Source organism: Nyctibius grandis, chromosome 18, assembly GCF_013368605.1.
Source record: "Nyctibius grandis isolate bNycGra1 chromosome 18, bNycGra1.pri, whole genome shotgun sequence".
NCBI classification, from domain to species: domain Eukaryota; kingdom Metazoa; phylum Chordata; class Aves; order Nyctibiiformes; family Nyctibiidae; genus Nyctibius; species Nyctibius grandis.
Genome location: NC_090675.1, coordinates 6,611,912 through 6,746,033, shown reverse-complemented (window position 1 = coordinate 6,746,033; position 134,122 = coordinate 6,611,912). Strand labels below are relative to the sequence as shown.

Here is a 134,122-nt window from a genome sequence, read left to right as displayed (position 1 = left end):
GCTTTGCCCTCCAGAAAAAGTGATGTAGAGAGACAAGATGCATCCTGATGCATCAAAAACCTTCAGTAATGACAAAAGTTAACACTCTTTGGCTTGAGAGTGGAAGAGTCATGACTTAGTGCCATGGTCTAGTTGACATGGTGGTGTCAGGGCAATGGTTGGACTCGATGATCCCAGAGGTCTTTTCCAACCTGATTGATTCTGTGATTCTGAGTCAGCTTGCCTGCGTGCTCGACCATCCCTGGCTTTCCAGGCAGCCTCACCATTTGTTTTGGAGAAGGAATTTAGCAGCAACGTGATGTGGTTTTTGAATAAGATCCTGCACAGCTCCACATCTGGCTGATGGGTTTTCTGTCACCCTGCTGCTTGGATTGCATGTGATCTCCCCGCCTCTGCACCCTTCCCACCCTCCCTAACTGCAGTCAGACCCAAGGATGTGTGGAAGGATGGTTGAGCTGGTATAAATAAGAGAGATGCCCCATGCAAGGGCAAGCAGCATCCCTGCTTGCTGCAGAGTCTGGGTGCTGTGGGCAAGGTAAATGGACCCAGGGCCTGATCCAGTCTAGCAGCTCCTCTCCCCTGAAATACCTTTGCCTTGGTGCTTTTTACGTGTTGCTATAATACCCAGGTCTATCTTTTAATCTTATCCTCAGAAATGTGGTTTTCCCCAGCATCACGAGAAGCTATCCTCTAACATCCTTGGAGATAATAAAATCAAAGCAATGCCACTTACATTGAGAAAGCTGCAACCCATCACAAGTAAAACGAGCTGCCAGCTGCTATGATGCTGACTGAGCAGCGCTGCAACCTCCCGAGCTCAGCTGGGTCTAGCGCTGCCGGCACCTTGGTAATACAAGTACCTACAAATACTGATTTCTGCTTGCTATTAAATACCTCCCTAGCTGCAGGCTTTCTGGGAGACTTGTTGTCCTGCAGAGGCAGGACCAATTGTGGTCAAGTGCAAGATTGTTGGAGGTTGCTGGAGAAAAGAAGACATGACAAAACCTTCAGTGAACCCAACTTCACACTTAATGATGTCCAATGAACCCAACACTGAAATCGTGGCAATTGAGGGGTTTTGAGCTCATTGCAAAAGGAAGACCTCCTGTGTTGTGGCCATGGCTCAGCCTATTATAAAGAAAAAGGAAGAGATGAATATTTCACAGCCAAGCACCAAAAAATCACAGAATCCAGGGTGTCATCACACTGAGGTTTATTTGCCCCTCACTGTAGACTTCCAGGTTGACCAAAAAAGAGTAAATGCAAGGTTTGTTTCAGAAACACGGGTCTGTGGCTGAACATACAAACAAGGCTGAGTATCTTCCAAAGGCTGAACAGCTTGGTGCTGCTGCTCGAGCCTGGCCGAGCCAGCCAGCACATAAGCCCATGCCCGCCAGCCAGTGCATCTGATCTGGAAATCAGATACAGCACACACCATCCTGATGAAAAATATTACACGTGGTCTATACTTCAGGCTACTTTCCAGTATCTCAAGGAAGGGATCTTTTAATTGAAAGCCTTAATGTTTCTCGTTATATTTAAAATTAGAGCAGAACAGCAATAAAATTGGTCATGGGATTGAGACAAGTTTTAAGGGCGAGAAGGAAATTTATTCTTCGTTTTTTACATTGGAGCGTCCTTTAGAAGCCCATCCATATTTGAATACATCAATGCAAGGATTAATAATTAAAGGAACAACAACCACACGTCTCCAAGATACACACAAGAAAGCAACAGCTCAGGCCCGAGGCTGGAGTCTCGGGGGACACACTGTTTTTGTTGGCATTTCACCTCTGCCTGGTATACCTCATTATTTAGAAAAGCACTTTCCCACCAGCCTCTGCCAAGGAACATCTTACCTAGCAATTTGCAGCTGATGATTAACCTCAGCGTTAGCCTGGGAAATTGTACCTATACTTCATATCAGAGTGATTTTGAAGGAAGATGTGGAGATGTTCACATAGATTATAAGCAATTTGAATAGATGTGTTTTGGGTTGAAACCCTCCAGCCACCAGCAGAAACACTTGCAGAGTGGTGGTGATTCTCCAGCAAACCCGATAGCCCCAGGTCGATGCAACTCGCAGCTGCGGTTGCCCAAAACTTGTGAAAAAGCAGGCTCCAAAACTGCTTCATCTCCACTCCCTGGAGCCAGATGGACGTCAACAGGCTACGGCGATGAGACGGAGACGTTTTGCTCCCCAGCGTGGCCCCTGGCCAAGCAGACGCCTCGGCACGCTGCTCTGCAGAGCCGTCCGGCAGCCCTGCAGCTGGGAGCATTGTGCCGGGCGCTGAGGGAGGTTCAAAGCATTGGCTTGGGGAAGGGAGTCTCCAACTTGAATGTGGTTTCCCTCGCCAGGCCCAAACGGCGCTTCCCCTCCCTCTCCATCTTTCCTTCCTCCATGCTGGTAGTCTTCTCATTCATTAAAAAACTGCTAATTATCTCAGCAGCTTGGAACTGGGTTGCAGCATGGAATTAAAACCAGCTTTTCGTTTTGGCATCCACCACCTCGTGTAATTAATAAGACAAGAGAAAGCCAGAACATGCGGGTCAGCCCTGAGCATGAGGAAGGGATTGATTGGACATGGCCAGTGCGGCAGCTCACGGCCCGGATGCTCTGAAGTCGGCCTCGGAAAGGGTGAGTTGCATTTTGCGGCCAAACCAGGGAAAAGGAGGAGGAGATGAGGTTCATTCTTCCCTGGTTGTTCCCCTTGTTTTTTAGTCTTTTTAACTCAAAATCTGGACCAAGAAGTGCTCAGTGAAAGCCCTGCGCTCAACCTTCAGCACCTCTTTGCTGCAGAAGGAATGGGAAAGCAGTCTGGCAGGGCTTGACAGCATGTTTTGGCCATCCTGGCCGTGCTGAGCAGACCGGGGTGCTCTGAGAGCCTGGACTGTTGCAGACGGGTGTTTTGATGGAGATCTGGATAACGGCTGGAGGAACCTGAAACCAAAGGAGGGATCAGCGCCGCTTGCACACCTGCCAGCGCCAGGTCCTCTCCCCATTGCCTTGGCACGAGCAAGCGGCCACCAAATCCAAATGGAAATGCTGCCCTGCTCTCTGGCCGCAGGCAGGAGAAGGCCAAGGACCCTGTCTTGCAGAGCCGAGCTGGGGTGACGCAACCCTTCCCCACAGCCCCCCTCCACCCAGAGCACCCACGTCCGCCTGGCTCGGGCTGGCAGAGGAGGGCAATGCCTTTGGGCACCGTCGCAGAGCAGTGGCAGCACCAGGACAGACAGGACACAACCCTCCTCCCGACTTGCCGGAGCATTGGTAGAGCACAAACTTTCCTGCCTGCATGCCCAGGAGCACTTGGGCTCCCCTTGCCCACCCCGCTGCCAAGAGCATCCCCGCTCACCACCCACCGTGTCTGCTCTCCGGAGCATTGATTTACAATTTGTTGCTGCTGCCGCCACTGAGTAACTACTATTGCTGCTTACTACGGACTTGCTCGGCTGCCAGGATGCCCACGACGGGCAACGAGATGCTGCTGGAGCTGGCAGGCTGGGGTGGGAGAGCATCGCTCCTGGGGGAGCAGCAACACCAAATGGGGGTTCTAGCCCTTTAAATCCGATCCAGTACTGCAAAAAAAAAGGGTGAGCGAGCAGGAGAGAGCCTTCAGACTCTTTTAATTAAAGCTTGTACCATATTCTGTCTTCCCAAGTCGCGGCAGTCGCTCTCTCTTCTTCAGGACATCTCGGGGCTCACCGGCACGGCGGCATGGACGGGGGGAGTCGCTCACCTGGGACCGGCGGCAGTAGGTACGCGCAGAGGGATGGGGCTGCTTGCATGGCTTCTCCACCTCTCCTTGCTGTCAGCTGGAAGCATCCCCCCTTTTTTTTTTCTCCATGTCTTTTCGTTTGCTGGAGAGAAAGTCTAATGCGTTGCTTCTGGCTTGCTGCCTCGCGCGGGGACGGTGGCAGGAGGTGTCCTCCCGCAGCGCACCCGTGGTGGAGGGGCTCCCTGTCCCACCACTGCCGCTCTCTTCCCTCCCCTCTCCCTCCCTTTTAAATAACTAAGTGCATGATCTAGAGTTGTTTGGTTTTTTTTTTCTTGCTCCTTAAATCAGAGAGCTGCCATTCAGCAGAATATAAGTTGGGATGCCTGTTCCATAAATCACCGGAGAAGTTGGTCCCTGTTGTGCTCTCGCCGCCGGTTGCCCCCACCGGCTCCGCTCGCGGCTCCTCTCCCCTCTGCCTCCCCTTGTAAGTGCACCAGGTTAAGAGAGTTTTGCCATATCCTTCCATGCGCATTGCACTCTCAATGCAGAGCCTTTCTTAAGAGCCTCACGGACCGAATCCCGGGGTTATTAGGAACGACAGCATTGTATTCGCACTAGAGTCTCATCTCTTCAGCAGTATAACCCGTAGCAGCTTTAGCTGGGCTTATAAATTGCCCTTCAGCGGGAACATTGTGCACAGAGAACATTTAACTGCTAACTATCCCATTCACCAATCGATTTTTCTCTCCCCCTCTGCTCCTAACTGAGTGATCTCTTCATTTGTATATCCACGCAACACGGCTATTTCTTTACATTATGTATTGCCATTCCTTCGTCGCTGACTCGGGTTGGTGCATCACCAGGATACCCTGACCTTAATGAGAGCCCATTTTTCTCTTTGCTGCCAGGTCCCAGGTGAACGTGGGTCCCGAGCAGCCTTCCTCCTACATAGATCCCCAGAGGGGAAAAGAGGCTCTGCCAGGAAAACATTTATCCTGGTGCCTATCTGAGGTTGATAACACTTTTGACAAATAGCAGACTTCCTCGAGGCTTGAAATAGGGTTGAAAAAGCAGCCACTAATCTCCTTGAGAAGTGCTAGATGGTGGCCACCGCTCTCAGTAAATCAGGAGACGAGCTGTTTACGTACGGCGTGTTGAAACGTTATCACAGCAAAAAAAAAAATCCTTCTGTTAATCCACGGGCAAAAACTCTGCCTTGGCGTCATTTCGCGGGGCAGCGGGCTTGTGTAGGGAATATTGTGAACTCAGCATGGCCCAAAGCAGATGGGACTGCGGGGCTGCCCAGCGGGGTCGGGGAAATGGGATCTTTTCTCACCGACAGCATTTGCCGTGAGAGTGCGATGGGACGGGGAACCTGCAAGTGAGCAAGGGAAGTGGAGCTGTGTGTTGGTGTGCGAGCAGCTGGGCAAGAGCCCCTGGAGGTATCAGGTGGTTTGTGGGACTGCGGAGGAAAAGAAATGTTGTGTGCCCTGGGGTTTTGCATTTACCAGTTTTCCTGGACAGGGTTGCTTTCATCAGCGGCTTCTCTCTCTTCGGTAGTGATTTAACTGTTTGTGACTTTCAGTGACATTAGGAAGGAGCTTGGCCCTTGTGACAGATGCGGGATAAAAGCTCCCTTGTTTTCAGCTTGCAGCGGGAGAGCAAATGACCTGGCAAGGAAACCTGAAAGTGCCTGAAAGTAAAAATACCTGTTCGTGTAGTCCGAGCGGGGCTGCAGAAAAACTCTTCTTGGGTGAAGCCCCCAAAACCTGTTTCCTCTACCCTGCAGAGCTGGAAAACCCAGAGTAGGATTTGAAAACCTCCGACAAATACAAGTGGGGAGAGGAAAGATGAACAAAATGTACATCTCAGTTCAGCAAAGTGACTCAAGCCTTGCAAGCGTATGGAGGGTGGGGAGTAATTATTTATAGTGCCATCAGCAGAAATAATAGAACGAAATGAAGGGCTCAAAAAAGTTTTGCTGACTATCAGGGAACGCGTCCTGGCACAGACTGATATTTCCCGGGCCCAGCCCTTCGCATCTCCAGCACTACTGAGTGTGCGGCCTGGAGACCCAGCAAAGCCTCGCCAGGGTGGGACCCCCTTGAAACGGAAGGGCAGCGTCAAGGAGCTGAACCTGTCCAGAGGATGGAGTTTAAATGTCAGCTGTGACTTCCACCCTGAGCCACCTCTGATGCCCAAACCTGGATTTATTTCCTGGTGGACACCTGAACTCTGAGGGGAGCGGCATTCTGCGGCAGGGGAGGGATGGGTGGCCAGGTTTGGCTTTTCTATTCTAATTCTATGAGCATTGAGATTAAAAAGTGGGGGGGGAAGCCATTTTTGAGATCAGCAGGTAGTGTAATTCAGCTTTGACCTCCGTAATAAAGCTCTGCGTTCTGCAGTTTGGTAATGCTCCTGAACCATGATGACAAATGGAATTAGAGGGATTGGCAGGCAGACGCAGGCCGAGAATCACTCACCTGGCATTACTCAAATTAAAGGTGACCTGCATAAGGTTTTCTTTTCTAAATTGAGAAAATTGAGTTTGGTCTCCTCTTCGTGGCTTTGTGGTGATGAAAAGGCCTCTTTTTTCCTTTTTTTTTTCTTTTCTTCACTTATGAATGATGCGTAGTATCAAGCTTGTCTCTCCCCATCTGGGCAGATGTGCTGGAGGGCTGAGATGGCCCCTGAGTTTGTTGTAGGTGGAAAGGGTGAATCCGAACCCTGATCAAGCAGCAGGCCCTCAGCAAGTTTGGCAGACAGTCACCAACATCCTGCAAAAATGATCCGTGCAATAAATTTTCTGTAATCACGGAGCCCTTTCCTTCCCCCCAGGCTACTTGATAACACCAAGAGAAACCAGTCCCCAAGTGCGCACAAAGATCAGAGCTTCATAAAAAGTCCCAAAAGGCAATTTGCTCCATCTTTCCCTGTTTGTCAGTCTGCAACCATCCAAGATTTTCCTAGTACAAACAAGACCCTGATTTCTGAAGAACAAGCAGAAAAATAATTCTTTTTTTATTGTAGGTAATAACCTTTCCTGCTTCCTTTACTCCGTACACTGGAAAGAGAACAAACACAAAAGGCATAGCTCTCATTTTTCCTTTTTCTTTGCCAGCCACCTTTAAACAGAAGAAAAATAGTAGGGTATCTGGAGCAGGAAAGGACCAAAATGGATCTGACTGAGATAAAACCTAAATTTACTCTTTCTAGCTGCTAGAGTCTAATATATTCTTCTCTTCAGAGCAAGGGACGTGTGTCAACCCCATTCTACATCTCTGGCAGTGTGTTACAGTTTGAATTAGTATGACAAATTAAAAAACAGTCATAAAATTCTACAGAGGTCTTGAATCGTAAAAATGTATCATATGAATGAAATTGCACAGTTACTAAGCTAAATGTTTGAGATATAAACATTAGCATGGCATGTCAGTCTAGAAGGATGAGAGCAGTCATGTCCAGGGGACTCGGTGTGATCCCGCTGTGGATCATGCTGAGCATCTGATCATCTTTGCTGATCATCTGGATGGTTTAGCTGGATGCAGGTAGCCTTTCTGAGCAGGCTAATCCACCATCTGCTCTGGTATTTCCTTCTTTCATTTTTTTTTGTCTTTTTTTTCTTCCTTCAGGATACTTTTTTCCCCTTTGAACGTAAGCTACTTTCAGTGTATTATTTAAAACCTACATTTTAATGGAAGGAGGTAAGAGGCTGCACAGACAATGTAAACCTTGTTTTCCATGACCACCCAGAGACTGCCAAAAATCAATCGTCTGCCAGAGGCTGATCTTTAAATAAAGTTAAGCCAAATTGTATCAGAAGCCCTGGGGACCCTTGAAAGCAGATTTTCAAGATAGTAATGTACAGATGTTGACCAGTTTGATATAGGCTTCACCCTTTAAATCCTTTTATGCTGTGACTTGGTCTGCTCAGGAACTGAATTACTCTGAATTACTTCTGGTTCTAGCCAAAGCATTGACTCTAGTTTGAGAACAGCCCAAGCGTTTTGGGAGCATGAGGCACTGTTTTAAAGTAGATTAATAAGCCCTTAGGAGCTGCAGATGCTCTACTGGAAGCTGGTGGATGCAAAGGTTTCTCTTGGAGGCTCTATTGAAGAAAATAGGGTTTGTTTATAAAAATAATTGCAGGGCATGTGAGAGGAAGCTGTGAAGGAAATATAAAGCCGGAGGCACATGCTGGTATTCCCCTGATCCTGAGATATGTCCCCCAGCAGGGGTGGAAAACAGAGTGCTGTGGTGGAAACCACATGTTTGTACAGCACAGCAGGCTCTTGATCTAACAGTAGGACACCAGGACATCTTCTGAGACCTGGAGAAACCAGTCTGCCATGGTGGCTTCCCTCTTCCCTCCTTACCACCTCCTCCAGCCACGACCAGTGCAGGAAGCCATGGTGTGCAATAGCTGTGGCTGCAGCAGGTCAGGAGCAATCAGGACTTGGTGAGGACAGCTGGTGGGACAAGGGCATTCTCCAGGTCCTCAAGACCCTCAACTATTTCTGGGGCCTGCCAGGGACACCTGGCTGTATTGGGAATATGAATCAATAAGGACAATGCTATCAAAGTACGTGACGAAGCAGAGTAGCCATCCTTGCTGTGCAGTTTCTTGAAGACAAGCCCATGGAAGTCCCTGAAAAAAAGATGGTTTTTTTTGTGGTAACGTGCCTAAGTCAGATTCACCATAGAGGATTTTAAAGAACAGATTAGCTGAGTTTAATAGCATGAATTCTGAAAAGAACCTGCTCTGTGCAAAGCACAGGGTCACATTTGATGATTCACTAGGCTTTTTCTTGACCATTAGTTGAACACTTTATGTCAAAAATGTGATACACATAAAATTGCTGCAGTGTGATGGAGAATGTCTTCCAGCTCTCAGAGTCCAGCAGCTACAGGAGGAAACATTTTCTTCTCTGTCAGCAGAAAAAAAGCCACATAGACTCAGGACAATGGTATGGGAGCTCCATGCCTTGACATAGCCTCTATAAATAGTGAGGACAAATTCCCCTCCCACCTAATATCCTGAAGGAGGTCAAGTGCAGCATATACCTTCTCTTACAACTTCCCAGCTTCTTTCAATCACTCATGGAAACTTCCTGAGCTGAAGGCTGTGTCTATATCTGTTTCAATGCATTATTTTATTCCTCCTTGAACTTACTTCTGCTTTTGAGCACCATGATGTCTTCCAGGAAAAATTCTACAACGTAATTGTGCACTATTTGCAAAAATACTCCCTTTGGCTTTTTTTTTAAAAAAATCTTGTCTTGGTAATTTCATTGGATACCTCTTAGGTCTTGTGCTGTCAGGAACAGCAAGTATTTGTTCTCTATTCACTTTCTCCGTGATGTTGAGGCTATGATAAAACTCTGCTTTAATAGGTGTCTCCTAAATTCCTTTCAACCACCTCTTCGCCAGGCTGAAGGGCCCTAATGTGTTAGTCTATTTTCCACTTCTTCCTCTCACCTGTTCTCATTCTGTTATCTCCTTTCTTGAATGCACTGAGCAGAAATTTATTCATCTTGAAGGTGCACAATGGATTCAGACAACAGCATTGTTTCAATTTTGTTCTCTATTTCTTTGCCAGAAATCTCTCACGTTACATTTACCCATGGCTGTGTTGAACTTGGGGTGGATGTTTTCAAAGAACTCTCCGTATTCCTCCCAGTAACTCATTCCCGAATGGTAATGGCTAGTTCAGAGCTTACAGTTTGGTAGGGAGACTGCAGGCTATTTTTCTCATGTGCATTATTTTGCACTGACTGGTGCTGAAATTCAGCTCTTACTTTATTCTTCAGATATTGGGTTTTCTGAGATTTTTTTGCAACTGTTGCAACCAATTCTGGTTTTCATTATCCTGATTAATTTTGTATCATCAATAAATGTTGCCATCTCACTGCTCACACACCTTCAGTCCCCAGGTAGTTTCTTAATAAATGAGTATATCTAATTTACAGGTGTCTCTGCAACAGGAAGTTGCTTTCATTATGAAAGCAGATCATTTATCTTTGTTTCCTGCCTTCTTTTCCCATCACCTTCATAATGAAAAAGAATGCAAACAATTCACTTAACCTTTCTGCTATGACCTGTCTCTCCCGAGTATGCTTTTTATTCAGTGATCATCTATCAGCCACACCACCTCCCTGGCAAACGTTTTTCCTATGATGTTTCTGAAGAGGTTTTATTGTTACCCCTTATGTCTCTAGCAAGTTGCTGCTCAAAACCCTTTTTTGCCATATTGTCCTCCTCTATGCAATTTGTCATGTTCAAGGATCTATTTCCTCTCTTGAACATGACTCGTGCTTTTTGAGAAATGCCTTTTAACTCTTCTGCTCCACTGTGTCACTGCACAAACCTTTTTTTCCTTTTAACTCTGGTCAGTTTGGCACTGTATGTTTATTTCAGGTTTGTAACACAGAGTTTTAAAAACAGTTATTTTACTCTTTTAGCTGCTCATTTTTTATTTCTTTTCAAGCAACTTCTTAATTTTTAATATACTTCCCATTTTTAAGGTCATATGAGCAATGCTAACATCTTGAATAAGTCGTGGGCATCTCAGAGCGAAACTGAGAGTTTCTTTTCTGCTTCTAGAGTCAACGATTTTAGTTCCAACAGTTATTTATTATGTTCAAACATTATTTTAGAGGTCATGCCTCAAGTGAGATATGCTAGAAATAGTCTACTCATCATGTGTACTGGCATCACAGAGCCCCATCAGTCAGCCTCTTTCCAACAAAACCTGAGTGACAGCTGTATTGATATCCCCACCCAAATGGGTATCTCCATGCTTTGACTTCCAGAAGCTGCAAAAATATTGAAGGCAACCACTCTGAACCGTGCTCTACACTCCTGCCTGCTTTGGATGGTACTGATAAATCAGCCACAAGTGTGGCTGGTTTCCACTTCTCAAAATGCAGCAATGCCAGTTGGAGATTGCCTGTAGGGCCTCTTCAGCTACCAGCCAGCAGAAGGTGGGGCCATGTGGTGGGACCTGGACTCCAACCCTTTGTACCACCCCTGTATACTATTTTGACCCAAAGCAAGCCCTATTATTTTCCTCTGTGTCTAAGCCACATCTCCAGAAAGCAATAAAACTATTCAGAGGTAAAATCCACCATACTGAATGAAGTCATATTTTTAACATCAACGCTTCTATGGACAATTTAAAAACCCTTTCATTTTGAAGACACTGCTGCATTGCTGTGGCAATGGTTGTATTAGAGGTGGCAGGACTAACCAAGCCAGCCTAAATTAAGTAATAATGGAAATGTTTGAAGGAAAATGAGTATGCTTGTCAGGGTCAGCCTTAAATATTTTTTGCTAACATCTTGCAGAGAAATTTTGATAAAAATCGCAGTGCTGTGCGAGAGATGACTAGATTTTATTTCAAAGTAAATAAATAGAACAGGAGAGAGAGGAGGAGAACACACAAGAGCACAGTTAATAAGAAGTATAATCAAATTGAAACTTTCGCACAGGGATATTGTATGAGGTAAAACTTCAGAGTTTAAAAACAGAACATGTTTTGTTTATCAAAAACCCAAGAATGTTTGAAATCACATTTGACCATAATAAACATCCTGTGCTTTATGGAGTATTTATTTAACATATGTAAGTTGGGGAAATGAAGCACCTTTTGATAAGTGATGTCTCAAAGTGCCGCTGAAAAACAACATAAGCTTATAAAAAATTGTTTTACAGAACTCAAGAGCTGCTAGCAAAGTTAGAAAAAAACACGCAACTTCAAGTGAAGTAACTTAAATCAATGGCACATGAGCTCACACTGAGGTTAAGCAAGTGCATTGGTGTTTTTGTAATCCTTACATGTGCTTTCTTGAGCCAGGACAAAGCTGTGTGCATGGATCTAGCAGATCAGGACAGTTCTCTCTGCTTTGCAACTGATTTCACCAGGAACACCAATTGCTCTGTGCTGTAATATGCACCAGCTTACTCCCACCATGGCACAGAGCATCTTTCAGAAGAGCACTATTTAAGATGCCAGGGCAGGTGACAAGGTTTTGGTATTCAACAGCTGAATGCTGGTCCCACCCTCTTTCAAAATGCTGGGATCAAGCCTTAATGTTATCAGAGCCCTTCGGGCACGAATTGCCCTAAGCAGCCCCACCTGTGTCCCACCCACAGCCCCACCCATGGGCCAGGAGCCTATTTAAGCTCAGCCCTGGGCATTTAGACCCTGTTTGTGCTGTAATGTAGGTGTGCTTGTGTTCAGTTGGTCTCTGCTTTCTGGAAGGATCTCAGACCTACAACTGCAGGTAGCTTTTCTCCAACCCTGTTTCCTGGATGAGACCTACATTGTAGCTTTGTTTTCAGCCCTGTCTGCTCCTGACTGATCTTCTTGCGTGGACCTTGGACCTAATTTCTCACTTGATCTGGGACTGTTGCTGTACCCTGTTACCAGCACTCAGCTCTGCTTGTCAGGTTCAGATCCTGTAGGACCTCTATTGGTGAGGGCACTGTCTGCACTAGGGCCACCCTTGGCTCCTGGTTCTGTTTTTCCCACCATGGAGCAGAACCACCTCTGGCACTCCCCGACAAACCTGTTCTTGGACAGGCATTTCACCTCTGAATCTCTCCTGCTGAGTAGGTTCCAGCATAAATAGTAGTGGTGTGGGATGGGGCTGAGGCTGAGTTTGGCTTTGTAGCCTGCATAACTGGGAGCTAATGCTGTGGAGGTCAGAAGTAGGATGTGAAAATATGATTGAAGAGCCCTCCTTAGCTGGCTAAATGAGCACATCTGTTTGCTCAAATAACTACTGAGCACCATCCAGTTAAGCCTGGATATCTCTTATATGTCAAGGTCTTGATTTGTGCAACCCTTGGTTGACAGAGGCTGCAGTTCTGAGTTCAAAATAACTATTTGCTGTTCTACATATATTTCATTGACCTTCCAGCCTAGCCATCTGTAACTTAGATCCAGACCTGCCAGATATTGACCTAAACCCTATTTCTCTTTGGCTCCCTTTTGGCTGCCCACACTCCTGGTTGGGTCCTTGAGGACAGGAGCCGCTTGCTCTGTGCAACGTGACAAACTGGCAGTTCTGCCTTTGTGGCAGAAGCATCTCTGGTGAGTTAGCTGCAGCACACAGAAATTATGTTATGGAAGTTGGTGAAAGGGAGCAGTAATAATTTCCAAGTTCTGCCAACAAAATCCGTTTCATTTTTGTTGTTTTTTTTCCTCCCCATACCTTGGCAAGACTCTTTCCTGTTTTTCTTTCATTGCATGGCAAATGCACAATAAGAACAGGAGGTCATTTACTCCAAATCCTCGATTTATAATTGTTCTGACGTTGCCAGTTGCTTTTTCTAAAGACTGTGAATGATGTGAGAAGTCCTTGTTGGGTAATAGTCATAATTAGAAGCTTTCTAAACTTCTAAGATCTTTTGAGTACTCAGCATACTTCCTAGTATCCTGTGGCTCTGTATTTATGCTAATGGACTGAGTTGCATCCAGTTGACCCCAGAACTGCTGCCCTACAGGTCTGAAGAATAGTACATAAAGGCAAAAACGAACAGCTGGAACGGAAGATGCTGTGCAAGAATCCCACGATGTCTGGATTTATAGAGAAATAATATTTTTGACAAAGTTCTCCCAGAGAACTTAGAGGATCAGACCAGGTATAGAGAAAAGAAGCAGAAATTATTGTTACAGATCCATGTGGTCAGATAAACATGGCCTGGTGGACAGGAAAAATATGAAGTGTTGCCTATGAAAGTAAAAATGAGTGAACTTTCAGCTGGGTGGGGATGAAAAAGGCAGCTACAGGGAGGAAAAAAGAAAATCTCAGTCATATAATGAGGAAGCTGACAGCTCTTTTCCTCTGCCATGATGGTACATTCTGGTTTTGGTCTGAAAGCAATTTTGGATGAATTGAAGCAGTTTTGTAATTTGGTGAACTCAGAATTAGAGGAATGGTTTACTTGATCATTTTTTTCTGGCAGCAGATCTTTTTAGTTTGCTTGGCAAGTTCTCCAGGGGGTGGAGAGCTGAGTAACCCACATCTCTGGACTTGGAGCAAACAAGTCAGCAAGGTCTGCTGGAGACGCCCGAATCAGCCACAAACCCAACCCAGCTTCAGGCTGCAGTGTGGGTCCTGTCTATGACCTCTTTCCTCTAGCTCTCCTGGGGCATGGTAGATGTCTTGTGGTTCTTGACCACATAAAGATTGTGATTTGCAGTCTCTAGGGTCAGGGGAAGTCTTGATCCAGCAGTGAGTCAGAAGGTGGGACGTTTTACCTGAAGGCATCTCTCTGCTCAGTTTGAAAGTGGGTCTTGAGCCAAGGACTTTTGCCTCCTAGCAGGGTTGCCTCCAAGATTGTATTGTATCTTTGGGTAGATTTCCCTTAAGTTCTTCTGCTGCTTTGCACTGTATAAATAATTGGACATTCACTGGACATGAAAAAATAACAAACTACTGCCAGTGTTTTCCTGGTAGGATGAGATGTATGAGCTCTACTCTCTGTCCTAGTGAGTATTTAAGCATTTCTTATAACTGGAGCTAGACCAGCTCCTGATTTCTGATAGCCTGATGTTTAGGCCATGCACTTTGCTGTTCCAAATACAGCCAACTGAGCTCTCGGGCATGGGTCACCTGCCTCTCATGTGAGTGTCTGAGACCAGTGGGACTCAGAGCTGAACAAAGCATCACAGCCACCTCCTCCATTCAGCGACCAGTGGTGTCTGGTGGACTTAGCCTTTCTTGTCAAATGTTCTTGGCCTTTATTAAGTGCCAGAAAGTGTTTTGCATTAGTCACCATCTTTTGTCAGGCTTGCTTTTTCTTCATTGGCTTAAAGCCACACATGAATTTGTGATTGGATAAGGCTGAACTTCAGGTTCTGCTTGAGAAGATGATTTGCATGAATATTGCCATTGACACTTAGATGGGCTGGAGGTGGCAAGGGCTGGGGGGCTTTGCCTTTACCGTTGCCTGTTATGACATATGAGCTGCAGGTTGTGCATTTCAGGAACAGCCATGCACAGATGTGTTTGTCTCAGCCACAGCCTCACCATTACCAATGCTATTGCCCAGCCTGAATCCTACCTGAAAATATTGTCAGAGAGCATTTAAGGTGTATATTGCTGAATGCAGAAATATGTCCATGGTGGTGTACTTCCATCCCCACCAGAAACAGAGTAGCCCAAGCCACAAATAACCTTCTCACTACTCCAGGTGCATTTCTTCAGCCTGTTGCTCAACTTAGAGGGCAACATATGCATTAAGAAAAAAACCCCTGACATCAAAGTGCCTGCAAGCCTTGTTAGTCATCTTGGATGTTATTGAGTGCCCTAGTGCTTTGTGTATGAAGGGGACGATGATGCACTATCTCCCACTCCTCCCGTCTGCTCTTACAGCCCAGTCTCGTATCTGTGATCCTCCCCCCTCTCCTCTGCCTCCACTAGAAAGAAAAATGAGATGTGAAAGGAAAAAAGTATTGAGTAAAATATGGAAAACCAGATGTCTCAGCATCAGAGATGCAGTCCAAGTTGTGTCCTTTATGGCTTGTAATGAGGAGCACTGGAGTGACTGAAAGCCCTGACCCCCAGCCAGCCGTTGTACCTATTCTCACCTACTTCTCTGAGAGGTGAAGTCTGGAGCAGCTGCTGATTTTCATTTTAAGTCTTAAGGTTTGAGCTATTAATAAGCATGGAAAATAACCACATGTTCTCTGAATTGTGTAACAGATGTTAAATTCCCCAAGATGAAGAGGTGTAAGCCTGATGGAAGAAGTGATGTGAGGGCCTTTCTTTTTCCTTTGAGCTGGGGTTTCTCCTCTTATTAGTGAAATTGGTTATCTGCCAGTGGAGGCAAAAAGAAAATTCGTATCACTTCCCCAGTTTTGACCCAACCCCACTGTTCTCCCCCTCTTTTCTTTGTGCCCGTGTTTATGCATTTCTCGCCCTTCTCCAGCACCAGATTTTGAAGACAAGTGCCATCCAAAATGAAGTCCCATTGAAAGAATGTGTTGTGATGAAGAGCTGCTGAATGAGTCACTATGCTCATGCTGGCAAAGCGGGCTGCGGAGCAGGCCAGATCCTTACGCTTGGCACGAGAGAGTGAGAAGTGAAAGAGGAAAGTAAACTTAGGGCCAGGAGCGCTGCAGTGCTTGGCCAGCCAAGGGGGCTGGGTTGAGAACACTTTCCCAGTTAACCATTTCAGTGATGCAGCTGTCACCAAGGCAGAGACATGTTCACACCTCGTTGGGGTAGGGGGAGATGGGCTGAAGGCGAATATGGTTGAGGTGCCCTAAGCAGTGGATTAAAAAGGATTTCACTTCTGTCATCTTTTTGACAGCCTTTTTTTTAAAGTTCTCTTCTTCCTGATCCTCCTCTGTCCCAGCATGAGCACTTGTGTCTCCATGTGGGGAAAGGTCCTCAGCAGCTCAGGATGGCATTTAAGAGGATGGCTCCCTTCCTAGGATCCCTGTCTTATGCCTCTTGGTACCTTGCATAAAGATAGAGGGAAGCTGCCATCAGCTGTGTGTCACACAGATGAGCAGTCCCTTGGGAGAGACATTTATAAATGTGGATTGAAGACACCGGGCCCCAAGGGTACTGCATTTTCTGTGGGTGTAGAGACACAGCGAGACTAATAAATCAGCCTCTGTGCTAATAGAGATGCCTGTGCTCTTGACTGTGACCCCGCTGGCTGCTCTCTCTGAGGGGTGACTTTGCTCAGACATTTATTTCTGAGATCTGCTTTAGCATCTCCTGTTACACACCCGCTGGCATGACAACTGCAAGCGCTTGTTCCAACACAATGTGCCCTTTCCTCCTGGGGATGCTTCTGGGGAAATGTAGCTCAAGTCAGAACAGGCTCACGAGGGAAAGTCCTGCTGGAGGTGTGAGCTGTGTTCTACCACCCCCATTAATGCGATTGTAGAGAGGGACCCTCCTGGATTCCTCCCTCTTTTTTCATGTCTTGTACCAGGGAGTGGAAGAGATTTCAGCAAGTGAGTTCCTGCTGAGTGTGAAATTCAGCAGGACCATGAATGTAATGGGGATCTCCCAAGTACCAGGGTCTAATCAGGACAGTAGACTACTGGGCACAAGTCTGGGTCCCCCACACCAAGAATCCTGACAGAATTGATTGTCAGCCACTTTAAGGAAGTAAAAAAGATGATGTAGAGACCAGGGGACCAGATTTTGAGTGGTTTCACTGTTTCCCCACAGTTGCCCTTAGCTTGTCCTTCAGGAGCAGTTGACAGTCTTGCACTCTGTGTTATTCACTGCTTGCTACTGATTAATGGGCTTCTAATGTCATTACTTATTTCATTATCCAACCTATCTGAAAGATCAGCCATTATCTAGAAAACAAAAAGACAATTTCTACTGGCATTAAGTGGTTGGCTAGCCGGGTAAAGTGCAAGGTTCACATTTAAGAATAAGAGCAAGATATTATTAGCGAGAAAACTTGCAGTGAAAGCCCGTCTGTAAATTTGCATTATCCAGACAAAGAGTGGAGTCCAGCTACCAGAGGAGGTGTTGCAAAACACAGAGATAAGTGAGGTAGTCCAAAAAAACGTAAGGATTGTACCAAGAGCCCAAGCGGAGCCTCAGAGTTGGTAATAACGTCGTTGTAATAATGATAATAATAATAATAATACACCTTGGAGGTCTGGTCCTGGGTCAGGCCTCAAGTGTCAAATAAGTTCTTGCTTCAAAGCACTTAAAAACGACGTGGAAGTAGGGTGAGGCCAAATGGCTAGTGACAGATGGGCAGGGGAGAAGAGAGAGGTAATGGCAGCTGGCACAGGGAGGGTATATCTCAGGGCACCAGCAGGCTCACGGCTGCTATGGAGGTGGTTTCAGGAAGGATAAGGTACATACATGGATCATTTGGGGGCACTTGCCCAGGCACAGGGGCCAGCACAGGGGAAGGAATAAAGTGCTTGTTCAAAGTGTAACAAGAACCTGATAGTGGCTGACATTGTGGGGAGGTTGAAGGCACAGGTTGAGGTCTCAGTGAGAAATGGGGATGGTGTGTCAATCAGTTACAAGCCATGAAGGGTCCTGGCAGTGGAGACACTGGCTTGTCTTGGATGTAGAAGAGAAGGGGGAGTGTGGAGAGGTATGCCCACAGTGGTGGGGAATGAGCTTTGCAGACATCTTATGAATGGCAATGGTGCAGCAGGTGACATGTGGTGATGGACAGGAGCTTAGTGACACAGTGGAGAAGGTGTTGGTCAGACTTAGAGGTCTTGCGTGTCACAATTGGCAAAGAGATGCTTGCTGAAGGGGACACGCTGCCTGGGGGCTTGGAGGTTGGCTGTACCCGTGGTGGGTGCTCTGCAGAGATACCTGTGCAGCTCTTGACGAGTGCATGGGTGGCCCTGGCTCCTCTTGTGCAAGGGTGCTTGCACCCACATCCCAGTGACATGGGAGCACTGGCTGGACCCAGCTCACTCCTGGGGACAGCAGCAATATCTCCATGGGAGGGAGGTGACCACACTCTTGACCACATGCAGGGCCCCTGTGCTAACGTGCTGTAGGTTGGCTGTTGGTTGGAGTGGACATGGAGCATGGCTCGCTGCACAGCGGACTCGCAGCATCGTGTGTTCGTGCTCAGAGGTGCTATGCCAGCATTTGCCCCAGCGCTTCTGAAGAGATGCAGGTCTGCTCTCTCGTGACTACTGGGCTGCAGCTGAAGCCAGCCCTGGAGGTTTCATTTGATCTGTGCCAACTCTGCGTTGCAAAACATATGAGCAAATGGCTGTTGCCCCCTGGAAGGAGCAGGGCTGTGTCCCAGAGCACACTATTCCCATGGCATTTAACATTCTCTGCAAAACCAGCTTTTATTTAGAACTGAACATCTGTTCCAGATGTGGTTATTCACTGCCTGCGTCGCTGCACTCCTGCCATTGTCATCCTGCTACACAGTGAAAGGCTGGCATGAATTATTGAAAGATTGAGTTTAAATAAATGATAAACTGGTAGTGCGCGTGCAGTTAACTTTCTGTCCACTCCTTACAGAGTCATACTGCCGGCTTTGATGTCCCCATGATGAGCTCACACATCACCCAGAACCTGCCGTCTCATCTGCCTGATGGGGCTGATCGAAGAGCATGGAGAGGGCCAGCCCAAGCATGAAGGTGGCCAAGGGGACGAGTCTCCTGGGGAGAAGGAGGAGCCACAGCAGAGAAGCAGACAACCAGAGTTTCCCTCCTGGCAAGTGTCTTTCTCATCTCAAACAGTTCCTCACAAGGGGCAAGCTGGGATGGGGTGGAGGGGGCTGCTTGCTGAGGGCAATTGGTGGGGTGGAAGGATGGAGTGGGAGGGATGCTGCCAGCTCCTGAGGGTGGGCAGCAGCGACAGCGCTGGGGACTGGCAGTGGGCACGTGCGTTGGGAATCTGATAGTGTAAAGGATCCTCAGTTAAAATCCTAGAGTAAAACCTCATCCCGGGGAAACATCTTGTGGGACTGTGCTGAGAGCAAATGTATCCAGACCATCTACGTGCACATGATGTGAGGGCAAGGGACACTCTGGGTTTGAGCCTGCCATGGGTCTAAACTAGCCAAACCCTCCTTTTTTATTGGCTCTTGACTGGAAAGTCCAAATGGATTTTTGGAAGCCTGGTAGCCTTGGAAAATTAGATTTTTTTTTTTAATTTTTATTTTTTCTTCACCATTTTGAAAAATGACTTGACTCACAGTTGCATGAGGCTGTAGGGATTCACAGCAGACCATCTGTTTCAGCTGTTAGCAGTCATTAATTTTTTTCATATTTTTTTGCTACTTTTCAGATACTTTGGGAAAAAATATGTTCTTGATGGCATTGGAGGACTTCAAAGTTGCTTACATATTCCTTTTTTTCTTAGAGAAACAATATACAGTGGATGCAGTTGTTATAAAAGAATTACATTTTTATTGGGTTTTCTAAATGGGGAATTTGTCTCCTGTGGACAAGCAGGAGGACACAGTGTCTTGTTTATCTCCTTTCCACCGTGCATTTGGCCAATACCTGCCTTGCTACTGTAGTGTGATACATCTACTAGGGAGTTTTTTCTGAGTTAACTCTAATGCAGAAAGGCTTTAATTTAAAAAAATACAGTGAGATTTGCTTTTAAACCACTACTTTTCTGGAGCTAAGTACTTACGGATTAAATCAGCTTTATTGTCTCCAGTTATTCTACCCAGAAACTGGAAAATTACTCAACGCTTTGACAGGTGTTCACAGCTGATGGCTCAGATTTGTAGATCAAGTGCCGGGGCATATGGCATGATAAATAATAGAACAAACTAATCCTATTGACACTGTCCACCCTCCAGCCTGTGCACATTTATCCTTGTGCCTTGCTCTCACCGTGTGACAGCTCATTCCCTGAGCCAGCTTCTCTCAGAGGTGCTGCTCCCGAGCCACTGACCAACAAGTTTGGCTCATCAGTGTTTGAGCAAAGTGTCACAGTGCTGTTTTCACAAGGACCTCAGCTCGGTGTGATGGGCAGGTGTCCACCATGGGTGTGCTCCCCATCGTTAGTTTGTTCAGCCGGTTCCTGTGATGGCACATCATACTGGGGTTTGTCCAAGAACCTCTCTGGTGGTTTCCCTGTTGCTTGTGTAGGGTTTTAGATGCAGCAAAAAAACTTCCTTGGGTTTAAGGGGTGCTTGGAAATGGCAAAGGCTGGTAGCACAAGGGAGGGTGCAGTAGCTTGCATGGAAATGTGTGATGGGGAGATCGTGGCAGCTCCTCCAGAGGATGGTGAGTGCTGGCTTTGTGCAAACATGAAGCCATGGCCTGGTAATCAGCAGAGCAGAGAGCTCTGCACTGGCCTCGTGGCTGTGCTGGTTTGGGTCGTGCATCCCTGAAAGAAAGAGCTGTGGACGGGACATAAAACATGATCCGCAAACCTCTGAACCTACTCTTGTGTCCTATGATGGTGGGAAACTGAGTATTTCAGATCTTTCCGTGACACCTGGGTGAAGTGACAGCCAGAGAGCTGTGGAGTATTTCCAGCCATCCATTAGGACTGCGGCTGTCAGCAAAATTACAAATGTGTCCTGGAAAACGCTCCTTTGAGCTGGCCAAAGAGCCGTCATTGTTCTGGGCGTGGGAGCTGGTTCTGTGCTTGGCAGCTGGCGTGGGGCCGTGCCGCGGCCAAACCCCACGTGTGCCACTGCGGAGTGAGCTGGCACCGAGGAGCACTGCAGGGACAGTGGCTCCTCCTGTCCTGCTACCTGGTTCAGGGTGGCATGTGCTGGTAAAACCCAAATATCTCTATAGTGCAAAGCGAAGAGTCCATGGGATGTGCCTGGAGAGCTCAGCACCAGGTCTGTATGCTCCCATGAGCATTTTTGGGCAAGGCCTGGGTCCACCTCTTGTCCTTTGTGTGTGGAGGAGCAGGATGTGTCCCACCCCTCCATGTCTTGCTCTCATTTCCGAGCAAGGCCTGTGCCCTGAGCAATCCGGAGCAGCTATTGCACCGCGGTGCCTGCTGCAAGCTCGCCAGCGGAAGGTGGAGGAATGCACATCTGGAGGCTCGGAGACGTTTGGTGCCTGTGCGGTTTTCATTTGGCAGCCTTTCTGTTGTTGATTGACTTAATTAAAATTTTTTAAAAAAATGAGAAGCAGACAGGATTGGGCTTTTTTTTTTTTTTTAATGAAATACCTCGCTTTGAGGGCTACAGAGCCAATTTTCATTTTGAAATTTCCTTTAATTTTATTTTTAAAGTTCCCCAAGAAAGTTTTGATATGTGAACTGAAAGGAGGTGTTAGACTTTGTAAACCAAACCAAATCCAACCCCAAATCTATTAACTGACTCAAAAAAGCATTTTCTGTTTTGGAAAGTCAATTTTCTGGAAAAATCAATATTTTGTTTATTTTCCAAACAAAAACATTGCTTTTTTAAAATTATCTGAATTCACCAAAGTACCTAAAATACCCCTCATGTTTTTTGCCCCAGCGTGGAGAAACATGGGTTGGCACTTGGCTGTGGGATGCTCTTCCCCTTTGCCCTACCTGCTGAAAGCCTACTCCATGGTACGGAATATTCTGGGCATGGCTCGAGATTCACAGATTTGATGAAGAGGGAGGAAGATAATTAGCAATCCTGGGGCCTTCATTCATTCTTTACAACCCAACACGTGTCTGCTTTTGCTTGCAGCCATCCTCCTCCTCCCTCCATCAGGTTAGACCTTGGTGCATCCCTGAGAGACCCCACTTACAGCACAGGGCACAGCCCGTCTCGATGTGCCTGAAAATCACTGCCCAGATCCCGAATGAGATGTAAAAGTAAGAAAAAGGAAGAAAATACAACCCCGTCAGGAAATTTGCCTATTAACACCCCAGACACAAAAGTCTCAATGGAGCTTTTCCCCTCCGAACCAGCTAAAATGTCTCTCACTGATGGGAAGTCTAAAAATAAGCGCGTTCTCCACAAACAGCTTAAAGATGTTGAAAATGAAAAGCAACAAAGGATGTAGAACGTATGAGTCACTAAATTACAGGGCTATCTTTCTAAGAGCAAAACAAAACAAAAACGCCAAACCCTCCCCGCTGAAATTCATTGTGAGTTTTCTGGGTTTGTTTCGGGGCTGTTTGCCCCGCGGTGCCTGCGCAGAGTCATCTTGTTTTTGTGGGCTAGCGAAGGGCTGAAACCTTAACCATTTTCATTACACAGTGTGCCAGAACTGCTCTGTACAAATAATAAGAGTAAAGCCAGTCTGCTCAGCAGCATGAACAGGAGGTGCTTTTCTCTCGCACGTGGGCATTTCAGCTGATTTTTTTTTTATTGGAGATAAACCATCTTGCATGAGCTCGCTGGATGTCAAGCTTTCTTGCAGGGAAGAGCGTAAGCTTACGTCCATCTCGGCAGCGTGTTCTTCTGGACCCCGATAAGCCACAAGTGTTTGGACTCTTGGTTGGGAGCAAGCAGATTTTTGTGGGTGTAATCGCGTTTGTCTGTAGCTTTAGTTTGTTGAGATAATGTCATTAAAAGGAGTCCTCGGTTTGCTTTTTTCCTCCCTGAAGGTCTCGTTTTCATGATGAGCTTCACTAGGGTGGACTCTGTTGCAAAACTGAAGCTTTTTTAGCGTTTGCAGATGAGCTTGAATCAAAATCTTGGCGTTCAAGCCAGCAGGAAAGGGGATGGCCTGGTGCCAAACCTATGCCTACATCTGATGTTTGCAGCCAGCCCCAATCTCTCGAACAGGCTGAAATGAAACCTTGGATCCAAGCAGATGGTAGGGCTGGAGATGCCAATCTGCCAGCGTAGCCATGGCCCAAGCCTGCTGTTAGTGTGTGCGATACCCTCACTGGGGCTTGAAGGAGCTGGAGGCTGCCCCTTTCAACCCATCATCAGCACCTTCATCCATCCTCTTCCTTGCTGTGGTGGGGGGAGGAAGGGCAGCACGCTGGGCCAGGCTGCGCGAGAACCCTTCCCCGAGCCCATTGCAGTACCTGGCTGGCTTGCTTCCGGCCCAAATAACCCATCTATCAATAAATTAGTTGCCTGAGTTGGCAGGTACAATAAAGGCTGTGTACAACGATCATAAATCCTCAAGCGGAGCTCGCTCGGCAATGATTTAATCTAGATATTTAGTTCTGAAATGCACTAATTACACTTCAGGATAAAGCATCCAGTGCAAAAGTGAGATGAATAAAAAGTAAAAATAAAAGTTTATCCTGGAATAATTAACCATCATTAAAACATGAAGATCCAGGCTAGGGAGCAATTGTACGCCTTCCACAAAGTGTTTCATCAGAAATAATGAGATGAAATTAAGCAATACGAAAATGTAGGCTGAAAGTTGAAAAACTTATCCCACTCGGGAGATCCATTAGACTGAGAAATGTTACTGAACCCTCCCCAGGGAGCAGTCAAATGTGTATTTCTCAGGTTGTTTAGAATTGGACTGGACAGAAACCCCAATTGCAGATGGGCCTTACAGATCTTTCTGAGTTTTAATTTCAGTGGGTCATCCCTAAGCAAGCAGAACTATTTAATTTCAGTAGAGGACTTTCTTATCTGAAGAACTTGTAAATTTAACCCTACAAGCCTTACATCTAGATATTATATAGGGTATTTTTAAGACACCAGCCTCTTCTAAAATCTTACCCTGGCTTGCCCTGCCTCCCCTTGGACACCGCATTTATTGCTGCCATATTTATTGCGTGCTGACCCTATGCTTTGGCCATCGCTTTCCTTGCCCTCAAAAAAGGCACCTGAAACGAAACGGAGACCTGGCCATGCCTGTGCAGCCATGGGTTTGCTGAGCATCTCCGTGTGAGCTGGGTGCTACCCAAATCTATTCGGCCTGACTGGTGTACAACAGCTTGATAGCAAATTACATCCAGCGATAATCCACTTATTAGAGTGACAGCTCGGCGCTGGCAGTGACAACTATCACCAGTCCCCAACAGGTCTCTGACAACAACCTTCCCTGCCCTGCAGAATTTTTCAGTGCGTTCCTTTGTCACATTAGTATTATGTTGTCTCTCGCCGTATCATTTTCAGAAGTGTAATGCGAATGTCACGGTGCTGATTTCCAAGGTAGCCCTCTCCTTCCGGAGAGCGCGTCCTCCCATCGCCACCTCCCAGCGCCGGGAGCTGCCTCGCTACTGAGGATGTCTTCTTAAAAACAGAGGGTTTGACACGATCAGCTCTGTATTTTAACAAAGAAAAAGAGAAAAGGGCTGCTGGCTGGTCTTATTTACACGGACACGAGTTTGGAGGTATTATGGATGTATTTAGGGATTTACGAGAACTTGGTACTTTAACAATTTTTAATAATAAATATATAAGTCTAATGGATTTTCCAGCTACTGTTTTCAGCCGTAAAGGTTGGAACCTTTTTGGCTAATGTCTTCCAGGGCTGAAGGAAAGGAAATTAGCTAAAGGCAGGGAACAATGTTCTGCAAATAGGGGGCTTTGCCCCCACTTTACTCATGTAAGCAGCCCAGAAACTGAGGGAGCCCCAGGTGAAAGTTTCCTTGTGGATTCAGCAAAAAAGAAATTAAAAGTAAAAGGACATGAAGAGATCGATAGGAGTTTCAGCCTGCTGAAACAGCATTCGGTCCCGTCATTCAGCTTATGGTGCTAAGGGCCATGTTGCTGGAGCAGGAATTATCTTCTCACTGGATGTAGAAATGCCAATAACTTAATAAAAATGGTAAAATTGCCTACAGAGCCCTGATGATTTATAAGGGACTTGGACCATGGCTAAGTTCCTGCATCTCCATCCAGGCCTGGGATCTGGTGAGCAGGCAGTGTGCGGGCACTGGGTGAGGGGCAGAAGGATGCAGAAATCCCGTGCTTGGGCAGGACAGCTCAGCTGGTGAAGCAGAAGCAGTTTGATATCGATGGAAATGGGATTTCTAGTTTGTGTACGAACCAGAGAAAGCAAAATCCCTCTGCCTGTGGTCCGTGAGCCAGTGATCATGTGTCTTCTGATGGTAAAATCCGAGCACAGGGAATGGCATGACCTTAAAGGAAGGAGACAGGAAAGGTTTTACACTGGAAAAGTCCAACACAGGAGGATGTGAATTAAACACCTTTGAGCCATAAAATCGATGCTTATTCTGAAGGCTTTGTTCAATGCTCACACTGTTGTGAGAGGGTTGCCATAGGTGCTGGGTGGCTCTTCAGGCTATTTCCTGGATCTGACCAAGGCAGGTTTAGTTGAGTGTTGGATTCCCATTAGAGGTTCTTCTGCAGCCAACTGATTTCACCATCAGAACATCTCTCCATGTTTTTAGCCTAAATTGTCTTTAGCTAAATTTCACCCCACTGGAAGGACCTTGGTCCAGATTTCCCCAGATATGTTTTTTTCAGTGGGCTTGCTGATACAGGGCAGTGAGCCAAAGAGCCTCTGGTGCATTCAGAAAGGGAAGTGGAAAGACAAGCAAGTTCCAGCAATCCACTGAAGATGATTGCACTAAGGAAGTGCAGGTGCTGGCTGATTTGCCCTGGTAGTTTTAGTTCAGCTGAGAAGCCTGAGGAGATGCTCAGAGGAAGCTGGGAGACGTGCACTCCTTCAAGCACTTATTCTACCACTCCGGAGAAGTCAGGACCCCCCTGGAGCTGCCAGCATCAGGGATTTGCTCTGCTGCTCTGCCCTCCTTGGCATCAAACAGAGGGTCAGGCAGGCTGGCTGGGCTGGGACACTGCGTTTAGGGAGACGCACACCTTCGTGGGCACAGGAGCCACGTGCAGACGTGGTTTCTTCTCCTCCATTGCTGTTTCTAAAAAAAGAACCGGCATCCTACACCCCCCCAATGCTAAAAAGAGACCTGGAGAGCTTTCGGGGAGTCAACTTTTTAAAGGGCTCAGCCCCACATTAGTGATTCCTTTGGGGTCGTGGATTATTTGGGGTTGTGCTCTTTTCCCAGAGCTCTCCGGGAGAGAGGAAAGAAGGGCGGTGGGAGCTGGCGGAGGATGGAGCAGCCGGAGCTCGGTCCCTCTCCCCTGCGCGCAGCATCCCTCGGGATTTGGGGTGGCGGGGGGGGGGTGGTGGGAATGAGGGGGTGGCTGGCACCGAGGTGCCGGCGAGGAAGGGGTTAGCGGGGGCCTTGCCGCAAGGTGGGCTGCGGCGGAGGGTGTTCCCCGGGCGGAGCCGCCCTGGCCGGGGGCTGCCGGGGTGATGGGGGGGCTGCGCGGGGCCATGGGGCGCTGAGCACGCAGCGCTTTTAAATGTAGTGGGTTTTTTAAAAATTGTATTTCTTTTAATTTTTTTTATATTTTAATTTTTTTTTTACTCCGCCATCCTCACCGCCCAGCTCTCTCGCTGCCTCCTCCCTCCATCCTCCTTTGAATAACTCGGCGAGGAGGGAGGGAGGAGGGCGGTGGGGGGGGTGGGTGGGGGGGGGAAGAGGAGCCGAGCAAACCTGTGGCCGAGGAACCGGCTGGTGGAGAGGTAAGTCGAGAACGGGGGTGAGACCCCAAAGAAGGATGGGGAGCAGCGGCTGCCCCCCCAAACCTGGGGAAGGAGCGGGGGGGGGTGTGTGTGTTTGCAGGGAGCGCGGATGCGCAGCCGGATCCCTGCAAACACCCCCCCCCTCCCCGGGTTTGGGGGCCAGCCGCTGCTCCCCGGGGAACCGACCTGTTGGCCAAAGCCGGGGCTCTCCCAGCCCTCCCGACTTGCTTAGACGGGGCAGCGGCGGAGCGGTCCCCTACGGGGTGCAGCGGGGATGGAGGTGAAGTGTGTGTGGGGGGGTATCTGCGGGTGTGGATGCTCAGCCCCTCCAGCCATCTCCTCGTGGGAACACTTGGTACCCCGTGTCCCCCTCCTCGTGTGTGTGGTTTGTTCACGAGTGGGTTTTTTTCTTTTCCTCCCCTCCTTTGTGTGCGGTTGTGGGCGCACACACGCGTGTTTGTGGAAGGAGGGGGGCATGCAAGTTGCCATGGAGCGGTGTAACATCACTTTTGCTGCCCAGAAAGCCTCTTTTTTTTTTTTTTTTTTTTTTTTTAAATTTCTGGGCCCTCTCCTCATTCGTCCCGTGGATGATGTAATAAGTGCTCAGTATCTATGCGGTGTCCTGCTCTTGTGGAGTTAGATAAGGATGAAGATCCCAGAGCAGAGGGAGCATCCGCCATCTGTTTGAATAGACGAGCCTTAATGAATCTGTCAAAAATCAACAAATGGACGGGACGGAGGAATTTGGCCCCAAACACCTCCTGATGCCGCTGTCGGCAACCTAAAGACTCCCAGAGAGAGTCCCTGCCTGTCGCCCAGATGCCTACTAATAGCTTTAATGTATTCATCCCAGCCTCGTTTTATTTCCGATATAATTTCAATCACCAGCTTTAATACATGATTTGCAGTGATTGCCTCCTGATTTACCCACTTGAACAGCAGAAGGAATGTGTTCAGGAAGGCTGAGCTGCCGTGCTTTGCTGGTGTCCTGAGTGTGAGCTGTTTCTCCTGTTACTCACCAGCAGCTCAGACCTTTTCCACCCACCAAGTTTCACTGCTTTCCACGTAGCAGCTGCATCCTCCTTAGTACACGTCGCGATAATTCACTGGGCACCTTGCAAGCTTGTCTCGGTTCTCGGTGGCTTTTGGAGTGCATTGGAAGTCGTCGGGATGCAGCCGGGCTCCATCAGGAAGCAGTAGTGGGACGAGATCAGCTGTGGGATCAGCTCGCTGAGGTCTGGCTGGGCTGTGGTTGCCCGTAACTCCGCCGTGGGAGAGGTGCGTGATCCTGTCTCGATGCGCTTGCTGGACTCTGAGAGGATCTCCTCATTGCTTGGGAAATCAAATTTCCCCATTGTTCAGCTGTAAAATAGCTGCACAAGGCCGTGATTGGCAAAGGACTGGATCGCCCAGGTTGCTTACATCACGTAGGCAGCTGCCACTGAAATGACACACTTGATTGAAGGCCAAAAGAACCATATACGTAACTGCCTGTGATTAAGCTCCATATGATGCCTCAGAGCAAGTAAAAACCCCTCCTTCATCTCATCTTGTTTGCAAGGAGACAGCCGTTGCAGGGATATCATTTGGGTCATGTTGTGGCTTTTGGGGGATTTTTTTTTGTTTTGTTTTGGGGGTTGGTTGGTTTTTTTTTTGGCTTCTGGCTGTAAACTTCCATGACCTGCAACAATCTGCCGTTGCAACCTTGGGTGATGGCCCATGAGAGCCTGGTGCTGTAGGTGTGCTGGTAGCTGGGAATACAAATTTTATCAGGTAAGAGCTCCCAATGCCATTTTTTTAACAAGGAATATTCCAGCTGGCTTCTTTTGGGGAGGGAGAGGGTCTTTGCATGTGTCCTTTCCCCACTGGCATGCATGCATGGCAGATCAACTGTTTATTTCTGGGAAGAGTTTGATAGGGGAAGCTTCGTCTTTTCAGTTTTGGGAGTCTTTGTGGATGCTTAACTGTTTCCTCAGAGTATGCACTGTACCTGTAGATAAATCTTCTCTGCACTGCACCTGATGCTCTGCCCTGGCTCCAGCGAGGGGGTTTGCGTCTCTCTGGGCAGCGTCCCAGTTGGGCGGTGAGGGATGGGGAGGGTGGTGGACCAGTGCCAAACCCTGCGCCGGGTGAAACTTCCAGGTAGCGTAAGGACTGCAGGGATCTCCCTGGGGAGGGCTCCATCGTGCAGGAGCTGGCGTCTGGTCCTGTACTCCTTGGTGGTGTGTAGACCTCATCCGGTTCCCACAGCACCTTCCCTTAACTTTTCGGTGGGGCAGGATGGGCTGGAGCCCGATACTACCAACTGATGGATTTCATCAGTGAACAAAAGCGCTTCCCAAGCATCTCCCTGCTATCGAATCCCAGGGAAAAACTTATGTTGCAAAAAAAAAAAACAACCCACCACATTTACAAAGAAATAATTTGCACAAATGCTAATTTTATCAAAAACTCCTTCCTTTTGTGTCTCAGATGCACAGGGAGACGGGGTCATATCTCTGTACTCACTCTCTGACTTCATTATCATGCAGTTTTTGTCCAATCATAACGTGCTGGAGGATCGTGCTGATGCAGCTGGTTCCTACCATATCATGATAGATGGGTATACATATAAATATAAATGGATATATAAACAACATTTTTTGTGGACGCTTGTCCAGGGTTTCCTTCAACAGACTAAATCCCAGCCCAGTCTTGGTACGTTTAAATGACTGGTCCCGTGCATCTCACACAGCCTCCAGAAAACCTTCCTCTGTAAGTTACAATGTAAATGCAAGTCTTCTCATTTTATCTTTCTTTAAATGACCTAATTTCTAAGCAAAATCATTGCTTGACCAGGAGTGAGATGATAGTACTATGCATGCTTTGTCTTCCAGATTTATTGTAAACTGAACAAAATACCCATGGAGAAAGTACTTGTATTAGAAATACCAGTAAACATCATTTCAGTCGATTTGTGCACATACCACTTTATTGATTCAGCATGAAATATGGCAGGCAATCTATTAGGAGATGTAAAATGAAACAGGCAGATCCTTTTCAGAATATGTTGGGAATGTAGAATGGGTTTGAGAGTGTTCATTTTAGCCAGGTGGGTTGCTAAGGTAAACCAAAATGAGTCCTGTAAAAAAATTCCAAGTCAGTTTTATACAGCCCACAGCTGCATATACATTAGTTAGCTCAGCTCCTAACTGGGGGAACTGATATGTGTGGGGAAGCTTTGCAAGACTCAGTAGTGTTTAATTGTATTTTTAATCTGTGAATGTGGTTAGTGTTAAAAGTGTAAGCAAGAACCTAAAGTAAATACTGGGATTATGCAATAGCACTTGGGTTATCATGAAAAGAGGGCAATAGAAACAAACTGTTTTATAGGTCTGCTTTTAATTAAATGCAGTCTACTTTGATAAAAGCACTCAAATGTGAAAATGTTTCTCAGAATAAAGGCATTAAGCACTGGCAATTAAAGCCACAGTGCGGATTTAGTCTGTTGAACCTGAAGTCCATGGGCAGGACATGGAAAACATATAGAAATTCGGTGGGTGGTTCTAAAACTGCCCTCTCATTCCTTGAACTTCACATCTGCTTGTGGAGGCTTACTGGGCATAATTGCATATACATTTTTACAGCATGATAAAACAAACCCTTAAACATCTGCACTGCATGCTGTCATTAAGTCTGTTCATAGTTGAAGCTTTCAAGCAGCATATACATCCCTTTTCCATGTGTTATCGAGCCATTTAGCCCAGATGGAGGTGTTAGATCCACGCCGTTCACTGCCTGTAGCCATACCCCACTGTGCTGGTATCCCAGCAGCTTCGGTGGGTACCTCCTGGGGTGCAGGCGTTGCAAGGTGGGGTGGCTGCTGCATTTGTCTCTGAACCCCTAGCACTGAACTGATGCACAGCAGTGCTGGTGAGAGCTTGGTGGAGGTGCTGGTTTGGGGGTCTCTGAGCCATCCCTTTTCCTTTACCCTCCTGTATTTCCATCATCATCACACGTGTTTATTGTAATTCTTCCCTGTGATATCTGCAGAACAGTTTAGGATATTTATAAATGCAGCAAGGGTCAAGATTTGGCTGCTTTGCCTTTTAAATAAGACATAAGCAGATACTGGGTTTGCCTGTGGTCACCTGGTGTGCCAGAGGACGCTTGCATGGGATGACACAGGTGACAGCGCGGTGGGCACGTGTGTATAGAGTGAGCGTCTGTGTGCAAAGAGTTTCCTTGGGATCTTTTTTCCCTTGATGACCATATGTTAAACAATTAACATTAGCGAGCCCCAGAAGCTGGTAGCTCGTTCAGTCAAGCGAATGGCCGCCACTGATATCCTTCACAAATTCCAATTGGCTTAATTCCTTCCTAAGCTCAGTCCTCTTCGTGTTTGTACTCCTTGCCTGCCAGGGGCCTGATTCTGCGAAGAGGTCAGTAGGGTAGAGCCTCACTGAAGTTAATGAGTTGCTTGTGCCTTCGTGGGGATTGATCCACTTTAATGAGGTTTTTCTTCATTCTCCTCTATTTGCAGGATCATAGCTGTTTGCATAGACACAACGATTGTTTTGAAGGGTTACCCAATCCTGCAAAGCCTTAGGCAAACAGCTAAGTAAATAGCCCCTTGGCTTGGATGAGCACTGCTGATGCTTGCAACCTGTTCCAGTGAAGGTAACTGGAGGTTTGCTGTTGTCTCCCGTGATGGCTGCAGCCCTCCCTGGGGAAGAGTGCCCCATGGGCATGTGTTGGAAGACTCAGAAGTATTTGTGCTGCTAATTGGCAGGCTTCTCAAAGGGTCTGAGGATGTGTCTAGAGGCTACCAAAGATGTCCCAGTAATGTGTTCTTTCAGATATGTTTATATATTCATCCTTGATCTTAGATACTCTTCTCTGACCCCTTTTAAAAACTGCAGTTTAAGAAAAATGCCCTCTCTACACTATTTTTTTCTGTATATTGGTGACCTCTGGCAGGGCAGTGATTTCCCCATGGAGAGCTGTTGGCACATCAACTATTATGCAAATGAGATTCCACATAGTTGATCATCCCTGCCAGGTATTAAGGTTGGGAACAGCCAGCCCAAGAGCAAATCCCAGGAAAAACAAGAAAATGAAGTCTCCATAGCTGTTTTCAATTATTCAGTCTCGCTGGTTCTCCTTATGTTTCAAGAAGAAACATGCAAATCTCTCTGGGTCTAGCTTGTTTACAGAGTGCTCGTGGGTTTAAAATACGGCCAGCATCAGATTTCTGTTGTACATTTCCTTCAAATAAATACTGAAATAAAAATAAGGATGCTGTAATTTGTGCCACCCCAAGAGCTAAATACTGCACTCCAGCAGGAAATGATCATTTTGGTTTCTTGGAACAGCTTTACTATAATCTTCCAAAGACCAGTAGCTCACAAAGAAAGAAGCACAGACTTTCTCAAGGCAGCTCAGCTCTCTCTGATAGGATCTGGTTTCTTGTGAATTAAGGTCTTGGATGATGAGGCGTTCCAGCACGTGCTTGGATCCTGCTGAGGCCAGGGAGTGCTTCAGCACTTTGAGCATCAGAGCTCCAGGGCTTACCCCTGGGAGGAGGTCTATTCCTGACAACTACTGTGCATGTAGGGAGGTCATTGCAGGTTTGGGATCTATGTATCTCTTCCCATAAGCAGCTAAATAGTGTAGTGGTTGGCGTCAAACAGCTGCTCTGGGTGGACAATGCACCGTTCGGTGGATGCCCAGGGCACCTTCTGCACTAGTGCTACAAGCCCTGTGCGTCCAAAGACAGCTGATACTTCCCGTCTTCTGGATGGAGTGATGCCATGATAGCGACAATCTCGGAACTCTTTCTCACCATACTCTGTTCCTGGCTTAATAGTAGTTAATAATAACTAGCCTGGTGGTTCTGGAAACTTCTTGTTGGGGCAGGTCTTTGTTTGGGTCAGTTGACCCTCTCCCAGCAAGCAAACTGGGATCCTCTTTTTAAATCTGGATACTCTTTTAAAGCTGGGCCATAGTATGTGTATGAAGACACTTTCCCGAGGAAGCTAATAGCCCGGAATGTTTGCAGGGGGCGGGGAAATGCTTGGAGCGTATCTTGGTTTGAATCTTACACTATGATCTGCCTCAATTTATATGAAAACTATTCCAGTGTTATGGTTACCTTCACCTCTTTAATTACCTTCTGGCTCTTTTATATATGTTGATGGCTCCAGTCCTCACAGCTCATAGGAAACTTTCTGTAGGAACCATCAGCTATTGCTTTTAAAAAATAACCCTCACCGGATGTCCAAAAGCCTCCTTTGAAGAAGAGGCCTGGCATAAGTCATATTTATTGGAAGTAATTAATTGTCCTGTTAAAAACCCTAAATGTTTTGGCATTTCATTAATAATACATAATCAACCAACAGGCTATTTGCAGTGTGTTGCTCTGTTAAATCTGCTGTAAAAATTGTCATTATTGATATATTTCATGTTTATAATTACTCATCTGTGACGTACTCAGTCTCTTATGAATAATCCATTGTATATTGTTTTCTTAAATAGGATGCTTGCTCAGTGTGCTGGGGGTGCCAGGAATCGCTGCTAATAATGTCTTCGTGTCTGATTTATGCCTGTGAAGTGAAGGCAACTGGACATGAGTAAATGAACAGAAGCATGCTCAGAAAACTGTCCTCAAGGCACTCTCAATAAGCAAACACTCAACAGTTGTGAGTGGAGTAGAGAACGGTTAAATAGAGCAGGGAAACGCGTTAGAAATGCATTACGGGGGGGGGCTAAAATGTGCAAGGGATACTTCCTCGCTGCTTTGACATTCTCTTCATCTCAGCTAAAAGCTCTGTGATACTTTTTTTCTTACAGTTTTGGTAGGGAGCAATGAAATGAAGGTGAGGTGGAAGGTGCCTGGGACAGTGCCAAGGGAGCTGGCAGGTCTATCATCTGTGTGTGGTCTCATCTCGGCGCCGATGCTGCTCAGCCCCATGGTGTGTCTTCACAGACTCCTGGTTTTTAAGGCCCAGGAGGAGCATCAGAGCATCTAATCTGGAAAACAATATATCACAACCATTAGATTTCACCCTGTTAACTCCAGTACCGAGCTCGGTATCTTGCGCTTGGCTGAAGCATGTCTTCCAGCAAGGCGTCTGGTCTTGTCTAGGAGGCAGCAATGTGTCACTCCTTCTGGTAGTTTATTCCAATGGTTAATCACCTTCACCATTAAAAACTCTTGCTTAATTTCCAATTTGCATGTTTATACCCTTCAGCATCCCACCACGGAAGCCCTTTGCCTTGAGATTTTAGAGCTTTTTAGAAGCCTGCATTGTTTTCCTCTTGTAAACTCTTACCGTGTCCTCAAACAGTCTTTTCTTGGAAGGCCCTGGATGATGCACGCCATGGGTCCTGTTGTCTTCTAGAGGAGCTGAACCCACAGGAGGGAATGGGAGGCTGGTGCATGCATGCTGCAGCCTCCCCAGGGTTTAAAGCTCCATTTCCAAACGGATTTCATGTTTCCAGGTGACTTATCAGAGAGTGGAAGGTTCTGAGATTTTTGTTGCGTTGTTGGCTTTTCTTTTGCTTTTTAATATCAGCTCAAAAGCTTTCAAAGACAACTGTGGTTTATATGAAGATGGAACTTTTTTACTAACCCTGGCTAAATTCTACCCCTGCAGCAAGAGGCCGGGGGCAGCAGAAGTGGCAGAAAGTGGCTCAGTGGCAGAAAGTGGGAGAGGGCAGCAAAAAAGACTGGGATTGCTGGCTGCAAAAGGTGAGGATGAGTTTGGGGGCTAAGAGGAGCTTGGGTGAATGGATGAAATGCTGGTGAGTTGGTTACAACAGTTCTTCGACTCTGCAGGTTTAAGCCTGTTTGGGAATGGAAAGGGGTCTTTGTACCCTTAGCGTGCGATGTGCTTGCCCTGCAGATACGGAGCTATCGAGCCATTACAGTCTCCTCTCGTCCCAGCAGTTTAAGCTGGGGATCAGCCTAGGCCATAGTTAAAAAATAACAAACAACAGCTATGGTTTACGACTGTCCCGCTGTGTTCTCACATGTTCAGCTTTCAGAAAGAGATGTGTGCATTTTATACTTGACGTGGCATCTGCAGCTCTTCCTTTCTGCCATGCAGAATTCAAAGGCAGCTGTGAAGCTTCAGTTGTTTAGCGATGTGATGTCTTTTAAAGTGACCTTCCTCCTCTTTTTAATTTCAAATTTTCTGGAGAAGGTGGGGGAAAAAAACAGCACAAAACCATCTGAAGTGCCGATCGCTTTGTAGTCCTCGAGCCTGGAAGTTTGTTGCTCATGAAGTGCCTCTGTGGCACTACATCCGTTAGGCTTGTCACACAGACCTTGTTTTCTGCATTTCAGAGGACTTTCTTCCCAGTAACATCCTTGAATGCTGAGAACAGTCTAAGGTTTGTGAAGTCCTTTTACCTGTTGATCACTGTGAGGAACTTCATCGCTAGTAGCCCAATATCTATCAGCAAGATCTCCATTTTCTTGGTCATTATCTGAGATAGGGGAATATTTTCTTAGGCTTGTGCCAATAAATAGTCACATACAGCATGGATGCCATGATATGGATGAGGGCACGTATGGGTATGGAGGGTCAGGGCTGAAAGTGGTCCCTGAGGACCAGTTTTAGTCTGTACCTGTATCACCACCAGCAAATGCGTAGTGAATCTCCCAAGTATGGGTGTGCACTTTGGATTAAGGTCTCATGTTTGCAGTCCGTAGATCCTTGTAGAAGGTATGAAATGAATCTGAATGGATGAATTCACTGAAAATATCATGTAGCCAAGTGTGGAAATGGTGAGTCTGGTTCTGATAAGCAGCCCTGCTCCTAGAAAGTGAGAGTACTCCAGTTTTCCAGAAGTAAAAGGAAAAAAAACTGTTTCAGAGGAAGCTTTAGGGCTCACTTGTACTCACAGCCCAATGACTTTGCATTACAGTCTGAGGAAATTTGGCTTCCAAAAATGGTCCGGTGTGTTTACTGCTCTGTGCAGGCTGCAGCAGCAGACTGGGAGCAGGGAGGCTCTCGCCTTTCTCTTCCTGCGATAGATCTGTTTATATATAGCCCAAATGTGCCTTTCCATGTGTTTTGGGGGATTTGGCTTTATTGGTATCAATAGTCAGAAAATACAAATTTCCTCAAAGATTTTCCTCCCTGGGAGGATCTATTTTAGAGCTTTCTTTTAAGGCACCGTATGCACCAGACCTTATTTTTTCAATCCCAAGGCATCTTGCAAGACCCACTTATATTGATTTTGTAGCTATGGAAAAATCCATTTGCCTGAGCACGCTTTCATTCCTGTGTCTCCTTACGTACCTGAGTTGAGACTGATTAAACAAGACTTCTGCATTTTATTGCAGCAGCTGAAATCCTCACACCTTATTACAGAGCTCTCGATGTGCTCCCCTTCCCCACATCCACAGAGTTCCTCCCAATGCCAAAATGAGACTCTTTGAGGCCCTTCAGACTTTCCTCTGGTAGCTTGGGCTCATATGGCATTTGAGGTGCCAAGTTTTTGCACAAAAGAAATTAAAAAAAAAGAAAATCTCTAAAGCTATTACTAGCAACAGAGAATACAGGTGATAAGGGACAAATTGACTTAGTGCTCTTCCTAGCAGAAGGATTTAAAGCCACGTGTCTGCAACAAAACGCTTGACTTGTTTGCCCGTAACTATATTGGCTACAAACACAGACATAGGGGTTTAGTCCAGCTCAGTCACTCCTGTGCCAGAGAGCACGGGCTAACCACAACCCTCAGCTGTCACTGCCTCCTTGGGAGAGAGGGAAGGGACTCTTGCATGGGCAGCAATGAAAGGAAAATGTACCAGAATAGCAATGAAGACTTTTCGGAAAGTTAGTTGTGTCCCCTGATGGATGTGTCATGCCCAGAGCACGGAGGATCAAATCGCCCAGGAATTTCCCAGGTGATGCTCAGGTGTCTGTTTGCTCTGCTCGTCCCTTTGGATCCAGCTGGGTATCACACAGGCTACCTGAAAAGGTAATAGCAATCGCTCTGCTCTGGGGAAAACGAGATCATTTTTTCAGAAGTCACTGCTCATATTTGCCTTAGATATTACAACGTTGCTCTGCCCAGGGAGAAGCATCTTTAACACCGTTACTTCATTTGATGAATTTTTAAAGGGTTTTAGAGCGAGCTGGGGGACTTTACAGCTACTGTTCCAGTTTCCCTGCCATCTGGTTGCTTCATGGATTTTTCTGTGTATTCCTGTATTTTTTTTAGCCCAGTTTCCTAAGAAAATGAAGCTTATGCTGTTGTACTGCACGTGTGTGCTTGTCCACCCGTGTATGTGTGTGTTCCCATACTATCAGCTTGAACACTCCACCTCAGCCAGATTTGTGGGAGAGATGGAGACCTCAGCATTACCATCATCCCATGTTTCCCCACCAGCATGGTTTCTGCCTGGTCTGTTTGACACCTGTGGGGCAGCGGCTGGGGGACTGGTCAGCATCCAGGATGGGCACATGTTAGCCCAGGTCCCACAGAACCTGCTGGGCAGCAGCCAGGAGCCACCAAATTACAGCTGAATAGAGAAAGCAAATGCATGATACCGGCCAGGTGTAACACCGAGGCAGTGCAGATGATGCTGTGTGTTATATGCCCGAGGCTGTAAAACCAGGATCAACCCTGGGCATCATTTTGTGCTTCACGTAGGAGAGAGGTTAGCAAGAAATCTTTTCCAAATTGGTAACTATCAAGGGAGATCCAGGATCAATACAAATCAATCCTGATTCAATCTTGTTGACTGATACTCAGGTTAAACCTTCCAGTTTAACAGTCGTGTGGATTTTCAGTTGGGTCTGGAAGCTGGTTTTAAAAAAACACATCACAAGAGCTGGTGAAGAATGCAAACTGGAGCGAGCGTAGACATGTGAGCATCGTGTAACTGCCTTTTTTTTCCTGATGGCAAATTGCTTACGAACATCTTATAAATTTCACAAATGTGGTTGTGCTGAAAGGAAAGAGCGAGGCTGGCAGTGCTGCTGCCGGGCGTTACGGGGGATGTAACCTGCTGGTAGCTTGGCACAGAGACTGAAACCTTGGCAAGGTACCATGGTAACATTTCCACACACATATTCATGGGTTCTTTGAGGGCTTTTTGGTTAAATGTTAATGTTTTCATGATATTATTCAAGGAGATTTCGTTGCTTCAAAATCCCACTATGCCTTTGAAAACTGCTTTCAGTTTGCAAGTTGCTCGGTGGAAAATGTGTCTGTCTCGACTGCTGGGAGATGGAGAGCAAAGCTCACTGCTTAGCCACCTGCTCGGAGGCTTGTTGTACAGCTCTGTAAAACGGGGTGAGAGCTGGGGCGTCTTCCCCGTTCCCATCCAGAGGAGGTGGGTGCTCATTGCTGCAAATTTAACACGTTGAAGTGACAGAAAGCTGTCAGCACCCTGTGCTTCAGCACCAGCATCTGCTGCTGACCAAGCACCCGGGAAGGGCATCACCGCAGTGGGGGCTGGATCCCATCAGTACCGCTTCACTTATGTTTTGAGTTTATTCAGGGTCTCAGCTGGCACTGGAAGGATCAGCCACAGGCAAGGTTAAGGTTACCGTGTTTCTAACAGGGAAGTTTTGGCTAAATCCAAAATGAAAGTGGAGCAATCTGGCTGTGCTAGGGACAGACCTCGTGTTCCCAGACAGACGCCAGGCACCTGTGTATTTCCATTAAGCTTTTTAGGTGTTCCAACACAGGATGCTTTGCACAACGTGGTGCTTTGCTTTACAAGATCTCCCCCAACCCGTGCTTTGTAATGCCCCTTTTTGCTGTTCCCCCCAACCCCGTGCAGGTTCGGCCTGCAGACGCTCCCGAAGCCTGGCTGCCCACCCCTGTTTGGACGTCTGGCGCCGGACCTGCTGCTGGTCTGGTTTTGAGCATCTCTTGTTAAAACTGAAGGCAGGCTGAGAGCTGCTGGCAGCTCTGGTGGGTTTCCATTGAATAATATTGCAATTTTAAAAAAAAATAATATATCCAGATGGTAGAATTAAATCCAGGATTTCTCACTCCGGGTTATCATGGGTGTCGGGTGTCGTCCCCCCTGCCCCCCCCCCCTCCCGCCCCCGGTACTAAAACGCATTACAGGATCCCAGCTGGGAGCTGATTTTAAGCACTTCAGCCCTCAGGGGAGATACATTGTCATTTTTTTTTTTTTTAATGGTTGTAGAAACAAAGACACAGTCAGTGATGCACCAAAATGAGTGGCTTGCAGTTACTCTGCCCATGGGTGAGCCCAGGGAGTGCGAGGGGCTGAGCTCCCTTCGCCCTGGGGCCGGGGCAGGCGGGCGCCAGCATCAGTCCCCAGCCCCATGGACTCATGACACGCTGCGATACAGTGCAAGCTCACCCCGCAGCTCAGCCTGTGCCTTTGCAGGTGTCAGATTGAAATATCTTTAATTTGGTAGGGTCTTGAAAATCAGTGTAATTGCTTGTACATTGAATGTGTGATTATGGAGAGAAAACACGGATCAGTTGCTGCCTGAATAGTTTGTGGTGGGACTGGAAGCTGATGAAGATGGTGCAAAGGGCTGGAAGGGTCTCTCCTTGGTACCTAGAGAGGTAGCAAAGCTGGCATCACCTACGTATCTCCCTGTGGGTAGGTAAAATTCCTGTCTTAGGGCAGAGCAATATGTCAGAGCAAGCAATATATCAGAATGAAATACATTAATTGGCAAGTGCTGGGAAATTACAGATATGCTTAATGAAAAAGAAAACCTTGTTTACGGTTTCTAATGTGCTGCTGAAGAAACTGGCTCCCAAATAAAAATACTTAAAATTACGATTAGGATTTATTTACATAATTACTGCAAGAGAAATTCTAGGTACGTGCTAAGCAGTGCAAGAGAAACCTCACGGCTTTTCTTCTTTGCTTTCCTGTGTCTTGAGGTTAGTTTGCTCTTGGCGAGTCTATTAAAGCTTTTACTAAGTCAGTGAGGCAAGAAGGCATTTGTGACAGAATTAATGCATATGTATGTATATATACATTTGCTTTATTGACTGTGGTAGGAACATATGGCTGAGTAAGAGCCAGATCATCCTTGTAATTGTAGTGTTGGCTGGAGAATGATGCAGTAGGTGGCACTTATCTCTTTATGGCAAAGCAGGCTGGTGTCCCGGCGTGGCTGTAGTGAGGATGCCCTTGGAGCTTGTTTCCAAAGGGGCTGTGTCCCCCACTGGTCTGAGTTAGATCCGTCAAGGTTGCCATATAAATTTATATTAATGGTCCGTTCCAAACCGTACTGCCCAGCATGTCCTGGCCACCATCCAGCCCCTGTGGAGACCCCGGGCCAGATCCGTGGCTGATGTCTGGGTGGCTCTGTTGACTCTGCTGATTTATATCTCCTGGAAATATACAGTATAAAACGCAATAGGCCCAGGATGGGGCTGTGCTGATTGAAACCAGCCACGGGTAGGACAAATCTTCCTCTTAATATATCAATTGACTTTGGCAAACTTGCCTCTTTATTGTGTATCCTAAATCAATGTGTAAGTGCTGCTGACAGTAATTTCCACTTTTGTCTGTGCAGATGGCTGCCCTTCACTAGGCTGTGGTGTTTATACCTGTTAAGTTTGCAAACACTTTTCTGCTACAGCCTCCTATAGAGCGGTATTTTTCCTTAGCTGTCAAATTTGTTAGATGAAAATGTTCTTTGCTGAGCCCCGCTCGAATGTGAGTTTTCTTGTTTCAGCGAGGGCCCCTGAAGCCTGGAGCAGAGGCACTGGTGCGACGTGTGTCTCGCTCAGCTCGGATACTCTGGGCAAGGGGGGGCTGAACCATCGTAAGGGTCTAGATGCTCCGGAGCGGGGTCTGAGAGCTGGTGTCCAGACCCTTGCATGGCTTTGAAAGTCGTGTTGCTGGATCCTATAACTTTTTAATTGCATGTTAATGTAGACCCCTATGCACTATATAATTATTATCAAATAGCAAATCTCTAGGCTGAAAGCTGCAATGTGAGCGCTAGAGACTCATATTTTCCGAAGGCACCGCTGTTCTGTCTCTGCTAACTTGTTCAGCGTAAAAAAGCAGCTGCTGCTTTTTTGTTTGTTTGTTTAGCTCCTGTCTTAGACACGAAATAAAATTTGCAGTCCATCAGTCATGCACCCAACATCAGTGTGCCTTCCCTGGTGTAGGATGCTTTGGTCCAGCTACTCTTTCAAGGCAGGCTATTGCACTATTGAAATGAAACAAAGACAAATAATTAAAATAAGCCTTTCTCTTCCCTCTTCTCTTATGCCCAGGGAGAAGATGCCATTCCACCATGTAACAGCTGGCTTGTTGTACAAGGGCAACTACCTGAACCGCTCACTCTCCGCTGGCAGTGACAGCGAACAGCTAGCGAATATCTCTGTGGAGGAACTGGATGGTGAGCAACATCCTTGCGGTTTTCCAGAAGGGGCTGGGAATGGGGAAAGGCTCGTTTTCACCTTCTCTGTAGCATCATCATGCAATAACTGAAGGTATTTTCCCCATGAAACAAGGAGCAAAAGGCAGGTCAGAAGTGAGATGGCTCAGCAGATCTGGGTCCTGACCAAAGTTGTGTTCAGAGCTGGAGGATGATTTTAGCCTCAGATTTTGTCCTTCTGCCTAGAAATAAGGCAGCTTTTTGAAAGAGTGAGGCTGCTTTTTATGGGCAAAACTTTGCAAGAGAAAAAGTTAGGCTACTATCTTTTTATAAAGATGTCTTTAGTCTTTCCTGGGAACCTGCAGAGCTGAATCTGTCTTCCTAGCAAGTCTTCTCGTTTGCTTTGTGGCCTTTCAAAAGTGAGGTTTCTCTCTATGTCTCAGTATAACAAGATGCATGGAGGTGGCTTGTGGCTTAAGAAGCTGGAAAGAGCTTTAAAATTCCCTTTTCCAGGTCAGCGATTGGGAGCACAGACCAGCCTCAGGCTGGCAAAGGCTATCAGGAAGGTTGTTCACATCTGCTGCCTGTAGGATCCCATAATTTCCTCCCTAGAAGCTGGTTGCTGCTGATCCGTTCTGCCCTGCAGACGGGATGTGAGGCCAGGTAGACTCGTAGTTTGGTTCGTGGTGGGAAGATCTTTTTTCTCGGCAATTTGTGGCTCACCAGGGTCATTTCTAAGCAAAAGATAATACTGTTTACAGCTGGTCTTTGAGGGCTGCAGAATAAATTGAATCTCTTGGTTTGCTTCCCAGTGGACATTTGGTACAAGCCATGATCATAAACAGTGCTCTTGAGGGAGAACTTGAGGAAATGAGCAAGGGAATGGTGCAAGGTGGAAACGGTCCTTCCAGGACAGGTTGGAAGTGTTTTGGCAAAACAGAAGGCCAACATTTCTGCCCACCCTCCCCATTTTTCACCTGTGCTTTGGGAAATCGAACCTTAGTTTTCAAGCCTTTTCAAACTGGAACCTTTGGATTTGGTTTTGCAAGCTTTACATTAACTTGTCTTAAGTACAAACAGTGTTTTCTGAGTATTTGTAACTGCTTCTCTTCTTCCCAATGAGTACATACCGAACACAGTGCAGGTGAGATATGCAACATGAGAAACCACTTTCAGTGCAGCTTAGCTAAGACCCTGGGAACACAAGGACTGCAGAGGCGTCTTCTGGGCTCTCCTCTTGGGTTACAGGAACTTCGCTTGAAGATTTGAGTTGGTGAGCAGAACTGAAGTGGCTCAGGTTCTGTGCATCCTGTAGATGACAAATTATGTTGCAAGGTAAAGCATAGCTGTTGTCCCTATTCAGGAGGAGAGGTGTTGGCTGAGCAGACAGGAGGATGTTGGATGGTTTCTTGCAGTTTATTTCAGCTGCAGAGAACAAGGGGTTTTCTGCCATGCCTACCCTGATCGGAGCACATCTGCTGTAATTGCCTTTGAGGTTTGCGGACAACTGACAAAAGTTGATTCAAGTGGCATCAGGGCTGCAACCCACTGTCAGGGCCATGCTGTTGGATGGCTGAAGACACAAGGGAGACTTGTCCTTGATTTGTTCCCCTGATGTTTGCATGGAAATGGTCTGTGGCTGGACCCAGTCTCCTTTCCATCCTTCCCATTGTCCCTGCTGTCAGCTCGAGCCACACCAGGCGCTCCGCAAGCTTTGCGAGCCCTCTTGGCATTGCTTTCCCACCGACGGCTCCGGGCTGGGAGCAGCGGCTGCGGGAGGCAGCGGATCACAGCCCCATGGCCAGACCCGCCTTCCCCAAGGAGAAACCAGCACTCAAGAGTCTGTGGATCATATCTGTTAATTAATGGCAAATGAAGTGAATTAGGTGTAGAGGAGCTCTTTTGAGAAGGCAGCAGCCAAGTCGTTGCTAATGCGAGTGCTGCATCCATTTAATGTGGTCGTCGCCCCATTATAACTGTGCTATTGAATTGGAGAGCAGCAGAGTTCATTCATCTCTGTTCACAAAGAGTATCCCCCTCGTTCTTCAGGAGAATTGTTAGAGCTCTTTAACTAATCATCCATTTATTCTCTGGCTGTTAAGCACAGGCTTCTTGTTAGAATTTAAGGGTTTTTTTCATGACAGTCTTTTGCTTTAACAAACACCTATTTTCGAGGGCTTTGTGTCTTTGCCATGAAGATATGCCCCAGTTCTTGGCCTAGCAGAGACGAGCTCAACCTCAGGACATTTTTTTCCACCTGCAAACACAGAAGTGGTACCAAATTGTGCCCACTAAAGCCAGAGCAGCGTAAGAAGCTCGAGATACTTTTCCATGTGAAGGTACCACTGTTCGCTGCCCAAACCCAAAACAGCAATAGTTTTTCTGCCTTCAAGCATAAACTATCTCAGGGTGAGTAACAAAATGTTCTTCCTTGAGAAGTTAATGTCAGTGTGCGGGAGCTTTGTGGATATATCAAGCTGTGATAGCTCGATGCCAATAACATATTTGCATTTAATCTTAGAGGCTGGGAAAGAGATGCCAAATTCTCCTTGGCTTCTTTTTCAATGAGATTTTGGTCCTGAGGGAGCTCCAGCCTATTGAGAAATTCCAGTCACACATATTAAATTATTAAAGGTTTGAAGCTGAGGAAGTCAGTGGGAATTTTGTATAATGCTCCTCTGCGCTCAAGGCTCCAACAAGTGCCTGATCTGTCGGGTTTTTTCCAGCAGATTATTTTTTTTCTTTTTTCACGTCTAGCATTGCGCGTCTCAGCGCCGTTCACTCTGGGGAGGATTTCTGCCAGTGCGGCTCTGGGATGCTGCAGGGTGAAGGCACTGCGCAGCCTGGCTGGAACGCAGCGTGTCTCCCCGTGCATGTCCCTGCAGTGAATACTGACAGATACTCTGTGTTTGCAGGATAATACGGAGATCGGGAAATGAGAAATATTTCTGACTTCAAGTAACATAATGAGGAAGGAGTCCAGGTTTTTGGATGAGCGTGTGCTGTTCAGAGGTGCTGCTCTGCCTCTTCTCTGACCAGTTATTTTTCTCCTATGAAAACTTTTCCGACCTGCATCAGCCATCTGTCAACTTTAACTCTGCTCTGTTTTATTCCATTCTGCTTTAAATACTATGCTGGCAGCAAGGAAAGAGGCTGGAGAGCTAGCAGGTCACTCTGCTGATGGCTTGTCTGTTCCTAGCAGCAGTGTTTGCTATCTGCGGGTCTGTAGTAGCGGGAGGGTTTTTAGAAGCTGTCACCGTCACAAAGGGAATTAACTCGCAGAAAGCTGTATTAGGCGATACTTAACTTTGTAATGTCAAGTAAATGACAAAGTTGAAAGTGGCAGGCCATCCATAACCTGTCTCTTAGGGACCGCAAAGTATGGTGGGGTCTTGGATGGATATTATTGCCATATGCTTAGCCGTTTCTGTGCATGGGATTATAAATTGAGGCTAGGAGGAACTGCTTTACATATAGATTTTCTGGCTGTTGTTGGTTGCCATAAAATCGTGGCACAGTTTGTGCATACTTGGTGGTTTCCACATCCCTTTTAAAACCAGCTTCTGTCTTCACATTGCAAACTGCTCGGAGTATTTTTAATAAAAAGTGGTGGATGGAAATCATCATGTCAAGCTTGAGTCATCCACCTCCATAAGCACTATCTAAAGGGTATTGTCAGGAGGTAAAAACATTTCCATAGTAGGAATCTGACAAATATCACCTGAAGGGAGGCACATGCATTAGAAGGAGGCTTTGCAAAAAGTGTCTGTGAAATGCATGCTAGTCAGCGCCTTGCAGAGAAAACCCGAATGTGAACCACAGCAGCAGCTATTTGTCCAGGAAGGCATCATGATAAATCCTTACCTGACCCAGATTCCTTTGAAATCAGCACTGCCTGTGCAGGAGGAAATGTTGCTGCATGGCAGCAGGACAGCTATTGGTGTCTGGTGGCTTAGACCATGTAGCCCCTGCCCCAGGTGGGGTCTGTGGTATCTACAAGGCTTTTTCTAGGATGGGAGATAATTTTGTTTTTGTTGTGGTTGTAGGCATCAACCTGGCTTGATACAGTCCTTAAGGTTGAGATCCAGAATGGAAATGCCAGTGCGTGGTTTTGCCTGCCTAAACTGGAGATGTCAGCAGAGCAACGCGTGAAATGGGGGCAAAGCTGCTGGCTGCAGGAGCTTGGGGTGCAGTAGGCTTCAAGGCAGGAATCTGGGGACTTCCCTCACTGGGGGACTTTTCTATCGTTATAGATTATACATCACATTGCAGGATGTGCTTTACCTGGTTTCTGCTTCTTCCCAGCAACCCCTCTTCTGTCATCTGCAGCAGCTCTTAACTGTGTCGCTGTTTCCTGGGCTCCTGTTTAAGTTAACCATGAGCAGCTTCAGAGTATACTGGGAAACAGCTCTTGAAATAATTTAAAGGGCATGGTTAAATGATGCCCCTATCAATTTCGAATTAACAGTTGTCTCCCGCGTGACAATAACGCAGGCAATGACGAGTGGCTGAAGGTATTTTCAGGCTGAAGCTGGCTCTGGAATCCCAGCAGCACAGGAGGTGGTTGGTCGTGGGGCTGGAGGCACGCTGGGTCCCTGCTGGGGAGGGGGACTGGGTAAGATAGTCCCACATCACAAACCCAGCCATGCCATCCTAGCCCTGCCTCTGAAAACAAGGCTAAAATCAAGGGTGTGTGCCCTCTTGTCCACGTCTGATATGATGCTCCTTTGATGTTGTAAGTCCTGGGAAGGGAGGGACTGTAATGCTGCAGAGCACTATCACCTTGCAGGCTCATTTGGGGGTTGTTATTTAGCAGAAACCCTCTGAGCCTTGAGGACTGTAGCTGATCCAGTTCCTCGTTCCCTCCCGTGTTATCAGGAAGGCTTGATAAACAGTCTGTTGCTTGCTGGAGAGTCGGGGCTGCTGTGCAGCTCCTCATATCTCTCTGCAGGTGTTGATTTTTCTCCGTGTTCACTTGTTTGCTAGCAGAGATTTTAATCCTGCTGATGGGCGCAGAAGGTAAAGGGGCAGACAGATTCCCTCCAGCCTCAACAGCCAGCTGGCTGTGCCATGTCGGCGGCTGAGACTGATTATCTTTGGTGTCCCAGGTGAGATCAAAGGGTGTTTTGGAGCAGCAGTGTGCTCGAGGAGGGAAATCCAGGGAGGAGAGGCATTAGTCACTTGACTGACTCACGTAGCAGCAACAGGTTGAGTCCGCTCTGCTCGGCTTTTTGTCCATGGGAATTAAAAAAACACTTGGAAAAATGGAAAGAGAAAGAAATAAGGAAGGAAGAAAATAGCATCCTGCTGGCGAGGCTGGAGTTGCAAGGATATTCTCCTGGGACAGGAGACATAGCAAGGGGGGCGCACGTGCTGGGGTATGGCCGCACCGAGATGCTCCGACGGCCAGTGCGTGGATTTGTGCATGGGTCTCCAAGACCATGCTTCAGTGTAAGCACTGCAAGCAGCCTGTTAATTAAGTGGATGAAACTGTATAAAGCTCATTTTCTCTTTTGCAAAGTTCTTTTTAAATAGAGGTTTATCCACAGGGTGTCCGCTGTGAGTGATCATGGCTGGAAATGGAGGAATTTATGTCTTATATTGGGCTTTAATAGTGTCTCTGAATATAAAATAGCTGCATCACTATGCAGATTCTTCTGTGGACAGCAGTAGCTATATCTCTCGTTTCTGCTGAGCTCCTTCTGCTAATTTTCCAGTTACGTATTTTAATTACAGCATGGGTTTCCTTGGGACTCAGTAGTTTCAGGTATGAAGCAGCTTCTATTTAAAAATCGTAAAAACTAGCGCAATATTGATATTCTGCAGAGTATTATTTTATTGCAAGGTGCACATTTGCTCCAGACTGTGCGTGTCCAGTGGAGGAGTGGAGTTATGGATGGAGAAATTGTGGCTGCCTGTCCCAGGCTGTGTGCCAGCTTAGCCCTGATGAGGTTCAAGGCAATTCACCACGGAAGAGGTTTATACTTACAGCTCACTGTGGGCTGCCCCAGCCTCATTAGTAGTCTCCCGATGTCAGCACTGACTGGGGCAGCTGGCAGATGCAAGGTCCCTGCCCCGCTGCAGTGCATCTGGAAGGGCTCAGTGCCCCTGTTCTGGCTTTGGGAAGCTTTCCCCAGCCTTGCACGGAGAGACAGCGCAGTCCTGTGTGCCGCAGACAAACAGACGTCCGTCCATCCAGCCCTAGTATCACCACCCTTTCACTCTTGGCCTCCAGGAAAGCTTTTTTTTTTTTTCCTGAAATTAGTAGCACTTCCCACCACAAACAGGCAATGATAATGTTTGGTCACCCAAAGTGGCTGAGCACAGGAAGGTCTGGCTCCCCTGGGTTTTACCGGAGAGGAAGACCGTGTCTTGAGGGTTTTAGCTGCTGCATTGCCTTAGGGACTGTAGGGGCTTGGAGATCAGCACTGGGTTTTCTCCAGCACCAGAGATCCTCAGCAGGAAAGTGACAGAAAGCCGTGCATTGGGGTAAAAACTCCAGAACAGCAAGTATTTCCACCCTCCAACTCCTGACATCCCAAGCCCTACACAAGGAGCCAGTACTTTGGCAGGTGGATTACCCAAGGGGACAAAGGTTTTTTGGGTGCAGCCTTGGGAAGGGCTCGCAGAGGGTCTGTTCCCCCTGCTCCACACTCCCTCTGCCAAGCGGGGATGTGTCACCTGGACTCCCTGCTCCCAAAATACAAGAACAGGCATCAGCATCATCTCCGAGGAAAGAGCCCTTACAGCAAGAGAATATAAATAAAATGAGATTGCCTGCCAACAAATTAGAATTACAGGGACACCATCTGGACAACAATTAAAGAGGTTGTTTGAACTCCAGCTATGCTGACATAGTTATAGGAACTGGCTGGCGAGAAAGCGAGTTACTAGTGGTGGATATTCAGATATCCTTGGGTAGAGGTTTGAGGGTTTCTGGCTTATTGTAGTGGAGAAGGAGCCTCTTCAAGCTGGAGGAAGATGGTTTTGGGGAGAGGGATGAAGACTGTGTCTTCATCCAGCTCCTTCCAAATCTGCTGGTTTTGCCTCTCACCACAGAGATGTTGCCGAGGCTTTGGTGCTCCCTGATGTGCCCGTGAATCGTGCCAGGCCGATGCGCCTCACAGCCGTTGCCCGTTCGCCTGCAAGCCAGGCTCTCGATGGAGTGAGATGATAACTCATTGCCTGCGTCGCCTCAGGCCATGGGGATGGAGCAAATTCAGATCAAGAGCTAAACATGCTTTAAAAGTCATTTAAATCTTGCTGTGACACTTTTATACCAATTTTAATATGGATTTTTAATTTTTTATGCAAGCTTCTAGGCTGGATCGTTAATTTTACAAGTTCCTTCACTCCCTTGCCTTAAAACCCTGGCTTTAGCAAGTCACTCCTATGCTAGTCAGCATTGCTGTGTGGACTCAAGGGTCTCATCCTTACCTGCTCCCTTATTGCTCTGCAAATGTACTCCTCAGGCAGTGGCTTTTAGCTGTGCATGGGAGGACGGGGGCCAGGGAAGGGTCTCTGCATCCCAAGCCCATAGGGATGTGGCGCACACCCTGGGACTGGAAGCAAAGGAGACTAAACGCTACTGTCTCCCCCATTTCCCAGCTGAAGGCACAGGAGAGCTGTGGGTACAGCGGGGTGTTGGTGTGTTTTACACTGCGCACCCGGCCAGGCAGCCACCTCCCAGCACACCTTTTCGTGCTGGCCCAGCTCCCGGCGAGCTCCTTTGGGATGCAGTCAATCTCTCCAGAGCATCTTTCCCTGGTAAAGGGAGACAGCAGTTTCTGACCCATGTCTGTGTCTTTTGGGTCTGAGCAGGGCTGGCAGTGCCACGGGAACAGAGATTTTTGGCTGAAGCAGCCTGATAATGTCTTCCCCACCCCAGAAATGGAGGTGAATTGGGTGGGAAGCATCTAGCCATCCAGCTCCTTCCCAAGCTCCAGGGCCAAGGCACTGGGGAAACCTCAGCTCTGCGGAAGCCACAGCAGCTCTGCGGAAGCCACAGCAGCTCTGCAGTGTCAAGCAGTTTGTCCCCAGCTGAAAATTACTCTGATAAGCCATTTGTTCTCATTTAACTGTACAGACAGAGGCACGAACCTGACTCTGGCCTGGGTTTAAGCTGCCTTAGACATCCCCTCCGTGGCACTGAGTGCTGAGCAAATGGCTCGCTATTTATTTCATTTCCCGGGGCCTCCTTATCGGTGCTGGGCTCGGGGGCTGATGTATAGCTTGAAAAAGGCCGGGACAAACTGCCGTTAGAGCGAGTTGGAAGATGAATGGCTCAGCATGCCAGTGATTCCCAGCAGTGAGGACCCAAGTGGGAGGACCCGAGTGCTGGTGTGGATGGTTGCAAAGCGCTGGAGTAGGATGGACCTGAGGGTCTCGTGAGTGCTGCCAGCTCTCTGGTCGCACAGACGGTGTCTTATAGTTAGTCAGCATTAGGCGTTGCAGGTCCCACCTTTAATTACCATGATTTTAAATACTTAAGGGTTTGGAGGTTATTGTGATGTGCACATTGTGGACGTGCCCTTTTTGTGGTCGTGATGCTGTGGACTGTCGGGTGTACCTCCGAGCTGTGGAGACCGATATTTTAGTCAGGCTGTGGTAGTTCACTGTGTCTTTCAGCACATCAACTTTAATCAAGTCAGAGTAAACCATAAGCAAACCTGAACCAATTCCCTTGCCTCCATCAGAGCAGCCACCTCACCAAAGCGCAAACATCTGCAAAAAGCCTCTGTTCTGCAACGCATCTACCTGCTCTCTATAGAGAATGTTCAGAAACAGGTTTGTCCCCTAAATAATGAGGTTTAGGAGTTAGATGCACATGCAGAGAAGCAGGAGTCCAGATATCTATTTGTAGTTCTTCACTGGGATGTTTTAGCCATCACTGATGTTTTTGTGCCTCAGTTTACCTAGCAGTAGCAATACTTGTGAAGGAGGAAGAGAGCGATAAGTCTGCCACTGCTTGGGGTGCTCCAAGACCTCTGGGTCAAGCATCCTCTGTGGATCTTGCTCCCCATGAGCAATGGCTTTCCTTTGACTCCCCAGTCCCCGTGCCACTGTGCCTGTGGTCACAAAGGAGCCTGTTGGTGACACTGGGTGGGGACTGGCACAGAAGGATCCTGTCTTGGCACAATGCTGCTGCAAAAATGACAGGGAGAAAAACTCAGTGATCCGGAGAGGGTTTCACCTGGCTCTTTTGAATGTATTTTGTTTTGAATGACACTGCAAACGACACGATGTCAAGGTTAGTGCTCCTGGCCTCGGCTGGCTATTGAGGCATCTGCTCGGTGGTACCAGGCAGCATCCCGGTCCTGCTGCGCTCCTGGGCAGCAGCCACCGCCCGCAGCTGCTCTTCATGAGCCTGCTCTGCTGAGGGTGTTTGCGGTCCCAGTCCTCCTGCGGTCCCTGTCCTCCTGCGGTCCCTGTCCTCCTGCGGTCCCTGTCCTCCTGCGGTCCCTGTCCTCCTGCCCCTGCTTACAAGAAAGCACATTTGTTTTCCTAAGGACAAGGCCAGTGGCTTGGCAGAGCGAGAAGGTGCTTAGCAGGGTGCGAGTCTGGATGAGGGAGGCAGATGACAGTAATGCTGGGAATTAAACAAATAGACCTGGCTGTCCTCTCCGTCTGGCTGGAAATCTTTGTTTCCCAGTTTCTCTTGCCCACTCGTGGGTCCTGAGACCATCTCAGCCCTAGCTGAGATGAGAAATAGGTGCAAAGGCCTGGCTTATTAAATGAGCTGTGCAAGGATGCTCCCTCCTGGGATTTGCACCAGGCAGTTTCCCGAAAAGCCAGAGCTGTGGAAGGCAGGAGGAGGGGGGAGCAGCAGGGAGGGATGCGGGGCCGGCTGTACCGCAGTGTGACGGGGCAGGATGGGTGCTGGGCAGGAGGGAGCGGAGCGGGCAGAGAGTTTGGAGCCAGAGAGGAGGCGAGAGGATGGGCAGCTGCATCCAGGGCTGGATTTGCTGTTCCCGGAGCTAAATGAGCTGGCAGCCAGCGCTATGTGCAGCAGTTGTCAGCTTTCGCAGGACCCCGTGGCCACAGCCAGCAGCCAGATGGGTACAGGGGAACGGAGCAGGAGCCCAGCAGGGAAGCGCTGCTTTTTCGGCTTGACTGGCTTTGGTGACATCAAAGAGGATCAGTACAAACCTTTTGAAGTCAGACTTCGTTCCTGCCTGTGAAAACAAAGGGGTGCCAATCTCCCAGGGTGACCGTGATGCTCTGAGGACATGGGACCTCAGAGATCTTCGCTAGCGAGGGCCATGCAGGTGCAGCAATGCTCCTGGGCACACCAGTGAGGCACAGCGAGAGCTCAACCACCTTTGCTTCTCCACTCTGACCCTTGATGTCAGGGATGTGTCCAGGAGCACAGGACGTGCAGCAAAGCTCACCGGAGCCAGGCAGAGAGTGGTAGTTCATAAAATGCTTTGTGAGCCTTCGGTGCCAGAGCAGGCACAGCAGTGGAGGGCGCATGGGCTGAAATCACTGCAGTTCCCAAGGCTGATGCCAATCTGGCTCAGATTATTCACTCTCCAAATGAAATTAATTAAAACTATGCTGGGTTTTTTTGCAGACTAAGGGCAGCTCAAGGTCCTGCACGTCCCGTGGCACTGGGTGATGCTGCTCCGTGCAGGGCTGTGCTGCCAGTGCAGCAGAGAGGGCTCAGCCAGGGGCAATCTGGGAGCACCCTGGTCCTTGCACCGTGGGGGTTTGCGGAGGACGAGCTGAGGCAGGACCTTGCTGTCTGCCTTGGTCTCTAATTCATCTCCACATTGAATGACTGTTGTGGCATGGGTCCAGCTGAGAGGACCAAAAGAGAGGGACTGAGTGCTGTTGGGACCAGCAGCAGGACCCGTGTGAGCATCCCATGAAGCAACACCCAAAATGAGTTGGACACCGAGGTCCGTGACCTCAGTGTCCTCGGGGACTTGGTAGCATTCAGCAGAGGGAAAAGTAGACAGGGCCAAGCATCAGTGTGGAATTTGAATGGGTTTGGCAGGTAGCGAGTTGCTTGGTCCCACGCCGTGTCCTGCCTGGAACTGAGGTGTTGCCAACCCTTTGCAGCAACAACCGTGAGACAAGTAAGAGCAAGAAAAATAACTTTTAGAAACGTTAGCATTTGGAATTTTTAGTCTTTAGTATTGCAGAACAGCACAGAGTCTTTTATAAAATGTTTCCGTTATTTTGATAAGAATTCTGTAAAAAATTATGGAAAAATCAAAAGCCTTGGTAGTGAAAGATGTTTATGTCCCTCATGTTCTGGAATGCACATCGTTAGGATGTCATTTAAGAAAAGTTCCTCTTTCTAAACAAGCCATTAAAAGACAAGCCTATTAGCAACATGTGGGTTGAGGCAGTGTTTTGTATTTTAGGATTATTCTTTTGGGCAATTTCTCTTTAATTTGCTAGGAAACGCAAATCTCATTACTTTTCTTTCAAGTAAATCTAATCCAGGGCATGAGATGTTGTGAATAGGTTTGGATGGGGAGGGGGAAGAAATACGGCTGTGTAACTGATTGTAATTGCTATTACTTCCCGAAGGTAAAAAAGATTTGAAGCATTTTTTTTCCTCAGCAATCCTTCATGTTTGCACATAAGGAGTAAATTGTGCTTCGCAGGATCGCAGTAATTTCTGCCTTTGAAATGTGAAACTGTGTTTGCCAATGTGTCTCATGGATGAAATGTCCATCACAAGTACTTAAATGTAGCTTGTCACTGCTTTGTAAATTTGATTTCAGTGTTGCAGTAGGGAAAACGAGAAAATAGAGAGAGAGAGAGTTGGAGGATATCACCAAAACAACATTCTCTCCTCAGGGAGGTGGATGTGTGATGGGCTCAGGATTCCCTCTATACAGGCACCAGTAACGCTGTCCCTGGTTGCACAGGCTGTGGGAACCGAGTCTCTACCTCTGGGGCTGGCAATGAGGGTTAATAGCCCTAGGACAGGTGCTGCCTCCCAAACTCAGCTGTACAAATACAGGATTTTTCAGTTCACCTGCAGTTAAAAGAAAAAAAAAACATAGAGGGATCCATTTCAGTTGGAGCCAAATCAGCATATTTTTATTTTTGCATTTTTTTTTCCAAAAATCGGAAGCTGGGAAAAAAAAAATCTCATCTGTTCCAAAACAAAGTGTTTCATTTAGAGTTTGAGCTTTTTAACTTATTTCTGTTCTGGAGGTGTGGCAAACTTGTAGATTTTTGGCTCGCCAAGTCATGTGCTTACATTAAAAGAGTGAAAACAAAACCTTTTATTTCAGCGACAGCCTGGACAGGCAGCTCGTGCAGCTGCTGGGAGGTGATGAAGTGTTTCAGAGAGGCTGAGTCTGTGTTTTCTGTGAAAGCACTTCAGGAGACAGATTGTCTTGTGATGTTTCTTCTCCAGCCAAGGCAACAGCAAGGTGCCGTGGTGGGGTGAGAAGGTGTGGGCAGGGGCATGCAGCAGTTCCACCCCTCCTGGCCAAGTTGAGGAGCATCCCCAAAACTGGTGGCATCATGACTCTGGTCTGGCTCCTTCCATGCAGCCGTACATCAAATGGTCTCTCAAGCAGCGTGGCCAGCAGGTCAAGGGAGGGGATTCTGCCCCTCTGCTCCGCTCTCGTGAGACCCCCCCCTGCAGTGCTGCGTCCAGCTCTGGGCCCCCAACAGAAGAAGGACACGGAGCTGTTGGAGAGAGTCCAGAGGAGGCCACAAAGATGCTCAGAGGGCTGGAGCCCCTCTGCTCTGGAGACAGGCTGAGAGCTGGGGCTTTTCAGCCTGGAGAAGAGAAGGCTCCAGGCAGACCTTCTAGCACCTTCCAGTACCTGAAGAGGCTACAGGAAAGCTGGAGAGGGACTTTTTACAAGGGTATGGAGTGACAGGATGAGGGGGAACAGTTTAAACTGAAAGAGGGGAGATTTAGATGAGATCTTAGGAAGAAATTCTTTGCTGTGAGGGTGGTGAGACCCTGGCCCAGGTTGCCCAGAGCAGCTGTGGCTGCCCCCTCCCTGGCAGTGTTCAAGGCCAGGTTGGATGGGGCTTGGAGCAACCTGGTCTGGTGGAAGGTGTCCCTGCCCGTGGCAGGGGGCTTGGAACTAGATGATCTTTAAGGTCCCTTCCAACCCAAACCAGTCTGTGATTCAAGTGCTTTAATTGTTGCTTTGTGGCCGAGATCCCATGAGCTGAGCCTGGTGTGCTGGCGAGCCCATGAGGAAGGGGCGTTTCAGCCCAGCGGTGCTGCTGAGCAGTAAAAATACACAATTTTGGTTTGGATTGAGATGCAAAAAGAAAGCACACTTCCCCCCACCCCACTCCACTTTGGGGCTGTTTAAGGGGTTAGGTAGCTAATGACTTCTTCAGAGTTCATTCCTGATGCCTTCCAGGCTCGTTTCTCAATAGCTTTATTTTGCTATATTCCTCATCTTCTTTTTTTCCCCTCTCTCTCTCATTTTTCACAATAAAGAGTGGAATATAAGAGCCGAGGAAATGGAAGGAAAGCAAATAAAGAGGTTGGTTAAATACAGAGCTCTGGAGGGAGGTTCTGGCTGGCCTCAGGCTTTCCTGCTGTCCTGCACTAAGGTCTGGCATTTTCCACTTACCCTTTTTTCACTCTGATAATAGCAAAGAGGGAGATGTGCTTCTGTTTCTGTAACTCCTATCAATAAGTGTAAGGCTTCTGCGTCCTCTTAGGGGAAGAAGGTTACACAATAAAAATGCAGAAGGATATTGGATTAGACAAAGCATCCTCTCACTTAAAAAGCTGTTTATTCATTAGCTATTCTGGGTTTTTAGAGGGGTTTTTTGAGTCGGTGATTGGAGGAATTTTCCTGCAGGTTAGGTTGATTGTGTTCTGTGTAACGGTGCAGCGAGTCAAGGCTTTTGGCTGGATTATATGTGCCTGATGGACACCTCATGCGTGTTGCTATGGCACGACAGGAGTTTTGCTGTGGGAAAGTGCTGACACCGTAATGCACTGGGTGATGTCTCTGGTGTTTATTTGCAATAACAAAGGCCTGAAACTGCTGTTTTCAGGTATTTTGTGCAGTTATTGTGCCTTCTGACACTTTCCAGGGTGGTTTGCAGCACACAACAAATTCAGGGTTGGAATCACAATGTTAAGTGCCAGCAAATAAAAAAGCTCTTCTGATAACTTGTTGACCTTGGCAGCGTGTGGTTCTCCATCAGAACAATGTCTAAAGCCAAACATTGCACATCTCTGAATTTCTTAATTGCTTGGCTGCATGGAGAAGCTGCCCATGAAGTGTCTCTTGAGGCAGAAGGGTTGAGGTCCTCCTCCTTGCCTAGCCAACGGAAGAGCTGCTTTCAGCTTGAAAAGGGACTTATGTCTTCAAAGTAAAACGTGCTTATTTTGCAAATGTGAAATTCTGATCCCATTGATAGAAGGAGCAAAATTCCCATCGACAGAGCTGGGCTTTCAGTCTCTGTAGCTGAAAAAATCGGATAACTGACTAATCTCCTTAGTGTCTATTTCTCTTTCTAATGGAAAGCTTTGTAGTACCAACTCCTAGAGAAAGTTTTATCCTCACAGCCTGAGTTTCAGCTTCCCTAACTTAGCGCTAAAAGACTGGACATCACGTCTCATCATGGGGTGCTTTCTGGGATGTAGCTGCATGTGCCCATCTGTGCATATGAGCACAGGGAATATTGACATCTCTTATCTGCTGGTGGGTAAGGATATGTCAGTTCTTGATGGCACAAAACCAGTCCCATCCCAGTTTGTAATGCACCTGAGCAAGCCTGCCTGGGTGAATGGGTCGGCTCAAGGCTGGTGTGGGTGTTTAGACTGAGAATTGATGATGGAAAAGAAAGAGGCTCTTTTGAACCTTAGTCCTTTGGGTAATTACCAGTATGATAATTTATGTAGTTCATTAGTAATTGACTTTCTGCATTCCCACTTACCTCTTCCAGCACTTGTTCATGAGTCCTCTGAGGCTTTGATGAGATGGGAGCAAAACAAATTGAAAGAATGGACTAAAAAGAGAAACTCTGAGGGCTATGAACCTGTCTGGTTCAGCTCTAAAAGGGATTAAAGAAGCTGGTCTGATGCCAGCTTTGACATTTTCTTCACACCCATAGGGAGAGGTACTTTCTATGTCTCCATTGTGGCCTCAACTCTGCTTTGGCTGATGGTAGTTTCAGACTTTCCATGACCGTGGTGAGAGCAGGACTGGCTCCTGCCACCCTTGGGAGCTACCAGGGAGCGAGTCAGCCTGTGTAGGTCTTTACAGTAGCTATTGAGGGACCCTGAGCTTCAACTTAAGTTTGAAGTTATGTGGAAGAATGCTGGACAGCTGTGAGAAGCTTTTATGGATGTCGGCTCAGGGACATGTGTAGGAATCTTCAAGCCATAAATACTTGGTGAGTGCTGCAGTGACTTTTTAATTTTAGTGGGAAAACAAGAATGTGGCAGCCAGAAAAAAAATGATATAAAAATAGTAATAGCCCTTTTGGGAAGAGGAAATGATATTCCACTAAGAACAGCAACCCTAATTAAAGGAGAGCATTTAAAGAAGTGAATAGCTAATTACCTAGATAAGGGTGAGGCAGACCCTCGCACATGGAAAACAGATTTATTGGGGAACTTTTGTCTATGTGCATATGTCCAAGATGATTTATTTTCTTGCCACAAGCCCAAAATTGCCTGTGCTTTGTAAATATTGTGGTTGATGGCTGTAAAGATTTCCGATGAGATCAAGTTGGAAAGAGTCATATGGTCAATCACAGTTACCAGAGTTGGAGAACTTCTTTAAAGACTCGAGCAGCTGAGGAGGCTTTGGGGACATGGCCAGGCACATCACAGCCCTTGTTTTAAATAACCACTGGGACATGAAGACAAGGGAGCCCTCCCCACTGTAAGCCCTAGTTGTCCTTGGTGGCCTGGCATGACTCTGTTGGAACAAAATATTTTTAAAAGCAGGTTTGTGTTATGACTTGACACAATTGTGCAAGAGGGACAATATATTCATTTTCCACCTGTGATGTGGGAAATGGTTCATGGCTGTTGTTGAACATGACTGTGATGTCTTTGTCTGTGCTTGCATTGCACATGGTGGGCACCAGTGCCCTGTGCTGTCACAGGGCTCCCTGCACCCACAGGGTGCCTTTCCCTGCTGTCACCTCTTCTAATACGAATTTTCATCACTTTTTCACATCTCCAAATCACTTATGTTTTCACATTAATAAGAATAACAAAGAGTTCAGAGAAAGTAGTTTTGGCATCTACTGTATTTAATTTGCACAAACTTTCATGTGGAGTTTAATTTAGACTGATGAGAGAGGCAGTTTTATGAGTACAAAGCTCCATTAATTACAGATCCTGTCTTAATTATAAATGACTCTATTTTAAAGTGAGTTTTACAACCAAAATTAAGACTTGGAGCAGTTCAATCGATACAAACATCAATTAGACCTGACTTTGTACTCCAATTAATTTATAAAGCTTCCCAATGAAGTGTAAAAAGTGTGCCACTTTGTACTCCTCTTTCTGGCATTCCTGGGCACCAGGAACTCTCTGTGGTTTCATTAGCAGCCTCCTAATGATAAGCATGTATGGAATAACAAACCTCCCGATGGTCTGCTTTTTCCCAAATAAACCAAGAGAGTTAGCTGCTAAAATGGCCGAACCTGGCACAAGAAAAGGGGAAAATAGAAGCTCTTACAAGTGCTCAAGTTACAGGTGTTTTGTTCATTTGACTGTGGTCCAGTGAAGTCTGGAGTCCTGCTGTGGAAAGCACTGTCCCACCAGATCACGGCTGCTCCGAGGAGCTCCGGGAGGCCCCAGAGTACTACACGGTCACTTGTCATGAAAGTGAACCTATTTACACCCTGTTCAGGTTCAGTGTTATAATCCTGATTTTACAAGACAGGTAGACGTATGGCACAGTTTGTTTCTCTGCACCATCTTTTTGGGAGCTTTGCCCACTTGGAGTATTTGGTGGTGTAGCTGCTGGCTCTGGGGACACATGTCTTTTACAACCATAGTCAGGAGTTGAGGATCCATCCTGATCAGATGGTGGTAAGCTCACCAAGAATGCGAGTGCATAAAACAAGGTTTTTTTCACCACAGAAGGTGAGATGAAAGGACCTGAAGACTCCCAAGGGGAACCCAAGAATTAACAGATGAAGTAAAATACCTTTTTGCTTCTGAACTGAATGCTGGTCATCTACAGGCTGCTGGGAAATAGCAAATCTCGATTCCTGGAGAATCATCTGAGCATCCTTCTCCCTTCAGCAGAAGGATGCCATTCGCCCGGGTGTGGATGCTATGTGCAAGGTCTTAGGAAGAGTTAAATCTTTAATGCAGGACTTAGGAAGCCATGGAGATCTCCATGAGCTTTGGACTGGTCCCAGGTGTCTTCCCCTCCCACAGCTCCTTGGGGCAGAGACTCTGCCTTCCCATCCAGAAGTACAGCAATTACCACGTGGGACCCCAGCCCTCTTGGACCTGCAGTAAAACGAACAAGGAGCTGTAATTTGACCATGCATAAGGTCATGTAGGAAGCGGGGAAGGGCTGGAGCTAGGTGTTAGCATAGGTTTTATTTAATTTCTGGTGAAACTGGATGTTTTAGTAAAGCCAGGCTCTGGGCTATGTAACCATTTGAAGTTAGGAACCGAAAAGCAAGCGACAGGCGGGCAAAAACCTGCTCTGAATTATCATAAGCTTTTTTGTTGTTTTAAACCCTTTCAAGCAGAGCCATTTGTACTGGAGCAAATTCTCCCAAGATATTTTTAGACAATATGAGCAGAAAAATATTACTCCATAGCAAGCTGTTTACAAATCTGCTAACCTTGTTTAGCGCTAGTAAAACTCTCGGCTTGGTGTGTTGCAGAGCACGCTAATTACTTGACAGAAATTACGCAATGATGTCTTTCCGAAGTGATATACATTGGCTCGGCCCTGCAGCTGGGCCCGTGTACAGCATTTTATATAATTAAGTGTGAATGTTTCTGCAGCTTTTCCATTAAAACAGGGAGAGCAAGGCAGGAAAGAGGCAGACCCTGCCAATTACCAGCTGCTCTCCATCCTCTCCTCGTTTCTGTAATGGGGCCATTGCGCAAATGATGAGTCCGGCCATTACCGGCCGATTTGAGCAGCATCAGAGGCACCACTGGCCAAGGTGCTGCTTCCATCTCCACGGGAGGCTGGTGGAAATCATCCGGTGGGTTACCACTGGAGATAGCTGAGATGGACAACTGCTGCTGGCCCATTGTGTGTGTCTAGTTTAGAAGTCCAGGTAGTGCTCTTTGTCACTCCCTGGGCCTTTACTGGCCATGGAGTGGAGATAACAGCCATTTCCCATCATATCTTGGATGCATAAACACATGTAGCAGGGTGGTACTGAGGTGCTAAGGTTATAGGTAATTCGAATACAGTGAAGGTTGATATGGACTCCTATGGGTAGGAGATCCCTTTCCCTCTCAGTAAACCTCACTGGCCTGTCCCTCTCATGGGTGTATGGGGGTGCGACCAAGCTCCTAGCCCTGGTGACCTCCTCATAGTGATCTTGGGAAAGCTCCTGTTCCCATGGGAGCTGCTTCCAGTACTGCTGGTGGCTGCAGTGAGGTAGTGTGGGATTTCCACCGTGAATATTTAGGGGAATTAGTTTTGGGAACCTCGAGTTTTCTTTATTTTCTTCTACTGAAAAGGGCTCAGCAACAGACTGATGATCTTCTGAAGGGTTTGGTGGAAGCCTATTGTTTCTGATGACCACTGAGTGTTTAGCAGGGGTTGAAAGGGCCAAGTTGGAAGGACAGATTAGATGAAGCAGGTTTTGTCATAGCTAGATAAAGACTTTTCAGCCTGAACACAGCTGAAGATATGATAAATTTAAGTCTATAAAGTGGGTGAATGGTGTGGAGAATGAGTACAGGGAACAGTTGTTTGCTGTCTGTTCCAAAACAAGAGCTGGAAAACATCAGATGGAAGTTGGAGGAGGTGTTTCAGAAGAGAAAGTGGATCACCACATATTGCATGGTTAAACCATGGAACTCCTTGCCACAGGACAGACGAAAGTAAATGTGATCATAAAAGGAACTGGAAAAATTTGTGGAAGAAAAGTCTTGGGACTGTTTGAAGATGGGCCTTTGGCTGAGCGTCAGATCTACTCTGGCCTGTTATCACCATTCACAGGCATGGACATGCAACTGCTGCTGGTAATTGGAGATATGTAGTTGTCCCATGGCCGGCTTGAGCATTTCAGGTCCTCCTTATTACCCTTGCCTGGGAAGATGTGAACTCAACAAACACTGCCCTAGGTGAGCTTCATCCAGGCTTTGGGTGAGCACAGGGGATACGTGACCTTGTGAGAGCCCTTCCAGTCCCTTGCTGGGATTTGTGTAGTACTGCATATGTGGTGAACCAGGTGGGACAGAATAGAAGAGGGAAAGCAGCTGATGTGCCACAACAATAAGCCAGCTGACCTGCTTGGGATTTTTCCTCCTTTTTTGCTCTTTTAAATACACTAGAAGAGAATCTCAGGTGGAGATGAAGAACAAGTAGCTGTCTTTATCCTCCTCCCACATCCTGGGTTGCATTGCACGGTTGTGAAGCAGCGGTCCTCTGTGTCCAGGATCCTCTGGTGTGTTCGCGCTGGGGCACAGTCCCTCTCTGCAGGCAGCTGGCACAGGGGATACAGCCTGTGGAGGGAGCACAGCTGGGATTTCCCTCCTCCTTGTTATCCTTGGCCACTGTGAAATCCCCTGGAGCTATTGGCAACAAGCATAACTTGCAGCAGCTTTCCTAATAGCTCTTGTGATGTTGTTTTAGTGTAGTAACGTCTCCAAGATAACAGGCGGATTTTGTCCAGCGCAGCGGGCTCAGCTGGAGAGGGATGCAGGGAGTCCCTACAAGCAGAAGCTGCATCACAGCTTGGGACACAACCCAGCAGTGTATTTTCTGTTTTGAGAGAGAAGACGCTTTCACGGGAGAGGGGTGGGAATATAACAGAAACCTTTTTTTTCCCCTCCAACTTTTAAAAACTTCATCTTCTCTGAACTGACTTAGAAATATTGCTCCCTTGACACTGGTTTCTTAGCGAGATGCTTCCCTGGTCCTACCTCTCCTAAGGTGTTTTCATGGCAAACTTTGGAATTAAGCTGTGCAGGTGTTGGAGCAGGGTCCTTGAGCTGTCCTTTCTTGGTGGAGAGGAGTTGCACACCTCTTGGAAGAGCCCAGAGCAGGTAACCAGTGGGGCATGTTTCCAAGTCCACTTCCTTGCTTGATTTAGGGAGTTGTGTGGTGGTTGTATTAGGAAAGGGATTAATGCTGGAGCCTTGTTCTTCCTGCAGCTGGTTTCTTTGTTCTGGGAATCTAAACTAGGGACTAGGTCTACTTTGAATTTAATTATGTATTTAATGGCGAAGCTGCCAAGAGCTGTCAGGTGTTTTTTATTCTTTATTATATTCCTTATGAATCTAAATAGATTAATATTTGTGATAAATACTACCAGAGTAATTTTATCAAACAACTTCATTATTGCCATGGGAAATTCAATGCAATTTTAATCTGGGACCAGTTGCACTTTGCAGTCTAGCTAGACTATAAGTATTAGAGGTAGGCACTGTGTGAGTATTGTGTCTGTGGTGTATATTGTACACGTATATTGTGATGATAGATTGAGCCTGCTGCTGAGACTCTGCATATGCTACCTAAGTGTCTATGCTGATGTCTTGTGTTTGCAGTTAATTAGTTGATAGTTAACACCAATGAATAAAATCCTCTCTTTGCTCTGTCACACTACCAAAAGGGAGAAGGCAGTGCATACAGGTGAGCAATACAACGACAGCAGCCGATGAGGATGAGCTACGCGAGAGCTGCGGCTACGTCAGCCCCTCCTTTATTCAAACTTTAGCTGTAGTGTTTATTTTAACAGTGAGTTGCTCCCCCCTCAGCAACCTGAGACAGCAAATGAAGTATGCACATAGCGGACCTGCGTGGCGGTCCTCGAAGCCCGCTGTCAGATTGATTACTTACAGTGCGTTCGAAATCAAATGCCGTACAGTCAGCTCTAGATCATTTCACAATCATTTTTCATGTGCCAGTAAGTAATACCACAGTGAATAATACAGCTGGTTGAAAACGGGGAAGCTACTCCGTCTTGTAAATCTAAACAGCCCTCACCGTCTCTTCCCTCTGCCCTTGAGTGCAACGCAGTCATCACGACATAAATAAGAACCACAGCGATATAATGGAATTATACGAGGGCTGCTATTGTGAGTGCTGTAGAAATAAGGCTGGCAGTACTTGGAGGAGCTGAGATCAGAACTGAAATAGAGTAGAGGTTGAATTGATTTCCTTTTCTTTTTATCTGTCAGGAGAGAAGGGAAAGAAAACATGTCCTGCTATGTTTGTAAAAACTTCAAGGAGTTGTCCGTGCCCGTTTGCACAGTGGTGGAGCAGCAGGCACCCGCCTGTTGGCTTCTTCTGAGTCTTTTGCTTTCATCCCCTCCTGAGGCAGCTGTGGTCCTTGGTGAGCAGTAAGCTGCTGGTCTGGAGGGCTGGATGACCTGTAATAGTCACTGTGTGGGAGCACCTGGGACGTGCTCTCGGCTGCCCTGCAATGTGGGACGCGGCTGCAAGGCTGCAGGAAGGAGCATGGCACAGCTTGGAGAGCTGCTCCCTCTCCTTTCAGCCCAGAGTTTCAATCCAAATGGTTTCAGGTCAAGAAAATATGCTCCTTGCCCTCAGGCCTTGCTGGCCACCACCAGCCATCCAGGTGAGTTTGGTCAAAGACTGGCAGATCAGCTCATGGGATTTAGTTGCCGAGGTCCTCATCTCGAGAGCCTATGGCAGAGGAAAGTACCCACTGCCTAAACTCCCAAACTGGTCCTGTTTCCTGGTCCTTGTACATACAGACCCTGTGGCTCTGGTCCTGCTCATGCTGCGGTCAAGGAGGATGGAGATTTCAGGCAAGTCAAGCCACTTTCAGGCTGAGTCCCAGCAGGCAGGGGGAGAAGGTATGGCTTGGTCTTCACGTGGGACCAGAACCCCATGGGAATGCAGGGAGATAAGAAACCAACTTTAGACTATCTGTATTAATCTGGTGCGTCAGGAGATATGTTTCCATTTTGTTTCCTGAAGTTTTCTCTATGTTTATGAAGGAAAATGCCCAGAGTTGCTGGGTAGGCAGCACACGAGCTCCACAAGGACAGGAGACGCAGAGAAAGAAGTTGCTTTGTGTGATCCCCTCTACATTCAAAATGGTTTCACGTACTTCTGCAACACCGTACCTTCCTGCAGAGGACCTTGACATGTTATTTACCCAAGGAAAGTTTACCAGGAGCATGAGCTTCTGTGCAGAGCTGGAAGAAGCAGATGTGAATGTGGGAGTCGAAAGCCCTTTCCAGAACTCTTGTAGGCTTGGAGAAAGGGAGGCATCCAATGGCTTTTCCAGCACTAGGCTGAAAGCACAGTAGACAAGAAAAGGGAGACTTTCTCCTATCTCGCCCCTGCCCACTGCCTAAAGGCCACCACTTGAATTAGACCCAGATGGAAGAAAAAGTTCTTTCTGTGATTTTATATTTTTTTTTCCTTATCAGCTCTTGCTGTGCCTTTTGTTACATTCAACTTCTCATTTCTTATCTAGTTCCTTGCATGAATAATATATGCCACATATTTCCCTGACATGTCTACCTACTATAAATACTCTGTCCTTCTGTGGAGAGAGAATATGGAATATATGTGTGTGTATATACATTCTGTATGCGTCTAGAATCCTAAATGCCATTTTTCCAATATTGTGTCTTTAATGGGAATTCACTGATTAGGTGCATAAAAGGCTACAGAAGATGTCAGTTTCACTGTGCTCAGTTTTAATACAAAGAGTACTACAGTTGCTAAGAGACTGATACTTCAAGTTTGGAAATCTTCATCCACACTGGATGTATTATCTTGGCAAATTGGACTTTCTGAGTTGGCAGCAAATGGAAAAGAGTAACTTTTAAAAATAGAGATAATTTAGATGACGTCAAAGACATCTGGTGTCCTTTTCTAGAAATGGGAGACTGATCTATTTTCCTCATGTGTATAAATCACTCTGCACCCAGGGTGAGGTTTTACTTATGCCTACGTTTGAGTCTGATTTATTAATAAATTCCCTTTATGTTTAAGGTATTTAACCAGGTATATTTTAATTAAATTGGCTTTATGTTTGCAACAGATAGTATCTGTCCACCCTGTGTATCTTGGAGAACCTCATCTTTGTGCCTCTGTGCAAAGCAGGATCTCGTAGTGCCCAGAAACACCCACCAGACTCTGCAGTGACTCAGAGAGGACAGCAATTTATTTACCTTCCTGGTAAATTTGCTTCCCCCATCCCCGTATGGACCCTGGCAGTGCATACTCAGAGTAGTGTGCCTGCATAATTTACTACCACCTTGCTAATGGGCTGTGGCTTTCATTCTAATTCCCACCCTGAATTGGTGGGTGCAGAGAAAGAGGGGAGGTGTGTCTGGGCTTAATCACGCCTCATCATCCCTAATGCATTTTGGTTTCGAGAAGTACCAATGCTCCTGAATGGCAAGGAGGCTTTGAGTGACAGCTGGGAATCAGCTAGCGACTCTCTCATGCCGTGCGTAAGAGGCAGTGGAGAAGAAATGAGGGAACTGGAGAAAGAGCTGAAATGGGCAGGACGAGGCTGATGTGAGAGAAAGGGAATAAATTAGAAATGACTCAAAGACGGAGGGTGGGAGGAGATGGCACCAGGTCGCTGGGGGAGAAGGATTGCACTTGTGTAGTGGGTGCAAAGGGCAGGAGGGAATGGGAGTGATGCAGCCTGGCGAAGGAAGTGTACTCCAGGAGCACAGCCAGGGTGCACCTGAGGAGAGTGATCTAGGGCGGGTGAGCAAGAAGAGGCTTAAAAGTCTGCTGGAGGATTTTCCAGCCATAACCTGTATTCTGGTAGCGTCTTTCGTAGGGATTCATCAGGGTGCCAGCACCTGAAGTCACATAGATAAGGCATAGCTGTCTTTGTCATCTTTGCACTCTGGCTTGCAATGCTGGGGAAGGTTGTTCCCCCACTTCAGGTGTTGTTCTGCTTCCCAGACAGAGATGGATGGCTGGATGTAAATTATTTCCTCCCAAGTAAAGCTAAGCTGGACTTCTCCATAGTTGGAAGGAACATATTTGAATTTTAATACCAACTCTGAAAGTCAATTGCAGCCTGTGCACTTGATTATGTGTTCAGGTTATGAGATTTTATGTTATTTTTAGAAATGTTCATTTGTTCCAAGGACCAGGAGATACAGAAATGGCCACTGAAATGTAAACGTGTGATATATTTTTAAAGTATCAAGTGAACACAGAGTGACATGGTGAGAAAGATAGGTTACATGTTTTTTTCAATCTTAGACAATGCACTGTAATTGTACGTTAGAAGTCATTCAGGTTTGATATCACGCCAGCTAATTAAACCATCCTCTCTGAAGAGACTTACTGTACTTTCTGCTTTTACTGTTTCGTTCTCAAGAACAAAAAAAAAAAACCTCTGAAGGCAGCTCTTGTGTTCAGCACTCACATTGGCATTAATTTGGATGGGAACAAACACTTGGGAAATGGGAGCTATGATCAAATCCTCATCTTGTTTGACTGGTGTAAACCAGGTTCATTTCCACCAAAGGTGGTGGAAAGAAGAGAAGGGCCATATGCTGTCCCATATACTGTGTGTATCTGCTGTCACTCATTTTTAGTGGCTTATCTCCCTTCAAATTTTCCATGATCCATGACACATGAATCCTGCTGTAGTTTTTGCTTCTCACAAGTAATCTCCTTGACTGCCTTATCATTATGTTCCTTCCACGTATGTCACAGGACATAGTTCGGTGAAGGTGGGCAGTGCAGGAATGAGGCAGTGCAGGCTGCCAGTTAGTGGTGAGAAGCCACGTCCTGTCTTGAAGGACCTGCATCTTGGACAGTGAGCTCACCTTGGCAGGTAAGAGAGCAGCTCTTGCAGATGAGGGAAGGAAGATCTCTTCTCTCTCTATTACCAACATCTCATTCCTCCTTTTGCTGATATTCTTTCTGTATCCTATTAAATGCCCGAAATATTTTATTCGTGGCAAAGCAAGATATTAGTAACAGCCAGAAATGAGGAGCTGTGCTCCCTAGACCACTTGTGATCTAATGGATGGTGTTCTGTAGGCTGGCTGAAGGTGAGTGGTAGAAGAGCTGTGGCCGAGAGGAGATGAATATGTCTCCAAGCCTCCAGGGCTTGCTTTCTGAGGTGTGCAGTTTTAGTGTTCAGTGCACAGACTGATTGCCTTAAAGAAGAGTGAGGTGAGCCAGAAATGCAGTGGAGTGAAGTGCCAAGTTTACTCTTAAAATTGGAAAATAAAGGCTGCTGTCCTTACCCAAACATAGGATGCCGCCATGGTGTGTACAGCAGGTACAACCTGACAGCTGTGGGAAGTGTTAGGTTAACAGATGAACTTGATGATCTTAAAGGTCCTTTCCAACCAAAACAATTCTATGATTCTAAGAGCTGCATTTCTGGTCATAGGTACCAAAGTGCCAGCGTCCCATGAGGAGGAGGCTGACTACACAACAGTGAGCACTGGCTGGAAAAAACATGGTATATTCTCATGAAAGAAGGGAGGGAGAAGGTGTCCACTGAAAGTCCTTGTAGCCTTTTCTGTAGCCAGGAGAGACTGCCTCAGTTGAATAATCAAAGTGGCTGGGGAAGTTTGGATGCCTGGCAGACAGTCCATCCTCCTGCACTAGGCGTTGAGCCTGCTCTGCAGTGTAAAATGGATGGTTTAGCTCTAAAAGATGCATATTTTTTTAGTGTGTTTCACTGCACCAGCCAGAGAAGGCAAACACTTATTGGGACTTTATCGCCTGTTGGCACTGGCTTCTTGAAAGCTTAAATACCTCAAGGCTTAGAGCAGGGTCTACAGAGTGAGCAAACTGCCAACTCCACCATCATATGGGTACCACTGTCAGAGGTGGGGTGGGGAGGTGAGTAGACCTGGGTATGGCTTGGGAACATAGCTCTTGGGTCTAATGTGTGAACTTCGGTGTGTTTTCCCCAAAACTCATCCCTGGGAGGAGAGAACCAGCTTCATATTGAACCAGAGGCAGCAACCTTCAGGTTCCCCTTGTGTTACACTTTATGCACTAAAGAGGGGCTTCTCAGGCTGCTCCCAGGATTTCATTACTAAAAAAAAATGACCTGGGGAGGATTTGACATTAATCTACCGCACTGTGAATGGCTTCAGAGAGTGCTAAACCTTGGAGAAACAGAGCAAGGTTGCTCTGCCAGCTGCTGTCCTCACCCAAACGGATCTGACGATCTGCAAAGAGTCAAATAATTAGGTTGTCTTTTTTGGTGTCCAAGCAGTCAGTACTAGCAAAGGGCTCAAATCTCATTTCTCTTCAATCATGCCAGCAATGTTTCTCTTCTCACCAAAGAACGAGTTACCAAACTCATTCCTACTTTTGGGACAGGAAAAAAAAAGGGAAAAAAAATGTTACTGAAGGGTAGAAAATGAAAATAAATAAATTATTCAGTATTATTTAAAATGTCTTTAAAGCTTGTGAGTAAAGAAATCCTTTTTAAGCTGGATAATCTGTGCCTGCCTTCAACACATTTTACAATTGAATTCTCAAGGACTGCTTTCAGGTACACAGCACAGAAAAAGTACAGAGATTTATTCTTAGGAATGCTTTATTTTTATGTGCCTTTGATATGTAGAACTGCAGTTTCATTCAAATAACCAAGCAGGAAAGGAATGCAAATATTTCAGACACTCTCCTGAAGTATTTGGAAGATGCAAAGTTTTCAATACAGCATTTTTCTTGTTTTCTGCAAAAGATAAACATAGTAAAAAGAAAACCAGAAAAGTTTCTCCTACACCTACTATTAAGCACTGTATAAGTAAAAGCTCTCTCTGGATTTGCAGGCAAAACCTTTCACACCGTGAGGGTCCTGAGCAGGTCTCTCCATATCTCAGTGACCTGACATGCTTCGCTTAACCTCCTTCAGAAATGTAAGTCTCCAGATCACTACAGTAAATTTGTTCATATCAGTGAGCAGCTTTCAATTAGCCAGTTACATTTCCAGTGGTGGTTGTTTTAAACTGGCTTTGCAGCATCTCGGTCTGATTTCTTTGGCTGGAAATCAGGCTGGGCATGGCTGGGTTCAGGAAAACCCTGGCACTTGGTGACCTTGTCTTTAGCCAACACATCCCGGGGGAGGCTTGTGTGGATGCACACAAGACTTTGAGGTTAACTTAGCAACAAATATTCTGAAAATCCCTTTCATTTTCCTCCCAGTGGCAGCCTCTCGGGCCATGACCCACCCCAGCAGAGCATGAGCTGAAGGAAGACCTCTGGGATTTTGGACAGGATTTAAGAAGATTTGTTTGAGTCTCACCCTGACCCCCTACAGCAACTCCTCTGACTTTGCACAGGGTTGCAGACCTACTCAGGAGCAGATTTTCAGCTGTTTGATCAGTGTCTTCGGGCAGCCTGAGTAGGCAGAGCTCCCCTTATGGTTTGTGTATGGCAGCCAGGGAGCCCTGGTCTAGGACAATACTGTACCAGCGAGACAACAGGTAGGGGTTAGCAAATGCAGAATAATAGAACATGTCCAGTGTGCCAGGACGTGTGGCTGGATGCTGCCCAGAGATAAAGGCCACAGCAATTCTGTTCCCCTCCAACAGATCTTAATACAGTATCAGAATAACTTCTGGCGTTACAGATGTACCTTCAACCAGAGCGAATGAAAATCTCAGATGATGAATCTCCAGGGCAAAATTCAGATTTTTTTAGTGATTTACAATGAGTTTTCTGCTATCTGCATAAGGAAATACTTTGGAATTGCTGAAAAAAATGCTGAAGCTGTATTGGTTTTACATACGGGCTGAAAGCATTGCTGTGGTGCATTTCGGTGCTTCCTGTCCCTGAACGAGTATGTTCCGATGATGCTTTGCAGTCAGGCTGGGAAAAGCTTTCTCAAATTGCTTCATACTTTGTAAAGCAATAAACTTGCACCAAAAAGCATGGTGGGAGCTGGGGAGCTCGAGCTGATTGTAATTCTTCCGGTGGAAACATTTTCTTCCAGAAAAATGCAGATTTGATTACATTCCCTGTTGACAATGGCCCTTTCAACTGAAAATAATAGAAGAGCTTCATTTCAGTAATGCTGCAATATTTCATTTTGAATTTACGATTTCACTTTTTAAAATATTAAATAACATGGCCATGAAATATTGGGACTTCACTGCGGTGAAGCCTTTTCTGGAAACCATTCCTGAGCAGGAATGATAGATGAGCTTTGATTTTGTAACTCTGCAAAGCCACCGAAAGAAAAGCAAACCGAAGGGCAGATTATTTCAGCATTTTCCAAATATTTCTGCCGGAATAGTTGAAATTAACCCTTTAGATCCATCGTGGCCTCATCACAGCTGCCGTAAGGCTGAGGAACAGGCAGTGCGCAGCCGAGCTGCCCAAAACCCAGCCAAGCGCAGGATTGTAATTTCCCACCCGGCAGAGCTCACATTTTGGGCAGTGCCTCCGCCGCATCCCTCCTGCCTGCGTCCAGGGTTGCTCCATCACCGCTCTTTTCCCTTCTGCAATGAGCTCTCACATTTGTCTGCATTACCGACAGCTTGCAACCTTTAGTTTGGTCTGGTCTTCAAAGCAGTTGTCTTTATCTGATGGCAGTTCTGAGTCTGTTTGGGTAACTAAGGGAATTTCCAGTGTAATTAATAGGTGTCAATGGAGGTGATGGAGCATTGGTTCAGGTAATGAGGAGTGAGGTGTACAGCCCGGCTCTTCTGTCAGGCTGTTACTGGTTTCTCAGGGATTTGTGGACATATGAAGATCACTTTGAGGTAAAAGTGCTCAGCAGAGTTCAGAGACTATAGTGATTGTCAGCCAGAGAAGATAAAGAGGTACCCATTTTTACTGTGCAACCGAAAGTGAAAATAAAGGGAAAAAACTGGCCCAAAGCAAGGGAAAAAATAAGAATTTGATTCACTGCATTAGAGTTTGAGTTTCTGTGCATAAACAGCAGAAATTACAGTTTGTCTCTGGCACTCAGACCAAAACAGCATTTCTGATGTTATTGAGTGCTTCCCAGAAAGTTTAATTTCAAAATGGAGCTAGCTGTAGCTCCGCCTTTTTCCTCCCTTTGAGCCAGGATTGTTGTTTGTAGGATGAAGCTCATATTCCTGAGCCTTGAAAGGGTGAAGAGGGAGAACTGGAGAGGGTGCATTAAAGTCAGACTTGTTTTGCTGAGCTCCTGTTCACAAGATACGCTCTCTGTGAAGCAATTTATGTGTTATAATCACTTTGGTTTTTAAGGAGAAAAACTATCTTTTCCAGGATGGAGTAGATTCTGGGGAGGATTCTTAGGGAACAGAAAATGCAAAGGAACAGGCAAATTTGAACTGAGAAGCATTAAATCCTAGATATAGAGTGTCCTTCCAAGGGCCAGTCTCTCACCTTGGGTGGTGCTACCGGAGAAACAAGTAGTGGGGAGAAATCCAAGGGCCAGGTGATAAATCTGCTGAGTGGAAAGGGACTAGGGGGATGCTGACAGCTCTGCTCCCACCCCATCTGGAGGGGCTGGTGGCAGAGCAATGATCAATATCTCACCGTGGACTTAGAGGTGTGTGGACTCATCTTGTGGGTACTGCGCAGACACTGCCAGGGACCAAGATGCTTCTCTGGTCCTTAGTATAACCGTAGTAAGGACATATTAAGTTGGGTTTAATGTGCCACTGGGTAGCCATGCAGAAGTTAATTAAAGGCAGAGGGACTGGGAAAGCAATCGAACTCCAGTAAAATTTGCCACAGGTACTGCCTGTCCTGACGCGAGGGTCATTTTGCGATGGGAAGAAGGATGCCAACTTATCATCTTTGTCAGAGACAACTCTCTGGGTGTTTGAGATGCTTGTAACAAATGGGTCATTGCATAGCTGTTTCCAGGACATTATTCTAGATGGCAGGTACCTACATTTGAATATTGGGCAGTAAATTTCCAACAGAGAGTGCTCAAAGTCTAATTAAGCCGCCTTTGAAAAGTCTAGGGAAAGAGCTACAAATGATGGGAGAGGTTATATTTCCTACGCAGTTATTGCCAGGCAAGACTGCAGACTGAAACTCTCATTTTGGTAAGAAATGTATGAAGACTGTTCTAGCAGTAAATCAGTACAGGATGCAAATTATGTATACTTAAAAAAAAAAGAAAAGATAGGCAGCCATTATCTCTTCAATACCAATGCGAGTCGTCCCTAAGCAATCTTGAATTAAATCATTCTCATTCTCCGAGATGCTCCAGGGTAGGGTCCTAAGCTCATTACCTATTTATGTCCAGCAAATGTTTCACTTCTGATGATGAATTGCGTATTGATGTCAATAAACTAAATCAGCAGCTCCTGGATATTACAGGTTTATACCTAGGCAGCTTAAAAAAAATGTTGTGAAGCTAAACAATTCTCTACGTGGCTCAGCTGTGCCCAGGAGAATAGGTACTGTGCATGAGGTTCTCTGAAGTGGTGTAGTGTCATGGGAGGAAAAATGTTTTGTGCCTGCTGTATGTAAAGGATGAGGGAAGGATAAAGATTGTTTCCTAATAAAAAGAACTAGTGAAAGAGGAGATTGAGGTTTCTTTGGAAAACAGTGGAAATCTATTTTCTCATTATTCACCTTTTTAGTAGCAGGTTCTTAAGTTGTAAACAAAAGTTGTAGCATGCATTTAAAATTTATCTGCTTTCACAGTGGTGATCTTTCATTGTTAGGAGCTGCTTTTTCTTCTGTTCCCTTTTTCTTTTTCCCTTTTATTTTTTTCTTCTTTCTTCTTTCTTTTCTTTCTTCTTTCTTCTTTCTTCTTCCCTTTTCCCTTTTCCATCAAGAATGAGTAATGAATTTTTACCCTACCTTGAACATCCTGGGTTACAACACTTCCAGAAAGCCTCACAGAATGCCTGACTCTGACTGCCCACCTTAGTAACAGTCCAATCACAGAAACCAGAGCTGGAGAGGACCATAAGCTCAACCAGCGCAGGGTCCAAGCAAGGGCAGAAATGGCTTTCACCAACAGTGTGCAGTGGCTGAGCTGCACCTGCCTGGAGATAAACAAGCATGGGCCTCTGGGGCTGTTTGCATGGCATTTTCCAGTGGTAAAATAATCCATGACAGGAGAAGAACAGAAGCAGCATAAGAGGAAACCGTGCAGGTCTTGTAGAACTCTCTGGATTTATGTGTTTTGCCCCAAACTGTGTGTTTGGAGGTACATAGACCTCTCCTTTCTCTTAGCTGCAGAGTTGTGTGTGTGGAACAAGTCAAAAGAAGGATATCTCCTGATGGTTGCATTGAATACCCCCCCAACATGCCTGCAGCCACCCAGGGTCCCATGGGTTGTCCCAGGAGACCAAAATATCCCTCTGGAAACGGCATGAGGTGCAGTGCTGGCTCCACATCCGTCTCCTGCAGCATGACAGTGATATGCAGTGGAGTATTGCATAAAATGCTGAGACCTTTAGAAAGATGCTTTCCATCCAAAGAATAGAAATGAGACATTTGCTTATGCAGCCAACACCCATCCTAATGCTGCTATTTATAATAACTTGTTTGATTGTGGATGCTCAAAAAAAGACCCATGTTATGAGCCATTTGGTTGAGAGAGTGGAACAACAGAGCCAAGGATGCAGTAGTACATCAGGAGGAGCAGGGATCTGAGCAAAGTTTTCAAACAGGGATTGGCAGATGATGAACATGACCCCTCATGTAAGAATTAACATGAAATCACCGCGCTTTTGTGCTGACTGCTGCAGTGTGCATTGATATACTTGGAGTAAAAATTTTCTTAGCATGCTGAGGGATAGGGACATAGGCTGGAAGAGGTCCCTGAAGTTGGTTCCTACTGGCCAGAGGTCACAGAAACTGAAGCTATCTAGAATGGGTGAAGCCCCATTTTGAAATGTTGCAGTCGTTGTTCATATCTGAAACTTTCCTCTAACTGTCAGGCTGAATTTGTTCATACCCATTTGTTCTTAGACCAATGTTGCTCTTCACCTGAAATAGCTTTTCTCTGTCCCTGGGATGTCCTCTCTACCTTCCTGCCCTCCTCAGTGCATCACAGATGGAAATCAAAGCACGTCCATGAGCTGAGCCCTGCTCTTCTCTCACCTGGCATCCTCTCTGACCTCCTCGTCACTTCTTTCATTCTGAGTTCATCCCTCACCGCTCAGGACCAGCCTGTTCCTTTCTCAGGCACTGGAAACTTGATTATTCTGTATTATTTAATGGTGAGGGCAACAGCAGAGCATCTCCAACCCCATTCATCCTTCTGTTGGCATCAGGAGTAGCTGAAGGGGAGCCCTACTTGTCTCCTGGATGAAATTCTGGCCACGGTAGGGAAATTTATAGGGAAGAGTAGAAGTTGCTATTTTGCCGAATTTTTCTGACAGCTGGCTTTCGGCACCGCGCTTCCCCGCCGGCTCCGTGTGATGCTGCAGGGCTTGTGCAGTCACACGCTGCCTGCAGAAGGGATGCAGCCTTGTGCAGAGGAGTTGGAGTGCTGCTGTCCACACCAGCCTGCCCTCGGAGTAAATATCCTCAAGTATTCCCAATCCAGTCCCTGTTGCCTGCACTGAAAGCTTCCATTTAAAAGAGTATCTAGTAGCAGCAGATAGCTGCTTTTATGTTGTGCATTTATATGGTAATGGAGTGTTCCCGCAGGTTACTTGGCAAGTGTTAAATGTGTCTGGGAACATGACCACAGGAAATGTCATTTCCACAAGTCATTTTTTTCCTGGGGCAGGAAAAAAAAAAGAAAAAATCTGCCAAATTATGTACGAAAAAGTCCCTCTAAGGAAAAACAAGACGAGGCACTTAGTTTTGAGGCAGACCTTTCTGAGCTGAGATACTTTGTCAAGTTGACTAGCAGCAGTTTGCTTTGCCCATTGGATGTAACTGTATCTATCCAAGCTGCCGTAGGGCTGAGACCACTGTTAAACCTGGGTGTTTACGCCCCGTTTCCAGCCACAGCCTTGGTCCTTACGTGGGTTTGGTGATGCTGACAGGACTTGGTGCCTGAACCTCAGCAAGACGCTGCAACCGTTCAGGTAGACACGGCTCCAGGTTGCAGTGAAAGAGTTTGATCTGGGGATGCTGAGCTGCTTTGCTGAGATTGAGAATAACCAAGTGAAATATTTTGACACTTTCAATTGGAATATGTTGGGGGGGGGGGGGGGGGTGTTTCCATTAGATGAAAAATGTAGTTATTTTGACACTTTGTTGCAATTTGCAGCAAAAAAACCCAAGCGTAGAGAATAGCAGATGGAGGGATGGAAATTTCCGTTTTTTTAATCAGACATAGTAGTTACGAGACTCATTTAACAGTTCACTCAAGGATGTGCTATTTGCAGCTTTTAGATCATTCAGTTTGTACTTTGGTGCCCAAACCTGCAATTAAGTGAGTGAGATGACTTGCAAGATTCAGGGTGGTGGTATTTCTTCTCTTATCACACTAATGCAAATAACCATATAGGGCTCTGATTGTAATTAGTGTGCGCTTAGAGTGTGGTAGTTACAGTGAAATTACAAATTTTATTATGGTGATATTTATCCCAGTGAAATAACCTGAAACCATCTGCAGCGCCCAAGGGTATCTAGTGGTCACCGATGGCTCAGGCTGAGTTTATTTCCTGGAGAATTGTGATTCATTCTTGTTCAGGAAGCAAAAACAAAAATAATGATGGTTGCCTCTAGTTACCAGTCAGAGGGAAATCATCTGTAAATAAACCTGCTACTGAATGTTGGAGAAGGGATGAGCCGGGGAAGGGAGCACAAGGTCAGGCTCCTGCTTGCCCAGGGCAGCCGGGAGTGCGGAGAAGCGTTTTGAAGGGAAGGGCTGGAGCGGGTGCGATGGGAGCGGGTGGGTGAGGACCTCTTTTCTGGATGCAGATGGAGAGAGTTAACGACTTGCTAGGCTGGCTGTCAGGTCTGACTCTTGACAGTGGTCTTGTGTCCTTCAGAAAGGTAACGAAAAAATATCATCCTTTTTCCTGATTCTTCCTTTCTTTCTTCCCAGAGGAGTGTGGGGGTAACTGGATGGTCTTGTGCTCCATAATAGGGAAGCTGGAAGGTGCAGCTGTTAAATGTGAGGAAAGAGGGAGAATGAGTTAAAAGCAACCCCCCCACCCCATACTCAGCTTTTGAATGCTCAGATAACTCTGAGAAGTGGGTGCTGTGCTCTTGGCTGCCATGGAACATAAATCCTCACCTGGGGAAAAATATCAGGCTAATCTTCCCTGGGAAACGTGCCTTCAAACCCAGCTCACCATACCTGCCTTGGCCCAGCTGACTCTCAGGTCAAATCCTGGCCAATTTGCACAGCGCTCCTTCCTCCTTGCTGGACTTTTTGTCCCAGCGATTCTTTCCAACCTTGTATCATTTGGGAATTTAATTAATGTTGTGGCTGCTCCCTCTTTGAGATCATTAACAAAGATGTTAGTAAGGATGGGGCCAGATGCTGATCCCTTCTCTCCCCTCGTTCACTTGAATGCTGTTCAGCGTTAAGCATCATGTGTGGTCCATCTGACAAAGTCTCTTCCCAGGGGCTGGAGAAACTGAGACACGGAGAAGAGCACTCAGGTCCTGGGGTCCTTGAGAAGAAGTGATGTTTCCTGAGGCTCAGGCCAATGCCATCACCAGCAAAATGGGCTACTTTCTGTTCTCTAGATCTTTTTATGTTTTCTCTTTGTTTTTCCCTTTTATCCTCTAATATAGTTCTGTGCCAACTGCCTACAGTCAGGAGTAAAAGATACTATATAGTGGAAAGAGGAATAAATGTAAGTATTTGCTAACACCTCAGGGGAGGTGTAATCCATGTATACGTGCTTGGTTGGGTGTAGAGGCTCTGCTCCAGGCTGGGCAAGGGGAAAAGCAGCCGCTGGGACAGCATCCCTTTGACACCTGCCCTCCCCTGCCCCCTGTTATCTTTACTCTTCCTTTTAAAGACAAAACAGTGGTTTGCATTTCTTGACCAGGGTGAAGCATCCCTATGCAGAGCAGCTTCCAGATGAAATGGAAGAGGTCTCAAAGTTTCTCCCAAGCCTTGGCAATGTCTTTGTTGAGGGACTCCATGGACCACATCTGCTCCCAGTTGTGAGCCAGGAGCATCAGTTGCCATGGTGACTTCTTTGGGAAAGTTATATGGGCAAAGTGCTGATGTATTTTTAGTTTTGAGTAGTGAAATATATCAGCTGGAAATAAAGGTTACGGCCAGCCAGGGTGCCACAGGTTCATGGACCACTGGTTGGGGACTGGCTTTTTGGCAGTGCCGGCGGGAAGAGCTGGTGGGGCTGCGTTTGGGGAGGATGCTCAGCCCTGTGGCTCTCACCCTGGATGCTGTGCAGGACAGCACCCGTGAGTACGTCGGAGGAGAAGGAATCACTATACAGAAAAGCTGATAAGGAGATGGTGTGACATGTAAAGGTAAAGAGGAGGCACTGACTGAGGTTATAGCTGCTTAGTGTACAGTGTGTTCAACCTATAAATAGCTCTTCAGATATACCTCTGCACAAGTGGTATTTATAGAGTGATGAGTGAAAAAAGCTCCATTTGGGGTCAGGAGTTGATGTGTGAAGGATGTTTCAGGCTTGGTCAAAAGTTCGGGTTTCTGAGAGGTATGGAGCAGAGCTGGACCCCAAACGAGTGGGGTTTTCTCCTCTGACTGAGGCTCAAAGGTTGCAGTGCTGTTTAATGTGCCTTCTGAAATCAGTGTATCTGGAGAGGATACTCACTGACTTTGGCATTCAGATATCCTACAGCAGAGCCCCTGCGCAGACATAATTTATTCATGTAATTTGGATCAGTCTAACTCATGTGTAAACTTTTCTGAAGGTAGACTCATATTTTATTTTCTAAAATACTTCCCTGGCTCCCTGCAATATTTTTAGTTCTTTCGTCTTCAGCTGTCAAAAGTTTCTTTTAAAATTAATTGATTTCGATGTAATATTTACTGCACTTTAGCTTTCAGCAAAGCACAGGAAAATAGATTTCACTACATATGACAATGTCTAATGGGATTTGTTCCTGCTCCAAAGGCTCTTTGCATTATGTACTGATACTTCCACCCGAGCTTGCTTTGAACAGCCTCACCATCTTTTCATATCACCGAGCTTACACTAGCTTGGGCTGGCAGAGAGATGAGGTGAAGCATTTAAGTTTAAAGAAGCCACAGTTGATGCATACCTGAAGCCAAAGGTAGATATCACAGATCTGGCCCGATATTCATCAGAATTAATAGGATCATCCCTTTTTGTGTCAGTGGGCTCTTTGGCTGGATTAAAAATTGATCGTATCTCATTACGATAACCACAGTTGTGGTGAAGATTAAGCAATGGGTTACAGAGGTGCCCTGGCACATCACCAGGGTATTACACACAGCAGAAAGCAGCACATGGAAATGGGAGCAGACTTTGCCAACGCACTGGTGGTGTCAAGGGAGGTGGTTTAGAAGGGGAGGTGGTTTAGAAGCAGCCTTTGAATTGTAAAACCTTAAATAACCTGTTAGCAAAGACGTCACTGAAACCATTTCCTGGTGGGTTATGAGGCCGGGTCCATCCATTACCTACCGCACAGCCCCGCTGCAGGGGGCTGGTGCCTCCCTTACACCTGGGAGCAGAGGGCAGAGGGGGGTGACATGCTGGCAGTCCATGGCAGGACTGAGAACATTTTCCTGTCTGAGGTTTAATGCCTGAACTACCCAGGGCTGGGAAAGCTTTTTCCATCCAGTCAGTTTACTGATAAAGAATAGAATATTTTTCAATTAGTTGTTGTGGTTTTTTTTCCAAAAAAAACCTGCTGAGTTTTCCCTCCCACTTCTCCGATGAAATGCTTTCACATGAAGATTAAACTCCTCTGAGCAATGTTGCAGCGGGCCCCAGCATGCTGGTTTTCCATATATCCTCATTCCCAAAAGAGAGATGATAAAGCATCCTGTGTTTTCCTCTCCACAGCATGGTGCAAAGACTGTTTAACCCAAACTAAGAAATCAGTGCCTCTTTCTCTCCCCACCTCCAACCAAATCCTTTCAAGTAAACAAGCTCCCAGCTGGCTGAGATGTTAAAATTTCTCTGTTTGGCATTTGCAACAGTCAGATCTGGGGAGCTTGGTGGCAGGGCTTCAAGTTGAGAGGTCTGGGAGGAGTGGGAAACACGCAGAGCATCGAGGTGGTGGATGCGCTGGAGTCCTTCAGTGTGCTGCACAAGTGGAGAGCGGCTGTTAAAGGCTGGAGGGGGATATGCCAGGATAAAAAAGCAAAACAAAGTCAGATGTCAGAAGCTGAGCCAGGCTGAGGAATGATGGAAGTGATTCCTTTGATGCAGTCAGCATTTTTATTGATCTGGGGCTGTTTATTGCTGTAAAACCGTTATAAATTAGAGAAAAGCTGTGAAGAGGAGTGAGAGGGGGAAACTGCCCGGGCATGGTTTAGAGATGTACATCCACGTTTATCGGACAAGGGAGAACATGCGCATCCAGGCTTTGGCTGCAGAAGTGGAGTTCAGTTTGTAATGAATAGATACTTTTGCAGTGATATTTAGCACAGGAAATAGGCAGCGTGAGTGTGGATGCTGTTGTATTTCTCTATCTGCGTGCAGAGGCATGCGTGCCTGACTGCATACCGCAAATATCTATGTGTGTATGAACATATCATGATTACGCTGACTAGAGATGATCAAATATGCATCATTAACATTAGAAAAGGCAATATATGCTGCTTCTGTGTCCCATGTGTGCACTGACCAGGGAGTCCTCCACCATAACAACTCCTCTCTTCTTCCTTGTCCTCTACAGAAATCCGTGAAGCTTTCCGGGTGCTGGACAGGGATGGGAATGGCTTTATATCCAAGCAGGAGCTGGGCATGGCAATGCGTTCCTTGGGGTACATGCCCAGTGAGGTGGAGCTGGCGATTATCATGCAACGCCTTGACATGGATGGTAAGTCCTCGCTGTTGGTTCTTCTCTGTTACTGGTGGAGGAGTGCTTTCCCAGTGCATTGCAGCCCATGTTTTTGGCTCAAATAGTTTACGGACACCAAGGAAGGTCTGGGGAAGAAGCTGTGGAACTTTGTCTTTCAGCACAGCAAGGAAAAGGCAGATGACTGTGAGCCGTCAACCTCTTGTAGATAAACCTGCCTCTCAGGCAACCCACGCAAGGGAGATGGAGCATCGTTTGTTTGACCACCTGATACAGATGGGTGAAGACAGACCAGCTCTTGCAACCTTTCTCTGCAAAGCTGCAAATGGTCTTTTGCAAGGCTGTTGTAACCTTTCTCTTTGCATTCCTGGGCAGTATCTGACGCAGTGACGCTTACTTGCAAGTAAAAGACACTGTGGATGGGAGCTGTGCTGGGTTGTAATGAAGTGTTGATGGTTTTTGAAGGAGCAGTTTAGACGGGTGGAATAATTTTGAGCAAAGTCCTGCTGTGAGAACTTGTCAAAACGATTACTAAGAGGTAATAAAAGAAACAGAACCCACCATTGACAAGAACATAGAAATGCAGCATCAGGGCTGGAGCCGGGGGAGCAAGGGGAGTTGGGGGGTGGAGGGTGGGGGGTGATGTGGACTTTTTAGCTGCTGCAAAGCTACAGTCAGAGCTGATCACGACAAGCAGGCTGTCTTTAAAATGTCCTTGGTCAGAGCAGGAAGGGAGACTTTCCTGATGCCTGAAATGTGCAGGGAAGCTGGGGTGCAGATCCCACCTTCTCCCACCCTTCTGCAGGAGGCCACGGCAGTGTGGAAACACTGTGCAAAGTTAGAAGAAATCACGCCAAACCAGAGTGCTGGATGCAGCCCTGGCCTGAAGGGGGATGCTCGGCGAGCCGATGTGATGCCAGCATCCTTGGGGAGACTGCTGAGAGCAGAGACCATGGGGATGGTGGCAGCAGGAGTGCAGCTCTCCTACATCCCTGGGGATACCCAAGTCGAATGCCCCCATAAGATGCACAGTACAACTATATTCATCAGGCCAAGGGAAGCAGGGAAGAGGCTGTCAGCCTGCTCAAGGGTGTTCAGCATCTCCTTTAGACAGGGAGACAAAGTAATGCAAACCTGGTGGATGGAGAAGACCAGTTGTTGAAGTGACCTCATTCCTAAAAGGAAAGAAAAAAGAAAACACATCACTTTTAAAAGCATTTTCTCTGAGAATTACTGTTTGCACCTTGTTGTGTCCTGCTGGCCTTTCCTAGCAGACCAGGTGATTTCTCTTTAGGTTTTGCAAGGGCCAGACTCAGCATGGTGCCAGTTCATGGGGTCTTTTACAGAAACTCTGCGCTTCTTTGGAAAAAGAGTGCTGTGGACTTGGCTTCCAGTTTTGATTCATCTCCAGTTATTCCCTGACTCTCTGTCTCACAGACTTGAGACTTTGGCACTCTTTCGTATACAATCCTAGTGTGCAGGGACCTGTAATCGGAGAGGTGGAGTTAAAATGCAGAGTAATGGGCTGCAGATGGAAGGTGTTAAATTCCTCTTTGAGACTTTTCAGAAAGTTTGATGTGTTTTCTGCAGAGATGGGAGGTGATCCTCCATCTCTTCCAGCTCAACAGTTCTAACAGCTCCAAAGATACAGTCCGGTTGTGCTGGGTGTTTTTATCATTCTTATGTCTCAGCTGCCTGTTGTTGCAGTATTTTGAGCAGAGGGTTTGCGAGCTGGACACCAGTCTGTGCTATGCAATGGTCAAATGGGCCATACATTAAAAAAAAAGACTGGGTAATGGGAAACTCCTTAGGCTCTGAGCAAATAGGGAAATGTTATATGAAATATTTACCTTACCTGCAAATTGAATTAATGCTCTACGGCTTGAATTAAAATTATATGGTTTATGGCTACTTTTTCTCTGATGGATTGTCTTAATTTTTTTTCTGGGATTTAGCGGGAAATATGTAGTGAGAACCAGAAATAGCTTCCTCCTTCCTCTCCCAGTGTGCGTGAGCATCATTTGGTAGCAGGACTTGAACCCCATGAGCTCCCAGGGATGTCAGTTGTGCCCTGCGCTCCCAGGGAAAGCCTCACCCTCCTTCCCATATACTCCTGTTGAGGGCTGCCGAATTTTTCCAAGGCTTCAGCTCAGCATCAGGTGGGTGGGAAGCTTGGCTGGATGAAAGGTCACGTTCAAGGAGGAGTCCCCTGTGGTCACGAAAGCTGAGGGGGAGGCGGTAATCCTCCTGCGCATCTCCCGGCACCTGACATGAATTATGATGTGACGGCAGGTAGCGTAGCCAGACGTCCGTTTCTCCACACAAGGCTGCTGCCAGTGTCTGCTAATAATGAGGTAATACAATTGGCAGTGGTTTATATTTAATCTGAACCAGCCTGAACAGACCTAGTGCAAACATGTGGTTTTCATCAGAAATTACCTTGGGAGTGCATTCACATTGCAGGATGGCAGAGTGGCTGTATCTGCCGTGGCTTATTTAACTGATGGGCTTCAAAAAACGAGCAACCGGAGCTGGTCTGAGTTTGTTTTTCATTGCAAACCCTGTTGTCTGTAGGGATATGGAGGTAGGCTCAGCCCTGTCTAGGTCAGGCTGAGGAGACATGTGCGCTGTGGGAGTAGGAATGCTAGGTTGGACAAAACATGTTTTCAGAGGAGCATATGCAATGTAGACTGGAGTGGTTTTGCGGCTGAGCATAAACTGATATGACAAGAGCATTTCACACCTGTATGCCACCTTCTGCCGCAAAGGATCTCACCGAGTTCAGTGAATAATGCAGGGATCAACTCCAGAGATGCCCAAGGATAGTTGCTTCTGGGGCTGTAGTGTGCAGCTGTTCAGTAACACACAGTGAGCCGCCAAATCAGAGCAGAAACGAAGGCGCATTTCATAATTCATTGCATTTGAAGGCAAAATGTAGTTAGTTAGAAAATTCTGCTTGAACTTAAGTGAAAATGGTAATTGCATAGCTTGGGTTTTGCCCAGGAACCCTTCACAGGTGTCGTATCACCTTTAATGCCTCCGTGGCCCTTGGGTGCTACATCATCCTTCCTTCACAGGTGACATCCCAGCAGCCCTGGCATTGACAGGGTGGAAATGACTGCAATGAGTGGGTTTGCCCACAGACAATGTCATGGGGTAGTGCTGAGGATGCTCAAGAGCTTCCAGATGTTCTCCAGGGCTCAGAGTGGCAGGAGGGAACTCTGGCCTGTTGGGATTGCAAGGGTGCAGATTGTCCCATGCCGTGAACTAATGTGGCACTTAGTGCATGGTCTAGTTGACACAGTGGTGTTAGGCCAAAGGTTGGACTCGATGATCCCAGAGGTCTCTTCCAACCTAGTTGATTCTGTGATTCTGGGAAGCCCATGGCACATGGAAAGGCTTGAGTTACTTATCTGCTGGGCTTTGGTGCCATGGCACAGCAAAGCAGCTGCAGGGCTGGGGAAAAGGGAGAGAAATTTAGCCAAGAAAGTGTAAAATGGGACCACAGGATGGCTTGGAGCTGGCAAACAGAGCAAGATATATTTTCCTATGTACAGGCAAATGCTAATTCACAGCAAATCCTGTATTGAGAAGCATCAAAACCCAGCTTCCCATCCCCAGAGATGGCTGCCAAATATTCACACAAGGCTGACCACACAGTTGCCCATTGACTTGGCTTTTTTTGCCCCAATAGCTGAGGTGAGTTTGGACCATTGGGGCAGCAGAAGTTTTGTTCCTGTGCTGGGGCAGGGAGTGAGTAGTGGGAACTGGTGGTGGCACGTGGGAAGCCCTCAGCCTTGGCCATGCCTTGTCCTGAGGACACGTCACAGCCCTGCAAAGGACAATGCTCCCAGTTACATTTGCCCCCTTAGCGTGGCTTTGTTGAATGCACTTATTTGCAGTGAATATCTAGTTCTTGCCAGTCCTCAGTGAAGGAAGACAAGCATCAGAGGCTGGAGTATCCACTACATTTCCTTCAAACACCTTCTCCACCTTTTCTTCCAAGTCTCTTTGCTGTTCTGCAAGGTGTGCTTCACCCAGGTGAAGAGGAACGCTTCTGCCCCAGGGGGAAGTATTATAGTTGGCATAAAAACTGAATTAGGGAGAGAAATGAGAATCTACTTGGAATATTTCAAGGTCTCAAGAGAAATCTTATGAATCACCCTTTTATGAACTACCGGAAGATGCTATGGCATTGCTGTGATGGGGGCGATGAAAGTATCAAAATAGAACAGAAGGAAAAGGGATTTTCTGTGCAAAAATGGCTCTTTTTGGGAAGGGAGGTGAGGAATGGTGGTTCCATCACATGTCAGAGCATGAGATTCACATTAGGCCAAAGCTTTGCTTACATCTTGATAGAAGTGGTGCGTGACTGTATATCAGCAGAAGGTTGTTCAGTGTAGCTGGGCATCTATCCAGTGTGCTGTGCCTTATAGGGACATATTGTTTGCTTTTGGTCCAGAAATAGAGGTCAAATCTTACCTTAGTTTATACCCCTGATTTGCTTTATTCTTAGACGTAATTAGGTATTGCATGAACGTAAACATTGCAGACTATGAGAGGTATATACACTTCTGTCTGCAATACGGAGAATGACCTGAAATGTTCTGCCAGTATGAGGAAAGTAAAATATTTTGTATATTTATGTGCTGGAAAAAGAAATTATTTGTAAATTCTTCCAATTGGCAGTAACGCTAATAAAAATGCAGAGAAATGGCACATTAAATGTGTTGCCTTATCTGGGATGCCTACTCTTTAAGCAGACTTTTGCAATAAAATAGAAGAATGTGCGACTTAAGTGTCAAACTGTTTCGTTACAACATAAGACACTTTTATCTGAGGAATAAAATAAGCACTCAGTGTACTAATTAGAGGAGCAGCTGGTTTTCAGTACCCTGGAAAAATAACTTCAGGCTAACACAATAGGGAAAAAAAAAAACCCCAGTGTGTCAAATTGTTTGTTACAGTACAAATAGGAAATACTTTGATCAAGCAAAAGACAAGCCGATTTCGTCAGCGTACAAGCAAGCTACCTGTTACCTTTTATCAAGTTATGTGATGCGTCAGCAGTAGTACTGAAAATACAGCTATGACATTCTCATGAGTAATAAAAAACAGGGGAAATAAATCCCAATTTAAAATTCTGCATATTCCCAAGCTACTTTGCAATGGCTCTTTTTGGAGCAGGGAATTGAAGAGGGGGGAAAAAAAACAGTAAGCTATTCATGGTGACCCCAGCAAAAAAGGTTTTGAAGAAGAGTAAATGGCCTCCAGTTGTGCCAGGGGAGGTTTAGATTGGATATCAGGAACAATTTCTTCACTGAAAGGGTTGTCAAGCACTGGAACAGGCTGCCCAGGGCAGTGTTGGAGTCACCATCCCTGGGGGGATTTAAAAGCCGTGTAGATGTGGTGCTGAGGGACATGGGTTAGTGGTGGGCTTGGCAGTGCTGGGTTAACGGTTGGACTCAATGATCTTAAAGGTCCTTTCCAACGAAAATGATTCTATGATTCTATATGCAGCTCTCCCAGGTGGCACTCCTGAGGTTCATCCAGCTTTGGGCAGCCCCATGGCTGCAGTGGGGTTCTGCAGATTTATTGTCTTCTTATGCTCTGCGTGTGGCATTTGTGCTGCTCAGGTGCTGTCCCGTACAGTGAGACATACACACACTTGCTGTGATCCCCTTTGGAAAGGGACTAAATGACAGCGACATGACTGCATGGCGTGAAGGGATGGTGTCAGTACACTGTCTCCCTCAAAGTCGGTTCTCTAAGCTGTTGTACTGTTGGATCAGGGTTTGTGCGTAGATGTTGCTTTGGTTTGCTTGCACTTGCTTCCCCACGTGAGGGAAGGGACATCAAATTTGGGTGTTCCACTGTCTGCAGTGTCACAGGAATGGTAACAACTGAAGGACCTGGGCTGGGAGATCCGGAGAGAGAATAAACCTCTCTCCTAAAAATGAAGTGCGGAGCTTTCCCCTGTGACCTGCACAGGTGAGTTCCTTGCTCTTAGATGTCGCATGGCGAAATGTTTGCTTCTGTCCAGAAGATCAGCTTGTGCTGCCCTGTGCGGGACAATGGTGACGTTCACAAGCTGAAAACATTTTATCTCTTTCTTTTGCCTCTCCCTCTCTTCTTCTTTTCTTTGGTTTCCCCCCCTCCTTTACTGCCATGGATAATTCCTTGTGTTTCAACATTCCAACATGAAACTGTAAAATAGCCCAGGCTGCTGGAGGCAGACCAGAAACAGCTTCTGTGTTTAAAATGCAGCATTAATAGGAAAAGCACGGACAGGTTGTTGCAGCCTTTGCGTTTGTCCTCTGTACTCAAAGGCCTCTGATTTTTATATGTGAGAAATGATGTAGCAACATTTCAGCGAGGTTGTCCTTTAAAGAGTGTTGCTGAGCTGAGAATCTCGGTCGGTGAGACAGATTTGATGAGACTTGTCTTTATTTATAGAGGCCACTTTCTTCATGTCTGCTCTGATTTGTAAAATGGAGATTATCATATTATGTGTTCTCACTGCAAAGAATGAAGAGTAATTATTGTTGCTGGTGAAGCTAGTCAGATTTGCAGCTCAGTATGGGGAAGATGTTCATAAGTAATATCAAATTCTGTCTTCGCTGCAGTGCCTGGATGCCTGAGTGCATCTGTGTTGATTAGACAGGACAAGAGGAAACACTGAATTGCAATTCCCTCCCTGAAACCTGTCCACCCTGTGCTCCAGTGGGGCAGAGTCCTCTGCAAAACACAGTGTGCCATCTGTGATCTGTCTCGTGCAGGCACGCCTTGTCGTTTGTTTGCAGCCTTGTTTGATTTTATTTATTCCTTAAAATGCAGTATTCCTGGTATTATGATTTTGGTTTCACAGAATGCGTATGCCACAGGGAATGCACATACTCCTCTGTTTTAATGAGCCTGTGACTTGCTGGTCGTCTCAAAGTTGTGCCGAGCTGTCTGATAGCTGCTGCCATGCACGCAGAGCTCTCCTGCTATTCCCAGGGCCCGGGAAGCAAAAATAATTAAAGTCCTGGGTAGTCGGGATGTGATTTTGCTCCTCTCGATCCGTTTGACAAAGGGATCAACTGGTTACAACTCACAAGATGAAAGAGTTCTGCAAAGACCTGCGGAACGAGCCCTCTTAGTTGTGTGTGCCAGGTGCCTTTGCCCAGGGCAGAGGCTCCCAGGGGACACCGGCACGGGTCGGAGGGGACGGCGGGGGTTGCAGTGGCCGTGCTGGAGGCACACCTCGCTCAGTAGGCTCTGCAGTGCCTTTCCCTGCATGGTGGCTGGTCACAGGGATGGTAATTGGGGCGTCCTGTGGCTTCCCAGGGCTGATGTGAAGCTGGCACGCTGCTTGGCAAGTATCTGATGTTTTTTGTTGGTTTTTTTTTACTGCAGTCACTGTTTTTGTTGGACTTTTCTCCTAGCCAAGCACTAACAGCATCCTGCTGGTTTTAGTGCTTGTGGTGGAGCATGGGACACGTCACACCTGGCACCGCAGAGCCAGAGCCCCCCAGTCCTCTTCAATCACTGTCTCGCAGGTCAGCTCCCGGACAGGCTCCCCTTGGGCAAACATGGGGAGTTAATAGATTTTTTTTTTTATTTAATGGGGAAGCAAACAAGTCCTCTGCAGCCCTTTCCTCTTCCTTGCAAGATGAGCCAACGGGCTGTCAAAATGAGTAACTCTCAAGGTCCTTTTCTCCGTGTCATGATGGATGCATCCCCTTGCTCTGTGTTTCTGGGCACCATTTGAGCCTTTCAGACCCCATGGAAATTTTCTCCTCCAGGTACATATGTCTGTACAATTTGCTAATCTTTCATGTGTAGTTGTCATTGAACCAGAGCAGCCAGTTCCACACAGCCACTCCTAAAACCACAGGACATGGAGGTGCCCTTAAAGGACAGAGTGGGCTCTGGTGGAGATGTTTCACATCTTCCTTCAGCTCCAGTGACGTTTTTTCTTCAAAAAGCAGTCGTTAAAGCTGTAGGATGTATGGCAGAGCTGCTGAAGAGTAAAAGAGTGGCCGATGAACATGCCCCCACTGTTCCCAAGGAGAAAGAGAAATAAGAAATTGTATTTTTTACATGTATGCCTTGATAGGGAATATCAGAGACCCTCTGCAGATGGCTCCAGGGCTCCCAAGGGAACGCACACCAGACTCTTTGGAAATAGGAGATGCTCATTGTTGTCTTTCTTCATCCTGGGGGGCTGGTTGCACATCCCCAGGATCACGGTGTAGGCAGGCAGGGGAGGTCTAGCACCTGGCTCTGCTGGCAGCCTCCTTTCTGGTAACATTTGGGAAGATGATGCTCTGTGCCTCAGTTTCCCCACTGCAAAACACCTGTGTCAGCATTGTAGTGGAGCTTTATCTCTTCATTTCAGCCAATTTCATGGATGTCTAGAACTTAAAACTGTTTTCAAAGTTGAAAGTTTTCTGAAAGACCTTCCCTAGTTCTCATTGTAGTTATGGATTGAGGCTGTAATTAGGCAGAAAGTCTCTGGGTCACGCTGGGGAAAGGGTCAGGCTGGCGATTGGGCTGTTCCCCTCTGACCTTAAAACCTCTGAAAGCGAATATTTCCATCTAGGAAATATCCTGTGGCTAGAGCTTTTCTGTGCACATCCTCTGCATCATTTCAAGACACAGCAGCAGCAGCCTTCACCAGACTGTGTTATTACTGCACAGGTTACTTTATGGGCGCAAACAATGACACAGACCAGGACAGAGAGTCACTGCAGCCTGCTATTAAGAGAATAAAAATAAACAGCAGTGTTGTGTGCGCCTGGGACCCAAGCTGCAAAAGACTAGCTCATTAACTTTAAATATATCACCTAGCTGCACTCTGGAGGTCAAATTCGAGGAAGAAAAGAAGTGTGAATACTTATCAGTCTACACAGAGCAGATCCTCATCTCCGTTTAAATGCGTGCATCACTTTAGCACCGTGGCAAGAAACTTTTAGGGAGGAGGGAGAACCTGATTATCCTGAGACTGGCCAGGGAAAAGACTTACTTAGGATGCAGCGAGGCCAGACTATGCAGGCTCCCAGTTCAATGCGCAAGGCTCTGAAAACCAGGTATAAGTCTCTGTTCTGCCCTTGGGTATAGGCGATGCAATCCATGCTTGTTTTCCCCCTCCCTTTTTCTTTCCCTCTCCCGCTCCGTCTTTCTCCAGCCCAATGAATATTTAATTACATCCTCCAAGGGAGCCGCTCCGATGGGAGATTTTTGGACAGACAGCAGTTGACTGAAGGCTGAGGGTCGGGGCTCTCCCACGGGATGGAGGGCGAGATGGGTTCATGGTGCTGCTCCTCTGAGCATTTAATTATTTCTTCAAAGCAGAAGAGCTCTGGCAGAAGAATTTGCAAGAGCCCACGCACAGACTGCTGCTACCTGGGACATGGGGATTTGCCATCCTGGTTCAGCCCGATTCCTCTCTCCTCTTACAGGTCCTGCATGGTTTGGGGTTGGTCTGCTGCACTCTCCCTGCCTGGCACATCCAGCCTGGGCAAACCACTGCTGATGGTAGACCCTGTGGGATCAGGACAAATGTACCAGTGACAGGCAGGATGGGGCTCAGGCCACACAGGTGTAGCTTGGCTTGGTGTAAGAGTGCAGCTGGAGGCTCCTTTGGCTCCCCTCAACATATGTGTCCAACCCAGAGTTTGCTCCCTGGGAGGGCAGTGGTAGTTTTACAGGCTCCTCTATATATTGCCATTAGTGCTTTTCCTTTTTCCACATCCCATTGGTTTATTTAGAAGAGCTAATGACCATTTTTCAGAGGTGTAGACACCCCTTCCTTGGGGCTCTCATGACCAAAGGAAGTTTCCTTGGGCTGCAGTGTCTGGGAGAGCTGGAAAAGAGCTTTGTTTCCCAGGTCCATGCTGCTCTTAGCTGCCGCTCCATTGTCTTTCATGTACTTGGCACAAGTGGATGTTGACCATGGTGCAGAGCCTGATGTTTCCGTGCTGTAGCTCTGTGGAGCTCCACGATGGCGGCCAAACTGAGCTTACAGCATGGCAAACAGTGATGCTGGGGCTCTTCAAACTGAAATTATGCCCAAGGTGTTTGTGCACCAAGTGAGTGAACAGTGTGCATTGTGACTTTGGCAGGTCCAGGGAGGGCCCCTTGCTGGCCACCCGTAATCTTTGGTCACTGAAAAGGTTCCCAGAGGACCCAAAGTTGTTGCTGGGTGCCTTCAGCATCCTCTTTGCACCATGGAGCAATTAGCCAGGCTCACACGATTGCTCCTGGTGCTGTTGACAGTGCATCTAGTTGCTATTCCTTTTTATTATCACATTTGCCTGTTTTTTGTCAGAACTGAGTCAGTGTCTTGCAGGGAGCAAACCTTTGTGGGTATCTGGAACCACTTAGTGCCCAGCCGATGCTAACGGACTCATAATGATAAGCAGATCTGATTTGCCTCTGATGATGTGGCCAGTGTTGTTCTGAGTCATAGTTTTAGTCATGCAAGGTTCAGCCACACGATTGCTAACCCTCTTCTGACTCTTTGACGTTGATGCCAGGATTAAGAGGAAGCATTATGGGGAAGAGAAGTGTTAGGGCATAACTGTAAGTAAATAAATAATGTTTTAGGTGGTTTAAAACCAGGGGTTAAGCTCAGCTCTGGTGTTTTGCTAAGATCACCCACAGAAGCAGTGACCATCCCTTGGAGGATGGGTGGGTATGACTCGGGAATGGGGTGGCATCTGGATTGCCTCCTGCTCAGAACCCGTCTGGTCCTCACCCACCTTGTCACATGATGGTGACCCACACCACCATGCCTCAAGGTTTCCCTGCCCTCTCAGTTTGTAAATAAGTTATTGCAGTGTGTGAGTGTCTTCATCAATCAGGGACTTCATCATGGCTTGGGTTTATAAACCTCGTCTGCATTTGTAACTGGTGGGAGCAGGGAGAGAACAGCTGCAACCATCACTGGACGGGGAGCACAGCCTTCTCCATCCTGGCCATAGCTTTTTGCCTGCTTGTGCCCCATCCCTCCTTAAGAAGTTGTTTTCCTTCAGTGTGATGAGTTCTTGCTAAAGTAGTTAATGTGAGCTTGGAGGCAGAAGGTGGGGGAAGCTGTGAACACCACACACATTATAAAAATTGGCCCAGGGGGACGGCGAGGGAGTGGGTCTGTGAGATCGCTGCTGATGGCAGTGTTGGTCGGGGCTTGCTGGATGGCTTGTGGAAAGGAGCAAGGGAAGGTGAGAGCAGCGTAGACAGCACACATGCTCCAGCCTGGCATTTTCCTCCCTTCTTCCCATCCCTTAAACCCAACTAAAAGTTCAACTCTGAATAAGCAGCACATCGCTCGCTCTGAATATCAACTACTTCTGGGTGAGGAGCACATCTGTAGGCACAGCAAAGCCAAACGTGGGGACGTGCGTGGCGTTTGATTTGCCTCCAATGCAGATTCTCGAACAGATGCTTGATGTGTGCATCGCACATCAGCTTGTAGCGCCGTGTACGTGACTATGGCTCGGAGGAGGAGGAGGAGCAAGGCATCTTTTGACTGTACTCAACACAAATTTCAAGCTGAATGCTCCCAGGAGCTGATGGGTGGCCTAAACGCTCATAGATCCTATAGGCGATGGGGGTCTTGGGCATTACCTGGTTATGCCATGCTTGTAGAGAGCAACCCTGTGCATTTTCACCTTGCAACCATGCAGAGTTGCACTGGGTGCATCTTGGAGTCTCCAAGTTGTTTTTTTATAATATATCTCTCCTGGCTGTTGAATGCTGTAAAAGGAATTTTCAGCCAAAATTGTGAGTTCTCTTTCTTGATATTATGATGCTGCAGTCTCCTAAGATCCTGATGGCAGGAAGGTTTGTTCTCTGCAGCTTAAAAAGAATGTTAAAGGGATATTTCTACCAGGCAAAATGTTTTGGGGTCTGGTTTCCTTGCTAGTTAACAGTTTTAATTGAAAAAGTAGTCAATAAGGGGATAATGCATTTTGTAATGGCATCGTTCTTCTGAGGTTGTGGAAAATTCTATAATTAAGCTGATAATTAAACCCTGTGAAGTTAGTTATGATCCCTGGCAAAGGCACAGGGAAGTCATGAGCAAGGGTTTGCCCAAAGTCTTGTTCTGAGTCAGACACAGAGCCCAGGAGTCCTGGCACCCGCTTTCTCATGAGTCATGTGTAGGACTAAGTCCTGCGTCTCCCCTGTGGATGAAATGACATTGTAGAAAACACAAATTGAATAACTCAATATTTTGGTGTCGCATATGGATAGATCAAATATATGCACAGGCAGGTATTAGAATCTCTTTAAAATGTAAATTGTTTTCTTGCTAATCTGGCTAACTTCTTTAACCCAATTTTCATCATAGTGTATGGTTTTGTTACTGCCTTTCCCTTGAAGTGATGTACTGCAATGTGAATCGCCCCGAATCCACTGTCACCTTGCATTACCTTCCCCAACATGATCCAACGTGCTGTGACTGATACAATCCGACTTGATGTCATAAACTGATGCCTCCCATGGGGAAGCAGAAGGAACACATTTTCTCGTAGCCCATAAATGTTTTAAAGAATGGCTTTCCAAGTGATGGGGTGCCCACCCCTTTCCTTTTCTGCTTAGTACGCTGTCCTAGAAATGAGCTCCATCCTGCAAGTGCTCAGCCCGCTCCAGCTCTGCAAAGCCCTCCAGCGTGTGCTGAGCCCTGAAGGTGTGAGCAACTTCAGCAGTTGGATGGGGTCATCTTGCAGGTTATGGGATCAAAGCTATTATGAATCCCTGCTGGGTTTCCTTTCAGAGCCCGCATCACTGGCTCAGGATATTCACTCTTGTCTTCCTGAAATTACGGGCAGAGCCTAGTGAATAGAGATCACTGTTCTGGCAAACGAGCGTTTTGACTCTGCTTATTTTCACATTGTGTTTCTGCAAAGATAAGGGCATGGAGAGATTTCAATCAGTGGTGCATGTGCTCAGATCAAGCGTATGAAATGTAATAAAAAGGACAGATAGCAGCATGCAGCGCATGTGGTACAGATGTCACGCAGGGCTGCTGCAGGTACTGCGGTCAATAGTGACAGTTTAATAGTAGCCCTTGCATTGATCAGCTTTAGTCTGATGGGTTTAGACACTTCTTACACCTGATAATTTAGCAACAGCAACTACATGGAGAGGTGGATGCAGTCAGTTCCAGCTGAATTTGAATACAAAACAACCAAAAAAGTCTTACAGTTGCTAATTCTCTTTCCAGACTTGAAGGAGGGCTAATTTATCCACCCATATCAATTGACCTAATGATATGTAGGAGGATACATCTATGGACTGATAGACAAAGGAGAGGCATATAAACATTGATCTACCCTGTTCAGAGAAGCAGGTATTTCTAAGATCCTTTAACAGGCACGAATTTCCCTTTCTTTGCCATTTTCATTAAGCATCGCAGAAGTTCTCTGAGGGAAAAGTAATATTTGAAACAATGCTCAGATATACTTCAAACAGCCACACGCCTCACTTACAAAACATACAATATACTGGAGGGGCTTGGGGCTGCTTAGGCTCAGCTCATTAATGGCAGGAGCAGCCTCCTCTTCCTGCTAATGGCACTGAAGCTGTGTCTACACTGCCTGCTCTGCGTGCTGAGCACACAGGGCTTTTAAGAGTCGGATGCTGATGGAAAGCTGAAATGAAATGCCTTGTGGATTCACAATAGTCTGGCTCTTCCCTCTGCATGTACTCCCTTCCTCTGGAGGATGGGGTTGGCCCTGTAAAAGCTTTGCAGAGACCTGTCTGTTTGACAGCTCTGTAGAGGGGAAGAGCCCTGGCCATGCTGATGGCTGCTGTCCTGCCAAAATTGATTTTTTTTTGAGAAGTGACTTGCCTGCAAACTCTGTGGGGCTGGGGAACAACCTGTTCATCTCTATTTGTGCATCATCTGGCCCTGTCTTCAGGTGTGGGTATGACACACCACGGGCCATTCATTGGGATAACAACAAATTTGGGTCTGTAGGCACCATGAAGTTGATGTAGGAGGTGCCATAGCGCACGTATAGGTCCACGATATGCAGCAGATCCAGAGCAGCATGTTGGACATTGGCACTAAGTGGTACTTCAGTGGAAACATTGATCTTTTTCTTTCATTCCAGGGGATGGCCAGGTTGATTTTGATGAATTTATGACTATTCTGGGACCTAAGCTGGTATCATCGGAGGGCAGAGATGGCTTTCTGGGAAATACAATAGACAGCATATTCTGGCAGGTAAGTGGGTTTTTTTTTAAATGCAACTTTAGCCAACTATCAATAGCTTCCAGAACTGATTTGTTGAGGAGCACAAGTTGTTTTGCTAAGCGTGAATGCTTGTGTAAAGGCTACTCAAGTCCCTCTTGCTGTGTGCTGGGTAAGACGATCCTATGTTGCTGGAGGGACCCGCTCTCAGCTAAGCCCTGTGCAGGAGGAAGGGAAAGCGCTTACCGTGGATGAACTGTGGTTGAACACAACAAATCACCCAGTTATTTGTGCAACATGTTTGGGAGCATTTTGGAAGTAATTTTTGGGAAAGAACAACATTTTTCTCGATGAGTCTTTTGAGTTAGGAACCTTGAACCTGTGCGGCTGCTCTCAGAAATGTGCCACTGTTCAGCATCCCTGGACTGTGGCGGAGGGATGCTCCAAGCAGAGTAAGGTGTGCTGTGCAGGTCACGTCTGATCGGTGCTTCTGCGGTTAATTCAGGTCCAAGGCTGAGGACAATGATGTTGTGCCAGTGGAAGTTTTACCCATGGTGCTGCCCTGGGGTGGTTTGGTCCTGCTGGTTTCGGGCATCAGAGGGGAGGCAGGTTTGACAGCGAGAGCTGCCTTATGTCTCTCACGTAATGTGATTTTAAACAGCATTAGACCTTCCTGGAAATCAAGGACAGTCCAGGCTCTTATGGTGGGGATTCAAAATCTCCCAAAACACAGTGCTGCACATTTCTTGCCAATGGATAAAATGCGTGGCTTCCTGTGAGATTACTGCCCATTTCATTGATCATCCAACAGCCTTTGCTTGCTAATAAACTTCGGCTGTTACCAAGTTTATGTGAATCAAGAGTCAAACATCGATATAAGCATTTCTGTCTTCTTTTACTACCTTCCAGCATTGTCCAGACTTAATTGGGTGGAGTTTTGTAAAAGTCTTTTAGAAGTCTCTTAAAATGTTGTTTCTGGCCTCCTGGCATGTGATAGAAATAACCCTGGAAATCCTGGTCTGGATTCTCATATTTAGTCATCAAAGGAAGAGTTTGGCGTTGGTGAAGCCACAGTGGTTTGTAACGTACCTGGAGGGGATGCGGGAGCTGAACTCACACCATGAAGGGCAGGACTGTGGCAGTCACAAATGTTTTATTGCCTCCATTGAGCCTTGCAAACCTCATCCCAGCACATGAGCAACAGGGAGAGGAGGAAACACCATCCTGTCTCACTGAGCCATTGCTGCCTTCCAGATCCCCCTAGTGAGAATGGCCTCACTGGAGCAGTTCAAGAAGCAAAAATACCCATTGGGAAAATCAAGTTCATGAGCTGACCTGTTTGATGGGGAAGCAGGGAAGTCTGGAGCCCTCCCTAAAATTCATCTCTCAGGTTAACCCGCTGCCATTTAGTGACCCTTCAGCCCATGTAAATGCCTGCAGTGGCTTTGCTCAAAGGAAGCAAGGAAGGGAGGACGTGTGCTCTGGTTTTAGAGCAGCAGGACTCCTGGACTCAGCTTTCGCCTTGGCCTTTCATGCAGCGGGAACCATGGTCCTTGTGCCCCCCAAGACTGTGGTGGGATGAGTGAAAAGAGCGCAGAGACTTCAGATAACCAGCCCCACAGTGGGAAGGGACAGCCCTGGGGGTTGTCCACAGGCAGTGAAGCTTTGTCTGAATTGCACAAGTGCTCGAGGGCCTTGGAAAAAAGAGTTTATGGTCTTTTACTTGTAAGAGTAAAAATACATCTCTCTTCACAGCACTTTCCTGGATTTCAAAGCCCTTGAAGAGAAGGCTTCGTCTCACATTTCATTTCTCCTGGGTTAGGAGAGCTCATGAAGAATACATTAATTTTCCTGCTTATTCCTATAGAAAAAGCAAGGACAAAACCATGTAGGGAAGTGCCATTCAAGGAACAGATTTCTTTTGCCCATTCCTACCTGGCTTTACCCAAGCCTTCTGCAGGGCCATGTCACCTCATCTTTAAGCAAAGCATTTATGCATCTGCATTATCTCCTGTGAGATTACGTCTGATTTGAAACAAAGCCCTTTTTGGAACTGGAGCCTGGCTGTGTTTCCCATATCCCTCTGATGTCCAATTTTCACATCTGTTGGAAAGGAATGGCAGGGAGGGGGTGATGAGTTTGGGTTGCTGATAGAATCATAGAATCATGGAATCATTTGGTTGGAAAGACCCTTTAAGATCATCAAGTCCAACCATTAACCTAACACTACGAAGTCCACCACTAAACCATGTCCCTAAAATAGAAATAATGATAGAGCACTTCACCCCTGCAGTCATCCCCAGGGAATGATTTTAAGGAGGGGTGGTGCCCAGAAGCCTGTAGTTGTGACTGGTGCTAGGTGACAAGGGCAGCAAGGGTGGGACAAGAAGGGACAGCTCTGCCTTGGTGTCAGCTGGCTGGGCAATGCTACCAGGAAGCCTCACCTCAATGCTGCAGGCAGTAAAAAGTGTCTTGAAGAGGCTTTTGTATCAGTCCCAGGGGGAAAGAAAATCCATGTTGACATCCAGAAAGGGCCTCCCCCTCTTCCACCCAAAGAGCTTCCCTCCAACTGTCATGGTTTTGGCTCTCAGGGTATTTTTGCCTAGGGTCCAGCTTTCTATGCTGTGGCATCCCTCCTGTCGTATGTGTTGCCTACAGAGCGATGGGCAGCCCAGGAGAAGCAGGATTCAGCTGAGACCTGAATGTTGGCAGGTGTTAGAGACACACAGAGGTATTTTCCATCCTTGATTTCCCATGTGGGTTTTCAATTGAGTCATATCAGTGTGTGTTTAAGGCGGCTGACTCTTACTTTCTCAGGTAGCGATGATCAGTTCTGCTCCAGTTAGAACAGCTCTCCGCAGTCCCTCAGCCGAGTCAGAAGGTATTTAGGGGGCGGGAAAAATCATCCCTGCAAATACTATTTCAGGCCGAGTCAATATAGACCAATGATATCAGGAGAGCTGAGGAAACATGGACTCTCCTCTATCTCAGAAAGTCTGTCTTTCCCAAGTGAGATGCAGCACACACCAAGCACTGCTTTGCAGAGAACATCCCTGGGTGCCTCCTGCTCTGTTTCAAAACAGTTTTCTCATCCTCATGCCAACTGTGTGGAAATGGAAGTAACACGTACCCATCCACAGACATCTTTAACTGTTTTACATTTTGAAGACAGTCTTAAACTGCCTTTAATATTTTTTCTTAAATACACAGCTGTCAGGTAGCCATTAGCCAGTCCTCAGTGTGCAGGATCATGGTCAGAAGGAGATGAAGGCTGGAAGCACCCGATGAAGCCCCATTCTCCCTGGTTTGGGGCAGACCTGCCATGGCAAGCTTGCAGCAACGATGCAAACATGCCCTTTGGCTGCTTCCACAGGGGGTGTATTTATTCAAAACAAAAATATAAAGAAAAAAAGAGCACAGATGAGATTTTGGGAGTACCTGTTGAACTCTGGTTTGGAAGCTAGTGGGAGGAGGTGAGCCTGGCCCTGTGCAGGGGTGTTGGACCTCCCATGGTCTCTCACAGGGTGTCTGCCCCCCTTCCCTCTGTATTTTTTAAAAAGTGGCTACCCATCACTCGCCTTCCTCTGCCCACCTTCTGCTGCTCCTGCTGGTGCTCACACTTATTGTCCTGAAGCTGGTTTTCTTTAGTGTGTCCAACAGTGGTTTTGCAGTGATGTGGTAGCTGTTGCATGGTCAGAGAGATGCTATTTGACCAATTTTCAGGCATGTGCATTTGTTTTTCCAGAGGCCAGGGAGTATGAGTCTGGTTCCAGTTACGCACCGAGGGCTGTGTTTTGTACGAGTGAGTTTTGAGGCATTTCCAATGCAGGGCCATTCAGGTCTGTAAAGCGATTTAGATCAAGAGCATTACAGAAAACACAAACGTCCCTACGGGTAAATATTAGCTCCTTTTTTTAGCAAACAGACTCCAAATCTGTCCACTGTGCCCTGCCATTCTGAGCCAGAGAGAGGGATGAAAAGAGAGGGGAGAAAATGGGATTTCATATTCATTTACAATTTCTGCCCAGATTGTTTCTAAGTGCAAAGATCTTTCAGGCACAAGTGTTAAATAGTTCACACAGGACGTAGTGTAGTGGATCTCCAGTCCATGGGGGTAAGCAAAAAAGAACAGAAGTAATAATCATCTTGGATTATAGGGTTTTAATTAAAATAAACCTCTCTGTCTTGGCTAGAATGCTTTTTGAAGTCAGAACAGGTTTGAAAGTTTAAACAACAGGGCTGCATCTGCATCGGATGCAGAATGAATTCTGTACCCAGCAGCACTGATGGGATTGTTTCGAAAAGTCAGTACTTTGTATGGTGACCATTTGAGAGGCAAAACGCTGCCCGTTATTTTTTTCCCTCTCTCTTTACTGTATGCACGTGGAAGCTGCAGAGGTCAGCATTCAGCCAGCACTAATGCATTGACTGTGCAAGGATATCTGGAAGCTTTGTCTTGCATGAGGGAACAGCACTGGATCATCTGCTCAGACATGGTGCCCGTTCACTGCGTTAGATATCGCCCGGAATAATTCACTGGTGTTTAGAAGGTGGCTGGTTGGTTTGCGATAAATAAGGCTGCTTTGCAGGGAAGACCAGAATACCAACGTGGTGCTTCAGACTGGGGAGATGCTGCTCAGGGTTCTCATTTTTTTGCCGTAGAGATGTCTCTGCAGTTTTGGAGGGGGCAGTCGGAGAACTGGGGAAGCAGGTCCTGCAAACAGAGCAGCTCAGCAACTGCTCGTGTTTTCTGGGCTTGGAAAAACATTTTTTGTCTCACCAGGCTTCCAAATACCTTTGCTCACGAGGAGGAATACACTGGGTTTTATGATCTTCGGTGGATGAGTAGGTACAGCCAAAGCTAGATCCCATGGCACCCCTATGCAAGGAAGGAGGGGTAGCCAGGGACAGGCCAGAGACAGCAGAAACCCCCATGCTCCTGAACCACCGAGCTCAGCAGAGTGCACCAAAGGGCGTTTTGCTCCCTGGATGCAGGAAGGATAGAGCAAGGGCCACATCCAGCTGTGCAATATTGGTGGCTGGGGAGGGGCTTAGGGAGGTGAAGGAGGGGCTCAGAGCTGGCTGTGAATGAGCGATAGCAGAGGTTCGTGGCTGGGATGGGACACAGTGGTTTCGTCCTCCCAGCACGACTGCTGATGCTTTAATGATTTGCTGTGCAAAACCGCCCATCCGTAATCTTGTTTGCAGTTGTCACTGCAAATGCAACAGCGTCCTGGGGGAGAAATATGGGCTCTCATGGTCTGGTCAATCAATTAGTGCTTTAATAGAGTGAAATGAAGGAGAAAATGTGTGGGAACCTCAGTGGCACAGGGCAGGGTACGGAGAAGCTGTGGCGGGTGATGGTGTGGGAGGGAAGTCAGGGGCTGGGGATGAGGATTCGGAGCCACGCTGCCAGCGAGGCGTGCGAGTGGTGTGTGCCTCCAGTGACGCTTGGCTCTCTACAAAGATGGTTTTGCTTAGAGAGAAATATTCCTTTATGAAGTCCAGTAGATAAACCTGATGCAATTTATCCCTTTATGTGAGTTTTCTCCTCTTGTCTCTGCAGAGGAGTTAATTTGATGATGGCAAATTAGCCTAGCCGGAGCTGTGGAGAAAGTGTTTGTGTCTCTGTGTGCAACTTCACATGGTAACAGGTCCAAACCCCACTCCCCACCACAGACTGTGGCATGGCCGAAATAACAGCTTTCCTCTCGCGGCAGGGCCAGCCAAGTATGGGGTGTACATGGCCTCCCCTCCTCACCCTCCTCCTCCTCCTCCTCCTCGGCTGGTGCGGCCCCTCTGTATGCGTGTGGGATATTGCTAAACCCCAAGATAGGAGATAGGCCATTTTACATCTTGTGCCACGATTGCTTGCTGGTAGTGAGCTGCTCTGCTGCAAATACCCCTTGATTTCAGGATTTCAGGTGCTGCTGTTTCAGCATTTCAAAGAACCATCTCAAGTTGACTTCTGTGAAGGAAGAGAGTTAGTTTTGCAGTTCAGGGTACCGGGTGATGCTTGGGGTTGGTGGTCAGCTCCCCCCGCCGCATGCACGAAGCTCCAATTCCTTTGAACTTTTGGAAATGACAGAGCAACGAAAAGAAAAATGAAATAAGTTGATGCTTTTTAGGGGAGCAGAATCTGAAAAGAGGTGTCGCAAAGCAGACAGGCTGGATGCAGGTGCCAGATTTCAGGGCTTTCAGGAACTGTGATCCCCTGTGAAGATAAACCCATGAACCTCGGCTTCCAGCACTTGTGTCGTTTGTATTAAGAGACAACTGAGCTAATATTAATGCTTATTTTATGGCCAGTTGGTATGCAGGCACATGTTTTCACAAAATTAGCCAGTACATTAGGTTAAAATATATCCTTTCCCCAATACTAGCTGCTTCTTGCTACATACCAGCCCCATCCTTGCATTTTTCTACTGCCACATCTTTATTATGGACTGGCGTGAAAACTCTACTGAACTACCTGCTCAGAAATGCTCTTGTAGTTATTCAAATAGCCTTCAGTAGACTGTATCTCTTTTTCCTGCTGACATTCAAAAGTACTTGAATCCCAAGGGCAGTTTCAGAGCAGAAGTGGAATATATTATAATCGTAGAATCAAATGATGATGAAATCCTCCTGGAGTTGCTGGTTCTGCTCAGGAAAGGCATGCACTGGAGTGCTGCAGAAAGAGAACGCTTTTCCCCATGATTTTTGTTGTTTTGTTAACTTTGTAAAACATTTAAGAGAACAAGAAGTAACCACTATGATGATGGTATGTCCAGGCAGGTGGAGAGGGATCTGAACTCCGGTCCTGGTGTGTCCGGAGCCAGCTGAGGCTTTGCCTTCTTCTGCCTCATCTGTAGATTTGCTTGGCTTCCTCTTTCTTCCTAGGTAGGATGGAGCTCACTTCAGTCCCATTTAAGCACTTGATTTAGGAAAAAAAAGCACCAGTTTAGTGCTGCATGTGCCTCAGACTAGAGGCTTTAAAATAGGTGAACAGGGAACAAGCAAACTCATGTGGGACAGGGCTGGAGAATGGATCAGTCCAAAATATCAGCCCAAAGCAGCCTTATGGGCTGGAAGGGGATGTGTGCCGGGTATCCGGGGTCAAACTTTTGGGGCTTGCTCTGAGCTTGCTGAGATGATTTAAATTTGTGCTCAGCTTTGCATCTTCTTGATTCATGCCAGACATAACAGCGCAGGCAGAGAAATGCCGGCATAAATCTTTCAAGATTGGGATCTTGGGAACGAAGGGAAGAGCTGACTCTTGCCTATTTGTACTGTGCTCCTTCCTCCCCTATTGAAATGGTGTTTTTGTTTAGGATAGCTGTGTAATACCTTAGAGAATAGTTATGCTGCTGATTAGAGATAATCAAAATGTTTTAGTGAATCCAATTTTATTGAAAAATTACCCTTTGTTTTTTCCCAAGTGAGACTTTCATCAAAGACTCTTTGAAATTGCCATTATTCCCAGAATTTCTGCATTATTTTTACTGAATATGTGCCTATTTTTTATCATCGTGTTTTTATATGGTTTTTACTCACAAGTAACATGGCATTCTTATTTATCTGGAGCATGTTTTTCAGCTAACAAATCAAATGGGTTTTCTATTATAACATTTGTAACGGAAAATGGATCCATTTAGGACCTGGCAAAACGAAAATGACTTAAACATATTTGATGTGGGTTTTTCCATTTTTTTAAACTCATAGTAATTTATCATGTCTAACTGTTGGCCATAGCTTTTTGGTTGCTACACATTGCCTGTCTGGCTACCAAGCCAGTAGAAATGCACCTGATTTAGGGCAGGTATCTCTACAACTGGTGGCAGATACTTGCAAATCTTGCAGCACTACTATTTTTTTGAGTGCATTTTTTTCTGTTGTAGTGGTGAATTGTTCTCTCTACAAACTTCCTACAAATCTCTCTGGGTTCCCATGGGGTAAAGTTGATTATGATCCATATATTGAAGAATAATCACTCCTCTGACAGCCTGCGTCTTGCTTTTCTGACAGCCCCTCTCTCTGTGACAGTTGTCACTAATGTCATTCCTGGCTATGGCCAAGGACAAGGAGGGCTCTGCCACAGCAGGGTCCAGGGAAGGAGCAGTGCCAGCCCTGGGAACAGGGGCAGGGGAAGGGTTGGGAGACCCTCAAGCCCTGCCGAGCTTTTCTCACCTCCCGGCACGGGCCGGTCTGATTGCTTTGAAGACAGCTGACTGTTGATTGCTGTACAGGAATTAAATTAGGTGAGTTAAAAACCCGTATCAATCACCGTCATGCATACTTGCATACGAAACATAGACTCAAAAGGTTTATGGTAATCAACGTGGAGTGGCTGATTAAAGTCCATTAAAATTCACCAGAAAAAAAATCTAATCCTCTCTCTCCACTTCCACCCCGGCTCTTTCCGTGTTTGATAATCGGTGCTGACTTCACTTATCATCCCCAACAAAGTGCCCCAGGATCAGACACATTACTGCTGACATCACGACAGCACGAGTACGTGCTGTACATGCACGTAGAAGCAGATGGGAAAGGAAGGTATGAATAATTTGTTTTATAGCAGACAAAACATGGAATCTGTGGGAAGAAACATACTGAAAGTGGTCTATCAATCATAGTCGTGCATCCAGGGACACCAAAGAAATACAGATGATGTTAAAATTTTAATTGCAATGGGTATTGACGATTTCAGAAATCCTGTGGTGTGTAGTTTATTGCATCTCAGGAATTTCTGGTGAATGTGGTATCTTCCTTTAAAATATACTCCTTCTTTGAACATGAAGCAAGTATAGTCTTCACTGAGGAGACCGCTTCTAACTTTCCTTCTCTGAATGTGTCTCTTCCACGACATGCAGAAACATCCCAGTTGTTAATCACACAAGGTCTTTATAGACCTTATTACAAGACAGTGTCTGTGACTAAACCTCCATAGGATTGTTTGCATTATTATTTCAGGGCTCTGGCTATTTCAAAACCTCCAGGCCTGTCTTGCATGTGCCATTTGATACACATCTAAATTGCTCCTAGAATTAAATCTCCATCCAGTTAATTGAACACCTGCAAAATTAAGTCCTGGGCTTAGAGTCCTTTGATGAAATCAGGTCACAATTGTTAGGCACTGCCTTCGAGTAGACACTCAGGCTCTGATGTCTCAGAGATGCCACCATGCCAAGGGCCCGGAGTCAGCCGAAGGCAGGGAGCATCGCTGCCTTGCCTGCCGCAACACGGCCAGCAGCAGATGCTTTTCCAGTTCTTGGCTGGTTTTAATGCACCCCAGAGCGGGTGTTAGAGAACTGAATGGGTAATGGAGTCACAATTAAGCCTTTGTGTAGCCTTTTGTCATTCCCTGTTGTTATTCTTTCTGGTCATGTCAGCAGTTTGCCCTTCATGGCTCTGACGTTGCTGTGCGTGATCTCCCCTCCGTGGCTGCTGGCGTGGTGCTGCAGGCCATGCCCCTGCCGTTCTCACCTCGCTCGTTGTGCTTTCCTTGCCGTGGAGTGGGTACCTCCGGTCACGCAGCGGGGTTGAGATGCTCCCATGACCAGCCGATCACCTCTCTCCATCACGGTGTGCAGCATAGCCCTTGCCTAACATGCCCTTTACTTTTATCCCATCAGGGCAGTGGTTTGTGGTTTTTCTGTGCTGGTAGAACACAGTTATGCTGATGATGCTTTTGGACCAGAGAGTGGTACAGTTTTCATCACGTCAAGTCTCAGACACTTAATTATCTTAATTCCTTCAATAAAAAGAGGGAGACAGGAGGAGATGTACCAATACCTTAACATACCTCATCACAGACAGCTGTATGACAGTATACGTATGTGTAGAGAGGGTCTGTGTTAAAACGCTTTTTTAACATTGAAAAGCTACTCACCTGAAGGAGAGGAGAAAAGGGAATTAGTGCAGTTCAGCCCCACAGAGACAATAATTCAACACCCTTGTGTGCTAATAGCATGATTTACTCTTAAAGCTTGTGGTTGCAGACTGCTTTTGCACAGGGTCTGGCCAATGACTCCTGAGCAGCCCCTGAGTGCGTGTTTGCTTTTGGTTTTCCCCTGTTACTGATAATTAATATAAAGGTCCATGGGTTGGTCCTACAAAACATGGCTAATTTGTACGGCATTCCCGCTGACTTCAGCGAGACCTGCCTTGATGAGCACTGCTCCTACTCTTTGCTTTCTAGGGTGATTTTTAGAAATTATTGTGTTGTTGGAGTCTCTGTCCTTGGAGATATTCCAAGCCTGAATGGACACAGTCCTGGGCAACCTGCTCAAGCTTTGAGCAGGGGGTGGGAAATGCAGTGGTAGGGGTCCTGCAGGAAAGCAAAGGGTGGGAAATACTGTCCAAGGCCAGGTTTGGGCACAGGATTCCAGAGGACTATACGGGCTCCCGTGTTACTAGCAAAGCTTTCCAGCACTGCACAGGCAGTGGGATGGTCTGGAGTAGCTGCTGTTTGCATCGATCTGTGTCATCTACTCGTGCTGAAACTCCTGTGACATTTGGCATACTCAGAGCCCCAAAGGCTGCCATCCCTGTCCTCCTTCACAGCTTCACCGAGGCTTGTTCAGAAGTAAATTAGAGCTTTCCTGGCCCTCTTTGGTTACAGCAAATATAAAGTGGTGATTTGTGGCAAATCTGACCAGGAGTTGGGTCTGACTGTAACAGTGCAGTAAATACCGCTGGTACATGGCAGTCAACAGCCTTCAGCCTTGAAGGCTTTTTCTTTTGTTCTCATTTGCACATGGCCAATTCCCCTCAGCTGGGATGCAGCAATTGATTTTTGTTTGCAAATGCTTGGCAGGTACAGCTGTACTGCAGGCAGGTAGGCAGCTCCAGAGCTCATGAAGGAGCCCTGCTAAGGTGCTGACCTAGTGGCCTAGGGGGTTATGTTCTCCGCTTGAAATGAAAATGCAAATTTCTGATAATAACCTGGAAAACACTGGGGGTGATTTTATTTGTTGGATGCTGTGTGCAAATGTTTCCCTAAGTTTTGCAGGGTGCATGGATGCACAAGAGCCTCTTTGGTGCCTCCTGACTCCATCCAGGGCTGCAGCTTTGGCCATATTCCCTCTGGGTTAGTCACAGGAAGAAGATGCACCCCTTAACTCCAAGGGCTGCATTATGGAGCAATGTGATTTATAACCACCCGAGCAGTGAGGTGTTAAATGGTGCTGGTTAATAACAAATCCAGAGGAGGCAGGACACAGCTCCGGCGAGTCCCTCTTTGTCAGCAGGTCCTGCTGTTGTCCCAGTGGATGTGAAGAGAGCTCGTTTGAAATAACTTGATGCTCTGTTTAAATACAAAACCCAAGCAAGTGTAGTAATCACATTCAAAATAATGAATGCCAAAGAAAATGAGATATGGAAGTCAGTTGAGAAGACTTTTCTGTAGCTGGGGATAAATAAAATACTTGATTATGAGAACTTTAATTCTTGATGTTTGCATCTGAAAACCTGCAGCTAGAGGTCAAAGCCTCTCTTTGTTACAGAGATGGAAAAATTTCTTGTTAATAATGTCGAAGTAAAGAGCAGAAAGAAGATATAGCTAATAGGAAACAGGACAAAACACAAATAAATCCATAAATTTGAAGCAAACTATTACTAAAATGGAAGTTGGAAGTGGAAAGCCCTAATACTGGAGATGGGCTCATGCCTTAATGTCTGGAATCGGATTTCAGGATCTCCTGAATTGCTGGATCGTAATGATAAAAGACACGTTAATTGAGTTGATGATTGAAAATACTCCACAATTGCAAAGATTGAGGGCATTTGCTGTCAAGGTGTTTTAAGTCAATTGCATTATATTTACAGAATTGGAGGATCTTTTGGGTATAATGACAATTCAATTGAATTTGAAGAAGCAGTAATATTATATCTCAGTCTGTGGGTCATCGTGGGTGGCTGGATGATGAAGTCTCATTCGCTTTTTGTATGAACAAGACATTTAGAGACTTTCAGATCTGACTTAAAATATCACTGACAATAAAAAGGCCACATTCTTTCAATATGATAAACTCAGTGATTCATAAGTCTCTCTTCTCTTTGGAATGGGGTAAAGTACCTAAGCTGAAAGTGTTTCCTGTGTTTTGACTTAGAAAATCTGGTTTTCAGTCTGTAGCAATGGGTAACGACCCTTGCCCAAGGGTAGGCACAATTTTAAGAGGTGATGGGGCCACATTTGGAAAGCCAGATCATCCCCATGGGCACCTGTAAGCCGACAAAAGGCTGCATCAGGGTGCACACCCGTCCATCAGAAATCGGTCTGCGAGACACCCATCATGTAACATAATCCCACGAGCAGATGCTGTCTCAGTAATTAGCTCTGCTGCTAGATGAAAGGCCCGTGCTACATCGCGCTAAGATTGCCTGCTTCTTCACTGTAATTGCTAAAATACAGCAGTGCAAAAGCAGAAGCTTGGGCTGTTGCTTTGGAAAGTTATTTCCATGCAGCTCAGGGGAAAAGTAAATCAGTTAATGGTTTTAATTAGCAATCTTTTAATGTCTTCTCCTCATTGTCCACGAGGAGCTCTGCAGAGATGGTGCCCTTCCCTCTGCACAGATTGCAAAGGCTCACAGCACTTGACCACCCTGGGTTTTGCAGCCGGCCATGGCAGTGGGATTCAAACTTCCTCTCTCTTGCTTTAATACATCATACGATAGACAGAAACACCCCTTTTTTTTCTGGTCAAAATGGGCTTGGGGATCCATTTTAAGCACCCTTTCCTGTGTGGTCCATAGGACCTCTGTGGCAGAGCCTGTACATGGGCACATTTCTTGTAACTGCACTAATTTCTCTGATTTCCCTCATTCCATTTGTCCCTTGGCTACTTGGGGAATAAGTCCAAGTGCTGCACGTTTTAATTCTTTATGTCTATGCAGCAAGCAGGAGTTTAACATCTCCTGGAGCACTATCTCAGTGTGTAATAAGGTATCGAGGGAGCATGATTTCTGAAATCCCAGGAACTAATCTTATCACACAAGCAGAACTTGCAGTTGTTTTCAGGATATGATCGGATTGGTGAGATAAATTTTTAATTAAATTAACGTGATTCCTGGTTTTGATAGACACTTCAGTTTTCACAGTTCCTGAAAACAGACCACATAAGATCTGAGCAGGTTTGAGATGCTGAGGGACGTGGGGGTTATTGCCCCAACCTCCTGGGACAGCCAGGATTGCAGAGGAGGGACGACAGGCTGCAGCCTCAGCAGGCAGTGGAAATATAAGTGATGGCCTTGTGATGGAAATGGCTAATGAATGAGGTCATGTGCTTGGTGATCGCTCAAAATCTCCTGTCATAACCTTGCTGAAATGCCATCTGCTAGAGACTCAAGAAGCCCGTGCTCGTCAGCCTCAGGAGTGTTCGAAAGACTGAGCGCTTTGGTGTGCATCAGAGGGAAGATTCTCATGGGCAACTACTTACACTAGTTCATCACCTCTCAGACTTGCAGAGGTCGGGCAGATTTAGCCCCAAGGAAGATCTCAGCAAAGTAGCTGGCACGTCTCTGGCACATAACCCAAGCTGTCACTGCTCTGGCAGCATCACAAGCAAACACCTTCCTGCGGAGAGGGTCATTTCCCAAAGCTCCGGACCAGTGTGTTGAGTCAAGCCCAGGAAATCCTGTTTTTTCCCAGTCCCTCACCCCTGCCGGCATTCCTCAACCCGTCTGCATTCCTTCCCACTGAGCTGCTGCTGTCCCAAAGCGTTCTCGTGCTTATCAGTTTTTCTTGCATCAAGGGCTTTTAGCACAGACAGTGTGGTTTTAATGCTGGCCATGTGCATCTTCCTTCCCCATCTGTTTTTTTAATTGCATCTAAAATACTTCAGAGCAAAAATCTCATCCTAATAAAATTGGAGATTATAGCCTCTAGGAACAGAGAGGAACGGGGCACCCACTCCCCATGTATTGTTCCAAGTTGCCTGTGGAGTGGATAATTGGAAATGATTGTAAGTATGTGTGTGTGTATACATTTATTTTATTAACAACCTCTTCTAGCAGTGTTACAGAGCATCACAGGTTATGTACGCTGTGAATAGATGCTGTGGTCTTGCCTGTTAAAGAGCAAGTTGTCCTGAGTAAACCCTTTGGCTGTACATCTCAACAGCACTGTGTACAGCGAAGGGTGTTAAAAGCCATCATTTTGAAGTCATCAGAAGTGATGACATAAAAAGGAACAACTGTTAGTGTTTTTTTGCACGCACCAACACTAGCAGCTTCTGCCGCTTCCATGCTCCGGCAATTTCTGGGCCAAACCTTTGCCGTGACCAGAAGGCACAATGCCAGTATTTGCCCGTTTTCTAGGAGGCAGAGGAGGGATTTGCCACCTTGCCTTGCTCCCAGTGAAACACCCAGAGAGTATTCCTTCTTCCAATCTGTCATTTTACCAGGAAACATTGGTTGCTGGGGAAAAATAAATGTTTGGCATTTGCAGTTTTGATTCTGTTCCCCTCTCTTCTTGCTCTTGAGGGTAAGCACTGTGTCTTGGATTTAGCTTAAAGCCAGCCCTGCAGAGATCAATACGTTGCTGTAATGTGTGTAAAATAATTTCAGATAAACAAAACAATGCAGGCAAGTGGTTTTCTTTCTACTGTAGTGCCTACCTTAGCCTTGGCCAGAGCCTCCATACACAGGAAGACGTGCTCCATCCTCCTCCAGTCCTCATTGAAAAGTATTTAGCTGTTTAGCTTTGCTGTTTGGGTGCTTTATCCTGCTGCTTTGGCTGAGATTTCCTCTATCTTTGGTTCATTTTTTTTTGTGTGTGTGGAGTTCTGTATGAAGTAAGTAGTTCTCAGAAGGACTGCCAAGCAGGGAAGCAGTCTCAGATAATAATAAAATTTGTAAAAAAAACCCCCTCCCAAACCCGCACCGTTATCTTCTTGCAGACATACTGAAAATGCAAAATCAACTTATTAGCCAAGCATTCAGTCCTGATTTCATGATTTTATGTTTGGCTTTTGTATATATAATATCCATTTTCCACTTTCATAATGCCCGACAAAAAAATCATTTTACAATCCACTCCTATTTTGTTTTTGCCTATTTCCAGTCCAGTCAAACTCAGCAACAAAACAGCTGGCAGTTCAGATGCAAGTGTGATTGCAGCCTAATGTGGTATATTTAGGGAATTTGAGGCCTACAGCACTGAATTTGAGTTAGTAACTAAATCTTATGTCGAGGTGTTGCCCCTGGCTGACTGAAGAGGTACACTGCCAAAATGAAACTTTGACAAACAAGCTGGTTTCCTCCTTTCGTTTTCAGTGGGAAAATTTGACTTTGAGTCAGAAGTATTAAATAGTACATTTTCAAAGTGGAGTTGTTGTGGAATCCCATAAACTTTGAGATTTTTTGACCAAAGTGATGGCTCAGGCTAGATTCTTGTACAAAATAATGCAATGTGACAAGGTGATGAGTTCACATCAATGATCAGTATTATCCATTCATGGGAGGCAAATGATCTAAATTTCTATGGATAATTAGAGAAAAAGGAGCAGGTGGTGTCAGGTTTTCCTGTTAATTGTCAGCAACATAAGTAATTTACAGCAACCGTTAAGATGCTTTTCACTCCTCTCAGCAGGAAAAGGGCACAGTTCTCCAAAATGTACACTTGGCTCAACAGTTCCTGGATTCAGGTAAAATTTAAAGTGTAGCGTAGAGTACTGAAGAGATCTCAATGAAATCCACATGTGCTTTCAAAGTCAAGACTCAGCTTCTTGGCCTGTCAAAATAGCACGTGTCTTAAATAGCACATTTACATGAAAGGCTATTCTTGGTTATGCCGGTGTGAATCAGTGGTGTGTTTACATCTTGGATGTCATGGGGTTCTGCTCCACTGCATCTCGGAAGGGAGATGGTAGGATGGGAGAAGTTACAGAGAAGGGAAAGGAAGACGGTCACCATTTCCAACACTTCATCTACTTCACCTTTCAGTATTCAATATTTCATAAGGAATTTACTTCTTGTAGACCTCTAAACCCCGCCATTGACCTGGAATGGCACTGGAGCAATGGATTGCACCATTAGCATCTAAATATTGGGTAAAATACTAATTCATCCTCACAGAGTCAACAGAAAACTCCAATTTAAGCAGTCACTTTTTATTTTTATTCCACAAATTACAAATGAGACTAGTGATGTCTGGGGATTACTTATGCCTTTCCTTTTGTTCTATAATTTAGCAAAGTCTGTATCTTCCTGGCTAATCGCCACAGACCACTGATCTGAAACAAGTCTCTGCCAAGGCTGAAGTGAAATGAAGAAATGGGATATCATTAAGGGTGGGAGGGAAGGATTTACTGCCCGTTGTGGTTGCTGTGATTGCCGCTGGTGACAGACTCCTAAGGAACGACAGCACCAGCCCCAGCACTGCTACACGTGGACTGCATCCATGTGCTGAGCCAGCCGACAGCCCCTGGAGATGACTCTGCATTAGCCTGTTGGATGATCTCCTATGTTCTGTTGGTATTTCCCAGTGGATGGCAAGCCTGTGGTGCTCAGGAGCCTGGGAAACTTTGGTAACCATCCATCAGTTCCCCACTGGGATCTCATACCTCTAGCAAAGCAACACAGACAAGCACAGTCCTGATTCCTCTTGTGCTGTTTTCTACAGTAATGTGTAGCTCTGCCCAGTGAGTAAAAGAAAAGGCTGCAAAGCTGAATTTCATCTGCAGACTGCAAATCACACATTTCACAGCCAACAGCCATTCTTACAGCTGAACAGATTGGTGATGGCTCCTTCTACTGGCAATAAAGCTAACATGAAAAGCTAGTGCCAAGAGCTGTTGTTTGTAGAACAGGAACTACAATTCAGAGCACAGATCTGTAGGTGACCCTGAAGTACTCAAATCCAAAATCTATTTTTTTTTCTTTTTGAAGTCTACATTGAGGACTGTGTTTGCTTAAACTAAAGCTCTCAAGCTCTGAGAGGACTAATGAGAAAACAGGCACTAGCCTCATTTGGAGATGACCACAATGACCTCGCATCTTCTTCTTGGTCCCTTGAAGACAGAGAAAGCTCTGTCTTTTCCAAATAAGAAATCTTTCAGTCTAGTCTAGTCTAGCTCCTTAATGCTTCTCGCTGTATTTATTGATTTGAGCTAGGGGTTTGCAGGCACAATGAGAATGCTTCAGCTGAAAAGTTTCAGGTGACAGTAGACCTGGCTCCCCAGCGCAGAGGCGGCTATGCAGCACTGCTCAAACAGGTGACAACCAGTTGCAACTTGGCAGAAGTTTCCTCAGTATTGGCTGCTTTGTTACTGCAGCTGGAGCCCTTTGAAGAGCCTGAAGCATTTCTAATTAAACTCAAGACGACTGAATTTTGTATTGTCCAGACTCCTCCCTTTTCTCTCTCTCTTCACTTTTTTGAACTGGCAACTCATAAAAGGAAATAAGAAATGTATTACAGACCAGTCATGTGCCCGTGAGAAGGTCCCCCTTCTTCCAGCAGCTCTTCAGGAGTGAAGTTGTGATGTATGTAACACCACATAAGCATGTACATGTGTAGAGTGGAACAAGAAAGACCATTACCTGGCTCATATGAAAAGCTTTCAAGGACCTTGCTATGATCTGAGTCACCAGCATCTTAGCAGCATGAATATGATTTAACAAACATAAAAATGGGAGTTGCTTAAAGTTCTGTTGAAAACATGTGCCAGATGTCACTTGTTTGATTCACATCGCATCCAGGGAGAAAGCAGTTCACGCTCAACGCATCTGAGTAAACGCCAAAGCTTGGGAAGAGAGCAGGCAGCGGAGGGGTGCACAAGTTGGAGCCAGATCTGGGAGCACCCATGCCGTTGGGCCACCAAGAACTGCCTGGGGTCTTCTGGCAGTGAAGGCAATGGGTCCTCCCGGATCCTGGGGCTTTGGTTCTAACAGAGCACCTGGTAGGCTGTGATTCAGTACATCCAAGGGAAAAGGAAGCAAAGAAAATTTCCAGGCAACATGATTTGGACAGAATGGTGGGCTGCATGGAGGGTTTGAAAGAAATCTTTTATTCATTTGGGTTTGCTACTTGTACATCCCTGTTTTGGTGAGCATGTGAAGGGACTATTGCCTCATTCAACATGACCTGAAGCTGGACCGACTGTTGTGTTTTTGGAAAGCAGCTTTATGCATCTTTGTTTCACCACGTACAGTCCCATTTTGCAGTTCCTCCAGTTCTCCGTCTCTGTGGGAATAGTCCAGTCTGGGATCACAACCACTTTCACTGTCTCCTGTAATGGACTCAAATGATGGAGTTTGAGAGTAACGTGCAAGAATTAAGAAACAAAGGAAATCAGCCAACAGCATAAACGGTTGGATTACTTTTAAATCAGAACACAGCAACCAACAGAAAGGCCAAAGCTATCTGGATAACTAATGCATGATGAATTATTTCTTTATGTCTAATGGCAACATAATGGTCTGCTTCTGTGATGTTGCTGGAAGTGGGATTTTAGATCACCAGAACACTCAGAAAACCACACTCTGCTAAGAATTCCTTTATTCCTAAAAACCATTTATCACCTGTGGGATTATTTCAAATATGTTTTCACAAAGCCATGTGACTTATAATTAGCTAGCACTCACACAACAAACTATTAAAAAGCAATTAACTCAAGGAAATTTATCTAAGCTGTTAGCAGGGCTGATCTAAGAAGTGGTAACATTTTCTTGGTGGAGGCATGTCAAATTCACATGGCCTGGCAGGGGCTAGTCCCGGAATTTTTATAAAATCCTCAGGACTCCCCATGCCCTTGTTAATTTTAGGAAGTCTTCATTAACACTCATAAAGACCAGCTAACAGTAACACCTCTTCCTGGGGATGCTCTTTCCTGTCTTTTCCAGGGTACTTTGCTTTGGCTGTTTCCAGGCTCTGAGAGAAGCAGATTCCTCTTTGCTCTCCTAGATCTTGACCATCTCATTTATACCCATTCCTTTATTAGTTGACATCATGTATAAATTAGAAATTGGGTTTTATTCCTTCTTACTGCATATTATGTTGACTTATCAACTCTAATAAGTGTTCTCTTCCCAACATAATTTGAGAATTATGCATGAATACTGGAAACTACTTAAAATTATATTTTACAATGCCTGCCTTTACTATATTCAGTTATGACGTATATGTATATACATACACGCCCACAGAGCAATAGGCCATGCAGTTGCCTTTGGGCTCAGCTTGTCTTTGAGCTCAGTGACTCGGCAACAGGAAGCTCACGGGGAGATGGCTTCAGCTGAACTCACTTCCCTGCAGCTCTTACCAGCTTTTTCCCTTGAAGAATTAACAACAACATCAAACTTCTCCAAATAGAGTGTGCAGGGGAAAGAAAATGTTTAATATGGAAGACGGCGGAGCCTATTATGAACTTATGCTACTTATACGTAGATTTTATTCCATCAACCATGATGGCAAAAAAAAAGAAAAAAAGAAAACACACATGGAAAAAAAAAAAAAGAGGAGGGATGGTGTTGACAAATATGCAGCCCAAAATGTAACCTTATTGTTGGAATTATTAGCTAAAATCTCCAGTGTGGCCTTTGGAAGCAGCTGTGTAGGCAGGAAGACTTTTCTGGAGAAGCCACATTTCCTTTTACTGGAAAAAAAAAAAAAATCAGTGAAAAACTGAACCATTTTGATGCCTAAGCTACAGACAGATATGAGAGAGTCTTCTTATCTCACCTATCTGATAAAATCCAGGTGCATTTGACATAGGTAGAGAGCAAATATTTAGGCCTGGATACACCAGTGACAGCCAGATTAATCAATAGTTAAACAGCCACCGGTGGTGGTCTGCACAGCTATAGGGGACCAAGCTACCAAAGAGCAGCAGCACTCAGTACATTTTCAATTGTTCGTTTCCTTTTGTTTTTCTCCATACACTTTCCTTGAAATCAGACGTTGTGAAATGAATGCTTCGGGGCAGCAAAGAATGAGGTAGCCCAAGAAATTACTGCAGGACTACAAAGCACATAGTGCAGGGACACCCCAAGGGCAGTAAGTCACAGCTTCACCTGTACCTTGCTGTGGCTGTGCCAAAGAGGAAAGAATAAGGTCAAAAAATGAGCTAGACAAAAATTTAGCCAGATATGAATTTCTCTCTCCTGAGGTATTTCAACGCAATATCACACAGACGAAGCGCTCCAAGAAAAGCACCAGAGATGACAGGCTGACGGGAGTCAATCAGCTGGAACAGCTAGCCAGGGACCACAGCGTTCCTGCAGGGAAATCCAGCTTTTAAAGCATCTTTTCGTGAGACGGGAAAAGCAAAAACTTGAAATGTGACACAAAGAGGTTCAGATGGGAGTGAGGTTCCATTAAATTCCCTCGTGCTTTTAGATGTTATGCCCAAGGGCACAATGAAACCTAAGCATGCTGCTGGACTGCACAAGACAGCTCCCAATATTGATTGAAGTCCGAGCTGACTGTGGCTACACCAGCTCCAGGTAATGCAAAAATGTTTTGTTTGGCCTGATGTGACAGATGGACTTCTCCAGGCTCCCAGAGGTGGCTGGCATGCAACCCTCAGCCACAAAATCTGCATTTTACCCTTTCTGCGCAGGGACCTCTCCTGCAAAGGGACTCCTGTGCACCTCCTCAAGCAGACAGCAGCTCCCTCCCCACCCAAAAATCCCTTTCTACAGTTAAGCGACTCCACCAGACATCATTTTTCACAGCTACCAGAGTTCAGGCAGCTCCTGATAATGGGCTGTCCTGAGGAAAAAGGGGGGAAAAGGGCTTTCTGGAGCCGGTGCTGAAGATGATTGACCTCAGGCAAGGAAGGGAGCAGGACCTGTGTGACCTTTTCCAAAAGGCACTTCTGCAGTCAGCAGCAGAAAGCTGCTGCAGCAGAAAGCCTAAGCGCTGCGAGGCTTTCATTAGGGCTGACCAAATAACCCCAAAGGGTTATTGTGCCAGGGCACATAATGCAGCAAAGTTTGTATTCATTAAGACAAGCAAGGTTCAAGATAAATCCTAGGACAACTTCAACCACTCCTCTCATGCAGAAAGATACATGTTTGTAGCATGCATGTGTTAAGATCCCAAATACCCCAGGAGACACCAGCAATCCCATTTGACTAGTGGACTTGATCAGACATTTTGTCCTATGCAAATTGAGCTGTAAAGACATTCACAAGTTGGGACTGCATGAAAGACAAAAGGGCCTCCTTGTTTTACAAGCCGCAGCCTGGTCCCTCCTGCCACTGAGAGTTACAATAATGATTTCAGTCTCTCTATTCTATTATCCTTTTCTGTTGCAAAAGTCTATTAGCTTTTTCTTTTGCAAAAGAAGGCACTTCTCTAGCAGACAGGAATGGATGATAATGCTGCTGTTGGGCTCTTGGGCGAATAATAAACATTAACTAACATTTGCAAAGAAACTGGATTCAAGGACTAAAGAAACCAAGATCCCTTCTAGGCAAAAGGCCACCCCAAAGCTTGTGGTGTTGCTGGTATCCCTCAGAACAGACCCTTTCTTCCAGGGATGAAATCAGTCAAATAAGTAGATGCCATTTTTCATGCTCCCTGCCCAAGCTGAGTGTCTGCAGTCAGCTCATCAGTCGGCCTGCCAGGTTTACGTTGGAGGCAAAGAAAGACCAGCTGCATCTTTCCTCTCACTGTTAGGCCTCCAATTAATGAAGTTTTAATGAAATCAGTGTTTAGAAAGGAGACAGTGTTTTCATGGATCAGTGACATTTTCCATTAGAAAAAAAAAAAACCCTGATCAAGCTGTTGAGGATGCATGCCCTTCTTCAGAGCCAAAACAGGAGCTGATGACTCCAAGGTTGGAAACAGCTTGATTGTATTAATATGTTTCATAATTTGCTGTCAAAATGGGGATTGGCACCTGGAGAGCAGAGGAGGCTTCAGTGAGGCTACAGGTGAGGTCCTTGGTCTAATGGGATGAAGCGAAATGGGGAATTATTGCCAGGGGAACGGTCTGGTGTCAGGACAAAGCAGTGTCGTAAAGCTTATTCTCCATAGCCAGAAGTTATGAATTTTAATTCCTAAACCTATTTCTCTCAGAAATGAAGTTTCTTAGGGATGGGGGTGCGCAGGGAGCGGGCAGGGGCTCTGTCCCTGGGAAATCAGCAGTTGTGGGTGAGGAGTTGGGTGAATTTTCCACATTTTCCTGTTGTTCCTGGTCAGCCCCTGGGTGAGATGTATCAGCCAGCGGGAACTTCGCTTCAGATGAAGACTTTGCTGAGATTGAGCAGTGCTTGAAAGCTGCATGGCAAAAAGCCCAGAGAACATCTTTTTTTTTTTTCTTTCAAGACAGCATCTTCTTTTAACCTTGGTTGTATCTGTTCAACAGTCTTCCCTGTGGTTCCTGATCTAAGGTAACGTGTGGCAATGAGGGATATTCAGGCAATGGGTTCAGGGTTATTTTTTTCATCTGCAGCAAGTTTGCACATCTTCTTATGTGCCTTGTTCAAAGGCACAGTGATTTTTTTTTTTCCCAAGAGAAAAGTGTCTTATGGTGTGAAGATGATCTCTTCAGGGGTGAGACATGTATTGTTCTTACAGAAAGTGTCTTGGGGCAGGACAGTGTCTCACAGCCCTTTGGTGTAGTGCACAGGGTTGCTGCTTTTCTGGCTGTGTTTTTTTCCTGTGTCTTTTTTGTGGATTGCTGTGTTTTAGGTTGTTTATGGTATACTTAAGAAAAATTGATGTCACCTTTGCTAGGTGGAAACATTCCTTTTTTTAGCGAATCGCCTAATGCTGTCAGAGATGGCTTTGAACCAAAACAAATTATCCAAATATTTCTGCGTAACTGCCAGCATGGTGGAACAGGATTGTGTTTTCCTTGCGCCGTATCATCAAAATTATCAGCTTCTTTTTGATTGCCGTGCATTGCTCACTGCTGATAAAAGTCATCTTCACATTGTGGCTTGAGGGGGAGAGTGAGCACTGAGGAAAACTGCCTTGTTTCAGTGCACGTAGGAAAAAAAAAAGGTTTAGCATGAGATGTCAGAGCTAGAGCTGCATGTCATCGGGAGAGTGTGGTCTTGTTTTACCCGCCCGACTAACACACATACCAGGGCTGCAGCCAATCATATGCCATATTCCTGGGCTACCTGTGAAGATGAACTTAAATGCAGCAGCAAAGCTTCACTATCTTCTTGAACAGCCTCATTCCTCAGTGCCTGGGGAAGCGTTGGAAGAGTAGCCCATCATGACCAGCTGCTGACAAGGACATTTGGGTATAGGGCTTGGGCTCTGGTAACTCACAAAGCCATGTTGGGCTTTGATTGGAAACATGGCCATGATTTGCCACCCAGGCCCTGTCCCTGGGCTTGCTGAGTCACGGGGTGCGTCAAGCACAGCTCCAGCAGCTGCTCCAGCAAAGCGCCGTTTGCAGGATCAGGGAGTTGAGCTATCATGTGACAGTTTATTTTAGTGTGAGAAGAGTCCTTCAGTGTCACTGAGCTAAATATTTCTCTAAAATTCATGCATAACTTAAGTACAATTAGCAGCCCGATCTCACAGACCTGGGTCAGACCTCTCTCCCCCATGATGTCTGTGCCATGATTGCACGTTGCGAGATGGGGAGCTCGAGGCTGGGATTTGGCTGAACATCCTGACCCATTAGTGACAGTCCTCAAATCCCCATCAGCACTTGCCGCTGGTACTGGGGAGCCATCGCTGAGGCCCATTTTTTTGCTTTACATTGCTGTACACCATGGTGCAGGCACAAAGCAAATACCCCAGGGGGTTCACAGAGACTGGAGCAAGCCTAGGTTTTGGAGAGAGTCTGCATCAGCCCTCCAACTATCTTGTTCAGCTCCCCTTTGCTTCACTGTCTGCTGAGAGACTCAGGGTCAGATCTGCCATAAAAGATACCCTGAAGCATCCAAAGGCATTTATGTATTGTGATATAGCATGGAAAAGTCTAACGATTAAGCAGTTCAGACAAGCTAACGAAGGAATATACGCTGGACCAGCTACATCCGATATGTCCTCTGTTTTGAGGAATGTGTCCTCTGTACCACCTGAGTAAAGACCTGTCCCAGGGACCTGGTGTAGCACTCATAAGATGAAGAGGTTGGTTGCTGGGAGGGTTTCCATTGTGTTCGCAGTAGGCTCCAAACAAGCAGGGTGTCTGATGTGAAGTTCTTAAAGTAGTCACCAAAATGCATCATCCCTTGTCCCCAAAAAATGAGTGTATCACCAGATGTGCTGCTCTTACTGCATTTCACCTACACCCTGGTGTGTGTCCTCCTGTGCCAGGCTGTGTGCCATGGGCACTAGAGCCCAGCTGCTGCTGTTCCCCATGGCCTCCCGAGCTTTCCTGCAGCCTGGCAGCAGGTACCGGCAAAGATGCTCATTTTTCCTGGTTTCGAGGTGCGAGCGCTCTGTGCCTCCCGCCTTGTTGCAGACCCGCTGCTCTGAGTCACGCATCAAAATTACTTTCCTGAATTTTATTTTTTTGCAGTGACAGCTGATTTGTATTTTCTTCCTTCTCTGTTCTAGCGTATTGGTAGGTGGCAGGAGCTAGCAAATGCCAAGTGAGTTGCTGGAGGGGACTTCAGAATTGATCACCTTGTTTTTACCATAGCAAGGAAAAAAAATTCATGTACTCCTAGCAACAGAGTAACTTAGCAGTTAGTCCAGACTTTAACTGAACTTTCTACCTCACAGTTTTCAGTTGAATTAATCTTGTTTTCAAACAATGGTCATTATGTGGAGAGCAAAATGTTATATAAAAATAATTACAAAATGCAAATAAAATAAAAGACAGATCCACATCCTAGCATAATGTGACAGAGAGAAACAAATCAGAAAGTATTAAAATCACTTACGCCCTTTCTTCATACCTTCTGAGCCTTGGTGCACAAACATTGATTTTTTCATATGCTCTGCCCTTGAATTTCTAAACCAAAGTGCAAAAGCAGAGGGGTTTTTGCTATGTGTTTCTGTCCCTAGCTGAATTAGATATTCGCTGACTTTCTTCAGGGCTTTAGACTTGCCAGGAAAGATCCGTGACAGCCACAAGCCAAGTGGGGAGCTTCATTGTCATCGATGCTCTTAGCCGATGCGTGATAATGCGAGCTGTGAGCTTTGGAGGGCAAATGTGATGGACTTTAGCAGAACTCCAGTTTCTACAAGTTGTGGGGGAGGTTGTAAAAAATAGCAAAAAATAGGTTCTTTGTGTGCCTTGGCTGGGCAGCTGCTGGGGACCCCCAGGTCCCCACTGGGGCAGACTGGTGCAGGCAGTTCCATCTTTGGATGGGTCCAGTCTTTCTGTCAGATCCTGGGCCCTTTTAATAATGTCAATGACTTCTGGCATTTTAAATTTTTAATTTTTTACTTCTCCTTAGAAAATGTCAGTTTGACAAATCATAACTTTAACCTGCACAGATGAGTTTCTCATGCCTTATGTGAATTTTTCACAGTGAAAAAAAAAAAAATTGCTTTTTTAATATTACATGTCTTCCAAATGAGAAGGTTCCAGTCCTGAGGTCATGACAACTTTCAGTTTCTAAATACAGGCTAAAAGATAAAAACAAACGCAGTGTGAATTAATAGAGGTTAAAATGAAATCCCAAGGATTGTAGCATGATTACCAAAAAAATGACATATTTTTACTGACTACATTTGAGGTAGTGGGGGGTTTTTCCCCCCCCGCACCTCTTCTCAGATCCCATAGCCTTTGCAGACATTGTCGTTTTGGCCCAAATCATGCAGGGAAGTGCCCTGCAAGATGGGAAAGATCCTCCCTGCTCTGGTTTCATTATGCAGCAAAGGAAGCGAGGTCCCCAAAAGTATCATTGTGTTCCCAAACAGGGTCCTATATTTCACTATATATCCTCTACAATAACTCTGCTTGATCTAAATCCACAGGGTAACTCCAGGATAAAGGTAACATAAGCACAAAGGACAAACTGATCAAACTACACCGAAGCAATTAAAACCAACCAAGCAGTTGGTCATGATGATAAAGTCATGCGAAAGGCTCCTAGGGATCTGTATACTGATGGGGAGCCCTTGCCTGCACCCCCTAACAATGAGAGCACATCAGGAACAGCAGAAATGCTGAGGTTTGTGCCAGCCAAGCTCATACTAGAGGCAGCATGAACACATCATGTTTCCTACAAGTCGGGTTCTCTTTGGGACTGTGTTACCCAACTAACCTGAATAAATGACCCTCTCCTCTCTCCTTCTTGCCTGTCCACCAGTAGAACATGCTGTAATGGGGTACGTGGGCTCCATATCCTCAGACCTCCTGGGACATTTTACAGCCTTTTTTCCAGTTGTCTCCTTTTTATATTTGGTGACCATCACCTCAGAGCAAACCCAACCCATAAAGCACCATTTATTCTGCGCCCACCGCAGCACAGAGCATCGCAGCCCGCACTTGCATTTGGGGCTGAACAGACCATCGTGAGCTATGAAACAAGGAGATCAACCTAAAAAACAAATGTAGTTTGGCTAAATACAGCAGCCTGAGAAGCTGCTCTCCATCTCTTAGCTTTGTCTTGTGCCAGACAGCAGTATTAGAAGGTCTCTTTGCTGCCTTGTTATTATTTTTTGTTAACCATCATCTGAGTGTCAAGTATGCTTCAAGTTTCCCACAGCAGCTCTTGGTCTCCCTGGTAAAGCTTTTATTAATTATTGGTGTCCTTCACGCATTTCAGGAACATGTCTCACCTTCTAATCCACTTCTCCTGGCATTCTCAAAACATTTGTAACTGTTAAGTAAAAAAAATTGGTTTCCTTTGGCTAAAGGCTTTCAGGAGGCATTCGGCAGCAGGGCTGCATGGCTGGTTCATTTACTTCACTCGGGTTTCTGCTGTCTGATCTAATTCAGAAGCAGCTTAAAGATTGCTTCTCTAGGCAGTGATGCTGTGTGCGAAAAATGGGGAGAAGAGAGGTGGGTCAAATTCAATCTGTTTTCTGAAGCAGACAGGACAGGTTATTTTTTGCTAGACGTTGGCTTTCCCTCACTCCATAATCCTTCTGTGCTTGCTGAGTGTCAGGTTCATCGTTATTGTCAAAAGGCAATAGCCCATGCTCCAGGTCTGTGAGGCTGCTTTGCTGGCACCTCACACGGTATGAGCTTTAGCTCTGGAGCAGCTAAGGCACATCAAAGTCCCCTCACATCCTCGCTCGGTGCGTACCTGGATCACGACGTAAATAGATCTCACCTGGCGCAGCCAGACCCAGGAGCTGCTGTCCCACGAGGGTCCCAGCATGTCCCTCTGGGTTGCAGACCCCTCTGCCCTCCCCCTGATGGAGGAGCATCTTGTGGGACAAAGAACAAAGGCCCTTTTTTTTTTTTTTTTCTTGCAAAATGTGAGGTTTTGGCACACCTCACATAGTGACCTGCCATGAAATTCCCTTGTCATGCTCTCGTCAGTTGAATGGGAGGGGAACAGGACTGCATAAATTCTGCTGCCTGCAGCAGGACACAAAAGCATCACCAGTCCAGAGCACGTTTCACTTCATGCCACTGATGGATTTACGCTGGGGAGATCAGTCTGTTGTTAGAAACTCCATACCTGGGGGTAGGCTGAAGGCACTCGCTCCCCAAACAGGAATTCCCAGCTCTAACCCTAATTAAATCTTGCGAGTTTGCTCCTCCGAGAGGCTCCCACAGGCCTCGTATCAAAGGTCAAGATGTTGCAGACCTGTTTATGTGTGCAGTTTGATTGGGGTCAGACCGGGAGCTTGTTGTCGAGGTCTGGGAGCTTTAAACTAGGCAAAAGAAATTGTTAGAGCCTGTTAATTTGTACTTCAGCCTGAGAGCATTCTCTAATTAAAAAAAAAAACAACCCACCACTTCTCCATGTTTTAGTGAAACTGTTTAAAGTTAATTGAATGGGCCCAGGATTAATATTCCTGCTGTGTTTTCTGTGGAGGTGTTACTGTGATTTGCCTATCAGGGGGCCTATTTCTCTTAGCCCAGTTTAATAACCATTATATCCCATCTGCAAAGCGAGGAGATCAGTGCAGAGGCAAAGCCCATGACCCACTCGCCTGCTTAAAACATCACTTCAGAGTTAAAGTCTGGGTCTAGTAAAGGACAGCACCAGCCTCCCCAGGTGGTGAGATCTAGCAGAGGGAACGACGTCTCCAGGTTCATTCTTGTACAATCAGGACTATACAAGAGGATTTCTTTGCAGACCGGCTGGCAGCAGCGTTTTCCATCAGCAGACCCAACAACAATGTCTTCATGGGTTCATTTTAGAAATATATCGTCTGTGCTTTCATTGCCGGTGCTGTAGGGCTCCCACCCCTCCTTCAGGAGATGTGTGGGCCAGCAAGACGGGGCGGGTAGAGGAAATTACCTTTGCTGTAACAGTAGTCAAGATTTGGGGGAACACAGAGAAAAATCATTGCTGCTTTAAAACCACTAGCGTGTTACAGGCTGCAAAATGGCTTTGTCCCTCTGTCCTGGGGCGGGGGAACATGAGAGTTGCTCCAGGTCTTGGTCTGGCAAATGTTCACCCTTTAATGGCATGTTTTCTTTGATAGAAAAATATACAATGAGAAATCATCAGATTTGGAGGGGGTGTATGTCTGGACATGTAGAAAATATTTGATATGTTCCCACATATATTTATATATATATATATATAGATATATATACACACACACATTTTATACTTTACACTTTATTATATGTATAAAATAAGACAATACTTTTTAATATATAGAAAAATATATATAGAAGCTGATCCAGGAGCTTTTACAGTGGTAAAAGTGCTGCCACAGTGCTATGGATTGAAACAGCACTCACTGCCTCTTAGACACGGGTAGTGAGTCCTTCAGCCTTCACAGCCCAGCAGATCCCATCTGCAAACACAGCTTTGCTTGAGGGAGCTCGCTCCCTTCCTGCATGGTCCCCCCCGTCCCTCCAGACTCCTGACTTCTCCAGCATACATCGTTTTCGTCTTGTTATAAAATTTCCGTGGCTGAGCTTATCTGGGAGGTACAGTCGGTACAAAATGGCCATTCATCCAGCCCCCAGGCAGAGATGGGAATACATTAGCTTCTGCGTGGAGCACACTGGGGCTGTGCTCTTTAATATATGGCCAACACGAAATATTGGTCCTATGAAAAAGTCCCAGATCTGTAGTTTATGAGCTCAAAGCCCGTCTGGCTCAAGGATCAGCTGCACAGTCTGCTGCGAGCCCTCACAGAGCTGCCTGTGTTCAGAGCCGCCCAGGAATGATGTGACTGTGGTTAGCACAGCACAAAGCCCAGCTCCTCTGCAAAGAGTCCGAGCGGTTTTTTTGGTCCACATCCCCTGTTGTGGCAGTCAGCTGCGAGTGCAGGCAGATCCGGTCTGCATTTGCCTTGCAGGTATTCAAGACACCCTTGGCCTGACACGCAATAGGTCTGAGAGCAAAACAAGTGTTATCTCATTATTCAGAGATTAGCAAGAGCTGCCCCAAGCAAGAAATCTATGAAACCTTGTCGTGGTGTCTAGGGACATGGTTTAGTGGTGGAATTGGCAGTGTTAGGTCAATGGTTGGACTCTATGATCTTAAGGGCCTGTTCCAACCTAACTGATTCTATGATTCTATGAAGCTTTTGGTTTTGCAGACTTGATTTTCAAAGGCATCAGGCAAAACCCTGCTCTCCTGCTGCTGCCTCCGTCTCCACTTGGAACCCTCAACAGCCCAAGATGACCTTTTTAGATGGCTTACGTAGGAAACCTGTGCCCAACAGGCTCAAGAAAAATAAACATCCAAGTACTCTCCTAGCTAAAACCATCACTGCCAGAGGAGCCAGTCCCATCTCTTGTTGAGAAGAGCATTTTTATTGACATGGCTTCAAAAGATCTTGCAGGTCACTAGAGTGGCTCCGCTCACATTGCTGCAGGGTCCCAGCCTGGCATCACCCTGTCTGCGTGGCAGTGGGGCGAATTAAGGATTCAAGAGAGGAGCCTCCCACTCCTTTTTTAAAAGCAGAGCTGATATTAAAGGAAATTATTATAAGTAATATTTCAGCATTTAATTCTTCAAAGAAGCAAGCTTTTCCCATAGGGTCATTCCCCTGCATAGAGCAGAAGGAGAACACGCCAGGCAGGACACAGGAGTATTTGAAAAAGGTGCTCTGCAGGCATGGCAGCTGTCAATCGGCCACAAATTTTGGAAATTAAGGGTAGGGAGACTGAAGGAATTGGCAGAGACTGTGCTTTCATTTCCAGCAGAAAATTTAAATCAAGGAGGAGCCAGGAAACTACAGGTTAGATTGGTCCACTTTCCCTTCCAGACGTCCCTTGGGACAACATCCTCCAACTCCAGGAGATGTTTTTGCTGGGGACAGTTACTAAGGTCCATGAGAAACTGCAGTGGACAATTCCTGGTTCTCTCCATAGAAGCCAAACATACCTGTACAAGTATGGTATGTACAGGGCACTCCCTGCATCATTTGGGGCATTTGAGCCTCAGCAATAGGCACAGTGTGTTTCTATATCCCTGCTTACAGTGTATTAGAAGAGCACCAGTTCAGAAGCAGCATCATTGATTTCTTCTAATTATAAATCCTATAGAAAGTTGTCAGCTTGCAACAGCCACAGTTTTCCTCTCAGTGGAGCCAATAAAAGTTAAGAGTTGCTCCCTGGTTACTCTCATTACAACAATAAAAAGCCAGAGTAATTGAAAAGTGAATCAGGGAAACTGCCAGATTGGAGAGCAATGATAATAGAACAAATTACCTGGGAGCCCAAGCCCGATGCAAAATCTTGTCTTTGGCTGCACTGAGCTTGAGCCCATTCTGGACAAACTCCTGTGCTGATACCTATCTAATGGAGGACATGCCTCCTGCATGAAAGTACCAGAGCGTAGAGCCAAGCAGGAGCAATGGCCATATGCTTGCCAACAGGCCAAACACTCAGTACATGAGCCAACAAGGGTGATTTTGAGCCCCATCTGAGATGATTCCTCCTCTTAAAAAGGCAAAATGACAATGGAACAACAAAAAAATAATTCCCCCCTATATTAGCATAAAGCTTAAAAGCAAGCGCTGGAGATGCAGCAACAGATCCACATTTGTCAAGAGAACAATTATTTCCCACTAGATAGGTTAACCGGTACAGGAAGACCCAAAAACCCACAAGTCATTCCTGTTTCCATGTTGTTAAGATTAGACGATAACCACGGTTGTGTTTGTAATCCAGGTAGCTTCAAGCAAGGCAACAGGTAGCATCACAGTAGAGTCTGCAAAAGCTTGTTAGTAGCAATGCTAGTATAGAGGGAGACCAGCAAAGACTTTGAAGAGTGAGAGGAAAGGAGCAGCCTATGTCAACACAGGCAATGGTGTGTCCTGAGGTGAGTTTTCACACCTGTAGCTCTGGAGGCAGACGTGAAGGAACAGGGGGCTGATCCGGAGATATTGTTCTTCCAACACAGTCATCTTGGGATATAGTGGGGCAGATCCTGAAGCAGTCAATTGTCTTTTACTCTCCACAAGGACAGAATGCGTGCACCATATCGGAAGTCCCTCGTCCTCACATATCCTGACCAGTCTCTAAGCACTTTCAGTAAGTCTTGAGGCTCACACATCCCTGCAGATATCCTCAAAAAAAGGATGCAAGTAAAGAGCAAGTCTCAGAGACACTGCTCTGGGCTGTGAAGCACTCACAGGGGTGAGCATCCATCTGGTGATGGGTGAACACAGCTTTTGGACAGCTTCTAGAAAGATTGTTCCCTGAAGGGGGAAGGAAAAAACCCATAAACTACAGCAAAAAAGTTTGGTTTGGCCTCAGAGAACTGTCCCTGAGCCAAGAACAGGAAGAAAATACCAACACAGGATGAACGTCACACCCTGATGAGATGGGATGGGGTAACCACATGCAGACGGGCTGCTCCTGTTGATATGAAGTGACCACCAGGATGACATTATGGGTTTGGTATATGGGTGGACTTGGGAAGATGCTGGGGCTCAAGTCCAAGTTTGAGTTTCCCCAAGACAAAGACCCCAAAGGAATGCAGGATTGGGTGGTAGGTGAGAAATCATTGCTTTCACCTCCAGGGTGCTGGTGTGCAATCAGCGCTGCAGGAAGCCGACCGGGAGGGCTGCAAACCCTGGACAGCCTCAAGGCACTCTGCAAACCTCCACTAACACCTCCCAACACCGCTGTCAGGCAACCGTATGAATTAACTCCCATTTCCACACCTTTAGTTGCCAAGAGAAATGCTTTTTGTAATCACGCTGGTTGTGAAGTACACAGCTGCTCAGTTTTACTTGCTCTTTTAAACATTAAAGAAAGCAGAATATGGGTGGTGAGATTTCCTCACGCACAACAAAGCAGGCTGGAAATTTGTGACTAAATACCAGGGGGATTTGCAATCCAGCTTTGAACTGTGCGACAAGGAGCCACTGCTGACAATTGTACGCTCACTATTTTTAGCTGGGCGGCGTGAATGCTGAATCCCTGAGGAACGAGGACAGCAGTGAGAACACCAAACCCACCAGACTTGCTTTACAGAGAACTCATCTGGGGCAAAACCAGGAACTCTGGCTTTTGCCCCTGCTGTCCACTTTTCTGCAGATTTTCTGCACCAGGTTTTTGATTGTTGTAGGAAATAAGTGAATAGAACTGTAGAAATCAGTGCTTCTAAGGATAGACGGATAAATATAGAAGAATGTCTGCAAATCTGCCTATACACATGCAGATATATATAAATATTTCAGGGTCCAGATTTAATCAAAGTGCACTTATTTTTCTTAGTTAACCACTTTGAGGATTAATGGTTTTGCATCTGTGCGATGAGGTGTGCAGCAGTGGTCAGGGAAGAAAACCTTAGATAACGCACCGAGCAGCTCAGAACTGATAAGGTTTGTCCTGTCCTTATCAGGCTGGGGAGGAAGGAGTGGGAATTTCTTGCTGCACCATTTCTGAAATGCCAGCTATGCAATTTGATCACACACTGTCGCCACACTCTCAGTTGCAGAAGTGGGCACAAGTTTGCATTGCCTTTCCTCCACTGCAGCGTGAGGTGTTTGGCCTCTCTGAGGATTCTCGAAGGTGGGTAGTTCAGAAGAGGGTGTACAAGTCCTGGTGCTCACTCTTTGCTGTATTCTGGGCTATAAGACCTGAGAGTTCAAGGTGCTGTTTAGAGGATGATCATCTACAGCACAGGGATCTGTGAGAGACTCGGGGTGACTTGGAGCATTTCCAGCCTTCTTTACTGACTGCACTGATGGCTCAGAGAGGCTCATCTCCTCACCTGGCACTGCAAGTCAGCCAGGGTGACTGCCCTCTCTTCTGTACCGCTCGCAGATATTAATACCACAAACCTTACACATGTGCAAAGTTCCTCTGCTGCAAAATGTTAATTTCTACTTATTCTGCAGGAATCATCTGTTCTTAATATCCGGTGTGTGTAAGAACATTTACCTACTGGGTCTGCAGCAGAAGTCAGCTAATATGGAAATGTTCTCTGCTTGTGCTTGCCACACAGGCACAACTGGAGAGTTAGAAGGGAAAAAAAGGGGCAGAGACAAGGTTGTGGCTCATGGCAAGGTGTAAGAGCTACCAGGGGAATCTCTCAGGGCTTTATCTCTATTGGGGTGGCCAGAAAACTGATACTGGATTGCTGCGTCTCCAGCCTGGAAGACCATCCTTGGCGTAGGGCTGTGTTTCTCTACTGTTCTACTGGCATTAAGTAAGCTGGCAAGAGCTCTAGCAACATCCATTTGCAACATTCACACTGTTACTGTTAAATGAACCCAGAAGAGTAAAATTTGCAAAGTTATATTGAGGTGTTGAAATGAGGTTGGAAAAAACCAAAACCACGAGTAGGGAACTGTGACATGCCCACATGTCTCTCTTCTTCCCAGTTACCATGCCTGTTGTCAGTGGCTGAGTCTAACTCACTCGGTTCTCTTCCCACAGTTCGACATGCAGAGGATAACACTGGAAGAGCTGAAACACATACTCTACCACGCCTTCCGGGACCACTTAACGATGAAGGACATCGAGAACATCATTATCAATGAAGAGGAGAGTTTAAATGAAAACTCTGGCAACTGCCAAACAGAGTTTGAAGGTGAGAGAGAAAGTTTCTTTGTTTCTGTACAATTGTTCTCTTTCTGCTTCTTCTGTAAAACTCACTCTGATCTGTGACATGCAATGGGCAACGATACATGGAGTTAGCATGGAGTTATTTTAGAGTAAGTAGCAATGACACACTCAAGAGAGTTCAAGAGCTGCCGTTGGCCTTCTTCCATGTGGTCTAAGTAAAGCTGATCCTGTTTCAGGCAGGAGGATGAACTAGTGGGTGCCTTGCCTTATGGCCCTCCTTTCTCTGATGGGATTCAGGCAGAGGGATGTGCAGCCCATGCTGAGGAGTGTCTAAGACCGACTGAATTTTCCTACAGAAATATGCATATCTCTCTCAACCTATCATGGAAAGACTTTATTGGCACTGGGTCCTGCCCTAGCAAGCTGTGTTAGGCTCCACAAGTTTTCTGTTGTCCTTCCACAAACAGAAAAGATCTTCCACTCTGGGGTCCCAGGGAACAGCTGGGGTGAGTCCTGTCTCTGCATTGTAACACCAGCAATGAGCAGAGACGGTGCATCTGCACCCGACTGCCCTGCACACTTCTTGTTCAGCACTGTTGGGACCACTGGTGTGGAGCTGAAATATGCTACACAGGTGCACCCCAGGACAGCTCATCTCAACACATGTGAGTGTGTCTGCAAGATCAAGGTCTCAACAGTCCTCAGAGGTAGCTAGAGAAAGGGAAACATCTGCTTCAGCAGCTGTTGCTTAACACAGCATCCTCTCAGCAGTGTCACAAGACCACTAAGTGTTCAGCAACCGGGATCAGACACAGCCTCAGCATTTACAGCGGGTTTTGCACTTTGAACGGAGCTAACACTGGCAGGAACATTCCCCATTTTAAGCCACCTCAGGAGAAGGATTTTCTTGGCCAGAGGAACTTGTGCTGCTCTGAAGCATTGCTGGTTGGAACAACCAAACAGATGATACAAATAATCTCAAGTGCAGAAAAGTCCAGGGAGATACCTACAGAGAAGCTCAGGGTTTGTGCACATCACCCTGGGACGGCTACTGTGCTTTCCCACCCACAGCAATGCCATTTTATATAGAACATTTTGGGGGGGATTCTGATACTCTGAGCAGTCAAATAGCCTCTGAAAGGGCATCAGGCAGAGACCCTGAAGTGTCTTTAAAACAAAGCAAAGTTCAATTCTTAGTGCAATTCTTAGTCTGGCTAGTTAATGGGATTCAGCACCGATATCCAGCACACTCACCCTCTGATAAGTACTGCAGAGAAGATGTAGAAGAGCACAGCTAATTTTAAAAATCCTGCAGGAGGGAGGCAAGCAGAAACGCTCTTCGAATCAAGCCAAGCAACATTTTTTTTTTTTGTTCCTCCTGGAGAGCAGCAGGGAGGAATAGATGCTTACTTACATGAATGGAGCTGTTAGTCCCCACTGCCCTGCTGATTCAGTGGAGACATGCGCCAGCTGTCACCGCGGCGAGAGTCATGCAGGTTTCTTTCAGCTTCGGTATTTGGGTGAACTATCCCAGTTGTCAAAAACAACAAAAAAAATTGGGTCCGAAAACCTAAATGCTCAGCATCACATTTTGGAAGTCCCAGCTTCCAAAAGTACAGCAAGAACAGCTTTTCTCGTGGGATGTTGGCACTGCTGGTGCCAGGCAGAACCTAGAAGCAAAACAGACCCTTTTTTAGATGTTAGAAATACACACACACACACACGCACAAATGCACCAGAGAATAAAGATCAAGAGAACACTGTCAACAAAGATGCAAAGTTTTGCTTCAGGTCCCAGAAGAAAGGGACGGTTCTGGTCCATGGCAGCTCTGACATGAGCATTTCTCCCAGGAAAGGCAGACTGAGAGCAGGTTGTGTCCCTGCAGCTCCCAGGCTGGACATGCCATTACCTGAATGACCCACTTGCACCCTCAGCGTTCCCATTTCCCCAACACTAAGATCCCTACAGGGCTCAAAAGCAGAAATTATAGGGCCTCATGGCATGGACCAATGGCACTAAGGGAGAGCTGTCATGAAGGCTGGACGGCATCTCAGTCTAGCTTTACATGGCTCTGTGTGACTCAGTCACCCTTTACTCACTTCTTAATTAGTGGAGTGAAGGAGATGCTTTTTGGGTATAATTCCTTGAGCTTATTTTAGGTGCTACCTTGGGTTGAGATGAACTGCACCTTAAAAAGCACCTATTTCTCTCAACTGTAAAAGTAGCCTAAAGGGACTAGCTTAGAGGCTCACATCTATATTTAATCTATATTTCATCCACCCCATTGAAGTGCCTTAAATTATGGATGGGAATGAAGCCAAGGTTTTCACTGAGATTTGGGAATGGCTCCTAAGGGAAGAGACATAGCAGATACTTTCAGTAGTACCTTGCTGAAATGGAGAATCTCCACTCACTGTCACCTCTGGTTATGTTTTTGACATCAAAGAGAAGCCCCCAAACCCCTGTCCATCCTGTGGACAGAGACATCCTCCCCTTCTCCACACCTGAGGTTAGCTGGCTCAGCCCTGCCAGATGCTAAACAGCATCGTACAGGTAACATCACCATTAGTACAAATATGTGCGAATTTCTGTCATTCTCACAATTTCACCATCTTGGCTTCTTGTCATAATAAGGTCTTTACAACTATGTAATATTCTTTCTACATGAACATGGATGATATACCTTATCGCTCTCTCCCACACTCATACACACACTCACGCTCTAGCCCAAATACAATATTCATATCATGGTCAGGGAGAAGTCCAGGATTTTGTTCAGTTCACTCTGAACACTAGAGTCATTTGCAAGGTGTCAGATCCAGGCTTACATTACAACTTTCCCTCCTACGCGTTTCTGGGGGTTTTCATTTGCCACCTTCTTGATAAAGAGCAAAGCAATGAAAATGCCCAACTCCTCAGTATGAACAGCCCACACCAGCCCTGCCGATAAAGACCACAACCAGAAGGGACCACAGTTATGTCTTCAGCCTTTCTCTCAAATTTTTATTAACGCTTAGGGCAGAAGAACAAAGTTGAGAGCCAAGAAGAGTTTATGCTTTTATGACAAGAGACACAAGAAAAAGACAACTGTTTGCAGCGACACTGTACTACCAAAAATTTATAGTACAAAAACCATTTATCTAGCAGTTCCCTTTATCCAGGCGCTCATGACATTAAGCTTGTGGCAAACAAGAGTGCTGGCTGTTACGGTGACCCGTGCTGTCTGCCACGGGTATTTCATCCTCAGCCCTGACACTCAAATTAACTGGATGTACAAGAGCTGCTGCAGCTCCCCTCCCTGCTCCCCCAGACAAGCACTAGGAGCAACTGCTCCTCAGCTAAGGGCTTGGGAGTGAAAAACTGACCTCTTAAAACAAAAATAACTCCAGCCAGCCAGAGAAAGCAAATATCACTCACCTTTGGCAGGGTTATGACAGAAGCCACTATAAATACACTGTAGCTGTTCATGTTAGCAAGCCTTTTTCTGCAGGCGAGAAGGCTCTCAGCGCTTGCCCTGACTATCTCAAACCCACTGTGGGCATCAGGACCAGCCCAGCAGGCCCAGACAGTGGCGTGATGCACCCTGAAATGGGCTGGACCCATTAACCCCATGTCCTGGTGGAGAAGTTATAGTGAGGGTAGCTCTGTCTCTTCCACTAGTGACACTATGGTGAGTTCTCCTCACCAGCCTGTCCTCTGCATGTTGAGAAGATGAAGGATGACCCAGCCTCAATTTGCCTTTGCTTCTTGAGATGTCATTTACGTTGGACAGCTTGTGAGTTGCTCTCCTGGCTAAGAACAGGCCAGGACATCTACAGAAGAGCTTCAGGCTCTGACTGTGTTCAAGGAACTAGCTCATGTCCAAACCCTGGCATGTCTCATGGGTATTAAAAACTCCTGCTGGCAATCAAGTGCAAAACAGATCGAGCATCCCTCCCTACAGCAATGCCAGCTATGGAAACCAGCAGGAAAAAAACGCAGATGCCATGCTCAGAGGATCTATGAATTTGGAGAGAGAAGTGAGGGCAAAACTTCACGAGTCAGCAGAAGAGGGGTCTTCATATTTAAGAGAGCAATTCACAGGGCAGCACGTAGTTGTGTTCACAGTGAAAAAAGTAATTTCATCTTCTTTGTCTCCTTGTGGATTGCAATGGGGCAGAGGAGCTGTAATACTCATCTCCTTGATGGAGTAATTCCTGCTGAGCCCCAATGAACAGCAAGAGGGTCTCTCTGGCTCTAGATTCAGTACAGACCTTTCCCATTTCTTCTGGAGTTATTTGGTAGGTTATCTGGCTATCTGGTGTGCCTTCAGTCAGTAAAGAACAACAAACATGACTTACCTGCATCCTGCTGCCTTAAAGCTCTATTTTTACTTGATGGTATAACAGAAGGCTGAAGAAATTGTTCAATTCAGGAACACTTCTGCGAGAAACACTGAACATGCTTTGCTCTTTTCCTTTGAATAGGAGAGTTGCCACCACAAAAAGCCTGGGCCAGTCTTCCACTGCTGCTCCAAGTCACCGTAATCAGCACCAGAGCCCCACACAGAACGGCAATGCTGATTGCGATGGCTTGTGTCCCTGCTTTGTCTGCTGGCTGCGAGTGTTTTCGACATACAGAAATAATAGAAAAATAAATAAAGAAATAACTAAAGCTGTGATTTAACAAGCTTTACAAAGTGGCAGGGCATCACGAACAAAACCGAGAAACCACAGTATTGATTCTGTGCGCATTATAAAAGCGAATGGAGGAATCAAGGAGTCGAGCAGTGCAAGCAGAAAGCAAGTAATTTCGGAGAGCTGCCTTAAGGGGGACTTCATTATCTGCACAGAACATAGCGAGTCCCTTGGAGCGCTGGTAGCACAGTGTTTCTCTGCCCTGGGCAGTGTGACTCGAAGTGCTGCCTAACGAGGGCTTCTTGTGCCTCCGGCGCTGAGCTGATGCTGGGGGACTGCGTGGGAGCTGGGATTAGGACACAGGCACTGCTAAATCCTGGCCAGAGGAGGTGAAGGGAGATGAAACGAGTGTTCAAAATGCAGCATCCAGTGCTCCCCCCTCTCTGTGCAATGAGGTTCAAGCCTGGGTCAGAAAAAGGCTTTTTCCATATATTCTAAAAACACCCTCCTGGACTTTTCGAAATATGGGCATTTGGAGCGTTTTCCTGGTTGCATTTTAGGTTTATTACAATTTTGAGCTTGTTGTCAACTATCTGAAAGTCTCCCATCATCACGAGTATGACAATCCGTGAGAAAAAGGCAGTGGGTACATCCCTTCTCAGGCCAAAACAAGACCATGCGTTACTGCCCATAGCGGCAGGGCAGAACTATCCATCCCATGTGTGAGGATCTTGTGGCTTTCTGTGATTATCTCAGGGAACCTTCAGAGCCTTTTCAAACAGATTAATCTTCACAGTACCCCAATACCACATAGTGTTCTGATATTCACAGGCTATGACAGAGACATGAGCTGTCTTTAGCAAGTCACAGCATGAATCCTCGTTGATGAACTTAAAAAAACCTAAAATTAAATAAGTCAAGCGCTAAAAATCCCAACTCTGTCTGCATTTTAACTGCTGCAAATTACTCTCACCTCTTTTGACAATTATTCTGCAAGCATTCATTTGAAAAGGTTCTTAATAAGACTGATTTTGCTTAGGCATAAAAAACCTAAAGACAGTTTGGAAAAGTGACTAACGTACTGTGCATACTCACGGGAACTATCACCGTGGTGTTTTAAGTGTTGTCAGGGAGCACATCTTGTATCTCTGGTTATTCCCAGTTGACCTGGATGAGTCTAAGGGATTCACAGAAAACCAGTATTTCTGATTAAAGAACTTAGAGAGAACTTAATAAAGAGCTTAAAAGAAACACACAGATAAACCAAAACACACCTGCAAGCTTTTGAAGGGTTTAAAAGTGAAGATGAGAGAGAAAGGACTTCCTGCAGTATGAGAGGGTGGTCTTATTAGGAAAGTTGGTTTGGATGCATTTAAAGGTAAGGTGGATTATTTGGAAATGTCCCAGCAGGGAGAGGTAAGACTTGGCCAGCGCAGAGGATCTCCGAGGTGCGGACTAGAGGGTTATGCCAAGGTAATGATCAGAGGCAAAGGAGGATTTCTGAGCTCAGCTGATCCTGGTGGAAAGCAAAAACGTGACTGTGGCCAAGCATCTCATCTTTCCCCTGTCTTCCCTGCAGTGCACGCCCAGAAGCAGAACAGACAGACCTGCGTACGGAAGAGCCTTATCTGCGCGTTCGCCATGGCCTTTATTATAAGCGTGATGTTGATCGCGGCCAACCAGATCCTGCGGAGCGGCATGGAGTAGCCTCGCGCCATGACACTGTGAACCAAACTGACCATGCATGCGCATGCCACCGGGTGAGCTTCCCCCGAACCGACTCTCACACGGCAGAGACAGAGGCAGGCAGATAACGCGCTATTCGACAAGGAGCCTGAGGCCAGCAGCGTAATGTGTCTTGTGAATCAACTACATCCTTTTGGCAGGGACATAAAAGGGCTGTCTTAATGCTTTAAAGGTTTTGTTTCCTAATGCAATAAAAAAAAAAATACAGGAGTCCTGAATTATTGCTTCAAAACAGCAATGGTAACTTGGAAGAAACTTTCATCCAGCAGCCTGGTTTGCAGTTTTAAGGAGGCACAGCCTCATGACTTATTGCAGCGGGGCTGTCTTTTAACCTAGGGGCCGACTGACTACTCCGTGTAGCTCTCCGCTGGGCCCACATTCCCAGGAAGTTGACCGTAGCATTGCCACAAGCAAGTCCTCTTCGTTTTATTTCATGTACTCCAGCTTCATTTTGTTTTTTCCCTTATGACCATGCCTTTGAGTTTACGGCATTAGAGGGGAGCTAGAGCATCCTTGTACAGTATTTTCAGAGTAAAGAAGAGGAGAATTTGCCAGCATCATGCAAAATTTCTATTTTTGCTTCGTAAATGCCACCTTTGACACAAGACTGTGTGGCAGCATGAGTCCGCTTGCCATTTTTTTTCTGACCATGAATCAGGGTTTGAGAAGCACCGCCAGTTTCCACACATGGGCATTTCTGAGATTTGTGCACAGTCTTCCAACCGACTCTGCAACCACCAGCACCAG

The 134,122-nt window shown here is 46.3% G+C and overlaps 1 protein-coding gene across 1 annotated transcript; it reads left to right on the top strand.

Moving 5' to 3' along the window:
• Positions 1-40,840: 40,840 nt before the first annotated feature.
• On the top strand, positions 40,841-133,336 carry CALN1 (calneuron 1). The gene is made up of 6 exons (XM_068415852.1): positions 40,841-40,958; positions 78,743-78,886; positions 92,971-93,083; positions 126,884-127,037; positions 132,016-132,018; positions 133,209-133,336. The coding sequence occupies exons 1-6, from the start codon at positions 40,841-40,843 to the stop codon at positions 133,334-133,336; spliced, it is 660 nt and encodes a 219-aa protein (XP_068271953.1).
• The last annotated feature ends 786 nt before the right edge of the window (positions 133,337-134,122 follow it).

What these genes read in the sequence shown, in the direction of transcription:
- CALN1 (XM_068415852.1), top strand. Translation starts at nt 40,841, where the DNA reads ATGCCATTCCACCATGTAACAGCTGGCTTGTTGTACAAGGGCAACTAC. An exon ending in CTCTGTGGAGGAACTGGATG is followed by an intron (nt 40,959 to 78,742) that starts GTGAGCAACATC and finishes TGTCCTCTACAG; the next exon opens with AAATCCGTGAAGCTTTCCGG. An exon ending in TAGACAGCATATTCTGGCAG is followed by an intron (nt 93,084 to 126,883) that starts GTAAGTGGGTTT and finishes CTCTTCCCACAG; the next exon opens with TTCGACATGCAGAGGATAAC.